Source organism: Phycodurus eques, chromosome 8, assembly GCF_024500275.1.
Source record: "Phycodurus eques isolate BA_2022a chromosome 8, UOR_Pequ_1.1, whole genome shotgun sequence".
NCBI lineage: Eukaryota > Metazoa > Chordata > Actinopteri > Syngnathiformes > Syngnathidae > Phycodurus > Phycodurus eques.
Window position 1 is genome coordinate 13355155 of NC_084532.1, and position 144179 is coordinate 13499333.

The window sequence follows — 144179 nt, forward strand, 5'->3', positions numbered from 1 at the left end:
TGTATATGATTACAGTTGCATTCATTATAATCAACAAATCCTTCAATACATAGGTGAATCAAACTTTTTGATTTTGGCTGTTCTTGCCAATAAATCTTGAGTCCTCTATGTCTGAGTCTGAAAGATGAAGTCGATGCAATTGATTGACTCGAGAGAAGACCAAAACACCCCAAGGCTGATCTCAAATTCTACAATACTAATGTCCACACATGGCTTGGTATTTTTAACTAGACTCTTAACTTTATATTTTCCCAACTCGAGAGTCAGAAATAATATCTGTCCAAAATAATGACTAAAATCCACGGCCTCCCCCCTAAAAAAAAAACATATTCACAGGTTGTCACCGTCATGCCAAAGAAATAGGTGGTGATTTGCTGATCAACCAAAATGCCATTTTAGTCAATCAGAACCATTTTTACAAAAGGTAAAAGTGTTAAAATTTTTTCTGTTATAGTTGTAGTCAACGACCTTTTTTCCTGACTTAAGCGAGAAAATAATTACATGAAAGTGCATTTACGAGAATAAACCAATGACGAAATGTATTGACAATTTCATCAACAAATCAAAATGAGACGGAAATGTCTGCCTGAGACGAGATCCAATCAGTTCTAATGACTGATTAGGAGACCATTATGGCATTATAGCTTATGCACTTTTTCTTTCAAATATTTTCATTTTTGTACCAATTGCACTGCTAATTATACAGTTTTACGGGTAAATAAATGCTTGGTCCAAATAACAAGTTAGCTCTGTGACTGTGTGTGAATTGCATCGTCATACCTTAACGTTCCTGAACACAAGCGTTGGGTTTTGCTGTGCCCATGCAGTTATACCAGTTTTCATTTCATCTGTCATATGTCTATTAGTTTCAAACATTTTACACCAAGTCCACCTAGAAAAATACTTGGCTCTCCAAGTACCACCATTATGACCAACATTAAAGTACAGAAATGTACTTGACCTAAGTGTTCATCAAAAACATGGGAAGGGTTGTATTCCTAAAATCTGTATTTAATATTATAAACCACTGTAACATTAGGTAGTAGGTTTTATTCCTAGAGAATATTTCACATTATTACAAGTCAGTGGAACAGTATGAATATTAACACTGCGCTTAAATATAGAGAAAAAACTACTTGAATAATGATTCAATTAAAATGGATTGCACCTTGAATTGAAACTAAATATTTGATAACAGTGAAAAAAATAATTGCTAATGTGTTGAACTAAAGTCAAATATAAATGAATTTATTTGACAAATGTACTATATTAGATTTAAAAAATATATATAAAAGCTTCAGTCACTTTAAGATTATGCATTTTGAATATTTAATTCAGTGATTCTTTCAAGGTGGCACGATGTACGACTGGTTAGGACATCTGCCTCACAGTTCTGAGAACCCGGGTTGAAATCCGCCCTCCCCTGTGTGGAGTTTGCATGTTCTCCCCGTGCCTGTGTGGGTTTTCTCCAGGTACTCCGGTTTCCTCCCACATCCCGAAAACATGTATGGTAGGTTGATTGAAGACTCTAATTTGCCCGTAGGCGTGTATGTGAGTGCGAATGGTTGTTGGGGTTAATATATGCCCTGCGATTGGCTGGCGACCAGTTCAGGGTGTACCCCGCATCTCGCCCGAAGATAGCTGGGATAGGCTCCAGCACGCCCGTGACCCGAGTGAGGATAGGCGGCTCATGAAATGGATGGATGAATGGATGATTATTATTATTGTACTATAGGGTACAGCTGTTATTATTATTATTATTATTATGATTATTATTATATTTTTGCTATTGGCTGAACCCCCCTAAAATAGGCCCAGTGACGCCTCTGATATCAACAATGTCAAATCGAGATAGAGACGAATCATACATTTGGACTGATCAGTAAAGTAGAGATACAACTAAATGTTACAATTTAATTATGTTAAGGAAACAAAGAAAATGACAGTCATAAATTCAAAGAAGTTGAAGGTGTATAAAATTGGCTTCCAGGCATATGATTACATCACATGTACCAATCCGGTGAGTGTGATCACACATGAATATAAAATAGTGTATATAGTGAATTATTATTAATTAATATAATTATTCATTATTATTTAGTTAAAGACACACTCCACTGCATTATAGTCAAATGAGCCACCCTAGAATGATTAAGTGCATGCACATTCTGATTCTGGAGATAAAGAATGTTGGGAAAGTTAGTGATTTGAGAGCAGAAAAGTAGAGAATGAGAAAACCCTCTCCAAACACTCGACTGGCCTGTTGCCATAGTACTCAGTGTGTGTTAGGTATTTTGTTCATTACAATGGGATGGGTCACTGATGGTGTAGGGGTACACTTGCCTGACTTTGGTGCGGGCAGCGTGGGTTCAGTTGCGGTGTGAATGACGGTGTGAATAAGAGTGCGAATGGTTGTCCATGTCTATATGTACCCTGCGACTGACTGGCGACCAGTTCAGGGTGTAGTCTGCCTTTCGCCCGAAGTCAGCTGGGATAGGCTCCAGCCCCCCGCGACCATAACCAGGATAAGCGGTGTTGAAAATGGATGGATGGAAAGTTAGTGATTTGAGAACAGAAAAGTAGAGAATAAGAAAACCCTCTCCAAACACTCGACTGGCCTGTTGATCCAGCATCCCGCGACATGGAACAGGATAAGCGGTGTTGGTAATGGATGAATGGATACATTGGGATGGCTCCAGCCATTTATTTCAAGCTTTGACCTAGTCAAACAAGTGGCATTATGAACAAAGTTAGTTGTATCAAGCACACATATTTGCTTTCTGGGAAATACTGTAAGAACACTTCTCTTCTTAATTAAATAAACCTTTTACATATTTTCCACCAAAAGCCACGTTTTATATTGATTCCATAGAATTGGCTATGGAAATTGTAAATTTGGTCATGCGTTGAATTACAGTATGTATTTGCATTTTTCTCGGACAATCTATGACTGTTCCTGGAAGCACTGAGATGGACTGAGGCAAACAGGCCAAAAGAAAGGAATGAGATCATTGAAGTACCGCTGATGTCTCCCGTTAGATTTTGGCATTTGGTTCTCTGTTGTTTATAAGGTAACTACAGGCAACACCATCCACATTGTGCTTTTGTCAATGATAGATGCTATGGAATTTCACCTAGACTGAGAAAACATAAATTGAAGTTCTCCCAATGAAAGATCTTTCAAACATTGTCATGATTTTAATTTTATGGAAAATATGAGCTTCTATAAAAAGGTTTGTTTTATGTCCTGTCCCTAAAATCAGTTACATATACAGATAGATAAACGGAGGAATTCTGTATGTGTAACTAGATTGTTCATGCAAATAATGGATAAGTAGTGGCAGTCATCGCATTTTTATAACATGACTTCTGTTTGAGCCCAGTTACATGGCCAATTTGTTTATTCTCACAAATCTTTTAAAGGATGAGCAAACGTTTTACCCCCCTGACCCTGGAGACTACACAACAAGCGATGCCCGACAACACTTGAAAAGGATTAGATTAGGATAGATAGATAGATAGATAGATAGATAGATAGATAGATAGATAGATAGACACCAATTTGAAATTGACTCATTCAAAAGAGAGTTAGCATCTCAAGAAAGGCTAAAAAAAATGCATAATTTGCCTATGCCCAGTGTATGCCCAACTGATCAATAGAATCATTAAAACTTATCCTGAATTGACCAGACACTATCTGTGGAGATCCCCATTAAAGAACAACTTGATTCCAAGCAATTATAGCTATATCAGCGTGTATATTCATGTGGAGAGATTCTGTAATCAACTGGTATGCACCCCCCGTCCCCCACCACCACTCTGCCTAAATTTGGGGCGCAACCCCACTCTGATTTAGATCAGGTTGGTGTTGAATTTACCGGATAAAAAATTTATTTGGTCCCTTCACACTTTCATCAAATACAAGGCTTACAGGTACAATACAACTTCAATCAATTGGTGGAAGAAGTGGGATTGAATCTGAGGAGTCAAAAATTAATTTATTTTTCCACATTTGATGCATCAAAGGCCACATGCCACACCTGTACCCCCACGATTCTCTGAGAGTGCCTTTCAATTTGCTAGATTACCTCCCCCACTGTACCTCTGGCATGTTCTGGAGACGTGCAATGGGATTATAAACCAATAAAAAAACAGCATCCTTCAAACACTCCCCGTCTCCCTAACCCATCCATCCATCCATTTTCTGAACCGCTTCTCCTCACTAGGGTCGCGGGCGTGCTGGAGCCTATTCATCGGGCAGGAGGCGGGGTACACCCTGAACGGGTTGCCAGCCAATCGCAGGGCACATACAAACAAACAACCATTCGCACTCACAGTCACACTTACGGGCAATTTAGAGTCTTCAATTAATGCATGTTTTTGGGATGTGGGAGGAAACCGGAGTGCCCGGAGAAAACCCACGCAGGCACGGGGAGAACATCCAAACTCCACACAGGTGGGGCCGGGGATTGAACCTCGGTCCTCAGAACTGTGAGGCTGACGCTCTAACCAGTCGTCCACCGTGCCGCCTGTCTCCCTAGTCAGAATAAGATAATTAACTCGTCATCCCTTACGCCAATTGAATTCCATCTAATTTGTGTTCGATCTACAACTCCATTCTTAATCATTTTCTAAGGCATTCACAGTAGCTTTGCCAGAAATGTGAGCAAAAGAGAGGACTTTACCCTAAACAAAAAGGCTAATAATAATAATATCATAGGTGGGATAGGTTACTGCTCTAATGAGGGCAAACGGTGTAGTAAATGGATAGATGGGTGGATGGCTGGATAGATGGATGGATGATTACCGGTAACATTGTATTTCCATGTAATGACTTCATTTTCATAGAACTCGGAAGAGTATTTTGTGGAGAAGAATATTTGTTTCAGTTTTAGGGAGTCTTACACTATGAACCTTTGCCATTAACACATATTATATATAAATATTTTGGGAGGGGAGGGGGGGCTTGAAGCCTCCCTAAAATAGGCCTGGCGACACCACTGGACCAGGCAACCCAGGAAAAAAAGGAGAGACGGCTGACTTTTGTCCAATGACAAAACAATGACAGATTCCGCCACTGCAACAACAGCATGTCAGAAACCCCCAGCATAGGGTCTCTTGCTACCGGTTGTGTCTCAGTCAGTAGAGCGGGTTGTCTTGTGACCGAGAGGTCAACGGTTCGAGTCCCAGCTCTGACTGTCTGCTGTCAAAGTGTTTTTGGGAAAGACACTGAACCCTAATTTGCTCCCAGTGGGCCTGGCAGCCCCTTGGATGGCAGCAGCCGCCCATTAGTGTATGAATGTGTGTGTGGATGTGTGAATGTGAGCCTCTGTAAAAGAGCTATATACTATCAGTAAACTCCATTTACCTGTTGCTGGCTGATGGCCCCAAGAGACGGCTGATATTGGTCCATGTCAACGATACAACTAGAAACCCTGTAGACACTGCAATGACACATTGAGAGTCGGAAATCTTCTTAATGAGGCCCCCTATACTAGAAGTTTCTTTATTTTAGGCAGGCTATGTTTAAGTCCATTTTGAACGTTTTAATTTTTTTTTCTTATGCTTTGTCCTGGGTTTTGTTTTACCAGGGGCCCGCCATGGTCTTCCATGAGAGATCATCAGGTGTAGAGCGTTCTCTGCCATGCCTTTATGCATTCTTACAAGGATTCCTCCGGGATTCTCCGAAGCTCTGTCATCATGGTCATCTTGATGTTGTCTACGTCTTCCAAACAAGTCCTCTTGATGAAACCCTTGACCTTGGGAGAGAGGACAAAAATCACAAAGATCTAAGTCTAAGCAGGCAGGTTCCTCCAGTATGGCAATGTTCTTCTCGGCCAGGAACTGTCCGATGTTTCAGGCATTGTGAGCAGGAGTGTTGTCAGGTTGAAACAGCCACAAGTTGTCCTGCCAGAATTCTCTCTTCGTGTTCCACAGTGAATGAAGCAAATGCCGCAGCACCTTTTTGTTGACGTGCTGGTTATCTTGTAGCCCTGTGGCAACAACTCGCAATGGACAATGCTCTCATCAAATAATTCAGTCAACATGACTGACTGATTCGCTTTCTTCGGTTTTGACGACATCAAATTCTTCCTCTGAAGGCTCTGGCGCTTGGTTTCCGGGTCAAACTCTGGTCTGATTGGTCTCATCATCACTCACTTTGCTCATTGTTTGACGACCTGACACAAAAATATGTAAAGCAAGTGGAAAGAAGTTCAATGGCTGCAGAGAGCTGCTGTCACAGTTATATACTACTGGGAGATTCGTTCAAGGGGAAACCTTGTAGTTTGTAGTTTTGCTTTGAAATATATCTTTTGTGACACCAATCCTGGAAATTTGGTGGCACGCCATGTTTAATTATTGCTGCTCTGTCCAGGGAAGCCTTATATTTTTCAACAAATCCCCTGATAAACAACAATATTAATTTATTAATATAATAATAATACAACAATATTTAGCCATTGATCATAAAACATATCATGGAGTACAGCATAACCTTTTCCCCAAAACAAGCTAGAGGTACCTTTTATTTTGTCTGTCTTAACATACAATGACACATGAGCACATTGGGAAGAGAAAGCAACATGTAACACGTGTATCACTGCAGGAAAGGATGTGGCCTTTCCTTTTCAGGAAGGAACCCATATCTATGATGAGAGATGTTTTATGACAGTGTTAGTCAAGGGAATTCACATGCCCTACATTTGAACAACAATTGTGCTATTAGGGTTATTTATCTATGCTGTTTTACATTGGACTAAAAAATATTGGACAAAGAAACAGATACAACAAGCTTCAATTTACTGCACTCAACAGAAAACAAGTTGGGGTGATTTAAGTAAGTACCCCTTAACTTAATTTACCGGGGACTGTTTTCAACTGAAACTGTTATGGCTGCTCGTTTATATGAGAACTATGTTTTGGTGCCTGAAAATAACAGTGACAAAAACATCATCTGCTATTGCAGATGAGCGTTGATATTTTCTTCTATATTTGGATGGGAGCGAGAAGGTTTGTTTAAAAAAAAATCCCATTTTGACATGTACTTTCGTGGTATGGTAGACAACTGGTTAGCACATCCGCCTCACAGTTCTGAGGACCAGGGATTCAAATCCCGGCCCCAGCCTGTGTATAGTTTGTATGTTCTCCCTGTGCCTGCGTGGGTTTTCGCCGGGCACTCCGGTTTCCTCCCACATCCCAAAAACATGCGTGGGAGGTTGATTAAGTACTCTAAATTGCCCGTAGGTGTGAATGTGAGTGCGAATGGTTGTTTGTTTATATGTGGTCTGCGATTGGCTGGTGACCAGTTCAGGGTGTACCCCACCTCTCGCCCAAAGATAGCTGGGATAGGCTCCAGCAAGCCCGCGGCCCTTGTGAGGAGAAGCAGAACGGAAAATGGATGGATGGACATGTACTTTCGCGCTAATTTTTTTTTGCCGGTTTTAGTGACTAACGTTTCAGTGAATATGAGCACCAAGATGGGCTGAAGGTGTAACAAGAAGGACAGATAGAAAGGGTTCCTGAATTTTACCCTCCTCCTCACATTGCAGACTGCGATCATCTTCTTTACATGAGCAGATAAGCTTGACCCTTAACCAAGCTATGTTTTCAGCATCAAGTGAAACAACAATGTCCTCCCTCAACTAAACCAACAGACCGCCTTAAAAAATAAGAAGCCCCACCCTGGGCACACATCCTTTGACTCATGACCAGTCATCCGGACCCCTGACTTTTCTTTTAACAACGTAAAGAACTCCCATGATGAATTAAGAAGAGCCTGGAAAGAGACGGAAGCAAGGATGTTAAAGGCTCCCTGAGCGGCAGCTGACAGAAGCCATTGTCAACAGGGTGTGAAATTCCTGCTGGGATGAGACTTCTATCTGGTAAGTGGCTCAAAGCACAACAAGAAAGAGGAAACACGTCAGCCTGTCTGCCCACACTTGCCCCATGAGCCCTCCTATCATGCCCTGGTAGAGCGAGGAGGGTTGTACCCTCCCTATTGACCTTTTATGGCACCAGCAGTTATAAAGACCAATAACGAAACAACGATTGAACACTGGACACACCCTGGTGTCGTCCCATGAGTGGCCTCAAAAAGTCGGAAAGATTTCGTGCTAATGCAAAATGTTGAATAAGGAAAAAAAATGGATCACACAAATTGGGCCCCACAGCTCTGACACAATAATTGCATCAGAATTCACTTGGAATTTAAGTTGATGCAATGTAATGAAACATCGTTTGTTGATAAAAAGAACAAGATAATCAATTGTGAATACACAGCTGCCTCTACAATATGATAATATAACACAAAAACAATCACAATATAAGATAATTTTTCATGGTCTGTGTTTTGGTTTGGGTTGTGTTTAGTTTTGTTCCATGTTTTCCTGTGTTCCATGTTTGTCGTGTGCTCATTTAGTTATTGTGTCCACCTGTTCTCGTCAACCTTCTACCTTGTGTCAACCAATCAGCTTTCTCCAGCCACTCGTGTCTTGTCCAGGTGTTCCTCATTGTCTCGTCAATCTGTTTGTATTTAGTTACCTGGTTTCGGTCCGTTCTTGTCAGTTCATTGTCATTGCAGTAGGTCATTGCGATATGTCATTGTCCCTCTCTGTTCCACGTCTTACTCACCAGTCATGTTTTGTTTCCATTTTTGGTTTATTTAAGTGTTTCTTTGTTACTTTGGTTATCTGTTGTGGGACTTCATTTAATTTGCTTTATCCATGTTCCATATTTGCCCTTTTTTGGAGATTAAATATTATTTTTTTGAGACTCCCGCACTCCTGCCTTGCCTCCCTGCGTCCCTGTACTTGGGTCCTCCACGTTTTTGTCTTGACTTCCTCGCCTTCAAATAAACTAACCTTGACAGAATTATGAGAACCATTTCCTGTACTGACTCATGCAAAGGGATGGATACATCAAAAACAAAAAAAATACAATAGAGAACAAGTTTAATAAATCACCTAGTTTATACCTATGAGTAAGAACTGTGACCTTTTTGGACCTGGGTCACACTACTCTATATGACCTCTCCTCAAACTCGATGACACATTTCTCCAATTACAACCCAGTAATTAGTTTAGTACATTACACAGTTCAGAGGTGGGACAGTTCTTTGCCTGGAGCTGGTCACCCCCATCTCAAATGGAGAGATTCATGCAAATCTGTTTGTTTCATCAAGTGTGAATTCAATTTGCAATTTTCTTTTTAATCTAGAGCACCTTTGCCCCCAGCGCATAGGAGGACACCGCGGAGCTCTAAATTTGCCAAAGTTTTGATGAACTACAGAAGAGGAAAGGGCAAAAGGATAAAAAGGAAAGTCAAAGTGTTCTAATGGCAGTCAAACATGCGAAAGCCTGACTACCTTGAGGAGTCTGGTGAGTTCGAAAAGTCGCCAAGATGTAACTGTACAGGCAGAAAATGTTTTAGACAAACTAATAAACAACAATTATATTTAGCCGAATGCAGATCACTGCCAATGTTGAACAGTTAACAAAAGTGGAAATACAATATTTATGTTTGTCCATTCATATGTTAGTTGACCACTTTCAGGATATTGTACAGTATATACAGTCGACCCCCGCTATTCGCGGGGGACTAGCAGGAACAAAACTTGGACAGAACCAAGGACGATGTGTTCCGGTACAGTTTGTTCTCCCCATGCTTGTGTGGGTTTTCTCAAGGTGCTCCAGTTTCCTCCACCTAAAAACATGTAGAGTACATTTCCAGTGCAAGGTACAACTGGCACGAGATTGAAACGCTAATCAACACCGGACAAAAGTACTTGGGCATAGTCAGAGTCTGTATTACTTAGAATGCAAGGCTTTTTGCTCCAAGGTAACTTTTGGTGGGTATTTTCTCATACCAGTCTTCTCCTTTGACAATAAGTGTTCGGACAAGTCAAAGTAAAAACCAAAACAATAATAAAAAAAATTTAAAAAAAGACTATGGTGGTGGCTGAATTAGGTCAACTTGTCATGTTTGATGACAGTAACAAAAGTGGTGCATGATGACACATCAAACTAAAAAAAAAGTTTGAAATTCAGGTCCTATTTTTCAACACATTTTTGATCGTATTCCAAATTTTATGTCATATGGTGCCTTCGTTCTTCAATATGGCACTGTATAAGAGCGTCAACAACTAATAAAAGCATAAGAAATGCCTGATTTATTTGTGAAAACATGAACAAACATCCTCCGTTTTATCCTGACCCGCGTGCACACTATCAGTAACACTCACTCCGTCCACACAGGAATCACAATACAGTATAACATTCCCATTGATGTGAACCTATCATTATGATGTCTTGTTCATTTACAGAACTAATCAACAGCAGCACATGCATAAATACACAAAGTATACTGTATAGTCATAGCATTTTGCATCAGAGGCGTTTCAACATGTGCATTGGTTTGAATGATCTGCTCAGATGTTCCGACTGCCCCATTTATACCGACATCAACAAAGCTTTGTTGCTATTTTGGTAGCGAGCTAATAGGAAGGACTCTTTGTGTGCGTTCCATGGCGCAGTCAGGTGCAATTACAGCCAAAAATCCCTCATCTGAAACAATTGTGGAAAAGTAAGACTCCAATGCCAATGTAATAAGTAAGTTTGGACTCATTTGTGTTGTGTACCACAAATGCATGCACACAAACTATACACAAAACAGTACTCTTTCTGACCGATTTGGATGATTGTGTTTCATGGAATGTGTTTCGGAATTCAAAGGCGCTCCTTGACTTTCAACCAGTGAGGCCACAGTCAGGTTTGAGAGGGTGTGGGCCAGTAAGTGTCAGTGTGTGCTGATGACAGACAGCCAGTGTTCTCTCCGTTTACTGTTAAAGATGAGGCATGCAGTAGCATGACAGACTGTTATCACACGAATGTGAATCAGCCCCAAAAGCAACAGACCACAAATCACAACACTGACGGCAACATGACCACATTTTCCATTTTAGGGAGACCAAGTGTGATGAGTAAAAGGCTCCCTGGGCCAACTGGTGATGTTGTATCTGAAATATTTTTCTTATCTGCAGTTTTGTGACTACAGTGATGACATTAATGAACGTGTTTATAATAGCTGAGTTAGACCTCTTGAATCTTAACACTTGATCTTACATTTTGAACAATTCCATGCTTCAACTTTGTGAGAACAAGGAGAAGCCCTTTAATGTTCCAGTGTGACTGCCACAGTGCACAAAGTATGGTCCATTTAGGCATGCTCGGATAAGTTCAATGTGGAACAACTTCATTGATCCACACAGAGCCCTTCCCCGAAGCGTGGAAGTCATTAAAGCTACAAAAACATATTTTATTCCACTTTCAGTTCTTGTTGGTATAGTAATAGTCAGGTGTCCCAATAATCTTTTTTTTTTCTCATACTGTACCAAATAGCCTATAAATATGAAACAAGAACACAAAATATGAGCTATTTCTGTCTTGTAAAGTAACACCGTAAACACAATAAGCAAGTACACTAGAGGATATTCTCAGTTGTGGTACAGGAAACCTTTTGAGGCCTGGTTCAAAAATTGTTTCTTAGCCAGTTCAAATAAAAAGCAAGCATGTCAAACTGTTTAACTTAATCAAAAGGTGAATAATGAGTAGGAAAGGTAGTCACTTTGTCTGCAATAAACTATATTTTCCATCAGAGCACAAGAGCTGTCTGTTATATTATATTATAAGGAAATTAAATGAATTATAAGTGAGAACACAGACAATTATTCAGATAGGACAAATAAATAGTCCACATGAGATGTGTAGAAATGAATAAATTAATTTAATGTAAAGAATGTTATATGCTATCAATTCACAAGACACCGTGATTAACTTTTGATTATGTAATAGTACTGAATTCTTAATGAGAATTCATAGCATTGTTAATAAAATTGATACCATACCACAACAGAGTTCATAATCTATTGTGATTTTTAACTTGCAATTAAAGTCTATTGTCATCTTCATTGGGGTCCAATGAATTCAAAAGTCTTCAAATGTGTCAAGGTATTTTATTGAAAGTAAAACACATTCATATTCTCAATCACTTAGGAGAATAAAGGTTTGAAAATAATTTAACAAGGTCAAATTCTGTCAGAAATGCCTTTTGATGAGTTTACATCCCCATATACCTACTCTGTGTGAACCCCATTTATTTCTCACATTATGAGAATGAAGCTTTGGGATCTGGCTCATCTCTGGCTAACTGTTCTGTTAGCAGAGCCCAAGCTGCCCACTGGGAAAACGATAGAAAGTCTTGATACATGCCACTGTAATGCACTGCAGATGAATCCTTCCATATGCCATTACATTGCATAGAGACAAAAATAAGGCCAGGTGAGAGAATGACAAAGTGTTTGCTGTGTGTGTGCATGTATATACAAATGACGATGTTTTTATAACGGGGCCTTCAAGTAGTTGTGAATGTACAACATGTGCATGTGTGGGCCTGCTGGCCTGTCTCACCCATGTGCCTTCACCCCCCTCTCGTGAAATGTTTGGTAGTGGAAAACGGCGAGTGTGCAACAGCCTGTTTGTGTGGAAGTCTACATAATGCTGCACAGCTTTTGCCCCCACATTGAAAAAGTCCACTTTGAAATACCAGGTGCTCATTTGGCAAATCCAGGCAACTGGGGTGTTTACATTTCAGCAACTGAGAGGGGAAAAAGACCAGATGCCCCCCTTGTGCACCTCAGCAGCGTCCATACAGAGATCACGCACATCGCCATGGGTGACAGACCTGTGAGTGTGTGTGTGTGTGCGCGTGTGTGTTTGTGTGGGGGGGGGGTAGGCATGTGTGGAGGGAACACTGGGTAAAGTCACTAAACACCCACTGATTACTTTCAGCAGGGAAACATGAAATAATGCAATAATGGTGAAAATTAGCAACTGGTGATGTTTGTTTTGTAGCACAGCGCCAGTGTTTCGTACCCATCCATCCATCCATTCTCAATACCACTTATCCTGTTCAGGGTTGCAATGTTATGTACCATTTTTTTTTATCTATTTATTTTTTTAATAACATGAATGCAAAAGCATGAAACCCATGCGCTTCTCTCTATGGGTACTTTGGTCCAAGAACAAACTAGTAAAACAAATCTCGTTTTTAAAATTCAAGATACCGCTCAAAATGATGAGCTTGACAAAGTGTACAACCACACTAAAACATAGCACTCCCATAAATGAAATGGTCAACCTGAACATAATGTGGAACAGAGTATAAAATTTTTTTTTTTGGATAGGTCCTTTAGGATTAGCAATTGGTGGTCAGGCACCAAGTGTGCAGGCATGCAAGCATGTTACTGGAAAGACAGTAGATTCAAGCTATTTTGCAGCTCTGCCTAAATGGGGAGCATTCTGACACTGTTGTGGTCAAGCAGACATTTTTGATGTCCTCCTTTGTTTGTGAATGGCACTATTGTCCTCGCAAATGTTGACGTACACTTCAAGTGCTTCCTTCGTCAGTCAAATAAAATCAATCTGGTTGGTATGTCACACACATACAAACTCATATAAGTGTAACAATTGTTCAGGGTGGCAGTGTAGGCATTTTTTCTTAGCTACACCAGAGACTATGTTTTATGTGTTGTTTGTTTGTTTGTTTTCAAGAATTTACAAAAAAATACTTATCTGACTTCTACAAGTTATAGTGGAGGGGTGAGGTATTGGCCAAGGAAGAACCCATTAAATTTTGATACAGAACGAGATGCTGGCATATATGAATGTTAATGGCAAAATGCGGGAGATTGGTATCTACAGTATGCATGTGATCATTTAATTGGAATTATTGGGCCAAGACTCCAAGACTGAGTGGCATTCTACTTTCATGAGGTCTGCTACCACCTTAACAATTGTAAATGTACCATGCTTGATAAAATCCTTAACGTCATTCTCATATCATTAGAATAAATCCGCGTCTTTCCCTCTGAGAGGATCACGACAAATTACTTGATACTGACATTGTGTAACACCACTGGTGGCATTTAGAAAGTACAGCAATTCTTGTTACCCCATGTGTGTTATCGTCTGTCAAATTCTTGCTGTACACTGTCACTTGTGAATGCACGCACAACTGGATGCAGTCATTCCAACTACCATGTGAACACCACATAAGCTTGTCTGGACATGAGTCAGTGTTCTTGAATTATGACCGTCTCTACTGGGGGTGCTGCCTATTAGGTTATCACAGCTTGCAAGTTTACAGAAATTGAGACAGACTGAGACAAAAAAAAAAAAAAAGAAAGAAATTGAGATAGATGGATAGACTGAATATGAGCTTTTGGTCAGGTCCTCCCATCTGGAGTTTGTATGTTCTCTCTAGTGCTTGCAGTACTCCCTCCGTCTTCCTCCCACATTAATAAACACATGGAAGGTCAGCGTTAATCACTGTTTGTTTATAAGTGCGCTGCGATTAATTGACAACCAGTCTAGGGTGTAGCCCACCTATCACCCTAAGTCAGGTGAGATGCGCTCCAATTCACCTGTGAACCTGAACCTTTATGAATTGAATGAATCAATGAAACAATTAAGTTATTAAAATTAGTTTTATGGTAATTTTTTAAGAAAAAAAACAGATTAATCCAATGACTCATGAATGTTTTCTATAGGAGTAGTAATACACTTTGTAGTTGGTAAATTTTTTTCCATACCATAATGACATAATATTTAAAGAAAAAAAATAGCCCACCTTCCTCTCCCCTCTCCTGGTGCCCTTGCCCATCATTGCTTGTAACAGCCGCTTAACATGGGGTCACTTTTGGATGGGCTCACTGGCTTGGCCCCCCTTGCGGGTGTGTGAGTGGGTGTCCTGTCCTCCCCTTTTCTTCGCCTTTTCTGTCCTCTCTCATCTTGTCCTATTGGTTAGTTAGTTGCATGTCCTCATCGGGTGTGTGTGTCCCGTCCACAAATAAGAACGCGATAGGATTTTGTAACATTACTTGTAGTCAAATATTTAGACTGACTAACTATTGTTCTGCTGTAGTTTGCACCCCTATCCCCCTTGTCCGTTCTGTCCCTTCGTCTATCCCCTAAAATCCCTTACTGTCCGGCTTTATTTTCAATAAAAATCTGAATTATTAAATATATATAGGCAGAGGAAGTATTTCAAACTCCACTGATGAACAGCAAAAGCGTACATATCCACCATCCTGCATGGCCGTGCAGCTGAACAGGACAAGTGTTAAAGAATTATATATATATATATATATATATATATATATATATATATATATATATATATATATACATACACACACCCTGGAATCATTGGCAACACAACTTGATTGATATTATGAGTTTCATCTTAGCAACACTTCCACTTGTTTCCTCAAACACCGATGATGTCATAATTTGTTATGCACAGACATGTCAGAGCCCTGCAGCAAAATAACGACACTGCCCGTTCTATCTCCAATTAAGGAGTCAGGCAGACACTGTGACAACTACACTATTTACTGTAAATGTGAAACTGGAATATAAATGTGGATTGGAAATTGTTTTTGTTTGTTTTTTTGTTTTTTTTTGTTGGGCTAATGTTACAATTGCAGAAAACGTATTTTGACAGTAAGCTGCACTGCACTTTAAACTTTGGTATAGTGTTAATTTAAGAATGTTTTCTGGCTGATTTCTTATCTTTTAATATATTGTAATATAGTAGCTCTTGTCAACATTTTTAGGCACTTCCTTCCCTTACCTGAACATCCTACATGTTTACATTTCTTACACAGTAAAGCAGAGGTAAATAGAACAGTAGCGTGAAAGGTGCACTTGAACGTACCAACACAACCTCAGCAGCAGGTAAACAAATACATTCCTTCTACATCTATGTAAGGGGAAATTACCCTCCACACCCCTAGGTGGGGTTAGTCTGTATTCATCATTCATAAAGACAAGACTGAGTGTAGTTGTTGGCCAGTGTAAAAGAAAACCAAACTTTGCCCAACATTTTCACACTCTTTAGACATTCCCTGGCAATCTGAACAAGAACATCTGACCAAAAGTCAATGAATAACGTTTTCTAAATATTTTTGTTAAATTACTTTTGTTTACATCTCTGGCCCTCCAAAGACTACAAATTTTTTCTTTGTTGCGTTGCATTGTCTTGAATCTCGGTACAGGCAAAGTCCATTTCTGTCTCCCAAGGTAAAATCGATACATAACCCATAGGGTAATTATCAGAATACAATGAAACTGCTTGTACTGTTTCAGGGCTATAAAGTTACACTAGTGCTCCCAAGTCATAATTGGTTAGTGAAGAATTTCTTTGTATTGTTGAGGGTACCACCCTAGGATCCCATAGCAAAATTGTATAAAGGGGAGAAAATTTATACTCAAAACCCAGACCCAAATTTTAAATGTAGTTCCACTGTGATACCCAAATTTATGATATTCAGACAATCTGATTAGAATAATTCCTTCCTCTTTAAAGTGTATCACCTTTTTATTTTCTATAGATCAAATTAATTTCCCCACCGACGAGCAAGCTGTTCATGTTTTTGATATTTTGTTTGTTTGTTTTTAACTACTTTATACAATATTGCTATGGCATCCTGTTTCTCCTGATCTTGGATTGTATCACAGTGCAGTTATGGGTGTGTGTAAATCATTACTTTTTTATTTGACCTGGTGATGGAGCGCGTGAGGCGTGGGGTGGAGGCTTTGGAAGTGGTCAAGGGGCTATCCTAAATAAAATTAAATAAAATGAATAACTCATGAATTACTGTGACATACACACTTTAACTAACATAAATTAATATTAAGGAACAGTAGACAGGAATCTACAACCCAATTCCAATGAAGTTGGGACGTTGTGTTTAACATAAATAAAAACAGAATACAATGATTTGCAAATGATGTTAAACCTATATATAATTGAATACGCTACAAAGACAAGATATTTAATGTTCAAACTGATAAACTTGATTGCTTTGAGCAAATAATCATTAACTTGTAATTTTATGGCTGCAACACGTTCCAAAAAACCTGGGACAGGGTCATGTTTACCACTGTGTTACATCACCTTTTCTTTTAAAAACATTCAATAAACGTTTGGGAACTGAGGTCCGGACTGCAGACAGGCCAGTCAAGTACCCGCACTCTTTTACTAAGAAGCCACACTGTTGTAACACGTGCACAATGTGGTTTGGCATTGTCTTGCTGGAAATAAGCAGGGGCGTCCATGAAAAAGACGTTGCTTGGATGGCAGCATATGTTTCTTCAAAACCTGTATGTACCTTTCAGCATGAATGGTGCCTTCACAGATGTGTAAGTTACCCATGCCTTTGGCACTAACACAGCCCTATACCATCACAGATGCTGGCTTTTGAACTTTGCGTCCATAACAGTCGGGGTGGTTCTTTTCCTCTTTGGCCCGGAGAAAAGGTTGTCCACAATTTCCAAAAACAATTTGAAATGTGGACTCGTCGGAACACAGAACACTTTTCCACTTTGCATCAGTCCATCTTAGATGAGCTCGGGCCCAGAGAAGCCGGCGGCGTTTCTGGTTGTTGTTGATAAATGGCTTTTCTTTGTATAGTAGAGTTTCAAGTTGCACTTACGGATGTAGCGCCAAACTGTATTTACTGACATTGGTTTTCTGAAGTGTTCCTGAGCCCATGTGGCGATATCCTTTACACATTGATGTCGGTTTTTGATGTAGTGCCGCCTGAGGAATCGAAGGTCACGGGCATTCAATGTCGGTTTTCGGCCTTGCCGCTTACATGCAGTGATTTCTCCAGATTCTCTAAACCTTTTGATGATATTATGGACTGTAGATGATGAAATCCCTAAATTCCTTACAATTGTACGTTGAGGAACATTGTCCTTAAACCGTTGGACTATTTTCTCACGCACTTGTTCTCAAAGAGGTGAACCTCACCCCATCTTTGCTTGTGAATGACTGAGCAATTCAGGGAAGCTCCTTTTATACCCAATCATGGCACCCACCTGTTCCCAATTAGCCTGTTCACCTGTGGGATGTTCCAAACAGGTGTTTGATGAGCATTCCTCAACTTTCTCAGTCTTTTTTGCCACCTGTCCCAGCTTTTTTGGAACGTGTTGCAGCCATAAAATTCTAAATTAATGATTATTTACTAAAAACAAAGTTTATCAGTTTGAACATTTAATAGCTTGTCTTTGTAGTGTATTCAATTAAATATAGGTTGAACACGATTTGCAAATCATTGTATTCTGTTTTTAATTTAAGTTTAACACAACGTCCCAACTTCATTGGAATTGGGGTTGTAAAAGCCCTTTGCCTAGAACTTGTGTGCCGGCTTGATGTTCAATAAAATAGCTTTCAGATATTTGCTGTAAAAATCAACAACCTAACCCACATTTACTGGTAACCCTGCCCTAAAAGAATAATGAACAACTTTTTTAATAACAACATTTAGTAATATGATTAATAGTTCATAATATTATGCTTAAAAAGTCTACATTTTAGTGAAATTTAGTCATCAAAAGAAACATTCACATCAAGCAATCAAATTATTTGGTCCTAATTTCAAGCTCAAGTTTCAAGTTATTACATTTCTTTATGTATTTTATGGTTTTTACTACAAAAAAACGGCTGAGTAAATGCTGCATTTTCCTAATGTTTGTAACAGTCCTGGCCTGATTCCACCATGTTCTGTTCCTAACATGCAAGCTTGTGATCACAGAGAGTCATCTGGTATCAAGGAAGAAGGTAATAGGGACAGCGCACACACACAACACAATGCCAAGGTAATAATAAAGTCTTTGGTGCATTACACATACTCTTGCGGTAATAAAGACTTTGCATGCAAGCACACAGGCTACACTATACAGACCACTGCGCACACTCACACTGGTAATAAAGGCTTGGCACACACATTTAAGCACAGGCACACAAACACACACATTCTGTTGAATGACATCTTTCCAGGTGTTGGGTGCTCTCACACAGTGCTCATTTGTTGATTCATGTACCTATAGTATCTCATTTGGAGGCCTTTGTTTTGGCTTTCACTTCAGCAGTTAGCCATTCGTCCTGGGATACGGGAGACATTTCCATATTCGTGTACGTGTATTTGGGGGTTAGGTAGGGGGTAAAAGTATTCTGCTTCCCATTAGACAACATTTGGTTCATGGTATGTCGCACCAGATCGAGAGTGGGCAGATGGGAGCCATGTTGAATGGTAGCCATTGCTAAACTGAAACCATCCATCCATTTTCCATGCTGCTTATTCTCACTGGGGTCACGGCCGTGCTGGAGCCTATCCCAGCTGACTCTGGACACACTCTGAACTGGTCTTCAGCCAATCGCAGGGCACATATTAACAAACAACCATTCGCACTCGCATTCGCACCTACGGGAAATTTAGAGTCGTCAATCAACTTACTATGCATGTTTTCGGGATTTGGGAGAAAACCGGAGTACCCTGAGAACATGCAAACACCACATAAGCAAGGCCGGATTCGAACCTGTTTCCTCAGAACTGTGAGGCAGATATGCGAACCAGTTTTCACTGTGCTGCCCTAAACTAAAACCATTTGATTTAAAGGACAGCGAGTTTGTCCCAAATAACCATCTCTGGGAGAATTGGCGTTGGTTGGAGACTTGAACCCATTTTAACCTGACTGACAGTATGGACAGAGTCCATTTGTTGCTGCAAATTTATCCTCATAAGGGGACTCCAATGCTTTAACCTGCACTTTATTGTGTGTCCTCAACTACAGTAAGTCTCCCATATGAGACATGAGATTTCCAATACAGTATACTCACAGTGGTTGATAGTTATTCAAACTGCAGTAAATTCCTTCACGGTTGTTTTATCAGTATATTTGTCTGTTTTATTGAAGGGATGCTGACAGAGAACCTCACTGACCTACAGTAAACAGCATGTGCCACTGTTGCCTGCCCTTGAGGTTACGCAGACTGCAGGGAGCGTTGTATTTTGCAGCTGAACATGCTGAACGGTCAAAGGCCAACATACGATTTCTGGGTACAGAGCGCGAACGGGGGCCCCCACAAGGGAGACACTGTGTTGACATTGTGTTTGAACACTTTGAGCAATGTTATTTCAGACAGTGTGGGGTTGAGGGACAATCAATCATTATGTTATTAGACCAGCGCCGGTGATTATTCATCCTGGACCTTTGATTCTGGGCGACGACTTAAGGCATCCTGCATGAACCTCTTTCCTTCACAATGGACTCCATCCGTCCATCCATTTTCTGCCGGTTATCCTTTTCAGCGCCACAGGGACGCCTGGACCCCATCCCAGCTGAACCAGAACAAGAGGCAGACATGGACCATTCCTCTATCAATCACAAGTAGAAGGATGGCAGTTGAGAAATTGATCCAAGGCCAGCTGTGCAAAAGGCAGCTTTGTTGTTCTATGTTTCTTCAAACATTTTATCAGTCTAACTTATAGGAAATAAGGCATAGTGGAAGAAAGAGATACTGTAATTCAACCTCAACTATAGAAGTAAGGACAAAGTGTATAAAAAAACATTGATGAAACAAAAACCTGATTTTGCTTGGGTTTCCAGTACAGGGTGTGGTGATACAGTATTAGCTACAGTATCTCAGCATTGTGACAAAATAAATGAATATTAGTAATTCACAAATATAGTTGCATCACTATAAATAAAAAAATCCTGGTGCATTTTTTATTCATAATTATTCTTTGCTGAACAATGAAAGACTTCATTGTTTCTAGCTCCACCCTTTTGGTAATATACCTGTGCGGTTGGTAGTGTAGTGCCAGAACTACAACCCCAATTCTAATGAAGTTGGGATGTTGTGTTAAACATAAATAAAACCAGAATACAATGATTTGCAAATCATGTTCGACCTATATTTAATTGAATACACTACAAAGACAAGATAGTTAATGTTCAAACTGATAAACGTCATTGTTTTTAGGAAATAATCATTAACTGAGAATTTTATGGCTGCAACACGTTCCAAAAAAGCTGGAACAGGGTCATGTTTACCACTGTGTTACATCACCTTTTCCTTTAACAACATTCAATAAACGTTTGGGAACTGAGGACACTAATTGTTGAAGCTTTGTAGGTGGAATTCTTTCACATTCTTGCTTGATGTACAGCTTGTACAATTTGAAATGGAGGCTCGTCGGCCCACAGAACACTTTTCCACTTTGCATCAGTCCATCTTAGATGAGCTCGGGCCCAGAGAAGCCGGCGGCGTTTCTGGGTGTTGTTGATAAATGGCTTTTGCTTTGCATAGTAGAGTTTCAAGTTGCACTTACGGATGTAGCGCCAAACTGTATTTACTGATATTGGTTTTCTGAAGTGTTCGTGAGCCCATGTGGTGATATCCTTTACACATTGATGTCAGTTTTTGATGCACTTCCGCCTGAGGGATCGAAGGTCACGGGCAATTAATGTTGGTTTTCGGCCTTGCAGCTTACATCCAGTGATTTCTCCAGATTCTCTGAACCTTTTGATGATATTATGGACCGTAAATGATGAAATCCCTAAATTCCTTGCAATTGTACATTGAGGAACATTGTCCTTAACCTATTCGACTATTTTCTCAACCACTTGTGCACAAAGAGGTGGACCTCGCCCCATCTTTGCTTGTGAATGAGTTGAGCAATTCAGGGACGCTCCTTTTATACCCAACCATGGCACCCACCTGTTCCCAATTAGCCTGTTCTCCTGTGGGATGTTCCGAACAGGTGTTTGATGAGCATTCCTCAACTTTCTCAGTCTTTTTTACCACCTGTCCAGCTTTTTTGGATCATGTTGCAGCCATAAAATTCTAAGTTAATGATTATTTGCAAAAAACAATAAAGTTGATCAGTTTGAACATTTAATATCTTGTCTTTGTAGTGTATTCAATTAAATATAGGTTGAACATGATTTGCAAATCATTGTATTATGTTTTTATTTATGTTTAACACAATGTCCCAACTTCATTGGAATTGGGGTTGTACTTTGTACTTGCACATTGAACTTTCCATTGGTTTTAAGTCTACATTTTGAAGTGCCAGACTCTGCACATACATCATCTGCACAGTGAAGATTTTTAACAAAGGGGGGCTTTAAATGTTAATCTTCTTGTTTTTCTTTTTCTGAACTCAACTGTAGCCCACCCGATACACAGTTTAGTCTTTGCTGGAGTAATTCCCCTAAAAACACATTATTTTTAATGGCATCAAAATGGCTTGTTGAAAAAGTAAAGAACAGATTTTCAGTCTTCCAAAACCCTTCTGGAAAAAAACAAAATCTTAAATCACAGTTGAACACTTCTTAGGAGGAAAATAACTGCATGCCATTTGAGTTGGAAACAAATGTAATCACTTGTCTGCCACCTCATCCGCAACACTCCCATTTCCCATCCAAGTAGCGTGCAGACAACCGCCCGTTTCTTCCAATCTTCCCCACATAATCCAGTGGTACTGATGAAAGATTGATTCTTTCATTGCTGGTCCCCAGTATGGGTAATTATTGGGGCACAGACAGCTCCTTATGCATACAATATATGACTGGCTATGAGTGTGTCTCTGTCAGTCAGAGTCTCATTGTGACTGGATGATGAATCATATAGCCACATTCAGAAAATGAATTTGTGAAGAAGGTTCTTTTAGGTTATAAGGATTATCCCGTCCTACTGGGAGTATACTACACAATGAATGACAACACACATTGCACAAGTAAATTGCTTGTAATGGAAAGTCAAAGCAACTTATAGTGTTCAATATCCACCAGGGACTGACACTGTCACATACTGTGAACTGCATTGCATTGCTGTATACATTTTGACAGAGCCTTTTTTTGTAACCTTATCAACTACAATAAAGTTTTCCAATCCAAGTTTGCCAATATGATCAAAACAACACAATAACAGGCAGGCTAACAGGCAGTATGAGGAGACAAATCACAATGCAAACAGTACATTTACAAACTAGTTAAAGGTCCCATTTTGGCCATTTAAACCTCTGTAGAGTGACTCTCTAACATGGAATTAGTATAAAGTGTCAATTTCATTTCAAAAAACACCTTGGTTTTGTCATACGTGTCCAGAAAATCCTATATGACAACTACATCCGTTTGACCCAGTTTTGTATCTGCGTTGTCCATATTTGGTTAAAACCGCCCTGCCCCTTTCCTCTGATTGGTTGCCTCCGTTTTGAAGATCCACTTGTGAAAGCACGCTGGCTCGGGAGCGGAAAGGGAAGGTGGAGATCTTCGCTAGTGATGTCGATAGGCTTGAGAAATTCGAATGACCTGATTTCAGGCCTTTCTGCAGAAAAATGTCTGGAACTCAGGAATGGGTGGATGATTTTACCAGAGTGGGTTTTCTCCGGGTACTTCGATTTCCTCCCACATCTCCAAAACATGCATGGTCGGTTAATTGAAGATTCTAAATTGCCCTTAGGTGTGAATGTGAGTGTGAATGGTTGTTTGTTTATATGTGCCCTGCGATTGCCTGGCGACCAGTTCAGGGTGTGACTCGCGCCCGAAGAAAGCTGGGATGGGCTCCAGCATCCCCGTGACCGTAGTGAGGAGAAGCGGAACGGAAGATGAATGAATGAATGAATTTTTCATGTTTACTGAGGCACCATATAGACAATATTGCATCCCAGATACAAGAAAAAGTTGGTTTGGCAAAAATGTCCCCTTTAAGGTGTAGATGTAAAATGGCACCTCCAAACTTTTTAACGGCACAGCTTATATTCACAACCTATTCAGGCAGTCATGTCCTCACTTTCAAGTGGGACCACAAAACCGAGGTTAATGTGCGCATGATTGTACCAACCCAATCACTCTCAACATGTAGGTATGTCAAATTAATGCATGCATACATTAATGCTGAAATCCATGTCATGTGTCGCCTCTTTGTAACATCTGACATGTCCTTTGCTGTTCTTCTTTCATGCTGGAAAACATTAAAGCTTATTCCTTGGTTTCCTACAATGGTCGTGAGAACCATTATAGCAGTTCAGTCAACCTCATTTGTGTTGCATAAATTAGTCAAGTCAAAATTTGAAACAATGCATAGTGTCGCACCTCTGTCCTATTTATCCATAAACTTACATCATCATCTTACATCACAGTTAGCAAATTAGCGAACTCAATATGGTGTGATAGTGGTAGTGAGAAGCCGTACAAAATGCAGTTTGTTGAATATTTGAGGGGAAATAATTACTTCATTACAATAAATTTATATTTGAAAGAACACAAAATACATCTTTTTAAAAAAAACGACTAATTTGATTTGACTGACTATATATGTACATGTATCTATCAATCTCGATATGTATTGTTTTCATATTTGATCACGTTTGTTAGTGGGTATATTGTCTCGTATGATGTCAAGATATTTACTTAGTCGGCATCTAACGATCCCCTTTTGGGTGTGTGGAACTGTACCACTTGTTGGAATTGTGGCTTTAGTCAACAGATTCAGACGGTAGCTGGTTGCTGCAGACTTTGGGGTGTTGGAGAGGAAGAGGAGCATTGAGCAGTTAGCACAGAGGTGCTGATTTGCCATTTGGGGACTAGAACAAGAGCTGAGACCGCAAAAGTGCATGTGGTGTTTAGTGTGTTTGTTTGCGTGCGTGTTTGTCGGGCTGTGTGTAGAGGAGGCTGGTTGATCGCACTCCTCAGGGGGGTTCAGTTCGAACTGCATTTGTGATCCTGTGTTAAGTGCTTGGTCAGTGGTGAAGGCCTGAAGGATTAGGTTGACCCCCACCCTACCCCCACTCAGCTACAAAACCTTTGTGAACCGCCCTCCCACCCCAACACATGCACATATTGAGATTCTCCAGAGCCACCCACCACCCATTCCTAAACCACCAGTACTACTACCAGCAGCACTCAACGCCTGTTCACCCCCCCCCCACACACACACACACATGCACACACACAAACACATGTCAAAAGACACTCTAGCATAACTAGCAGTACCATTCCCTTAATATTACTGAAGTAAAGCGATCCGCTCACACTCATGTCACATTAGTACTGCTATTAGACCAGACCCAGACATGAGAGCTACAGTGTGTGGTGTGTGTGTGCGTGTGTGTGTGTGTGTGTGTGTGTGTGTGTGTGTGTGTGTGTGTGTGTGTGTGTGTGTGTGTGTGTGTAAAGGTTTTATATACATGTGAGCGGTGGGGTTAATGAGTATGTTTGTGTTTGAGCCCAAGCATATGATTTGTAAGGGCGGAAGAGAAGTAAAAGTTTGCTGTATGTCGGAAAAGGTCCATGGTCTGTCTGTGCGTGTGGGTAATAGTACAGAGACACTGATATCCTGGCACAAGATGAGTGGGAGGAAGGACGGCTGAGGTTTGTGAGTGTCTGCTGAGGGCCCAGTAGGTGTAAGCATGAAAAATTTCCATGTGGCAGTAAAATGTCTACCACTTTGCGAACTGTGTTTCTAATATGTGCCAGGTGCCGTGAGACGTTCCCTGGATCACATTGTGAACCTTAATCTGTGCATGCGTGTCTGTACTTTACTATTTATATTAGGTCACAGAATAGAAAGCAGATCAGACCAAAATGTATTTGTTATGGCTCTGTTGCATTATTAAGTTGTTGTTATTACGGTGAGAAGATAGGATAAAGTGCATTCGATAATATAATGTCATCATTCGCTTCTGTGCCCACGGTAACAATGGACTTTTGATATGTTATCACCATTAACCAAGAGAAATGTAGAAATTTTATTATTGCCATTTATATAGTAAGGAACACCGAGAAACGGGCCCGGAATGATACACTCTATAAAAAGAAAAACAAACTTCCAACAAATGTGGAATTGTAAAGCTCCGAAACATCAATTTAATAATGTGGATATTCTAGTTGCTAGTAAATACGGATATAACCCAATACCTTGTGTAGTTTAATACTATTTTCCTCTTTGTGTTTGATGTCATAAAAAATAATAAGTGTCTTGCTGTTTTATCATTGAAACAAATGCTCTACAAAATCTCATATTAAGGCTTGAAATCTAAAGCTACATTTTTGGAACGTTGTGTTAGGTTAGTTTGATACGAGTCGGTGCAGTCAGAAGCTTGTTGAAACGACAGGGGTGGCAGTTGTAATCCTGGCCTCTAACGGCGACTAGGCAGCCGAGACGCGGCTTCGGTATCTTTAGCTGGTGTGCTTTGAAGCGGCCACAGATCCTCTTACCAAAAAGACACTTTATGAATGCAGTGATTTATTTTTCCCGTCTTTTAACCATAAAATAGTCAACCTTTTCAAATGTATTTACTCCTAATTACTTTATCTAAAAAAAACTCATAATGAAAGAACAACACATTATTTTACATTAAAAATGTATTTCAATGTTGTGATTATTGTTAATTTCTAATTGTAGCAGTAGCACCTGAAAGTAAATGAAAGTAATAAATTGAGATTTTGTATTCTTGATTTTTTTTTAAATGATTTAACTAACATTGGTAACAGTAATGACATCAAAATAGAGGAAAAACACCTCATGAAGAATTATGCTTAGTACTAACATTATAATGTCAGGAAAAATATTCCCCTATTTTTGCATTTAGTTGCTGCATATGACAAAAAAAATCCCAAATATCCAAATGAACATTTTTAAGTTACATATGCATTTCATAGGAGTCAAAGTTTTATTGTCCAACTATTTATTGTGATCCTTTGAGTATAGCCTGACAGGAAAACACACAAATGTGGGTTTTTCCCTTCAAAAATATTTCCCCCCATCCAGCAGTCAGTGTTAAAGCGTCCGTATAACAGACACACAACAGACCACATGGTTACGTCTGTCTGCTTGCACCTCCCAGGAAATGACATCCAATCGCCTTTCAACTTTACACTAACAGACCAGTCATTTGGCCTCACTGCAACATTTCACAGGTCTACTTGCCTCGCAAATGCCTGAACTCTTTATATTCAGTTCTTGAAAAACTTCCAGGCAATGCATTCCCTTCAATTGACATCAACGCTGGTACATGTAAACAGAATAAAGTTAGAAAGTAAAGGTGGCCTGCATACTGTAAACTGCTTGAATTAACATTGACATATCTTCATGCGCAGAGAGCAGTAGTCTACTTTCCACTTCACTCTTATCTTCACATAGAGCAGAGAACACATTAATATTAAACATAATTAGTAATGGAGACAGCTCGTGCAATTTGGTATCTCATTATTAATGTGACACTGCCAAGTTCAGCCCGGCTCTACTTATATATATTTCAGAAGTTTAAGAAGGCGAAATCATTCAAGCTATGTGAATATTGATTAAATAGTCTCATAAAGCTGGAACATGTCCCAGTGATTCCATGTAGGTTTTTCTTTTATCGGTAATCCCATCTCCTAAAGCGTATGGAAGAGGGAAATAATATTTTAAGATTGTAAACCTGATCATATCTCCTATAATGACTGCATAAAGAAAATAGAAGCTAAAAGCCCAGGAAGAATATGGTTCAGCACGCTTTTGAGAAGGCACCCCGAGCACTTAGTGATACAACAAAACAAATGTGAAGGCAAAAGGGAATGAGGAGACCGGCTGTCAAGTTCAGACCGTGGCAGATACCCTCTCACCTCCTGCTGTCGGCTTGAGCAACAGCAAAACACTTTGCAGGTCTATGGGCCGAGGAAGGGGAAAAAAAAAATTTTTTGTTATGCCTAGTGTGCTAAATGACTCTCCGCGTGCATCCGAGTGTGGTGGTCAATTAATATTGTATGTAGCTGTGAATAAAGCAGAACAAAATCTGAACATTCCTTGAAACTAATGTCATATAATGGTATTCATTTTTTCCAGTAAGCTGTAAAATATCACGCTTTGCATAGTGATGTGCCTATCACACTCAGGTGAACCCAAAGAGTAACTTTTGATTGACCATATTTTCCTGATAATATATATTTTTTTCATAAACAGAAACACTCCTTTATTTTTCTGCCTCTATTTTTTTTCTCTCTCTCTCTCTCTCTCTCTCTCTCTGAGGCGATCCGCAGGGGGCGCTGTGTGTCCATGCCTGTGGACAGGAGCGCGAGTGTTGACTGTTTGAATTCCATACAGTGAGGAAAAAGCAGTGCCACATTGCTGAACGATAACAAAGGACCAACAACTACGTCACGCCAACATTGACATAACCCCCTGTAACGACGCTGCTCTGCTGTTGCTGTAATTCTCTAAAATGTCAATGCATTGCGTTTTCACCTTTTTGTTTGTCTAGTACGGACCTTTTTTGCCGTCCCGATTCCGCACGCAGATTGGTCGCGAGACTCCAGTTGCTCGTATCTAATGAGAAGAAGTCAACTTTCATTTCATGTGAACAATAAACAGGAGCCAACATGACGGTGGAGGTTGACATTTGTCGGTGCTGCCTGACCCCTCCCCTCTCCCTCTCCCTCGCCCTCGCCCTCTCCCTCCCACTCTCTCTCTCTCTCTCTCTCTCTTTCTCTCTTTCTCTCTCTTTCTCTCGTCTGTAGGTCTGTCGCTCTCTGGCGCTCCTTATTCTTGCACGGCTGCACGCTTCATTCCAGTGCACAGAGCGAGGCAGACGGTCCACAGCAGCAGCCAGCGCTGTTCAATCCGCTCAGGGAATACATACTGTACCAGTTGAAACCCAGGTCCTGGAGTATCGTTTGTCCTTTTGGTCTTTTTCTTCTCTTTTTTATTTATTTTTGTTTTTGAATTACATTTCTTGCTGTGGACTACACGCACTATGGTGGTGACACAAGTGCGTATTTCTTCTCTGTTGTGACCAAAGCAGAAAGTCTTTTGAGGATATTCCACGCAGAAGTGTATATATATATATATATATATATATATATATATATATATATATATATATATATACATATATATCTTTTTTTTTTTAATTATTTTTTGGGGGTGGCGGGGGGGGGGGGCTTCTTCTCAGTGACTGTTCAGAAGGGAAAATCCTGATTGTGGAGCTACTGCGCCAATGGTGTGGTCCCGGACTTGTAGCTGACCCGCTCATTGCGCGGAGAAGTGGGGGACACCGGGGGAGGTCTGCTGCCGGTTCCTCTGGTTCGATTCAAAGGCGCATTGGAGAAACGAAGAGAAGAAGAAGGCTACTGTGCTTCGAACCCCCAATCGCGCACCGTTTGTGAATGGTTCCGTGGGTATAACACGGTTGGGACTGTGCGGAGAGTGTGAGCAGCCCGGGATTGTGGCTCTGTTTACATGAGCGCGTTATGACAATGGATTACATTCTGCTCTTGTGCAGCTTCTTGCTGCCCGTCGCCACCGCAGTTGAAGGTAAGAAACGCCACCTTCAATTTCAAGGTAAACGCTGCGTGTTTAAGATGGTTTCCAAATGGGTCAGGAGCGACATCATCGTTCACTTGTCAGTCTGCAGTTCAAAACAAGGTTGTATTGAAATGAATGGAAGTCATGCGCCACAATGGGAGTTGTGTATTCGCTCTTTTTTTTTTTTTTTGTAACATTAGCCATCGCCTGCTGCTGCTTTCTTGGTCTTTTAGAGGAAATTAGCGGCACACTGAGGTGCCTGCCTGGTGGTGATCGTGAGGACCCCCCCCCCCCCCCCCCCCAGCCCCGCCACACACACACACACACACAAACACTTTTCTTCTGAATTTAACTGCGAATCTTATTGGGTTGTGTGGCCTTCTGACACGTAGAACGTCTCACCTGCAAAGTGGGTCGTTCATTTAACCGGAAAACCTGTAAAATCTTCGAAACGTGTCATTAAATTGAATTTCCAAAAATAGGTTTTAAATTGTCACTGATTTTCAATGAAAGTAAACTGAAAACTGATAAGTCATAGAATCACAATGACTAGTTTTATTTATTGGGGAATTTACGTGAGCAATTTGTCTATTTTGGATATGTTCTACTCTTTGGAAAAGAAAAAGGGGGGGGGGGGGGGAAAGTGGCAAATAAGGCTGCGAGAGCCCTAAAGCGTGCATGATGAATGGTGGACTCGAGGGTGCCTCGTTTTTGTGAAAAGTGGGCCATCGGACCACCGGCTGGTGCGCACTGCCTGCATGATCGTGTGCGGCGTGCAATCGTCATTTTTACTTTTCTAACAAATCACTTTCAAACGCTCAAATTAGTCTCGCCTATTATAGTGAAACCGATTTGTTTCACTCGAAAGAAATGACACAAATAAATTCATTGTCATTAATGACAAAAAGTCATTAGAGTTTAATTTATTGGACAGGATGTAGTTAATTAACAGTCCCACCACATTATTGCATTTTTTTTTTCGCCACGTAAATTACATTTTGTGATGTGGTAAAGAAAATGGTCAAACCACAAAATACATGCAAGTTCTGAGGGTGAAATAATATAACTCTTATCTGATACGCGATGTTGCTTTTATTGGTCTCTTGATAAGAAAGTTGTGCTGTAGAAGTTAATTGTTCAACTATAAATTCATCAAAACTCACCCCAAAAAAAAAAAACCCCACCATGAACGATTGCTTTAAATATAAGAGTATGGAAGACAAGAAAGGAGGCAGAAATGTTATGATATATTTTGAAATTGTTGTTATTTCTTTGCACTGGAGCTCCCCTGGCTCCCCAGTTAGACGCTCGTGCTTTCAAACACATGGTTTGAATGGATGAATTGGGGCTTGCTGTGCTCAAGTTAACTCCAGATGTAGACAGAATGGGGCTGAAAAGAGCTGCAATTGTAGATATAATTCTGTTTTTTTTCCCCTGACACCAACAACGAGGCAGGTCGCGTCTCTGCTTTGCAAACGGAAGGATTTCACTCAACAATATATTTCGCTAGAAAAGTGATGTCATAAATTGTGCAGGGTGCACCTAGAAGCTGTTAATACAGCACAGTGATTTATGGTGAACACGGATTGTGTTTTGTTGTAGTTTGAGAATAAAACAAAAACAAAAGACTGAGCTTTGTGGGGGAAGTTCAACCGGCCCCACTGCGAGACTCCCCGGGTCCCGGGGTCACGCAGCCCGGGGAATAATTCATGGATTTAGCTCTCCCTCTCATTCTTCCGACTTCCATTTAAGGTTTGAAGTTTCAAGTTGTCTTGTGGGCTTCCACGTGTACAGGGCAGCGGAACAATCATTTAGATCCAACTCGTATGGTTCCGTCTCGTTCGGGGTGGCTGTTTTTTTTTTTTTTCCGTGACCCGTGAAGTGGGTTTCACATTTTAGACAAATACAAAATACAAAATAGTCACGAATTGAGTTGGGAGGCCCATATTTTAAAAAATATTCTAAGTTGCATTAAATTATTTATTTGTGTGTGTGTGTTTTTTTTAAATTAAATTTATTGGATGCTAGTTCTATATACGGAGGCTGAATATTGAGGGTTTAAGTGTTTGATATTTAGCTCCAGGGAATTTAGGTACAGTGTATATATATATTTTAAAGAACTAAGTAAGTAAAAAAGCTTACAGAGTCGAGGCCTGCAGCGAAAAGTGAATCCAGATGATTTTAGGTGTCTCTTATGTGCAGAGACTCTCGAGTTTGCGGGCTGAAGAATACATCCAACATTTCAAATCCTTCTAATTTACACTAGCAGTGGTATTCATGCTCATGTTTTGTATTTGTGTATTTATTTGATCATAATGGTCCAAGTGGGATGAAATATGTCTTTTGAAGGGAGCCTCTAACTAGATGGCGGCTATTATTCATTTTTGAAAATTGCATTTCCTGTGCAAATAAATAAGACAAATGGGCGTTCAGTCGTCCTTTTTAATATTAAAGCTGTATTTATGGCGCAATATGGAGTGATTGCGCAGCTTTGATACGCACGTTTATGTGTTTACGTGGGTGAGATCACACCTCCACGGGAGCCTTCCTGGGCCCGTTTACACTTGGCGAATGATTTATACTGTGCGTGTCTGTGTGCGCGTGCGTGTGTGCGTGTGTCTGTGTGTGTGACAGCGGGGTTCCTTGTCAGTGTCATCATTTTTATGTTATTACAATTATCAGGCTTCTTCCAAGCGTGAGCAATGGCGCTAAATCATATTTGCGACTAGTTGAATAGAAACTGTTTGAATAATGCAGCGCGAGTATTTATTGCAGTGAGTCAATTAAAAAAACAACAACAACAACAACAAAACGCAAGATGGCAGCTGTCCGACGAGCTTTTCATATGTTAAGAGCGATTTAAACTCTTAGACAACAATAGACGGCAAATTACGAAGTAAAAAGTGTTTCGGACCGCCATTTAAATTACAAAATGATCTTTAAGTGATTTTTTGCGAGGGAATTTGAGGACAAAAGAGCGCTAATTTGCAATAAATAAATACTTAAATATCTATCTATCTATCTATCTATCTATCTATCTATCTATCTATCTATCTATCATCTACCTCGTTTTATGAAAGCGCATATAAGCGTTGGCAAGGGTGTAATTGTCACACGGAGGCTCCGACAAAGTGTCAATTGATGTGCTCCGCGTCGATCGAGTGGATCGATGCTGCTCAGCCTTTTAAAAGGGCAAAATTAGATGCGAGGCAGGCAGACTTTCTTGCAGTGCTCTTGCAAGGAGCAATTACCAATTCATCGGGCTATTTATCACTGGTCCTGAATCAATTGAGGGGGCGATTTGGCATCTTTGTTCAGCAGCTCTCATAAAATAAAAATATCAACTAGCACAAGCTCACATCCATTAAATAACAACAAAATCTTCATCATCTTCTTGTTATTATTATTATTATTATTATTATTATTCTTATTATTGCCGTTGTTTAATTATTGTGATTTTGTTTGGGGGCAGCATTATTATTATTATTATTATTATTATTATTATTATTATTATATTTTGTGGCTATATCATGATGTTTATTTGGCCGGAGGATTGCCGTTGCTTTGTTACCATTGTGCTAAAACTCCTCAGCGTATTTCAACATGACTCTGTAGAAGGGTCACTTTTTATTCCCAATTTTTGGCAGTTCCTTTAACTTCCCAGTGAATAAAATGATCAAATTTAGATATATGGGTGTCTGTGAGGAGCACAATTTGGTGCTGATCCAAACTGTTTTTGTCCGGCCTCAAACGAGGAGTTTTGCTCAATTTTGCGCCATTCCTGTTGTTATTATTCTATTGTTTATCTGCGTTTGTCTGTATGATCCTCTTAAATACTAGCCAGTAGACGTGAGCAATAGACCGAATCCTGGGAGCGCGGGCCCTTAGTATTCAGGTTCTTCCATCTGATCTGTCGCTCATTTGTCTGACAGCAGCTCTATTGAACAGATGTACAGTGATTTAGATTTAGATGGGCATAAGACGCTCGGGAAGAAGGGCGGGCGGGGGACATGCAGACAGCAACATGCCACGGTGGGACGATGATGCGGAGGTCATTGTGTAATAGTAGTATGGCGATGTGGGCAGAACTGGACCAGAAAGCAGCGCTGTTGACAAGCTTTATGCTATCCGGGTCTGCAGGAGTGCTCATGTGCACGGAGTTGTACTTCATGGCTCAAATGGTGGCGTGGAAAGATTTACCAAGCTGGAATTCTCATGAAGGCAGGCAACGGCCATCTTTGGCCAGCTGGTGCGTTCACACACAATGCTGGAGGACTGACAGAGTAGACATGATTTTTCTAGTCTACTTTATTCATAATAAGAACTCTTCAAATCAGCTCATGCCAATTTGAAATTGTGCTTAGCTTGTCAATTAAGCCGTGTTAGTATTAGTTTAGGCACTTATAAAACATGATCGATGGAATATAAAAGTAGAAGCAATATGATTTTGTTCCCGCTAATTAAACACAGGAGTGAGCGTATCATTAAAACTTTGCGTAGACTGTCATTGTAAAGGGGTTGTGTTTTGACATGCATTTCTAGATATAAATGACAGTGACTCTGCACTGAACAACAGCAATAAATCTCCTAATTAGCTGCGCAACTATTTAAAAACCAAAGATTCAGTTGCTTGTACTTCATTGTAAATTGACACAAATACAGTTTCTGAGGCATTATTATGTGAAAAAATTCATCCATTTTTTGTAGCGCTTGTCCTCATTACAGTCACGGGTAAGCTAGAGCCTATCACAGCTGATTTTGGCTGAGAGGCAGGGTACACCATGGACTTGTCTCCAGCCAATCGCAGGGGACAAAAGACAGAATATAAATTGACTGTCAATAATACAGGAAATTGGACAAAATTAGTAGTTAGATGTAGTAATCATATAAATTATATTGTATAGTATCGTGGTACAGTAGATATACACATGGAATGATTTTTCAAAAATGGAAAATGCTATTTTCCCACATGTAATAGAACAGAATTGTAATTTTCAAGCATTGTGCATAATGATAAGCGCATTGTGATTTACTTGGTAATTATGAGAGGGAACAGGAAAGAATTGAACGTTATTTTTTATGAACTGAAAAAGTTCAGTGTGGGTCTAACGCCACAGTTACGGTTGAGAAAAACTGGAGTAGTTCCACGGCAGTAGACAGATATGAACTTGTGTGTCTCACATTGGGAAGGAATCAAAATGTTGGCAAAGATATGTGGCTGCTACTCTCTGATGAATACAATACCAGTGTTGCCACAAGAACCGATGAAAAAGTAACTTAGTTACTTTACCGATTATTTGATTTTAAAAGTTAGTTTGCATGTAACTTTATGAGTTACATTCAACTGAGGCCAACAATACGCCTCAGCATAAACATGACAACCGGCTTTTCCAATACTTTATTGGAAGTGCATTTTTAACAATAATGTGTAAGAATAAAGTGTTTATAATTATAATAATAATAGTTTTTTAAAAATTATATAAAGACCTTTTTTGACGCCACATAAATACTGAAAAATAATAATGACAGTTCTTCTGAATTTCACTTATCATAAATAAGCGACTTGTTTTTATAAACGCGTGCGGTATCAATCCAGAACATTTGAAAAACGAGACATAAAAAAATAGTCTTACGTTTAAAAGGTTACTCCTGCCTCGTTCCGTGTGATCGTTGTACAGTATGTAATGTACAGGCATCCTTGTTATTTTGGTTTTCATGACACTTACCCCCACTAGCTTTGCGTCATCATAAGCACGCACCTCAAAGGGGCATGTCTTATCTACCTATTGCTCATATCTACAGGTGGGACTTTCTCTGTAAGCTTCAATGTAACCGCATGACTTAAAATGTTTCTTCAAAATTGACGTAGTGTTCTTGAAGATATATAACATTTGTCGACAGCACGGAGTATACAACGAACTACAATAATTTCATCTTCAGCTGACAAGAACTCAAAATAGTGACAGCTTGAAAATGCGAGCCTCTCCCCTTCTCCACTGACTGAAAATGTGACTTGGGGCATCGGTGATGTTACGGGAGGACATGATGCCTCCCAGAATGCCTCACGGCTCCGTTTAATATTTCACCTTTGTTTTGTAATGTACAATTGTCCGTTGTGTGCCTTTTAATGAGGAATACTGTGTTTCATTATTCGTTTTGTAAAACAAAGGCTGAAAGTTGGTCTGAGTGATGCGTCTTGTTCACATGCCTCATTACGCTCTACTGCAAACTAGTGGCAATTTTCTTCTATTGCCCAAGTAGACCTAACATTTCACTTCAGCATTGTTGAAGTGCATTGTATTCTCAATGCAGTAACACACAATGGTATAAAATAGGAACTAATCTGATTAGTATTTCGTAAGCAGTAACACATTACATAGCTCATTATCTCAAAAAGTCAGAAAATCTGTGTAGCAAATACAATTACTGTACAATACTAATCTTTCTTTTTGGGTATTTAGAAAGACATCAGCTAACTTCCATGATCATTGTATCTCATTTAAAATTTGTGTGTTCATGTCATCAAACCGCAGTTTGTAGTCCAAAAGGAGATCAAGATACCTTTTTCAAGACACCCAGTGTGTGTGTGTGTGCGTGCGTGTGTGTGTTGGCTCATCCCATGCTGGCACCGCCTGGAGCCCAGGGGCCCTGCGGGATGGCACGTCTTTGACACCCACTGTTGAGCCCAAGCTAGAGAGGGCAAATGTGTCTGGGCTTGCTCACCACTGCTGCTGTCTCGAGTCAGCAGAGCAGAGCAGAACAGGACACACACACACACACACACACACACACACACGCACAAAATTCAAGCGGTTGGAAAAGAGTGAACACAAGCAAGATGGGTGGCAAAGAGTGTGTGCAAGGGGCTATAGTTGGGGGGTGTTGGAACAAGCAAATCAATTTAGTTAGTTAACTTGTCCTCGTTCACGGAGAGAGCTCACAGAGAAAGGGATATTCCCCTCTTTGACTGTACAATCTGAGTGACTTTCCAAATACTGATGACACCTTTGACGTGGTATTAACGGCCAGTGAAGTTGACGTCTCCTAAGTGGCGCCTGCGCCAGATGTTCATAAAAAGCATCCTGAATGACCATGTGCCAAAAAACATCCAATTTAGAAGAGGGTTTGTACCTGCTGTGCTTTTCACCCACTCACTACCCATGTCTCGTGACCCTCAACAAGAGGTCATGAGGGGTCCCTGTTGGGACCTCTGCAAGAGTGGGGGACTAAATCCCAAAAGGCTAAGCTGGTTTCTTCTTAACCATACTTGTCAAGCTCCAGCGGCTATCCTATTCCAGTCATGAATAAAAATACAATGAAAGAGGATTTATATATTTAAATAGACTGGCTGGGCAACTTTTCTACATATATAACATATAACATATATATATGTATATTTTGGCACTGGAAACGAGAACACACTGGACCAAACTACTTGGGAGCAATGTGCTTTTGCACGTGGTACTCTATGTGTGCTAGTTAGTACGATGCAGAATTGGACTAGGAACCTCTATGCACATGTGATGTCCATTACCTTGCGCCTAACTTCATGGGCAGTTGAAAGAATGCAGGAGGTTGGGAGGGTGAGGTTAGACTGGGGGAAATCCACCTCAGAGCTCACTTCCACAATTAGATTGCCACCCTCATATTCCTCTAACAAATTCAACTGACGATGCAGGTAAAAAAAAGATCTTTGATATATTTAATGTCTTTTAAACACAAGACATTTTCAGCTGTCTGGAGAGTGGCCATCGCCATGCAACATTGGTGCCTTCAAGGGGAGAAAAGCCTAGTTTCAGTTTAGCGGGGCTTGTTAAATATATGAATGTAAATGTTAAGGGGGTTGAGAGGCGTTTTTTTGAAGACAATTCAAGACACGCAAAAAAAAAAAATTGTTTGTTCTCAAAAAGCAGTGCTGTCGTGAGCATATAATGGGTAGGAACAACTTTGATGACTCATGAGAGGTCAGGGTTAAATTGGTAGGATCAAACATCCAATAGTTAACCAGAATACATTTGCGAAGACATTTACGAAGTGTGTATTTTATGCTTTAGTGAGGAACTAAGTTCTGTCCATTTACCTTGCTGATTCCTATTACATTGATTTCGCTTCTCATGCTTCCTGTCAAAAAACACTCATCACCTGTGCTTGAAAAATCCTCACCCACTCAAAGAGATCTCACCTTTGATGATATATTCATCCTTTCAGTTTGGAGGACAAAAGCAGCAGCACTTTTAAACAGTCAAATGTTTTCAGCCGTGCAACGCGTTGACAAGCGCATTTCTACCACACACTCCAGCACATTTCAGTTGAAGCAGTACCAATCACTGACCTTTTGTCGCGATATTTGCATAATCCCCATGGTCCCGTGGCGCTGCCTCCTGCAGACACTGCCAGCTGCGGCAGCATTTATTTAACCTTACTTCAAGTTAGATCGGAGTCTCCCTGACACGCTGACTTTAATGTTTCAAAGTGCAATAAGAAGGGGACGATAAACAGACCAAATAGCCGAAATGCCCTGTTAAATCACACTCATCTTATGGGCAGTGGAGCAAATGTGGAGGTGTCGATTTTTTTTTCCTTTGGGTGTTTAATGACTCCGACAGTCCTGACACCAGTCCATTTGGTAACAGCGGACAGCTGTTAAACAGAATGTATTACTCGAGTTGTTTGGACATAAACGTAATTTTTAAATGTCTAGATTTAATACTAAGTTTACAGTTAGACAAATATTATGAAAAAAAGGTTGACATTAAATATTACGTCACTGATGCTGATATTGTAGTGCCTTACAAGGTCAGTATGAACATTTTAATTATCACACTCGGTTTGATTAGTACAATTTAAAATAACGTGCTCTTAAATTCTTTGAAATAATACCAATTTTTAACAAAACAAGACATGTTTAAGTGCCATTTTGTGTGTTGAAGCCATCTTTTGGAGTGTAAAATCTCCGAATCAGCACAAGGCACTTGATCAACATGATTTCGCATGTATTTAAAAGTTGATTTACTAATGTAATACCGCTAATATTTACTTACGACTCCTTTTATTATATTTGTAAGTCGTCAGCTGGACATAACCTCACTTACTCGAATCGTATGTTACTAAAGCATGTTTCGGTTCATTTCCGTGCTTGTGACATGGGGGTTGTTAGGACTGATTTTAACAGAGCTTTGACAATGAGTGCTGTGAAGCCTAATTGCAATGCACCAGATAAAAGTGCTGCACAATGCAGTCTGACCCCTGCCTCTGTGGCAAGTCAGACCACAAACAGCTTCCTTTTCTCCTCTCACACCCCACCGAAATCCCTTCTAACCTCGCATTTCGGCTTCACACACACACTCACATAAAGCAAGAAGTGACAGTTACTTAATAATATTGCCATCCACATGTGCACTTTACCTTCACTCATTGCTCATGCACCCACCACTCTCCAAATTCACACCCACCTGCTTCTTGGGGTCACTCTCTGCATCCACCTCCACCCATTCCACCACTAATGAATCAATCAGCTGGTACCGTTCGTTTCATTGCTGTCAGACCCCATCGATCAGCCCATTCCCATTCCACAGTCTCAACAGAGCAGCAGGGGAGCTCAGAAATCAAGAGTAAAGAAGGGGTTTGAAATATGCAGACAGTTGAAAGACTCAAGCGTTTCTTATCTGCTGTACTCCTCCTGAATTATGGCATTTGGATGTTGGGTAGCAATGTGTGCGCGTGTTTGAAATTGAACCAAGTGAAGGGATTAAAAAGAGATCAAGAATGCAACTTGCCTCCGTCTAGAGTTTATTCATGGCATCTGACCTTGCATTTTTACCTTAGGAAGAGTTGTGTGTTCATATTTTCAATTTAATCGGAGACAAGAAAGAGCAAGAGGAAAATGTGAGACAGTTTCAAACCAGGTATACTTTGTATTTGACCTTAAAATCTTAAAATTTCTTTCATTGCAGTTTATTCCCCACTTTAATACAAATAAAATGAGAATTTCTTTTGACAATGATTACTGGTGTACTCACTGACTTAAATACACAAAATTGTATAAAGTGACACAAGTTTGTCAGGAATTGATGTTTTGTACAAAAAAAAAATCAGAAGTTCAGTTAAAAAATTAAACGCATGTAACTTGTCATACGGATTCACTACAGATTTTTGAATTTTCTGATGATTATAGCTAACAGCTTATGCAAACCTAAAATTCACCCTCTCAAGAAATTAAATTATTACATAAGAAATAATGAAGATGACTTATATATATATATATATATATAAATATATATATATATATATATATATATATATATATATATATATATATTATATATATATATATATATATATATATATAAATCAGATGGGGATTGGCCTTCTGAAAATTACTTTCCCTTGTGTTTAATAAATATATATACAGGGATCTCGTTTGATGTGCATCCCGAGTCTGAGACGATGCATAAAGGGATGGATAAAAGAAGATCAATCTGCGCCTGAGGACACAATGCTATGGATTTGTATTCCGGCGTGGTGCTGGAAATCCGGCGTATGATTTTTTCTGACAAGACAGGGCTCTAGAATGCGACTAATTTGGTCGCATATGTGCTCTAATTTCTGAATAGTGTGGCTAAAAAAAAGAGAGAGGGTCCAACTGTATGTGCAGCCATTTGAGGCAGAAAAAAAAAAATCTGTAACTTGAAAGCAGACACATGAAACCCATCTGGTCTCTAAACCAATCAGAGATAGTGAAGGGTGGGGAGAGACCCTCCCTCTAATTGGCCGTCCCACCCTCCCTCTAATTGGCCGTGTACGTGCCTGTGTGCGTGTGCCCGCGTGTGTATGTGCCTGTGTGTGCGCGCGCGTGTTTGCATGCTTTTGAGTGCGGCACTAGCGTACCTAAAGCTGAGTTTTCTGACGGCGAGTTACAGAAGACTGAGCGGCATACAGAAAAAAATTGTTCCAAAGCCGAACGCCACCTTGACTTTTTGGATTGAAACCAGATGAATGCGGCCCTCCTGCTAATACCAACGAGCTGGTATGTCGAATTTGTAGGAATTTGCAGCAAGGACAACACAATTTAAAACCTCAAAGTGACAAACCCCTTTTTAAACACAACCATCCCATCCAATTTCTTCAGATGGGAACAAAAAACACGGCGGGATATTTCCCGTTTCCCGTCAACTTGCGATTATGGAACCGTTTTCCCAACAATGCAAAGACAAACGTGACAGCATATACAGTGCATGTTATATACAGTATAACGTTACTCACTATTGTAAGAAATTGAACATATTGACAAAGCAGCGTTTAAAGAAAGGCTGCAGACTTTGAAAAGTAGTACAAATCTTGATTCAAAACATGTTGCTTTAATCGACTTGTTGTGATATTATTAATGTTACTACACTTTTTCTTAACCAACTGGAAACTTGATTGGCAGTATACTGGCTGTTAAGGCATTAAAGTGTGTAATCTGTTAATCTGTGCCAAATGTTTACTGTTTGCTCAAGTGCACTTTTTGGCAACAGAGCCTGACTGTCTTTTATTTCTATTTTTTAATTATTTAAGATATTTTACTTATTGCTCGACATTACAAAGGAAATGTTCAAAATATTCTTTGAGTTAAGTGTTCTTAAAAAGGATCTACTTGAATTATTATGATCTAACATCATTATATCAGTGGGATTAAAAAAAACAAAATCAACAATATTATCGTTTGTCGTGGTATTTTTCTGGAAAATATATTGTCCTATAAAATGAAAGATCTGGCTGGCTTCTGTAACAGACTGGGTGTATCTGTCTGATTTTTGTTTTGTTTTGTTTTATTTATTTTTTTTAATGACGGACAGTGCAAGCCAGTGCTTATCAATGCCAACAATGTGTGACAGTTTCAAAACGGGACCTCTGATAATGTCAAAATGGGTGAGTATTTCAGGAGGAAAATAAAGTGCAACAAAAGGTTGGGAGGGAGAGAGTAAACACGAATCTCAGTTGAGCAGTGATTGCAAGCATAACAGTACTATAGTAAATGCGCAATTTCCCTAATATCAAAGCTCTGTGCAGCAAAAGGGGAAAATCATGGTTTTGTTTAATGTGTTTACTTTTTAATCAAGAGGAGGTGTTGACCTTTGGCTGACGTGCAGCACAGAGGACAACCCCAAATGGGCTACAGTTATAGCATATCCAGAAAAAAAGCTTCCTTTTATTTGCATCACCTTTCATTCATTTTATTTGGCCTTCGTTCTCACAGTCTTGCCCGAAGATTATGTGTCCTCTTGAAATGTCATTCTCCTTTTTTTCCCTCACCACTCCTCTCCTGCAACCACTTGTCACTTGTGCTTCATCTTAGCACAAATACAGTGGGCCTTAATTGCAGTGTTATTTTCCTCTCCCTTTGATCTCATGCCTGTTTAATTTAATATAAAAGTCCCAGTAGGCCCATGAGACAGATGTCATTTACTGTTCACTATAGAGAGGTGGCTACTCTTAAGTTTACTATGCCCATGACTTCCACTACAGTGGATTAAGCAAAGAGTCTGTCATTAAAAAGCAACGGCAAATGCAATCCCCACAATACCACTGAAATTGTTTCCTGCTTCTCATGAAGGCATCACAAAGGTTGGTGTACACACAACTCACATCAACTTACATATACTGTAAATATGCCACTTTTGATGTTACCTTTTCTTAACTTGCTGCTGTCAACGTTTTGCTGTTGTTGTTTGATGTCTGTCGACATGAGCCATGCAAAGTTTGATTCAGTGGGGTGTAATGCAAAAAGAAAGAACCTCAACACAGCAGGATGTATTGCCACAGGGCGTCTAAGCGTGAGCGGTATGAGACGTCTAGCTTTTAAATGCCTAAGAGAAAAAGTGTGAAAACAAGCAGAAGAAAGTTGTAAGTGTGAACGGGAACAGACAACCACAGGAGTCAGATAACCCCTAGCCAGATGAAGGGAGGGTCAAGGGGTCAAGTGAGGAGGGGTTGGGGTGTGGTTCGGGGAGAATTGTGGGGAATTATAATGTTTAAGCCTCCGGTGTCAGAAAGGGGATACAAAAGAATTACCTCCATTGCCACTTTTGGCCTCTGTCAATCCCCAGGGGGGGTGGGGACTAAGAGGGTGGTGATGATTAGCGATTCATTTTGGCTTACCATCAATCAATGCCACAAAGATAGACAGGACGCTGCCAATATTCCATCCCTGGAAGCAAATCGGGTTGACCCCTCTTTAGATTCATACACCTTTCTTTGAACATTTTGTTAATTAAGCGGCCACACTGCCCTTGCATTTACTTATTTATGAATCTCTGCTTCGACCGGGTCTGGAAATCTTTTTGTCTCCCCTTAATTAGTCCAGCCTGAAAGCAATCCATACAGTCTCAGCTATGACTGCTGCCCCAATATTTTTGTATGTAAAGAACCCCCATGACCTTGAAGTTAAATAAAACACTTTCTGGTGTGGCATTCCTGTAATACGTAAAGCCCCACATAGGAAAACACTTCAAACAACAAAAAAAGTATATCTAAACAATTCATCACCTATTAATTAATCTAAGAATAGAGCAGTTTATGTTAGACTTGACTGTCAGTAAAAATGGATGAGAACCTGGCGGTACAGCACTAAATTTTCCCAGAGCAACTCAAGAAGTAACTCTGTGCATTTGTGTAGTTGCGTCTTTGTCATAACTGTAGCCCTTTATTAGGCATTTATTGCAATATTTTCAAACCTTAAAACAGTTGTTGGAGTACATTAAGTGATTTCTCAATCGCATTTGACAAGATTGTGTTGTTGCTGCCTGTTCTTTGCCTACTACTGACACATGACAATTGTAGTCTGCTTAAAGAGTTCAAGAATACTTCGCTGCAAGAATGGAAACTACAGTTATACCAGTAGATAGAACCAAACGGGTCACTCAAATCCAATAATTACTGTAGCTATGAAACTACCAATACAAACATCCTGTCCCAAAAAAAGCCTTTTTCCTTCCATTTAATCATGATGTCAACACCCAGGGTCAGCTGGTCCAATCTGTTGTGGCCTTGGTGAAGTGAAAAGAGAATCCCATTAACACTAGTCCCAAATCAGATTTACCGACCACCATCCCTGGGTAGGCATTTCTACTCTCCCCAATATGATTGGTTCAGTGTCACGGCCAATGACTAATCAGGTCAGTCCTGATCCACACCCAGGAGATGGAGCATTACAGACTCCACCTATCTTACCGAGACCCCAAGAGGTTAGGATTGTGGTGTGTCATCTTGGATGCACATGGAAGAGAAGAATTGTTTTCCTGTTCCATTGAGAGAGAGAAAAAAAGGTAATTGTTGTTCCTTCTCTTGGGATTGTCCTACTGAACACTTGCGCTAATGGGCCAGTTTAGGCATAAACAGAGAGATTGCTATTTTTTAACTTACTAAAGGTGAGCTTTAAGGATCACACTACGACTGGCGGGGAGGTGAGGTAAACAACTTGGTGACTAATAAAGTTGCTAAAGTTAATTATTTTCTTTTAAAACGTTTCCTTATGTGCAGGAATTTGAACTTGCAATATAATCATATAAACTGCAACTGATAATTACAACAATTCTGACTGATCTACCTATTTTACAGATTATAATGTTATACATATGAGTAATACAAATATTAAAAATGTACATTAATTAATAAATAGCTATTAATGTTTTAACTGGTTATTACTTCTATAACAAAAAATAGTGGGGGGTTAGGGGGGGCAGTAGCACTGTACTTTATGGTGTATAACACACTATTCCTGAACATTTTCAGTGAATGACCTTCTAGGTCTATGCAAAACTTCATGGAAATCTGTGTTTTAGCCATGACTTGTATATGTGCACTAACATGCATTGTGTGGTCCATAAATAAATCAGTCAATGCCTGTTGGCCTTGTGTGTGTGTGTGTGTCTGTGTGTGTGTGTGTGTGTGTGTGTGCATGTGGAGATAGATGTGGTGTGGGGGTGATGTGTGACATCCCTCTCCTTCCAAGTTGCCAGTTGTAGTAACACGTCATTGAACGGTGAATAATACATTAGCCTGCAGCCTAGCCCATGTAGTGATCTTGCCTTGCCCCAAAAAGGATGGTGAGATAAATAAATAGATGACAAATTGAAAAAACATGGTGTATCTTCAGGGCAAACAAGATCAGAGAGGGAGGACATTCAACTCTAAGGTCATTCCTTATTATCATTTTATCATCCCAAATGTCCTGTGAGAAAACAGGAAGTGAAGGATGTTGAAGTTTCACAGTTAGCAAATGTTCAGCCAAGTTGTGAAACTTCAACATACCTCACTTCCTGTTCAGTCCCGAATGTCCCTTATATTTTCACCATGATGTATAACTAGCCTCTTTCTCAGAGATTTACGCTACCTCAAGGAAGCTTTGAGGACAACAGGACACCTCCAGATGAAATTGCCATAAAGCAGACAAACTCCTGGCCGCTTGGCTGGTTTGAGTCTAATCGAGTCGCCATAGAGGGTCCTTGTGCATGGGTCAGTGATGCAAGGGGTTCTGTAATCATGATGCGATTATTTAGGCATCCATCTTGCTGGGATGATGACAATATGAGTTTGTTTGCGCCTGTGGTTAAGAAAGATAGATAGCCTGTCTTCTGGGTGTGGAGTATGTAAAGCCAGTCTGTGTTTGTGCATGCGAATACACACATACTACGAACTGTACGCGTGCGGTTATGTGTGATTCATGCCGTTTTTCTTCTACTGCTGGGCCTTCTGTGTGCCATGCCAATGCGCAGAGGTCTTTATGTAATTGAAGCGGGCCTCTGAAAGCTCTCTTGCCATACGGACCTCAGAAGAATTGAATGTCCGTCCATCCATCAATTATCTTTTAATTGCCCACAACATGTGCCTGGGTTATCTATCCAGTGGTTACTCCATGGCTTAAGTACATTAATATCTAATAAGCCTTGGGACCATACCAATCCCTGACCATGAGACTGACCAGATAATGGCGTCATGTTGCACTAGCCTCCATTTATTTCACAATGTCCTTTTTTCAAATGTAATTTTAATTTGATTAGTAATTAGTCATTTTTGAAGCATTAGAGGATTAACATTTCCTGAACCTCCAAGTAACGTAAATAATGTAACTGCATCAATATGCAAATAGTTTCTAGTTCGCTGTTATATCAAGTTAGTCATGATCAGAATAAACTGTATTGTCCCTTCGGGCAGCTGCACCGCTATATGTATACTCTTCCGCACACAATCACTTCATGTATCCGACCAAAAAAAAAAAAAAAAAAAAAATGCACATATCTAGACTCATACGGAAAGTCTACACATTCTCAAGTCATCGTCATACTGTCTACCAGAGTATTAGCAATTAAATAAGTCGTGGAACTACATGTGGTTTAACCTCAAAGTATACATGACTCTAACCAATAAGATTTAAAAAAATAAAAAATAAAAATAAAAATCAAGACTTATGCTCACAATAATAAATGGGGAAAATATTTTATTTGTTTGAACAAGTCGCTTACTCAAAATAGAGATTGTTGCTGCGAGGAACGAGAGCCTGTAACAATTTGATGAATATTTATAAGATCGATATTGCCAATACCGGAGGACAAAAGTTCATATTCCGGAAAGAGAATATGTTAGAAATCCTCTAAGATTTTGTTTGCCTGCTTTGTCCTGCTGCTCAGTTTGTAACAGGCAGCTAAGGCTACGTTTACACTCTGTTCTCAGCGAACACCGGTGACAAAACCGAGTGGTTGTGAGACAACACGGGGGGACTGGTTGGGCAGATGAGACAGGCTGTAATTGCCGTGGATGCCCAGCGAGATTTTTCAGCAGTCAAAAATTTCGCCACGGCAGTCACAGTGCAGATGAGAAACCTAGTGGGCCGTAATAAAAAGGGGTGAACACAATATAAGAGGGCGTATTAAAACTTAAAGGCGGTCTGTGAGATGGTAAGCATATGTATTCCCCCGAATCTCATAATTGCCGCCTACAACTCTTCGAAACCTAAGCCATGTATTTAATTTATTCACAATGCCCGCCGTGGCATACCTGTTCATAACGCGTAATATTGAATGTGTGTGTGTGTGTGTGTGTGTATGTGTGTGTGTGAGCGTGAGTGAGCGAGACAGAACGTGAGTGCACTGTGCAGTGTGTATGGGAATAACAGTCTCTTGTGCATGTTTTGGTACAAGCAATGGATTAGTGAATTAGTTGTTGACAGAATAGTACTATTATCAAACATTTATTGAGCAGCAGTGTTTCCTCCCCCACGCTGATGCCGACTCTGGAGATTCTTTTGACTCTGCCGGGGCCACAAGCATGCTACAAAGCTGCCCAGCCTCCACGTTTCATCCATAGCCAGAGACAGACAGACAGAATATGAGAAACGTGAGGGACCCCATCAGAACGTGACAGGCCATCTGGGAATGTATTGGTATCCGTGGTAGACCACGAGCTGAACCGTGGTGCGCCTTTGAGCCTCCGGGACTCAGCAGCCCTTTCCCCCCATCCTCTGGTACACTTGAATACTGAGAGAAAAATGGCCAAAATCCCACGGGCAAATGGGCTTGCCGTGGGTTCCAGGAACAAAATATAAATTTAACCTGAGTCTATTGCGGAAGTGGAAGGTTGTCAATCATAAGCACAAATGATTTAGTCAATTTTATGGTAAAATCGAAACAGTGTAATGAGACAACACCTACCCAGTCGTTTTTCCTTTTTCTTTTGCAATACTATACACCTTTGCTGAGTTTAGAATTACATTGCCAAAATGTTCTTTAAATGTATATGAAAGGCCAAGCAGATATTAGCACTGGTGTGACCATATTTTATGTTTTTTATAGCAGCTCGTTTTGCGCTCTTTGTCTCTCTCTCTCTCTCTCTCTCTCTCTCTCTCTCTCTCTCTCTCTCTCTCTCTCTCACACACACACACACAGTTTATGTCCACGCTGGTTCATTAGCGGTCATTTTAGCTGCTCAAGAGGCTATTTCCATTCGCACAGTAGAGGTCTAACACGTCAGGTTATTACAGCAGCCAAGTGTGAGATTAATTAACTTGGTGGCGATTAGGAATCAGGGTCCAATAAGATCTTGCAGTCGAAGGAGAGTGAAAAGTGGGGGAGAGAGACAGTGTGTGAGCAACTCGTATTTACTCAAACACTTAAAAGAGTATGCTGGATCGAAAAACAAATGAGCCATAAATAATGATAATATCTCCCATATGTCACTTACTTAAAGTCGTTTATCCCAGACAAAGGACATTTATCTGCCACTACCTACTTCAAGAAAGGGAATTGAATCCCAGGATAAATACGTTAACCCCTTTTAGTTGCCACTTTTCTTTCTGTCATAATGGACCATAAAACATAGTTTAAGTGCATTTACCAAACACAAGCAGACTGAAATTAGGCTTTATCTATCTTTTTAAAAGTGGATAATGTGCTGCCAATATTTTGTTGCATAGGCACTCGTTTACTCCAAAACTTAGAAGCAGAAGCATATTCACAATGTGAAAACAGAAGAAAGGATTCATGGGGGCAAAAATAAAGGACAGACACAGACTACCTGCCCAGTGTTTCCTATAAATAGATGCTGTAAAGGTGCATGTGTGCAGTTGTTCCTGATAGCATCTGTAGTATTTGAGATGGGGATGTCCAATGCTTTAAGTGACACTCCCTTGCTGCTTTGTATGTGGGAGTATAGAGAAACAGATATCTGTACTTTAATACGATCTTGGCGGATGTGAATTTGCGTGCCTTCCATAGAAAGGGTTTTGTGTGTTGCTGCTTGTCAGTCATACACGCCCTCAGAGCCTTGACCCGCCAGGTTACATTCCACACTTTAACTGCCCTAACCTCCCTTTTGTTCTCTCAGTTTTTGACCCGACGGCTTAATGACTGGGCATGCAGGTAAGCTGTAACAAGCCATCTGCCTTTTTTTTTTTTTTAAAGAGCCGCTGTGAGAAGCACAAGATTTCCACATCACCTTAGCCATTGTTTTCTGCCTTAGTTTGGTCTGTATGGGTGATGATAGTGAAGGTGGAGTATAATTACTCATCTGCTAAAATTCCCCACCTGCAATTTTTTCCTTATTTTAATTTCCCCAGTTTTTTTTCCTTACAGGTAACAAGGGCATACCTGGGAAATTAACAAGACATTAATAATGGACTTGATAATTACAACATCTCAATACATCACCTCATGATTCGTCAAGAGACATCTTTTTTTTCATGTCAAGTCTGCATAAATTGGTCCACTGTTAATTTTGGTAATTTTAGTTTTTGTTCATCCCGTCCATACATTTCCAATGAGAAGCAGAAGACAAAAAAGCAAACCTCAAAGACTTTTGGTTTTTACCACCGCAGTGATTTTCAAACTGTGTTAAAGTAATTGGAAGCCACTGGTATGTGGAACATGCAGACCGCACTGGGGTTTCGCCCCTTATTGCAGACTCGCAGGCAGCTGTTCCGGGTGTAACAGGAAGTGGACATCTTTAATTAGATTCAACATGATCATTACTTGATGTTTTGGAAGTGTATTGTCAAGTGATCTGATACCATGGTAGATGACTGTATTAGAAAAAAACCTACATGACGACGAATAGACAAAAAAGAAAGACACCAACTATTGAGACAAAGAGTCGAAGCCCTGTGCTCAGCCTTTCTCTTGTGGTGTTCAGTCATTCAAAAAGCTGTGGTTTTCATTCAGTAGCCCAGTTCCAGCTATTTCTCGAGTTCAGCCCAATGAATAAACAGGATTTGTGTGTGTGTGTGTGTGTGTGTGTGTGTGTGTGTGTGTGTGTGTGAGAGAGAGCGCGAGAACCAGACATTTTTTTTCTCTCACTCTTTGTATTTGTGATGTTGTTAATAATGTTGAAATAAATAATGCACTGTGCACCGTGTGTGTCCATTAGCATTATGTAAGTGTACAATCTCCAGTTCCCATGTCATAGGGTACTCTTTCCTGGTTGGAACAACAAACATTTTATGAAATAGGCTATTGGAGCTGTGAGGCGAACACTTGCACACAATCTCCTTGAATAGGCGGCACAATAGCCCACCTCCAATTATTAAAATTATGTGAGTGTTTATACATGTGTGTTGGAGAATGTTTATACGCACAGTGAGACGGTCAAATAATCAAAGACTTGGAAAAAGGAGCACACATTCATTCATTCATATCATTATTCATATCCATTCTAGTGATTTACACAAACACTGCCGCAATAAAGTGTTTATATTAAAATTCCACAAAGCTCCCTGGAGAACATGTCTCTCCGATCGCAGTGTCCCTTTTCCTACTGCACGGTGGAGTTCTGCATCTATCGAGGTTTTGTGACTGTGGATACTGACGGGTGGCACAGGAACGGAGAGTAAACAAAAAAGCGTGCATGTCGTAGAAGCGACCACAGGGAGGAGGGTCGCGAAGTAGATGATGGCTCCCTGGGCTACAGTAATGCAATGAGAAAGAACAGGCACCATAAGGCTGCATGTGAGACACAGACACTTCAGGGAACACACAAGACATTGGAGATGCCTGAGCACAAACACACAGCAACTCTCTGAAAGCCTATGTATGTCAGTATGCCAAAAACACGTTGGCATTGAAAGCACAGCTGACGCTTCAGGGAATATAAGAGCGCTGAACACCTCTTTCGTCTTCTTGTCTTATATGTCTCCTTTGTTACCTTTACAACCAACTTCCCCTCCATTTATTTCACGGTATTGCCCATCCTTCCTTCTTTCGTGGTCTCTTGCTTGGAACATCTCTTTCTCCCACACTTCCAAAAGAAATTATATCTGATTTGTAATCTGGAAGTGTTGACCCTCTCCAGTATGTACCAATCAATGTACTACAGTGTACCTTTAAGATATTTTAATGGTGCCGTATAATCGGATGTCCAACTGTATAAAGTGGTACAGTACACTTCAGTTATTATGGTACCTTTTCGCAAAGGAAACAAGAAATAGCTTTCACTACTTTTAACTGTACTGCTTGGTGGAAACAGGGCAGAAGAACTAGGTGATTTTTTATTTTTGTATTTTTTTTATTTTTGTCTCTCACCAACGCAAAACACAAAATACTTTAACAGTATCATCTTATAGTCTTATAAATAGTAATGGGTGAATGTTGGTAATGATAAAGTTAAGAGTTTAGATAAGTGTTGCCTGCTTGTTATTTTGGTTTGTTTCAAGTCTTTTTATAGAAGTTTGAGATGTGCTCTGCCTGTGTGTGAGTGAGTGTTTGCCTCTCATCTCCATGACAGTCTCATAAATCAATCAGAGCTTGCTGAGGTTGCACTTACTCCACATTGTGGTTTAAATATGAGTCTTATACCAGGTAATACAGCCTCCCTAGGGGGGCTGAGGTGAAATGGAATGAAATCAACAGCTGTAGATTTACACACAGACACAGACACACACACACACACACACATATTCTAGATTACTTGGTCTCGCTCCCTTTCTCACGCTGACAAATACAAACGCACACACGCGAACGACTGCAGAATTCGACAAGGAGATCGCTATTTCCATATGCAGATCCGCAGGGTGAAGGCGAACGTGCTCCCCTGCCCGCTTGTTTGCATTTTTTCAGTCGCAGACGGCTGAGTCATTCGCCAGAAAATCAGATGATGGCATCAAGGCATCTCACGCAGAGCTCAAACACTGTTCAAGTCATCCTATGTTTGGTCACAACAATCAAATTCCTGAATGAAGCCGTATTTAGTGTCAGCTCTATGTTCGAACTTGGAGCTGAAATGAATTGGTAAAAACAAAACATCCAAAATAGGAGTGGAGAAATTACTTTAGGGTAAAAAGTGCTTCATTTTTGGCAGAGGTTCCATGTATGTCATGTAAACATCCCATGCCCACTGAGAAATTTGGCCCTGTGCCGATATCCTGGATGTGGTTAAATACAGACCTGATGCCCTTAACATTTACAAATGAGTGAGGCATCATTCCAAAGTATGATGTGAACTCCCACAGGAAAACTTTGATTCCTACAAACAAAGAACAGTATATCATCGGTAGGGTATAATTTATTGTCCAGCATTTATTGAACTTATTTTCAAGAGAAATCCAATCCGGGTTTACACTATACTTAAGGATGATGTCAGCATCAGACATGTGACACTGTGATTAGTATCCTGTGAGAAACCCGAATTTTACGCAACATAATGACAATGTCAGACAACCTCGTGAATCAGCACAGCGGGAATGACTCATTTCTGACACAATTTAACAGTAAAGCCTCAAAGCTTTGCATCACCCTATGAAGCAGAATCCCTAACAAAAAATGTAAAACGATGTCACCGAAACTAGCACGGGAACTCTGCTATTAAATCACGAGTGAGCAGTCTTGTGAGCGCCGTACACGCATGAAAATAAGAGCGTCCATGTTTGACCAAGAGGCACGTCGAGACAGGAAGATAGATGTGGAATGTCACTGATGGGAAACGAAACCTTTTACATGAGCTTATCAGATCTCAGATGTTGCATACCGTGAAAGGTTTAACGCGATCAAATACATTCGTGAGCGGTAACAATATTTTATTTGCACTTGGAAAATAACAAAGCATACCCAAATGGGATTACGCAGAAATAAATCACATGGACCCTATGTAGAAATTGATTTTGAAGAAATCTATCAATGATCAATGAATGAAGGTGAGTGCAGTAGCCAAATAAAACAAGTGCTGATGCGTCACCTCCAACTGTGTTTCTATGTTTGTGTAGAAATCAGTTAAACTGTCACTGCATTTAATGAGTGGATCAGCGATTTATTCAATCGCAATCAAACATAGATCCCTTAGTGAAATATAATGTATGTACACAAGTCAAAGATCAGTTATAGTTACAGCATTAAGGGACTACTGATTGACCAGCCTATTCCCACAATAATTTAGTGGGATTTCATACAAACTATATGGTAATTGCATGATCATGAGTTGAAAACTGACATTTTTAGACCAAAATTTAGTTATTTAGTTTTATCCATCCATCCATCCATCCATTTTCTGAGCCGCTTCTCCTCACTTGGGTCGCGGGCGTGCCGGAGCCTATCCCAGCTGTCATCGGGCAGGAGGCGGGGTACACCCTGAACTGGTTGCCAGCCAATTATTTAGTTTTAGTCATTTGTATTCAAATGTCAAGACTGTCTAACCGTTGTTCAGCTGTGGTTCGCACCCCGAGTCCCCTTGTCGGTTCTGTCCCTCGGTCTGCCCCCTAAAACCCTTTTCTGTCAGGCTGCATTTTCAATAAACATCAGAATAATAAAAAAATACAAAATAAGCAGAGGGAGTATTTCAAACTCCCCTGTTGCACAGCAAACCTGTTCCAGCTCAACAGGCATACAGATCCACCATTCTGCATGGCCATGCAGATGAACAGGGCAGGTTAATAAAAATTTAAAAAAATAAAAAAAATTTCTGTTAATAATATTTATTTTATTTCATTTGATTGTTGTATTAAATCATACAAACTGATATTCCCAATTCCATTAACAAATACAGACTAAACTGGCTCTGTCTCATCATGTAATTGGCATAATTCAATTTGAAAAGTTATTATTATTGCTGACGCAATGTCAAAACAATGAGGGTTTCGTTTTGACTAGTTCTCCACATATATATAAATTCATCCAAACTGCAAACGGACAGCTTCTAATGAGTTAACATGAGCACACAGTCTTGCACATGGCACATCCTGACGCGCATTGGACACACATATACATGGAGAGGCACACCTGGTTTACAGACAGCTGGCCCCGGGGCTACCTGTTCGTCAGATCCTCTGTGCTTTGTAATTAGCGGAGTTAGTGAGAGAAGGGGATGAGGAGGGCGACTAGCGGTGGGCTTAGCGGAAAGAGATGAAAGATGGACGAGGAGGCAAAGACAAAGAGCCCATTCCATCAGCAATACAGGAACTACGCTAGACATCATTAGCGCTTGAAAAAGGCAATAGCATGAGTGGTTGCGATAACACACATACACATTTTTATACAATTTGCACTGTGCAGCGTGTCACAAATTACCTCTATTGACTCCAACATTTTAATTCAAAATGAGAGGGACGCTGTTGCAAGTCGAGCAGTGCTGAGATTGGCGAGGAAGGAAATAATTGAGGGCAAGAGCCTAGTGGCAAATGCAAAGGGCAAAGACAGTTCATCAGACTTGCGCACAGAGAGCGATGACGCACGGGGAAGACACAGACAGCAAGGTAAGCAGAGAGCTTATTTGCTTGCCTTCGGGAGTGTAGCCCTGTTAGCACAAACACACCGCAAACGTCTTGTGTGACAGCCATTGTGGCATGACTGACAGAGAGCTAGTCGGGTGAAGTATGAGTGTGAGTGTGTGTGTGTGTATGTGTGTGTGTGTGTGTAGACAGAAGAAGGGGGGGCATTTGTCATGGGAGGCAAGTCCGTTCAGGAATTCCACAGAGGAATCACCTCCTTGGCCCCCGTCTATGTAACAGCAACCAATTACCGACCGTCCCAGTGTGAGCGTGTGTGAGCATGTGTGTCTGTATGTGCGTGCTAAAGGGGTGGTTTTGACCGAAAAAAAAAGGGGGGGTTTCAGGGGGGTGGACCTCTCTTAATCATGGCTCTCTGGCCCCGTACAAAGGCAAAAAAAGACTGCTTGAGCAATTTGAATTTCAATAGCACCTCTCCTCCTGCTCTCTTTTTCTCCCTCTTCTTCCTCTTTCTGTGCCTCAGCTCCTCTGTGGATGACAAAAGCCGAGCCAACAAAGATAGCGCACAAAGCAATCGGGCTAATAGCGCTAATAAGTTGAGCGTGGGGTCCTCACACTCCATGTTGACACATTTCACTGTTTCTGTGGCTAAACAGAAGCTCAAGTGTTTGGCAACCAGGCGCCACAGTATTTTAATGGAGTGGCCACCCCATGCCAGGTTGCCATGTGCTTGTCGTGTTTGACTGTGGAGCAACGCAACAAAAGCAATTTGAAGAAAAAAGGTCAGGGGAAGATAATTAAGCTATGGAGGAGGAGGGCCAAAGGGAAGGATTTTAGGGAGTCATTATGGGTTTTAAGGCCCTTAATTTGCCTTGTTTTAATCATTTTTCACCTGTCGTGTTTTACTAATATGTCAGCTTAAATGAAGAGAAGCCATATTGTTGTGCACCCCAGAAAAAACAAGCCATGTGTAACATTCATGTAGCATCTTGGCTTCTTATGGATTATTTACTAAAGGGGCACTCGGTAGAGCACAGGCCTCCACCAAAGCCAAAAATTGCAGAGGGTCATATTTGTGCTTGTTTGTCTACCTGTTTGTTTGTTCGCATGCTACTTCCTGGTTCATGGAGGACAGCAAGCAAACGGGCAATGACAATCTGAATCTGAAGATGGCATGTTTCCTTGATGCCTGAGAGACTTGACTAAATTGCTGTATCTGCAAACCAAGGTTATAATAGTTCCCATTATAGTTAGTTTTTATTTCCTTTTGACTTTTCTTTTTCAAATTCAGTTGTTTTTAATTACTTTTTAGAGAAGGTTTGTTAGTTTTTTTTAAATGAATTATTATTTCATTTTAGTTTAGTTATTATTAGTTTCAGTATTAGTTTTAGTTTTTTTATTTGGGTATTTGTAAAGTGTGAGATTAAAAATAAAAGATCACAATGAGTATTGTGTAATAAAAACGCAACAAAAAAATACCATTTTTGAAAAATGTATTAACTTTCTATCAGATGAACTATCCACAAATCAAATGCAGGTACTGTAAAACAGTCCACAAAATTTGAAGTGCAATAAGTGGAGTGCATAATACTGCTTCTAAGGTTAGATTAGATGCCTCACAACATACATTAAAACCATTCATGAAACACATGCTGTTGTGTGGCCTTTTTAAAAATGTGTTGATATGTTTCGAAAGGCTTCTTTATACTCGCGCGGACGGCGACCGCGAGGACATCACTGTGGCTGTCCCTCGCGTAGTTTGCCTTTATACTCGAACGCAACCCACACGCGCAGTTTTGAAAATGTACTGCAGTTCACCTCCAAGTCGGGGGTGTCGCTACGGCTGGTATTGGCTAGGACACCACAGGGTGGAGTTTGCAGTAACAAGGAACAAAGCAACAACAATGGCGACCCTGGAACAAAGTCTGTTAGAACAAATGGACCTAGATGACCAAATGATACGTTTAATTATGCTGCAAAATCGATCGAGAAGGTGGCGGCGTAGATGGTATGTAGACCCAAGGGGCACGCTGAGTACATCATCGCAGCATGTGACTAAAACGGACCAATCATGAGAGATGATATCTGCGGTGTTCGACGCGCAGCAACAATTTTTGCAGTCTGCGCGTCAAGCTACGCAGAGGGGCCGTGCAGACCAATTCGTCGGTCACGTGATGCAATGCAGGCGTTGTCGGCCCTGCGAGCAAGGGAGTATAAAGAGGCCTTTAGTTCTTATTTGCATGTTTTTTTACTTTCTGCTAAATTGCAAACTTCTCAAGTGAATTTTCAGATTTGTGACTGTTAGAAACTAAGATTGCTTTTACCGTCTGTACTGTATCTCCATTGAAAGTGCTTCCAGTCTGTTTTTTTTTCTTTTTGAGTCTACGATAATTGTGACAAAGCAAGTTTTCGTGCTGTTGAAGTAGTGCTCTGAAAATGTCCTGTTGTTGCAGTAGTTCAATCACCTGCTGTGTCAGCGAGACAAACTCCTTGTCTGCTTTCACATCTGCCTTTCGTGGCGGGAAGCAGCAGCATTGTGAGACTCTAGGCCGTTGTCCGTTTCTATGAGTTTCCCCCCCGCCCAAAAAAAAAAAAAAAAAAAAAAAAAACGACATGCAGGTTCCGTGAAGGGTCTTGCTGTTGGTAGCCGTCTTAGCCACTTCCGTTAGCAATGCGTAGCAACAAAAACAGCTTGGACGTAAAGTTAGCGTCACAGCAAAACGTGCGCTTGTTCTGGCGAGCCGTCAATAAGACGGTGCTGCCCGATGACGTCACTTCTCGGCAACACACAGTAAGTGAACTACGGTTCCCAAAGAACTGTTCGACCTTCCTTCCGTATGCGTTCTGTATCGAGGCATTAATCTGAAATAAATATATTAAAAATCATTGCCGAAAGCTCATGTTTGAAATTAATTGACAAAGATGAAAACTTTCCATCTCTAGTGTCTTGTGTTCACAAAATAAATATTTTAAGGAGCTTTGTAACTCAGAGTCCTGTGTGTGTTTTGAGTTTGTGTATGAGTGAGTGTGTGTGGTGCGGCCATAGGGATAAATGCTTCAGTGCCCTCCCCTGTTATTAGCACAGCCCTGTCATTACAGGATTAAAGAGAGGGTGAAGGGGTGCTTTGCATGTACCTTACTCTTTTGTGTGCGTGCGTGAGTGCCCACTTTAAGATTTTTCCCGTTTATATTCCTACATTTTCCCCCTCATACAATAGTGGCATGCAGAGAAAACAAATGTCACTGCCATGTTTGTTATGTTAATCCTGGGTGCATTTGACCTCAATCAGTAATACTGCTTCACCAAAGCGTTCCCCAGGTTGCTCAAACAGCGATGGGCTAATTGAATAGGCTGAGTGAGCGGTCGGAGCTCGAAAAACACTCATGTATGCTGCAAGTCATATCTATCACACAAACACACATTGAGATCAGCAAAAAGGAGAATGGAGGGCAATGAGGAAGAACTTTTGAAAAGAGCTAGGTCACACTAGAGAAAGTAAGCAACAGGTAACAAGAAGTTTAGGAGCCCCTCTGCATGTGTGTTTTGCATCCAATGTTAAGCATGATCATTCACCTGATTTACTTTGTTTGCTTTTCCATGTCCTGTTAGATGCACTCACTCCACATCTTTGTTCATATATACAGGAATTGGAAAAGGTTCATTGAAATGATGTCAACATAGGGAAGCTAAAAGGTAAACTGATGCATGTTCTTTGTACTGAGGAGGGTCTCATAGTGACATCAGGCTTGTTTTTCCCCTCAACCTGTCCTTCTGGTTCTTTAACTCTCCCACTACAGTCACACGGTTAGAATGTTTTTTTTTTTTAAGATTTCAAAGAGCAACAACAACAAAAGTCGATATTTTGAGACCAAACAACTCTCCTGTGACAGTACAGGTGGCTTTGACTTTAACGTAAAGTCATGAATATTGCTAATACTATAAACATGAGTTTCTTTTGTCTGGTGTATTAGTCAAACCAACACAGAAAGATAACACACACTAAATGACAGGGAGTGGCCTGGTTAGAGAGAGGTCATCCAGGTTTTAACTTTGGCCCATTGACTAAGAATCGGTGCTCCACTTTGGGCACAATACAGGGCTTTGCACCAAACACACACATGTACGCGCACACACACACACCTACACATGCACGCATGCACACATACACACTCTTGGATACATGCAAGCCCAGGCCTTCAACAATGCAGATGCATCTAGAAAGAGGGGACGGCGTTTGTGTGTATGGGTGCGTGTGTGTGTGTGTGTGTGTGTGTTATTGCTGCATACTCCTGAATAATCCAAACCACAAAGCCAAACTGCACAGGTGTGTGCTTTGCATATCTCCTTTTTTCCTATTTCCCACCACTGCTGCTTTCTCCCTCGTTGTTACTTCCTATTCGCACCATAATGTACTGCAGTGTGTCTGCATCATTCTCAGAAAGGTCAGCTGTAATGATAAGCCGGGCGCAAGGTACAAACGGCTCAGTCATAATAATAATAAAACACCGTCAGCGGAGGTGTATCATTTCCACCACTCAGCTTACTTACTACCTGCGTAGCTAGCAGTAACAAGCCTCAAATCACCCATTGTCATGTTATGAGTCATGGGAAGTTTTGCAGCTAATATCCATTGACACACTTTTTGAGATGAAAAAAAGTTTGTGCTTGTCTGGGGCAAATGGCGCGGTCATACAATGAGAGAGCATCAACAAAAGCGAACTGCCTTTGTGATTTGTTTTTTCTAAAGCATTTTCAGCATCAGCACAGAAGCGCAGAATGGTTTGACAAAGCAAGCCGGCTTTGACTTTGTACAGCTGCGTGTATATTCTATTCACTTCAGCTCCCGCAGCCACTCCAATAGAGACAGTTGTCAGTAGTTTCCCAGTTCCAGGCCATGACGCCTGAGGGGGGCCATGCTAAAGCTACGTACACAATCACATTTTACGTTACTTTTTGTTATAAACCTTGTTAACGCTTTTGCTCGGCAGTGCAACAGTTACATATCCATATCCAAACGTTAACTCGAAGCACACGGGGGCTATAATTCACCAGGAATTCTCAGCTCCACGCACATGCCAAATTTACAGTTGTAATTCACAAGCTCTTTGACTTCAATGATGCTTGTCACCTTTGGTGCTCTTCAATACCACAGTAATTGGAAGGTATGTCGACAGCCGTAGAACATGCCTTTTCATTCTGCTCCACTTACTAGTTTGTTCACATAAGAAAGTAAATACACTGTATGTATTCAAGGTTTGAAACACACCTTTTAATCAATCTTGGATATGCAACTTTATACTGAATTAATAGGTTCTTCCTTGGCCTGAAAACCACCCATTGATAGAAATGCTCCAAGTAGTGTTTATGTAATTCTGCTCAGTAAGGACTTTTGCTGACTTTCATATTGCTGACATTAACCCTATCTAACACCTTTGGGGTAAACTCAAAATAGTGTCCGAAGTTTGTGACCAGTGAATATTTTTGCTGTGATTGGCTGGCAACCAGTTCAGGGTGAACCCCGCCTCCTGCCCGAAGATAGCTGGGATAGGCTCCAGCACTCCCGCGACCCTTGTGAGGATAAGCGACTCATAAAATGGATAGATGGATAGTCTAAATTGTTGGTCAGCAGTGTCACATTATGAAGAAACGCGCAAAGGGAAAGGAAATGCTTCTACCCATGACCAGAAGTAGGACAAGCCCAATAATCAGTACTGCCGTTTCATCGTTTTATACTATCTTGTCGCATACCACAGTGGTAGAAATAATAACCGTGGATGCACGCCATGCTTTGAGCTCCAGGTAATAAAAGACTCCCCATTTATTTTCCTCTTTCTCCGCTAGCACAAAGCTGGCAGCATGGAAGAAGAAAAACAAGAAGAAGAAACACGAGACCGGAAAATAGAGGTTGAGAGTAGAAAAGTGGATTTGCAGCGGTGTACGTTGTCCACCATATTGTGTTTGAGGAGCGTATCGTAAGTGTTTATTTGCAAGTCAAGAGTTAAAGTGTGTCGTTTTGTCAGAAAGGGAAATTAATTGAAGCGTGTTGACCTTTATTCCAGTGTTGAGCTGCTCTTTTGTGTCACCCAACTTTATCACCCCTTATTCAAGCCTTCTGTCGGCTTATATATCATGTCAAGTTTTACAACCTGTTACTGTAAGCGTATGTGTGTGTGTGAGACAGTGCCTTGTGGAAAGCAGAACCCTTTTCTTCTTAGTGGTACTCATAGTTACGTTCATCTCCCCCATTCCTTCTGTGTAAAAGCACATATGCAATGAGGGCTAATTAGTTTAACATGGAGGTGCAATCAAGGTTCTATCACTGAGATCTCTGTTTGGAGATCTTCCACTCACACTCTCAATTGATTGTAAATCAAGTGAAATTTCTATTGAACTCATCTGTAATTATTCTTGTTTCTCTGACCTGGATATTCTGCTTCCGTTTCCAGAAACACTGATGGACACCAAGTGGGCCACTACAGAGTTAGCCTGGACTTCACACCCTGAGACTGGGGTGAGTTTATGGTGCAGCCTGTTTGATGTGCACAAACATTCATAAACATAACACGTTTTCACCCTGACTTCCCATGAAATTAAAAAAGGTTTCCCATTGGACTGGTCTCAGCTTTGGTAAAGCACTACACTATCAATGCCCAATACTGCAATATACACTGTAAATCCTATATGGCTCAGTCACAGCAAAAGGCCACTCTAAAATGTGCAGTTTATTTAACATAAACTGAACTAAAGTTTCACATTGTTTTGACCATCATTTATTTCACACAATACAACGTACAGTAACTCATCCAATGCATATGTAGAAGTGATGTAGAAGTTTATTGACTGTGCCTTGTGGGATGTTGATTCACTTTCTGATGGGTTTACAAATTCATCAAAGAAGTGCAGGTCACCTGTCAGATGGATGGATCGTTTGGCAAAGTTATTTTACCAAACTTATACATCGATTTTGAGGTAGATTAACCATTTGTTGGCATAAAGGTTAAGGTTATGTATATGCATCTTTTTTAACCAATATGCTTAAGTATTCAAACAGATATGCATTATATGCAACAGATGTTTAGCTCCACGTGCCTCAATATACTAAAAATGTAAAACTCAGTTTGCCTCTCAAGGTTAAGCTATCTCTTGGTATTGACCCATTGGATGCACTGAAATCTGCCACACACAAAGTACCATTGACAGTTTCATATTATTTCCCCATGTGGTTTCCACAATGGGTTAAGGAGGAGGCCAAAAAACAGTCTTGACCTCTCCTCAAATATACTTCAAAGCCTACCAGCATTGCTCCCAAATCCTTTGTGTGGCCCTGTCACTGTGGTCCTTGTGCTCTAAAAGGTGGGGCACCCATATTTATATTTTGTTTACATCCAAACACACTGATATGGAAATTCCAACCCAGTTGTTCCAAGTCATCCACCCTTCTAGTTCTGCTTTCCCTTTTTCTTTTGCTATAAGTAACTCGCCCTTAATGGAGCCAGATTACTCGAGCTGCAACAATCAAATTAACAAACGCCCACCATAGTTCTTTGCCTTCTCACTGCCGTCCATCTCCTCCTCCTGCTCTCTGACCCCAACTCCCATCATTAAGCTTCACTGTGGCAGCAAAGGACCAATGTAACATAGCATGCAAATTCAAAAACACATACATCCCTGAGCAACAGATGCTCCTTTTTAAATGATGGAAAGGCTCGAGAAAACCTCCAGATTGCCAAAATCACCATTCCTAGAAACTAGGACGTGTTTATTTTGTGCTTATCACCACCAAATGTGCATGTTGCCCTTATTGACACTCACTCTTTACATTTGCTGCTTGTTATGATAGACTTGTGTTACAGAGGTGCCATTACAGCGACTGAAAATACATAGTGAAATACTGAGACCAGGAAGAGAGAAAGATAAATGTCAAATTCAGTACTCTAAAAAAAAGCCTCAAAATAGATCCACTCACAGACAACACTATCCCGAGAGGCTCTCCTGGCTCGTCTGAGTCACGACTTCTCTGTCATGCTTTACAGTGTTGCAACAACAAAAAACGTCTACGCTAAAATTTCCCCTGCCCGCTTTTGGCATTAGAAATCCAATAAAAGCAGACATATGTTGCAGTATTCAGGGGTCCTTGGTTTATGAGTTGTGTTCCTATGGCGGCGATGTAACCTAAATTTTTTATTAAATTGACATGCACTGTAGTCTATCACTAAACCTACGCTAATTCAGTAGAAGGGTCTTAATTAGAGTAAATACGCTATTGGTATTAAAAACCTTTCTATGTCATGAATAAAAAACAAGCAAATGAAAAACAGTAAGTGCAGAGCTAACGGAGTGTGTCGTCTAGGGCCACGTGATAACGTATTCTTAGTTCATTGCACACCATCGCAGGGCTGTTAAGGACCCCCTGTATTTTCTAATTTTGCGCCCTTTTTGTTGTGTAATGCGAAATCCAGATTTATGTGTTTGTGTAAGTATTGAAGGGTATTTTCTTGAGTTTCAGACTCTCTATTTCACCACTTATTTTGATTTCATTAAATTGTGGATATGCATCCATGTTGTAGCCAGTGAGTGTTTGTGCCCAGTGTCTAATAGTGATAATACATAATAAATGTCATTTGCCCAAATTTTGGGTGCTCTTTTTTTTTTTTTTTTTTTTTTTTACAAAGCAGAAAGCTATGGTTAGTGGTTATCTTCTAAAATGAAAAAACAATAAAATAATTGGAAAGAAGGAATACATTTAATGATTCAAGTGGTTGTAAATATGAATACTGATTAGTTAGGGTAACATGTCAAATCTTTCTGTGATTACCAAACAAAACTGTACACCAAAACAAGTTTGCTGTTAGGTAAATATTTTATTGCATATCACTTTTGTTAGTCATTTTAAAGACCTTTTATAGGGTCTTGCATGCATGAAAATTTATTTTGTATAAAAAAAAAAAAAATGTTTTCGGTGTGAGTATCTGCAATTTTTATTTCAGGAATATTGTGATAGAAGGGATAGCAGTGATAATTTTGGTCACCAATGCTATCCCGTTTCATGACTACCTTTATTCACCCATCCATCCATTTCCTGAACCACATATACTCATTAGGATCATGGGCGTGTTGGAGCCTATCCCAGCTGACTCTGGGCGAGAGGCAGGCTACACCCTGAAACGGTCGCCTACCAATCGAAGGGCACATACAAACAAACAACCATTCCCACCTACGGAAAATTTAGAGTCTCCAATTAACCTACCGTGCATATTTTTGGGATGTGGGAGGAAACGAGAGTACCCAGAGAAAACTGCAGGCACAGGGAGAACATGCAAACTCCCCACCGGGTTTGAACCCGGTCCCTCAGAACTGTGAGGCAGATGTGCTAACCAGTCGGATACCGTGCCGCTCCTTTATTCACCCAAACGATTTAATTCATTCAGTCTGCGTAAATGATCATGTAAATGAGTTCTACTACTTTGTGTGTCTGGTGACCTTTCTGTAAACACACATGTAGAGTAGATTGTCCTGGAAAGTACACACCCTTAGTAACATACATTCAAGCGCGGACACACAAACACTTTGCTCTTTCGCGGTGAGTGATGCATTACACTTAACTAAATCTCCATTGGGACTTCATGCTTTTAGCCATCCCATTGACCTAGCAAGTGATTATGGGTTCCCTCTTCTACTTACTTCCTGCCAGACCGTCGTTTTAATCTCAGGGCCGAGCTATGTCCATCCTCGTCCTTCTATTTTACAGCACCTCAGGTCTTAGATGAATAGCCTTGAAACCCTCACATCCATATTTTAGCCTTAATTAGCATGCTCGGCAATTTAAAGGAAACAACTGATGCTGGAGTTTGACGGGTGTCTTAGTTTCAAATGTTCAAATGTGAACCTTATTACTAAGTGCTTTTCATTTAGTTTCATATAATCCCTCTCTCTATTTACGTGTACTAGACTTGGACAATAAAAACTAAAAAGTCCTTCTGTAAGGAGAAGGTCACAGGGTCAAGCTGATGCTTTAGATGAGGTATAATAAGAGCAACATTCTTCATCTGTAAGGATTAACTACTACACCATAACATTAACACATAAAACATTTGGAGTTGCCTTTGTGGTTTAAATGTATCGTGCAAATAAACGACGGCTAAGCTTACTAAATGAACACACACTGTTTGCGTGGAAATCAGAGCAGGTCCCCACCACATCCACCCACACAGACACACTGTGCTCACAGGAATTGCCGTTTGAAGTGAGAGTATTTAATTGTGGTGTCCTCATTTACGACGAAAATTGCATTAGATTACAGTGTCTCACACCGAAGCTTTTTACAGCCTGGTTTGCGTTCACTCATTTAATGAAGCTGGTAATCAAAGTTTAGGAAATTTTAATCCAGTTTTATCCTTAGTAATTCACCCCTAGGGTGCTGCAGTAGCATTGAAAGATGTAGTGAAATGAAACAAACAAGAAGCATGTTAAGCAGCACACTCTCTCTTTCATATCAGAGGATGTCACAATAATTGCACTTTCAAGTGTAATTGGTTAAAAAGTAATCTGTATATTCCCTCTACCCAGATATCTGAATGTGTTAAACATGCAGTGGTGACTGTGGGTTCAGGATATGTCAGGCTGCTGTAATTGTGATGAATTTGCAGTTCTCATCTTTGTCTTTTTTCCACACTAACTAGGGAGACACACTCAATCACTGGCAACTTAGATATACAGTACCGACAGAATTGAATAACATCCAATACAAGACAAAGCAAATTTATTCAAATAGCGCATTTTATACATAATGTAAGTTAATGTGCTTTCATGATTAAAATAATTTAAAAACAAAGACCAAAAAGACAGTAAATTAAAAGACAGCTTACTAAGATTGCTAAAAATGTACAGTCCAAGAAAGATCATACAAAAAAAAAAAAAAAAAAAAGGAAAATGTTTTAAAATGCTCAATCATCGGCATGAGAAAAAAAGAATAGTTTTTTGCCTGGATTTAAAAACATTGACACTTAGGGCTGACTTCACTTTTGTTGGCAACTTATTCCATTTGTGTGCAGCATAACAGCTACTGTAAATGCTGCTTCACCATTTTTGCTTTGGACTCTGTGCTCCAATATTTGACCTGAGTCTGTCGATCTCAGAGCCCAACAGGGTTTATAACCCATTAGCATTTCTTTAATGTATTCAGGATCGATGCCATGTCGTGATTTATAGACCAGTAGCAGAACTATGCAGTACATTCGATAACTGAGTGGGAGCCAGTGTAGAGACTTTTAGAGGAATGTGTTCTGATGTCTTTGTTCTGCTCAGAACCCGAGTTGCAGCATTCTGAATTAGTTGCAGCTGTGTAATGCTCTTTTGGGGGAGTCCAGTCAAAAGACCATTACAATAGTCGTGTCTACCTGGAATAAGAGCATGCATTAGCTTCTCCTGGTGTGCTTGAAACATGCAACCGCTCTGGATATAGAAGTGATAAAAAAGATAGCGATGTTGTGTTTTGACTGGCATTGATGGGGAAATGTAGTACTTTGACAATGTATTTATGAATGTGGTGTTTTTCAGAACTCCCCTGCTTCAGTGTTTCAAATATATAGGCCTTCTCCATTTACTCTATAAGCTAACCTATATATATTACAGCACATAGCAATAAGATTGTCTAACCTGTTTTTGCCTCTTTCTTTCCAGTGGGAAGAAGTGAGTGGCTATGATGATGCCATGAATCCCATTCGGACTTACCAAGTATGTAATGTAAGAGAGCTCAACCAGAATAACTGGCTACGCAGTGACTTTATCCCAAGAAAAGATGTGCTGCGTGTATACGTAGAGATGAAATTCACAGTGCGTGATTGCAACAGCATCCCAAACATCCCAGGTTCCTGCAAAGAGACCTTCAACCTCTTCTACTATGAGTCTGACTCCGACTCAGCCACAGCAACCAGTCCATTCTGGATGGAAAACCCATATGTGAAAGTGGACACCATTGCCCCAGATACAAGCTTTTCCAAACTCGATTCCGGAGTGGTTAACACTAAAGTCAGAAGTTTTGGGCCTTTGTCTAAAGCCGGGTTCTACTTGGCCTTCCAGGACCTTGGGGCTTGCATGTCACTCATCTCAGTGAGGGTTTTTTATAAGAAGTGCTCCACCACCATTGCAAACTTTGCAGTATTTCCAGAAACAGCAACTGGAGCTGAGGCAACTTCTTTGGTGATTGCACCTGGAACGTGTGTCCCCAATGCCTTGGAGGTGTCTGTGCCACTAAAGCTCTACTGCAATGGCGATGGGGAATGGATGGTTCCCGTGGGTGCCTGCACCTGCTCAGCTGGTTTTGAACCAGCCATGAAGGACACGCAATGCCAAGGTGAGTATATGATAGAAATGTAACATCTAACATTAATAGATGAGGCCAAACCTTATCAACGTGAACCTACTGACAATTTATTAATTAATCATTCATTTATGAAACATTAAAATCTTCCCATTTGAGCGAATAGTTGGGGTTTAAGTGACATAAATCATTGCTAAACAGGACTATGCGGGTCATTTGTATATAATTTGATAAATAACAGTAAATTAAAAAAAATAATAATAACTATTCTAATTTAATTTTTTAAATGCTGCCTTGGTTTTATATGGTAACTGTCTTCCATGCTGAAACAGCCATGCCTTAAGTCCTATTTTCAAAACATTATTGAGGATTTAAAAGTTTATATTAAAGGCAATTATTATTGACAGAGCAAATGGTGGTGACCCATTTAAATACACTCCTTTTTATAACAGTAAAGAGCGCGTAACGGTAAAGACATAAACAGCTTCATAAAAACTGTGTGCGTTAAACAATTTACGTGCTGCCCTTCAAAATCTGTTACTTATGCTACTTATGTTCTACTACTTAGATTAAAACCTATTACTCACTTGTCTTCATACAATCGTAATAACGGTAAAGACATGCAATAATTCTGATACTTTCACAAATTCTTACATATTCATTCGTATCCCAGAAATAACACCATTTATTTTGCTGTCGGCGTGAATTGTGTGAATGCAAAATGGCGGCCTGATCCTGGCTGAACTGTTCAATGTTAAACCCTTAATTCATAGTATTCAGCTTTTTATGTTTTTTTTTTTACTTCATACCATATATCAAATATTAGGTAAATCCTACGCTTACGTTACAACATATATATATATATATATATATATATATGTGTGTGTGTGTGTGTGTGTGTGTGTGGAATTTTAGCATTTTGCAACATCAATCCAATATCTAGACGGTAGAACAATCCACACTGTCAGCAGGAGTTTACCCTTCTGACCTTGGTTTAGCCAGGCACCTGGTTGCTAAATAAATGGAAATGCAGGAAAGGCTGTCTGTTTATGAAAGCAGGGAGGTCCCTGATGATGGTTTCAAGGCTGATTGAGAACACAGTGAGTTCACAGAGGTTGAGAGCAAGGTGAATTTAGCCAAGCAAGGTCTCTGCTGAAATGGAGTGTAGGTGACAGCAGGAGAGGGAAGGTTAAATGGAAAGTGTGTGTTAAGGGGTATGAGGGCGTAAAATTAGGCTCGGGTTGTGTAGGACAAATAGAGACAGTAGGATGAGATAAGGGGGAGCTGGCAAAGTTATTGATGAGCAGAGGTGATGGAGACTTGCCTATGTATGCACAGTTTGTGCATTTTCAGCACAGTTACCTTGCTTTTAGGGTTCAGAAGGCTAATTTTTGTAGAGAGACAATTGGACAAGCGCTTTTCTTGGTCCGCATTGAACAATCAGCAGCCAGAACATTAGGGACACTTGCACAATCTAATGAAATCCAATACAAGAGCTGTATCATAAATTTTGCTTTTACAAACATAATACAACATCAGTTTTTATTGACACGGTCAGAGAGGTATTCATTTAACAATATGGTCTTAACTGTAATTGCAGTTTGCAGTGGCGTGCAACTGACATATGTTCCTCTTAAACTTGTATGGCTCAGTGAGCATGTGAAGGTATGATTGAAACCAGACAAAAATTTAATGACTGTCTAAAAATGTGTGAAATGTCTGAAAGTTCGTTTAATTAAAAAAAGTTAACCAAATCAAACTGGGCTTTCGATCCAAAGAGACATTACATTTCTAAACCTTCCACTTTTGAATGAGCTCTTGCATTGGATCTCATCTACCTAAAGTAGTGACCAGTTAGCAGAAGTGAGAGGAACGCATTACTTGTACTTAAGTACAAGAAGTACAAGAAGTACTTAAGTCCAATGAAGTACTTGTACTTAAGTAGAACAAAGCACTTGTACTTTTTCAGGTATCTGTATTTTGAGTATTTATTTTTCTGGTGACTTTTTACTTTTATTCCTTACTGTTTAAACACAAGTATCTGCAGTTTCTACTCCTTCGATTTATAAAGAGAGCTTGTTACTTTTAAAACCTATTAAAGTTAGCGACGACGTGACGTAAAAAGCACAACAAAAAAACGAAGTGACCGAGTCAAGCGCATAGACATCATAGACACGACACTCCCCTTTCATTCGCGTGCCTATGGCGACGCTAAGCTAGTCGGGGGAACGTGTCGACACATTCCATGTAGCTAAACTAGTGGGGGCGAAGTGTCGGCGCATTCCACGGTTGCGGACATTGTACAATCACAACAGGGAAACTCTGAACTGGGAATAATTTTTCATAGGTAAGACTATTTTATGGGTCTTTTTTCAAAAGTGCCTGCAATGAATGAACCACGTTAGCTTTATAGAAAGCTAGCTTGTTGAATTCTGCCTCGGTGGTAATGAAGTATGTCACATTTGAGCATTAACATATAATTTCCAATACATTTATTTGCCCACTGCCAAAACAAAACCGTAAAAAGCCCAAACTGAAATTATCCATAATTTGCTCATTTTCAACTGTGGTTTCAGTCAATCCAGTACTTTGGACATCTCTGCCAGTTAGTGGTATTACATCATATTGTCAATAGTCAGAAACCAATTTATTCCTGGCAGCAGATTGATAAGGCCCTGATAACTGGACCCGATACCAAGATTCATTGGTCCAGTCTTAATTTGTGTTCTTAGTTTCTATTTTACTCAATAATACTCGTTCCTGTTATGATTATTATTATTTTTTTTTTACCCCTGTGTTCTTTTCAAAAGCACAATATCTCCTTAAGCCCCTCAATTTTTCTCTTGCTCACTCTCCCCCCACACCTCATTTCATTCTAATCTGAAGGCCATTTCTCTCATTATTACACCATCCGATTTACAGTAAGGACGTGTGCATTGCTATTAATCGATGAGCCTCTCCTTTCCTTTCCACTCATTTGCGCTGCTATTTCTTTTTCTCTTTCCACCACACTTTCCAATTTCACTGTTCATTTTAATCAGCTTCTTAAGCTCTATGTTCTGCATGAGAGGATAAGACACAGGAGAGAGAGGAAGGGGGGAACGCTTGCGGGATTAACATTTTCACTGCCTCCACATCTTCTCCCTCTCTTTTTTTCTACCCCTTGTCTCTTTCTTTTTCTTTCTCTTGTTGGTTCCTTAGGGGGAAATGGATGAAAGGCAGAGGATGACCTCTTTACTTGCGAGAAGTGATTGATCAGCACTTTAAAACACGGGGAAAAAGCTTAATTTAATGGGGACGCTTTCTCAACCTCTTTCATTTGGCTAACACGGTGAAAATCCTATATTTTTAACTCCCTTGAGTTGAGAAATTGCTTATGGTTTTCTTTGTATTGGTGTGAACTAAAATGAACCTGCATCTGCTCACCCAACTGGTGGCCATGCAAGAAGCTGCCTGCTATATATCAAGGTCATTTTTACGTTTATCCAGCGTGACTTCCTTTTAGCCAGTGGGGTGGATAACTCTGATTAATGGTTGAAGAACAAACACACTCAGTGTTAATGCACACAACTCAGCAAACTGGCGGTCATGTGCTAATATTGAGTTTTGGAGAACAGGAACGCGGCAGCAGGAGCAATAAGTGGTCTGCTGCTGTGACCTCCAACCTTTTAACAGGAAGCCTAAACCAAAGTAAATGGAACTCAGAAACTAGTGAGAGACAATTTTATGCAGCTGGATCTTTAACAGTCGTGAGCAACATTGAGTAAGTTCTTTACATACTTCATTACATACATATTACATATAATTCTAAAAAGTCATTCATATATTAATTAGACATTTCCTCAATGATACAGAGCTTCTAAATCCCACTTCCAGATTATCTGCATTTCTGCACTTAGTCTTTTGTTTTAAAGGTAGTTTAAACAACTACACAAATGACATTTATTAAATGCAGCAAAAATCAATCACCAAAGCCACACCTCTGCAATTGTTAGTACTGTTGTTCAAAGCTTAGCTCTTTTCTTCAAAAACTCAAGTGGCATGGTGGTGAAAGAGATTCAGTAATGGTGTGAGGTCAGGCTGAGGGCAGGCTGTGTTAAAATACATCTTCATATATCTATATAAAAAAATGCATACATCAAATTAGTGCTCCTATTTTGGCTCAGATTGCTATGTACTGTTTTAATGGCTTAATTCGAAACACCAGTCTCATTCACATTTCCTTATATTATGCGAGTTGTTCAGCAAAGAGTCGTGTGAATGCACACCAAAGGAGGTTAACCAACAAGCTTAACCAATCAGATAAAATGTGAGTCATGCGATCTCAGACAGTCTTTCAAATGTAGGCCACATATTTGCAAAATCATAGTTATAGAATTAAATTGTGTCGCAAATCCTTTCAAAATCTCATTTTTATTCAAGGAAGATAGTGATCCATATTTCCTATTTAGAAAATGTGACGTGTTTGCCCAAGAATGATTGTACATAATCCTGTAATATTCAAATTCCTTTCGGAATCAGTAAATTAGGATTAGTCACACTTTTGGTTTGCGTCTTTCTTCCTTTCCATATTAGCTTGCAGCCCTGGCACTTTCAAGTACAAGCAAGGGGAAGGCATCTGCTTGCCTTGTCCCACAAACAGCCGTGCCAGCGCTGGAGCGGCAAGTGTTTGCTCCTGTCGAAACGGTTACTACCGCTCAGACATAGACACACCCGACTCCCCATGCACAAGTAAGTAAAGATTGCTTTTATTTTTCTATGTATCCAGCTGTCCTTTCTCCATGTCCCATAAACAGGCCTGTCACAGTTGACTTTGGGGTGAGAAATGGCTGGACAGATCAATGGATTTTAAAGTCAAAGCCATAAATCCCAAACTTCACTCATGCATTTTGGGCCATCAGTAAGTGTTGTCACAATTCGAAACAGGAGTTTGTTCCCACCAGGGCACACAGAAGGCAAACACTTCTGCTTGTTTTCCCAATGTTATCTGAAACGTTATCATCCTGGCCCAGCTGCCTTCAAACATAGGTCTACCTCTCCTCAACGTTTTTTACAGACTAACCATAGCGCTTTTATTAAACGCAAACATGCGCCCATTGGAGCTGATACATTCACCGGAGACCTGGGAAGAATCTACATTTCCTGTCTGTTGCGGGGGTGAGGTGGTTACCCCTTGTCTTGAGGGGCTGAGTGTCCCCTAGCGCATTGAGAGATAAGGTTCCGGTAATTGGATAAGAATTGCCAAGTGTCTGCCAATAGATTCTCACTCTTGCCATCCCTCCCAAATCACATACACACACATGCACATGCGCACACACACACACATACAGGGAGTGGAAACAATTCCATTTTTTTCCCCACTGAACTGGTGGAACAGACTCATTAAGAAGAAGAAAAATCTGTTCTAATTAATGCGTAACTACAATACCACAGCAAAAGGGAACATTTGAAGTTGTTGATTGCAAATATGATTGAAAACATATTACCGTATTTTCACGACCATAAGGCGCACCGTATTAAAAGGCGCAGGCATGGTAAAACATACGCTAGCTTTAAACATACGGTAGCATGCATGCACGCTAAAACATACGCTAGCATGCATGCTAGTGTATGTTTTTAAAAAGGCAGCGGGAGCAAAACTGAGTTCGGTTGTACTTTATTGAAGTATTTAAGAATGTACTCACATTATTTTTTGATCAATCCTCATCCACAAATCCATCAAAGTCCTCATCTTCTGTATCCGAAATAAACAGCTGGGCAAGTTCACCATCAAACATGCCGGGTTCCCTCTCGTACTCGTCGGAGTCAGTCTCGTTGCCGGGGGGCTCTTCAGCAATTATGCTTCTCCCGGCTGATCTTTGATCATTCATCCATTGCTCGAGTTGGTCTTCCAACTCGGGCCACCTCGCCTTGTTTCCACGGAAACTCAGCTTCGTCTTGTTAACTTGGCGAAGCTCGTATTCCTGCTTCCTCCACTTGCGAACCATGGATTCGTTGATCTTGATTTCTCTCGCGGCTGTTCGATTCCCATGTTCCTCCGCGTAACTGATAGCTTGCAGTTTAAACTGTGCTTCGTAACCGTGTCTCTTCGTAGGTGCCATTTTCGGGGGTCCTTAGCCAAACCGATGTTGTTTTGCACAATGCACATGCCGACGCTATATACCTACTGGGGGCGTGCCTTTAGCATCCTCTTTCACGTGAACCTTTTCCCCTTTAACGTCCGCACGCTGTCCTAAGTCACGTCCGCCTTTCCTCTATATAAGCAGCGTGTCGGCAGGAAATGCTCTCAGTCAGTCAAGCGGAGCGCTTATCAAAGTCACACAATTACAGATTTTGGAACTCGGTGCACACATCTCCATTTTGGAGAAAATTTAAGACTTTTAAGTGTGCCTTATGGTTGTGAAAATACAGTAAATTAAATTGTAATGATACAATCAGAACTCTTATTGTCTCAGACATGACTGCACTGTCAAAAAGACACATTTTGACACACCAATTATGCACGGAGATTTAATTTATACTCATTCCCAACCTATTTTCCTTATCCCATCACGTCTTTTGCAGCTGTTCCTTCCGCCCCACGCAATGTCATCTCCAGTGTGAATGAAACTTCGCTTGTCCTGGAATGGAGTGAACCACGGGATCTGGGTGGCCGCGATGACACCTTCTACAACGTCATCTGTAAGAAGTGCCTGCCTGAACGGGGAATGTGTTCCCGCTGCGATGACAATGTGGATATCTCGCCGCGCCACCTGGGTCTGACCCAGCGCAGAGTGGCAGTCCGCAACCTACAAGCCCATACACAGTACAGCTTTGAGATCCAGGCCGTCAATGGAGTTTCGAACAAGAGTCCTTACACACCTCAGTTTTCTGCTGTGAACATCACCACTAATCAGGCCGGTAAGTTCAACTTTGCAGTTATGAGGCCACTTCATCTTCCACAGTTTCCTTCAGAATAAATAAAGTATCTACAGCTATGCAGCTATAGTATCTATCAACTATGCGATACGGATTCAATTAAATATAGGTTGAACATGGTTTGCAAATCATTGTATTCCGTTTTTATTTATGTTTAACACCACGTCCCAACTTCATTGGAATTGGGGTTGTATATCGGTATATCACACAGCTCTACTACCTAGCCTAAACATGTGGGCTTTTTTTCAAAATATACTTAGTAAAGGACATTTCTCACACAGCCACAGCTTGCGTTGTTCTATCACCACTTCAAAGAGCAATAGGGAGTGGATTCAACATGTTGAACCCTCAATATTCTAGCAGCCAACTGTTCCTATGCCACTGTTCCACCAGCCTACAGCAACACGAGTAAAATCAATGTCAATGTAATCAGTCATTCGTTTCTTTTGTTTGTTTTTGCATAAATGATTGCAGGATTATACCTTTTTGGGCATGTGATGTACCATATAAAATGCATTTTTAAGGTAGACATATTGAATATATGATTATATCGGTTGTTATTATGGGCCTGCTGCGTAGCCAAGCAGTACCACTAATTATGATTATTATTATTATGATTGTTATGATGTTGGTTGCTTTTTATTAGTTTTTTAAATGGCTTGGGATACTTGATGGTGACAGTCTGTGGAAAAGGCTTTTGTTAAGGTTTTCTCTGGCCTCTTAAGTTCAGCTTTGGATATATTTGGTCGCTTTGTTAAATTTGCTCTTTCTGTAGGCTCAGACAACATAGAGCATTATTTGTGGCCCCATCCCCCTCATCATCTTCTCCCTGTGGTCTTCTCCTTTAACCTAGAGCCTCTTCTCTTCTCAAAAATGCTATTGCAATGCCTTCTCCTTTTGGGTCTTGGACCCGAGGGCTCCTAGTCCCTTATGATAGGCCTTCATTGTTTTATGAGGGGTGCTGCACGACAAGGACAGAACCCAATGTCTTTTCATGGGTAGCCTAGGTCAGGTCAGAGAAGGAGGAGTGGAAAACAGGGGCAAGAGTGCATCATCTGTGATTAGATTATTACCGGTGTAGTCCTGAGACCTTCCCCACATGTGCATTCAACTTTAAGAACCAAAATAAATACAAGGGTGGTGATAAGCCCCGGAGGCCACCTCCATGGTGACTTCTACATCTGCTCCTGCAGGACTGAGCCTAATCCCCCGGCCGGAGTAAGCAGGGGTCTACTCTGGAAGGATTGTCTTTTGAGAAAGAAAGAGGTGTGGACGAGGTCTGGCATAAGGGTGGGCTTGCCGGGGAGATAGACAGAAAGACAGAAAAAAGGCTTTGGGAAGCGAAGGAGGGGAGTGGAGGAACAGAAGGATGCCTAGCGCCAGACACAAGCTGGATATTGAGGAGAAAAATGCAAGGGTTGGGGGATCAGAGAACAAAAAAACTGCGGTTTGATCCCCAGTTTTAACAAGAATTGGGAGCCTGCAGGGCTGGTGTGTTGGTGAGAAAAGGGAGACAGTTTAAGACAAAAGGGTGATACAGTGCTGCAATCGGGTTAAAAACATTAAGATTGACAGACTGCAAAATGTCAAACGAAGGTGCAAGTGTGGAAAAAGTGAGCTCATAGTGAGACTGTTCAAGTTAGGAAACAAAGACCCAAATGTAAGAAAGTGTGAGTCAGAGATACAGATCAGGCCTAAAATGAGAAGAGAGGGAAGAGACACCAAAGCATTTCAATTGGCTTGAAAAGGCAAATAAAGCCTGAAAACTCAGGTGGGTGGTATACCACTGTGTTATATTAATTTTCTGTGTTTCTTTTACAATGTTTCGTTAGTATATCATTATGCTCACATCACAGTCCATGCGGTGTCCATGTTTATGTGTGGTTCATTTTACATTTCGGCAAGTTTCACCAATAATAGTGGTGATTGGTCTTACAAATGTCAACACTTTGCCTCTGTGTGTACACAATGGCCTAGGATTTGAATACTCCAAACAAGAAATCTAAAATAGTGGGTTTTGTCCTTTTCATTTTGCTTCTTGTAGCTCCGTCTGCAGTACCCACAGTTCACCTGATGGCAGCCACTGCGAGCACCATGAGCCTGTCCTGGCTGCCTCCAGAAAAACCCAATGGAATAATTTTGGATTATGAGATTAAGTACCATGAGAAGGTAAGAAGAAATGTAAGTCCTCTAATTCAATCCAATTTCACTGACACTCATGGTCACCGTGTCATCTGTGCATTTTTAAATGAGGAAAACAATGCCACTGCTGATAAACACATGGTTGCAGAGAAGTCACCATTCCCAATCTTTGTTTGCGTAATCCATCCATCCATCCATCCATTTATCCATTTTCTGAGCCGCTTCTCCTCACTAGGGTCGCGGGCGTGCTGGAGCCTATCCCAGCTGTCATCGGGCAGGAGGCGTGGTACACCCTGAAATGGTTTCCAGCCAATCGCAGGGCACATAGGAACAAACAACCATTCACACTTACAGTCATGCCTACGGGCAATTTAGAGTCTCCAATTCATGCATGTTTTTGGGATGTGGGAGGAAACCAGAGTGCCCGGAGAAAACCCACGCAGGCACGGGTAGAACATGCAAACTCCACACAGGCGGGGACGGGGATTGAACCCGTGTCCTCAGAACTGTGAGGCTGACGCTCTAACCAGTCGGCCACCGTGCCGCCTGTTTGCGTAATCCTCCCCAAATTATTTCCCTCTTTCATTCTCTCTCTGCCTGAGTATTTACTATTTCGCCACACTGCTCTAGCTTTCTGCGCACCCCTGATACTTTTCCTCCCTCTTTGCCTTCCACATTACCCCTAGTCTTCTCCCCATCCTTCCATTAGGAATAATTTTTCAGGGGTGCACAGAACTGTGACTGGAGTGCCTCAGGGAGTAAACAAAGGCATTCAGTGTATATCTGCTGTTTGTTGTCTTGCCCTCATCCCAAAAGATTAGCAAGCCAGCAAAAACATGTCTCACTATTTCTGCTTCTTACTTTTTCATTCCCTTTTGAACAGTTAACAAAGTGAAATTGGTCAGCCGTGTTAGGAACAGCAGCTCATCGGAATGGGATGAGGATTAATGAGACATCCCAGGGATCTTGTACGGCATGTTTTATGCTATTTTTCAGTAGTTTTCATCATTGACGATGTGTCTCTACAGGATCAGGGCGAAGCCATCGCTCATACAATGACGGCCCAACGAAGCAATGCCCGCATCGAAGGTCTCAAGGCTGGTACACCTTATGTGGTGCAGGTCCGTGCACGAACAGTGGCTGGTTATGGCCGTTATAGCAGCCCAGCTGACTTCAGTACCAACCTGCAAAGTATGTCACTCTCATACAAGTTTTTATTATTCAGGGGTATATATATATATGGGTCGTAGCAGAGAAACTTCATGGTAGTATATGGATATGCCTTTGATAACAATGGTGGCTCTGAGGCTTATAGAGCTTGATGTTACTACACCCATTTTGCATACAAAAAGAACCTGCCTAATTGTGAAAAGCAAACCATGCAAGCCTATTCACATAAATTTCACATACGTTTCTTTCTCCTTGACCCTTAAGCTGACCCACCGAAATTGTGGCAGGAGCAACTACCCCTCATCGTAGGATCAGCCACTGCAGTCTTTGTCTTCATCATTGCTGTTGTAGTCATCGCCATTGTCTGCCTCAGGTATGAATATGATTCCTATCCAATGAAAAAAGCCAATAACATGGCACACATAGACAAACAACCATTCGCACTCACATTCCAACTACGGGAAATGTAGAGTCTTCAATTAACCTACAATGTCTGTTTTGGGGAGGAAACCAGACTAGCTGGACAAAACCCACGCAGGCACGGGGAGAACATGCAAGCTCCACAAGGGTTCTCAGAATTGTGAGGCAGATGTGCTAACCAGTCGACCACCGTGCCGCCAACTCTATAAGTCAATCCAGATAATATTTGTTAAGTCATGTTATAGAAGTGGATGAATGAATTAGTGAGCTGAAGCATTTTTGCGTAGCAACACAGTTTGAGGAAAATCACTTTTTCAAAACGTACTATACCTCAGAACATGTTCAAATAGTGGGACTTTTGCAGAGGATATTTTCAGTTCATCCCAGAACTGCCACAGTGGATTGCTGTGTGCCACCTATATGGCCACTGAATACCAGACAGCCTTGTGAGTCTGTGAATAGTAAGCATCTTGGGGTAAAATGTCACTTTACACACTGAACGCAACATGATGGAGCAGCTGTTTGACCTCATTGGCTTGAGCGCCAAACTCAGCACCAAGTGTACAGTTTTGTGACCACAAACAGCCCAGGGGTCTTTCATATGGACGACAAACTCTGCTTTTACAGCTTTCACAAAGTCAAATATCACGGTGGTTTAAACATATTCCATTTGTTTGTCCTTATACAACTTATTTGTCAAGCAGATATATGCAAATATACATGTGAAAGGTTGTCACCCACCACCGACAGGCGCCTACTCAGTTCCCTTCTCAAACCCGCTCAGGCAGTGGCTGACAAGCGTGGGCATCGGTCACGCTACAATGAGTAATAATCTCCCTGGCTTCCCCTCCTCTCACCCCTCCTGCCTCTCCACTCTCCTCTGTTTTCATACCATTTCATTCTGTCTCTCGCACGTTCTCAGCTTAACTACTGCCTGTACTTCCACAAAAGAATTGAGAGAAAATAATAATATGGGCTTCGGCATATTCCGGGTCCAAATTAGAATTTGAAATAAGATGGAGATCACCACTGGGTATTATTGCGAGTGTTGTTACTAGTTACACAACAAATGAAGCACATAAACATGTAATGTCAAAAACCCTGCCGTCTCGCTATGCAATACTTTATTTGTAGCCGCCTTGCAACTTCCCCAAGTACAAATGGGGGAAAATGGAAATTTTTAGCAAAAAGAAAGAGAGAAAGGGGTAGGGCGAAAAATTTAACTGTGGAGTGGATTAAAAACACAGCAAGAAAGCAAGCATCTATGGAGAAACTAAGGCGAAGCGAATTAACACTTTGATGCAAGTGTAAGGGGGGCAAACAGTGTGTGTCTGTGTTTGTCTAAGCTGCTCATGTTGAAGGGACAGAAACTGAAGTTTTAATTGCTGTTTCAGACAATGTTGTGACACCCGCCAGCACTGATCCAATCCGAATACACCATGTTTCTCTGTTTCCAAAACAGTGTGTGGTTATGCTGTTCCAGACATCAATAGAGATCTGTATCTGCACTGTCACTGTATTTTCACCTTGTTGTTGCTCATGTGATTATTATTATTATTACTTTTTTCTAAACAGAAAGCAAAGGAATGGTTCGGAGTCAGAATACACAGAGAAACTACAGCAGTACAGTAAGTATCTTTGCTAGCATGCTTTTCCATTTCCTGTCATCCATTAAACATTTTTTTTTAAATCACATTTTCCCACTGAGAAACGACTAAGCATCTCTAAACTGGAAAAAGATGTCGTGTGATGTTTTCAGAGCAACACAAAAGTTTTGTTACCACTAAGCAGTACAGCTCAGTTTATTTCTGTACTGTTTAGTTTTGCAGATTTCCAAAATAACTGACTTATATCATGCCACTATTCGACATCCTGCTCTGTGATACCAACTGCAGTGCCAAACTACCTAAAGGGTGGAACATGGCACACTGCAGTCCGATGATTGGTTGAGGGTGATTAGTCACTTCAATTGCAGATAACGGCATCCTGCCTTTATACAGTACTGTGACAGAGACAAGCTCCATTCTATTCTTTTCTACACTGTCGTGGAAACCCTACCCCGATCATATTTTCTGAGAATCAACCGAAACTAAATTGACCCGCGCTGCTAGATGTCAACATGTATAGCTATTTAACTAAACTTTGGCAACATAAATTCACTCTCCTGTTCTTGCCACTGAATCCCCTATAGTCACTCCTGGAATGAAGGTCTACATTGACCCTTTCACCTACGAGGACCCCAACGAAGCTGTGAGGGAGTTTGCCAAAGAGATTGACGTCTCATGCGTGAAGATCGAGGAGGTCATCGGCGCAGGTAACCCACCAAAGCTCCTGAGCTACAGGGGGAAGACTGCTAGTCACCTCCAGGCCATACCGTTAGAGGACTTCACACCAAGCGGTACTTTCACTCAATTCATCGGTATGCCCTTACCCCCTTCCCCGTCAGACTTGTCACCTCTAGTAATTCCTCTCTAGTCTAGTCTCACAGATTTCTCCAGCTAAATTTTATTCTTTAATTAAACGTGATTCTCAGAGACACCCCAATTTTTTTTACAGTTGTTAGATGATTGTTTCAGTTGTGTTGCGAAAGTTGAGTCCAATCCTTGGACTGGTTTCACATAGATCTTTCATAAACACGCACAGCAGTTTGTTTATCAATCTCTATCAAGTCGATTAAGAAAGCTTCAAACTGCTATACTGCGAAAACAATATTTGAATTACATGAAATATGTGCATGCAAGCAATATATGAGAATATTATTGACTACCTACAAAGCTAATTATTATTTTTAAAACAATAATTCTGTTGTAGTCATTAAATTGAGCAAAAGGCAAAACATACAGCTCACATAAAATAACCTCGAGAACATTAAAAGTCACATAATCATTGGACTTGTCCTGTGACCCTTCTAGCTGGTTATCTTTTTTTAGAAACATGCTTTTATTCTTTTCATTTTTATTTGTAAAAAATATACATCTATCGGGAAACATCGAAGGTCATGCAATATACTGTAGAAGTGACCTCACAGTTATTTTACAACTTTCATGGAAATTGGCTCACTGTTTTGAAACATTGCTGACCTCTGTGATACAGTTATGAGTTCATTCAAAGTCAAGTTTGAAGTAGACTAAAATAGTCATTGAGTTTCGTGGAACCCTCAATTCTGAAACACATTTTATCTTTTGTCACGATTTAGGGGCTTTATTTTCATAGACAGCACATCTGCGGCAGTTCACATATGCCGACTCTGATTTTGCATTTCTGATGAAGTGCAAGGCTGGCGGCGCATGTTTACCAATTTGGCAGACCGGTCTGCACAAAGCTGGGCATTCCGGTGCAGCGAGAGTGTGTCCATCGGGATGCACAGAGCAGAGTGACAATTTGGTGGCAGGAATTTGATCTAAAATTTATCTGCTCAGACCACATCTAACTGACAGCTGGTCTCAATTTTGGTGAATTTGATTGGGGCACAGGCAGACAGATACTGAGGTCCGCAGTCATATTTAAGTCGGCAACTGTTTTCACCATCTCATTCTGTATTTAAAAAGTGTACCTGGTTGCTTACATTATCTGTTACCACACCCGCCAAGAGCAGTGACAATGCTCCACCCACGCACGGATCTCTGCAAGGACGCATCGTCCTCTTCCACACAGAGATGACTTCATCAGGATTGTCATTACGCCACATAAACAGGGAATGAGAGGAGCCGCTTTGATTAGCAGAGAATGAAGACGGCTGTAAATACAACCACAGTGGCGCAGACCGCCCACTTCTCCAACTCCTGCGCTGTTCTATGAAATTACCAACACCAGTCTAACCTGCCCCTGGCACACAGTTGCACCGCCCGCTATGCCGGATTTACACTAGTCACAAAAATAGGACCCTTGATTTATTATCTAGTCTAAAGTTCTTGTGAAACCATTCCAGGGAACCAGAAAGTAGCTGTGCAAGGACAATGATGTTATTTCTTGTCAAGGAGTATTTGATGACTACACATTTCAACAGTCTCATGACTCAAAGGAAAACAGAAATTAGGCTGCTGGTGACAATATTGTAGTCTCACACTACTTCCATTTTTGCAAATTTAATTTAAATTGGTGGATTTAAAAGTTGAAAACCACCTACAGTCAGATGGTTCTAGTTTGTAAAATGTTGTCAGTTGTTCTATGAAGCATCTCCTGGGGCAAATGTGGGCTCTAATACAATTACCATAACTTGTTTAGTTAAAAGGTAGCATTGACTTACATTTTCCCCAGATTCCCCTGGAGTAAAATATAATATCGATATTTGAAAGCGGCAGGATATCATAGTGACCCTAAACCAAAATTGGTTGGATTCCACTGAACTAATTTGAGAATACATTCAGCCAATCTAGTTTTTACTTTGACACACAGTCCTTGCACATAATACTTCTGGTTAGTTCTCTCCTCGAAGAGCCTTCCCTGACATTTTATGTTGTTGTTGTGTAAATGCTAAACATTTTCAATGTATTTGATATATTTTATAGTTATATACTGTATCTGCTCAAAATACTGCAGGATTGTGCCAAGTGAGACGGATTTTTCTTATCATTGTATGCGAGCCAAAATAGAGGGTGTTGTGATGGCAGAGAAGGGAGTGTCTACTACTGCTTCTGCTACTACCATTACTACTGCTACTACTACTACTACTACGACAGCTCTCCTGTTGCTGAGGCTACTACTTTGAAACCCGTTGCTTCCCAGCATTTGCAGTGACAATCTCATCTTCCATGTCCCCCTCCTCTCCTTTATGTCCCTCTTCCATCCTTACATTCCTGCCCCCGTTGCCCACAACTTCCTTCACTGTGCCACCTTTTGACCCCTGTTGCCATGGATTACTGTGGTCATCACACTTGGTATAGATTCAAAACATAAACCATCCACCGGCCCCAGGACCCCAAAACTTCTATCTCCACCTATCTCCTCCTCCTGTGCCTACTTCTCCGACCCTTCCAAAGCTTAGCTCCACTCCCCACTGTAAATGTCACCCTTCCTAATACCGGCCTCATCCACTCCTATTGCCATCACATGCCATTATTTAAATTTCTACAACCCCAATTCAAATGAAGTTGGGACGTTGTGTTAAACATAAACAAAAACAGAATACAATGTTCTGCAAATAATTTTCAACCTATATTTAATTGAATACACTGCAAAGACAAGATATTTAATGTTGATACTGATCAACTTTGTTTTTAGCAAATAATCAGTAACTTAGAATTTTATGGCTGCAACATGTTCCAAAAAAGCTGGGGCAGGGTCATATTTCTGGGTTTCTGGGTCTGAGCAGATCACCTTTTCTTTTAACAACATTCGATAAACGTTTGGGAACTGAGGACACTAATTGTTGAAGCTTTGTAGGTGCAATTCTTTCCCATTCTTGCTTGATGTACAGCTTCAGCTGTTCAACAGTCCGAGGTCTCCGTTGTCGTATTTTACGCTTCACAATGCGCCACACATTTTCCATGGGAGACAGGTCAGGACTGCAGGCAGGCCAGTCCAGTACCCACGCTCTTTTACTACAAAGCCACGCTGTTGTAACACGTGCAGAATGTGGTTTGGCATTGTCTTGCTGAAATAAGCACGGGCGTCTATGAAAAAGACGTTGCTTGGATGGCAGCCTTCTCCAAAACCTGTATGTACCTTTCAGCATTAATGGTGCCTTCACAGGTGTGTAAGTTACCCATGCCATTGGCACTAACACAGCCCTATACCATCACAGATCCTCGATATAGGTTGAACATTATTTGCAGAACATTGTATTATGTTTTTGTTTATGTTTAACACAACGTCCCAACTTCATTGGAATTGGGGTTGTACATCAACTCACATTTTGTATTAAATGCTTTAGTTTATTAGCACATAATCACAGTGTGCTCCTCCATCATCGCCGTCCTTTGACTATGGCCTAGAGTCCTGGCTTTCTCGTGCAGTTTCCCCTGTCCTACACCTGCTGCCCTTTGCTTTTTCCTTGGTTCTAACCAGTTAATTGTCCCCTATCCCCTATTCTCCCCCACTCTCCTCCACTCTTCCATCATACATCTCTCCCCACCCTTTGTCTCTCTCTCTTTCCATCATTCCTCTCCTTCCTTGCTGTTTCTCTCTGCTGTCACCATCTGGGCTCGCGCAGGAGAGTTTGGTGAGGTATGCCGAGGTCGCCTCAAGCTTCCTGGCCGCCGTGAGATCATTGTTGCTATCAAGACTCTCAAAGTGGGCTACACTGACCGACAGAGGAGAGACTTCCTCTCAGAGGCATCCATTATGGGCCAGTTTGACCACCCCAATATCATCCGCTTGGAAGGTGTGGTCACCAAGAGTCGACCAGTGATGATTGTGACTGAATTCATGGAAAATGGAGCACTGGATTCTTTCCTTAGGGTGAGGACAAATTTAATCCACTCAAGTTTTTCATCGCAATTGTGAGATATTCAATTTAAGTAATGCTTTGAGAATTATCTGCAAAAATATGCAATTATTTACTTCAGTTACATTGAAGATACAAGTTATTCAGGTTTGCTCGACATTATGATCTATGTAACTGGTGACAGTAAAATAGAAATTGTAAAGTATGAAGTATGAAAGCTTCAGTAAACAAAATGAGTAGAAAATGTAAAGTACCGTAATTTCTCGTGTATAATGCACCCCCAAAGTTGACCTAAAAATTCTGGAAAACTTTTCTACCTATGTATAATGCATTTTTACAATGCATGATTTTGCTTCTACCCATATGAACAAAACATGATTGTCTGTATTTTGTTAGTTTTTTCAAGGAATTATTCTGAAGTTAATCGCTTTATTTGAACACGTAATACTTTGTTTTTATTTACTTGGTCTTATTTTGAAATTCACAGCCCTACTTTTATTTAGTAAATGAGAAAACACACAGTTGTGCTCATATGCTTGATTACCCAGGCATAATTTGTAAGATGGGTACAATTATTCAATGAAAACATGGAGAAACACATTTTATTTTATTTTAATGCGTTTCAAATTAAACTGTCAAACATTTCAGAAAAGCGTTACCATTAAACAAAACATAACCTTAAAGAAATTAATGATGGTTGTTGTTCAGTCATCAGTCGTATTTATGAGAACAATATTTCACAAATTCTGCCTGGGTATGTAAACTTATGAGCACAAGTGTACATATATGCCATCATACGTACCCCTGTCCTATTGGAATGAAAGTGTAGGCTACACTTCTTTCATAACCTCTAGGTGGTGGTGGCATATTGGAATGGACATGTATAGCTTTTTTATAACCTCTAGATGACCATACATTTATAAAATGTGTAAGTTTTTTTCACCATTTTTCCCTGTACCTATGTATAATGTGCACTATTGACATTTTTTTTTGGGGGGGGGGAATGAGCATTATACATGAGAAATTACATTATATTAAAAAGGTACACATAACTGACAAGAGAAAAGATAAATAAAAAGAAGCCAAGTTATATTGACATTGTTTTACAATCCAGTTAATCTTCTGTTCTCTTTTCCTTTGCCAGCTCAATGATGGGCAGTTCACAGTGATTCAGCTCGTTGGCATGCTGCGTGGCATCGCAGCAGGAATGAAGTACCTTTCAGATATGAATTACGTGCATAGAGACTTGGCTGCCCGTAACATCCTGGTCAACAGTAACCTGGTGTGCAAGGTGTCTGACTTTGGCCTATCTCGTTTCCTTGAGGATGACCCTACAGACCCGACCTACACAAGCTCACTAGTAAGCTTCTGACAATATCTGTCTGTGTGTGTGTGTCCGTGTGTGCTTGTGTGTGTATACTCGTGCTACATCTAACATTTTTACATTAATAAATCATGTATTAATAAGTAAATTATAAATCTGAGCCCAACTCACCAAAGGAATCCATGAGAGTGGAACAGGTCTACTTCGCCTTGACACCACCATGTTTTTCTATTAAGGGATATTGGGATACTCATAGTCCAGTATTGTATACACTGTATTACATTACTTTTTATTTTAACATGCCATTTTTTACATGTGCTAACCCTCTTTGCACTGCACTCTACAATAATTGCTAGCAGTTGCTGAAAATAATATATTTTGTAGCAAAAAAATGCAGCATTTTGCAAAATTTGCCACCAAAGCAGTTAGTGCAGGGACAATTTGTTTTGTTTTCTATAACACCAACTGTCTAATGACAGTTAGCAACAGCAACCTCTAATTTATTAGACTAATTCATTTATTGTTGTTTTATTTATATAATATTTATATAAAAAATAACATACAAATATGAACAAAATATAGAAATTAACACTAGCTTGTTCAGCTAATCAGTACACATTATTAGCCAACATGAATAAATTTGGTCACTGATGGTGTAGTGGTACACTTGCCTGACTTTGGTGCGGGCTGGGTGAGTTCAGTTCCCACTCAGTGATGGTGTGAATGTGGGTGCAAATGGTTGCCCGTGCCTATATGTGCCCTGTGACTGACTGGTGACCAGTTCATGGTGTAGTCTGCCTTTCGCCAGCTGGGATAGGCTCCAACGCCCCGTGACACTAACCAGGATAAGCGGTGCTGAAAATGGATGGATGGATGAATACATTTGTAACACATGCATATTGTTGTTATCCAAACTTCATATGTTCCTAAATGTCATTGTTTTGTAGCCATGCTACTAACCTTGTATGTTGTATGTCTTGCACCCTTGTGTTTGTGCATAAATGTTTCCTCGGATTGCATTTATCTCACCCTCTCTTTTCCTCTTGTATGTGTGTGACTCTGTGTTTGTGCTCCATCCCGCCAGTATTTCATGCTCACCTACTCATTCGCATATCCACAGGGAGGGAAGATCCCTATTCGATGGACGGCACCGGAGGCGATTGCCTACAGGAAGTTCACCTCAGCAAGTGACGTGTGGAGCTACGGCATTGTCATGTGGGAAGTGATGTCATATGGAGAGCGGCCATATTGGGACATGAGCAATCAAGATGTAAGCTCACAAAATGACAAGTGCAGATGTATTTTAGACTGTTGAAGGTTTCTGTTCAAATGCATTGCATACTAGGAATACCTTGTTTTCTGTCTCACCATTCTGGCTTTTCTGCCTTTTTCAACATTTTTCTCACCTACCCACAATCTACATCTTTTACTAGAAGTCTTTCTCTGATGAGCTTTTTTGTCATTTGACTCATTTTCAGAGTTTTTTCGCTTTCCCTTTTTCTCTACAAATATTTGGCAAGTGGAGGTTACCGTTGTTTCTTTATGATCATTTCACAGGTGATAAATGCTGTGGAGCAGGACTATCGACTGCCCCCGCCGATGGACTGCCCCACAGCACTACACCAGCTCATGTTAGACTGCTGGGTGAAAGAGCGCAACCTGCGGCCCAAATTCACTCAGATTGTTGCCACCCTGGATAAACTAATCCGCAATGCCGCAAGCCTCAAAGTGGTCACTAACAGCACACAGTCTACCGGGTAAGTAGGAGGATTGGTGGGCAGATGGCAGGAATCAATGTTTGGTTTGACTCGTCCCTTAAAAATCTTAGATGTTTACTGGATCAGAGTTTGGGGACATCATGGCTTTAGTCATGCAACTACTCAAGACTTTTTGTGCTACCGGTAGTTAAGCATAATCCAGAGCTATCACAATATTGTATTCTACTGTGCAAACACTCTTTATCCAACACATTCTCAAAGGGTCACCATTTTCCACTAGATCTACACAATTCCTGCAAAATTAAACTTGGGCCAGTATGTGGATCTAAATTAGTCACTTAAAATAAATATGTTTGCAAACAAGGAGCTCAGTTATGCTCTCTATGTATGTCTCTTTATTAAACTTCCAAGGTGGCCTCTCTTTCTATCTGAGTAGCGCTGTCATTATCCACAAGCTGTTTCTTAGAAAGAGTTTGAAGGATATATTGTAAGGTGGCAGAGTTTGAGTGATTGGGATTGGGGAGGGGGTGACCTATCTGTCTGTCCCTGCATCAGGGTATTTTTGTCCTGAGGGAAGTCTGCCGACAATCCTGGGTTGTGCTCAAGGGGGAAACCAGGGTCTCGGTTGGCCACTGTAGTGCCGTTCTTAGAAGATTAAGCGTGCAGTTAATTAGCTCGATTAAGGCGATGCAAAAAGAAGATGGGAGCGCCTTTTAATTAGCCACTAACAAGATTTTAAACGGGCCAGCAGAGAGGTGGCCTCCTGCCGACAAATCTGCGATAGGGAGAGACGGCTTGTCCTGTTTGGCATTGAAGGCTAGCTGGGGGCTACCTAACATAGTTTGTCATAAAGTTCTTTGAATGATGTAAAATCGTCATGTTTGACATCATTACAAACTGCACCGTAGGTGGTCAGAGTAATGAGCAATAGTATTTGTGATACTCGTCCAGGCTCCCATTGCGTTTGGCCATTTATGTAGTTTTCTTTCAGCTGTTGCTTTGCTTCTCTCATGATTTACAAACAGATATTCCAAACACCCACTGCTTTGCAGTCTTCAAAAAAAATAATGACCTCCAGTTTGGAGAAACCTTTAGTTGTGGCTCATGTCATTACCATTGGAGATACTAGGACATTACCCTGTGTTTCTACTGTGTTCCTACTAGTTGCGCACATGTGGCCAGCAACATTCTGGGTCTTTTTTAAGATAACTTTAGAGAAGGCGCACCAACAATAGCCTATTAAAGAAGACCCCTAGTCTGGCTTTAACGACAGCTCGAAGCCTTGAGCGCTGAAGCATAGCTCTTATTAAAAATCACTCAATCTACACCACTCAATGGAGCCTCTGTATCACAGTTATTAGCACCAGTTCCTTGCCTGTTCTCTCTTTTTCCACCGTTCTTCATTCCTCTTTTAATTGTTAATGAATCTAATGCCATCAAAAAGGATGACAGGGCTCAACAGAGCAGAGAAGAGAAGAGACAGTAGCGCTCTTTCTCTCTGGCTGCTCCCAGGTCTTTCTCTCTCCCAACTCTCCCTCAACACACCTCCCTCTAACTCTCCTCTCCCATCTCTTCTTCATCCCTTCCACTTTTCTCTGAGTTGTTACAGTTTTATTAAACTTCCAAGGTGGCCTCTCTATCTGAAGCACTGATCAGCATAGGGGCTTGAGTTTTTTTCTTTTTAAAAGGGTTCCTTCTTTGGCCTGTTGTGAAATACTGTATGGGTGAAGGATTATGCAAAACACTGCAGGAATAAAATACTTTTCATACAAAACAACACTGGTACACAGTATACAATAGCAATATAAAGATACAATATACATTCACTCACAAATATTCTTTAATGGTAATCTGGAAATGATCCCTATGCATACTAATCAATATATACTGCTAAACCTTGTTTGTCTTGATAAACAAAACATCACTTTGTCACCCAATCTGTCGCCTAAATACACTCCCTCAAATGATACTTCACACTGTAAAGACATTCCCACAAACTCAGAGGAAGTCTACCCTCTTCATATTTCCAGGTTTTTGCAATGCTTTTTATTCAGTATCTAATGAATACCCGTTGATTTTAACCAGCACGCGCCGAAGCCATGCAGAAAGTCTTTAAAGTTGATTGAAAGCTGTTACTACAAATATTATTTTCCATTTTCATTAATAGATGTTTTTTGTGGATTCCAATTCCTAATTTAAAGGGTTTTTCATATTCACCCATCATTATTATCCCAGTGTCGCCTGCACACAGAGGATTTTTTTTTTTTTACTCTAAAGACCTAAAAGCCCATTTTACACTGCCTGCTAAATACAGGATTTTCCATCTTTTCGCGGGTCACTGTTCTGTATACATGGGGAGCACAATTGCCCCGCCAATATTCCGACTTCAAAGCAATAGCCTGTCTTCGTCAAGTTCTTTGTGAATGCTACGGCCAATTGCCAAATATACTGTCTGAGTCTTTTTTTTTAAATTCAATTCTAAAAATAATTGCTATATTTTTATATCTATAATATTTCATTTGTGAACATACACCCTCCTCACCAGCTGCAGCGCCAGCATCCACCAACCAAACCTCCAGCCAGTCTCTCCACTCATTAAAGTGACACCCACTTAGCTCCATCCCCCCACACAAATGGCACCACTCCTTACATGTGGCGGAGAGGAGAGGAGAGAGGAGGAGAGGTGGTGAGGTGGCGCTCAGCAGTGAGGCGTTTTGAGAGTGTTCGGTTGGCCCATAGAGGCAATGGAGTAACCACCTTAACCCTCTCTCTCTTTCTCTCTCCTCCTTACCTGCCTTCCACCACGCAGGGTATCCCAACCCTTGCTTGACCGCTGCGTGCCAGACTACACAACTTTCACCACTGTGGGAGACTGGCTGGACGCCATCAAGATGAGCCGCTACCATGACAATTTCATCAATGCCGGATTTGCTTCCTTTGACCTGGTTGCCCAGATGACAGCAGAGTGAGTGGAGTCGCTTCAGCTAATCAGGCCTAAATAGCGGAATGTGGCTTGACCTTGCCAGAATTTTAAAAAGGCTAAATTAAACGTGTTGTGGTGGTGATGATAGTGAAGGGGCAGTCATAGTGTAAGTTTATCACATGAATAGAAAAAAACAAATGATGGAAATAAAGCACTAAGCAGACACACCAACGCTGTAGGAATTGCTTCACTGTCCTCTAGTTGTAAATCTTGTCTTGAACGTTTACATCCATCCATCCATTTTCTGAGCCGCTTCTCCTCACTAGGGTCGCGGGCGTGCTGGAGCCTATCCCAGCTAACATCGAGCAGGAGGCGGGGTACACCCTGAACTGGTTGCCAGCCAATCGCATGAACGTTTATAGTATGATTTAATTCAGACTCATATTGACTATGGATTTTTTCCCCCTCAGCCATCTAATTGTTTACCTTGAAAATTCACCTGCCTCCTGCTGTTCACAAACAGGAAATTATGTAATGGAACTCATGAAAATAGGATGCCAGTGATGATCAAGTAAATGAATGACGATTGTAATGATAAATAAATCCTCCTCATTAGCCGCGTAATAGGCACTAGAGGTGGGGGTAATTTGTTTCAATTTGGTCAGGCTGACAGGTGTGGTGTACTGTGGCTCTCTGTTGCCCCAAATGGCCAGTAATTCCTCTAATGACGCCCATTTATTATCATTTTATCCTCTGTCGCTGTGCCGAGTGGTGATGGAAAAACTATGAAAAAACAAAAACCTTAATGTATTTGTGCGATGAATAATTGGTGTGTTCGCTCATATTTGCATGTTTGTGTTCTGGGTTGAGCTCAAATAGATAAAGCCACAAGTCCCTGGGTCAAGCACAGTGTTAGGTATCTGAGTGTAATACAGTATTAGATTATCCACTATTTGTGTGTGATTGAACGGAGCAGACACAGACTGTGGCAGAGTCCCAACAGTAAACTAATCGTTGCCCCAGAAGGATTGGATTAGACCCTCTTAAGTAATGAAGATGATGCACTCTCCTAGGTGTTTTAAATGTGCATTTACCTGCATGGAAATATCTATATGTTACATCAAACAACCAAACAAAATGTTCCTTAAAGCCATGCCTCCATCAAGTGGTAAAGTGGAGTTCGCTTGATATATATTTTAAACTCAGGATTGTGTAGGCAAATGGTGATAGTTGTATCTTCCATAGAAATAGTTTGCAACATGGGAAAAAAATGCCATTTTGAATTGTGTGTATTTTTGAATCCCTGATCAAAAAGCATGGTTTTGTCGTCTACTTTTTTTTTTTTTAAATTATTCCCCGTGATGATTCTCTGTTGTCCAGGGATCTTTCTACTTCCACGAATTGGGTATTATCGTACCTTTTACAACTTGTAACAAAGGAAACACAAAAACCTGCACTTCTTGGAAACAGAAGCTTTTGGGCATGTCGCGCAGCTCTACATGTCTACTTGCCTAACAGTAGCTACATTTGCTATTTAATCATTAGCTGTCACTTTCTGGCAGTTGAACTCATGCCCTTTGCTCACCTGCTGAGCAACAGAAGCATGTTCCCGCATTTCCCGTTTTGTTGACTTAAAGTGAGGGAGGCATTTATGGGGGATGACCAAGACAGTGGATCATCATTATTCTTACATGTGTTTACTTGGGCCTGAAATTGGATTTACAGTTCAACGTTTGAAATGTGATCTTTGTCTTATTTTATTTTTTTATGACTGAACCACCTGCACTCACTTTCCCTTCTTCCTCTTTTGCTCTTTCCACCATTCAGGGACTTGCTGAGGATAGGGGTTACATTGGCCGGCCACCAGAAGAAGATTCTAGGTAGCATTCAGGACATGAGACTACAGATGAACCAAACACTTCCTGTCCAGGTGTGAAGAAAGAGGCTTCCACAGTGTTGCAGTTGCAAGACGGCCAGTTTGAGATAGAAAAGGGGGAGGAACCGTGCCAGATTGAGCCATTGGAAAAATCCAAGCTGCCTGACCCATCTCTGCCAATTAGACACTACAAAACTGACTTGCAGTGCCTCAGACTTGTTTACTTTTTGTTTTTCACCACCACCACTTCCTGTTTTATGTTATTCATCATGTAGTTTTTTCTATTCAATCACAACTTGTGTGTCCCTGAAAGAGGGGTCAGTTTACCCATCCCATTGACGCCTCACCAGGTTTGGTGTAGGCTGACTTTGCATGATTGTGTGTTAGGGAGCTTGTCTTTGGTAACTGAAATGTCACAGTGATCCTGATGTGAGAACCCCCTTCCCTCAGCCCTGCAACCCAGCTTTGATGGACAATAGCAAAGAATGAAGATGCTGGAAGAAAGAAAAAACTAAAAGGAGAGAGTTGACAATTCTTTCCCTGAAGTTGTTTCACTGAGCATGTGTTGTTTACCATCTTCATATTGAAGATGTGTTATGTATAAAAGGGCACTTGCTCAAGAAGGGTGAGGTGCTATGATGAACTGAAGGAAAGCATCAGATAATTATGGAGGTCAGTCAAATACTTGTTTAAGGACAGTTGGACTCATGCTGACCTGAAGGAGGGTTTTTACAAGATCGGGATCATTTGCTCATCAACAGTTTCATTGAAAAAAAAAATGTTTTTATTTTTTTTTTTGTCCACATTGAACTTTTTCCTTTCATTTAGACTTTCTTAAATTTTAGAGAGATTTGTGGTTTCAAAATGGCTGGTCAAAATGAAATACCCCAAGTGGACTCTTGCTGTGAGATGGGGACACAATGACTGTGGCAACACAATAGACAGACCACTAGGCCTTTTTAGTGTGTGTATGTGTGCGTCTGTGTGTGTGAGTGAGCGTATGTGTAATTAAGTGTGCTTGGATGTGCAGGTGTGTCACGTTGCACACAAGTATACTGTACAATACAGCTTCCGCTATTTGCCACTGTGGAGAATTAACGCATGAACTGAACCGTGACAAGGAGCAATTATATCTGGAACAATTATGCTATATTCTGTGGACAACTGTTAAAAACATCCTTTTTTTACGGAATCAGAAAGTCAACTTTGGAGAAACATATATATGCATATATGGTATGCAGAGAAACCCATCGTGGACAACTTTCTTCTTACTAGTACATGGATTAAGAAATAATCAAAATTATTGTTTTAATTTGTTGACATCCTTCCCCATGTATTTATTTGTGACCCATCCCCTCTCCCACACCTCCCGACCACCATCTACCAAATGGATCATTAGACCATTTGGGAACCTGGACATGAAACAATCAGATGGAAACGCAAAGAGGATTCAGCTGATGAATTGATGATGATTAAAAATTAATAATAATAAATGACATATACAGTACATTGCATATTGTATTTTGTTGTCGCTCCAAACAGCAAGTACATGTTTTGTAAGAACCGTAGAATATGTAACTATGAAACAAAGCATTCTTTGGCGACATGAAATATCATGAAGGCGTAGGGATGAAGAGAGAGATGAAGAGCAGCTCGGCTAGCTGAGTGCTTTAGTTAAAGGTAATAAATTAAACTACAATCTCATGTTGATTCTTAGTAAGAGATATTTCAACTTCTGAATCCATGCTCTAAATGTAAACTGACCTTTTGAAGCAGTGAGTAGTGAACAAAATGTTGGCATATTTTTCAATTCAAAAACCTTTTTCGTCAACTTATTTTATGTAGAATTTTAAGCATACAGTAAGAGGTAGTTCAAACAAAAGTACATTTTATTAACTAGCCCTGAGAAGAGGTTCCATGCAAGGATCTTCAGTAAAAGATGATCTTCATCAAAGAATCCAGAGCTGTCAGAAGAGAAACCTATTGGTCTTGTCTGTCAGGTCCATTAATGCTTCTAACTGGTCTGACTTTGCTGGGACACGGTGAACACAGACATATGGCAGGCTGACCTATCATTATCTCTCTTCATTTCCTGTCTGGCCTGCAATCATCCTGTCTCGGCACAGGCTTCTGCTGATGAACAGTTCTGGCATGCACACGAGCAAAACCTGCAGGCACCATCTTACTAAATAATTGCATCAATTTCATACACACCAGTCGAGAAGTCATGCTTGTCAACTTCCAGACAGTGTGTTCTTTAAGTTTCGAAGGTGAATGCATTTGTATGTGAATGCTACAGCAGGTGTGTATTGATGTGATATTGTGATATTGTTTGTGGCCATGCATATGTCTCTCCTGTATAGAGAGTCCCGTTAATAGCCATAGGGGAAATTATGCAAAACAACCATGGGGTTCCTTTTTTTTTTTCTTTCCCTATGCTACAATGCTTTCTCCACAGACTGCCACTAGTGCACTTCAGGGCCTACTCGCCTTTTAGAATTATGCTGTACCACAAGGTAATATTATCAGTCGACAATAGAGCACTACTCAATCAGGCTCAATGTTGTAAATAAGTACAAATGCAGTATACAGTACCATTCGAATTTCAGATTGTACTTCCATTTTCAAAACGGTACCAAATTACTGCTCCACTCTGTACCGCACTTACCAATCTGTGGTACTCACTGCAGTGGCAAAGTAACCAAACGAGGCCAGACACACTCCAACTCATTGATTGTTGGCACAGATTTGCCACTTGCAAGCAACAACGAGAACAAAATAAGATCCCAAAATGCACCTTTTATTTTCAAACAGCCACATACCAAGACGAAAGAAAACAAAATGCTGGATATTCTTCATATTTGTACTTTTTTTTTTTACTTTTTGTGTATCTCTTTGTTGATTTAAATGGTGTATTACACCGTGTTGCACTGGAATGGTGATCTACACACACTGTTGTTATAACACAAGTAAAATTAGGATTTAAAATTTTAAATTGTACTGTGGCAAGCAGAACTGTACTGTTTTGGATATATATATATATATATATATACTGTACACAGCAGCAGACGTGCCCACAAAAAAAAAAAAAAAAAAAAAAAAACTGTGTTTTGGCGTTTGCATGAACATTAAATGGCCTCTACTTCCACCACAGACCATTTGAAGTGCTTGTAATATTTAACATTTACATGACAGAAAAGAACTTAAATCGTCGGTGACTGTCCTGGCTGCTGTAAAAAGGTTATGTCAATGTGTCCGAGATAATTTATACCTGAAAATGAGTGAACATTTTCAGCATAGTCTGTGTTCAGATTCTGACTATCATCATCATTCTGACTAACATGCCCTTTCTTTTTGTCTTGTATATCATATAACACACACTGCTAATGTGTCTCAAACCTTTCCACAGTCAACATTTCTGTCTTTGCTTCAGTTGGTTATCAGTACAGTATATTCTGTCCACTTTTTTCTTTCTTGACCTCATTTCACATTTGTTTTTTTGTTTTTTTTGGGGGGGCAGTATAAATGCTCGGTACAAACCACAGGAAGATGGGATATACTATGGAACTGCTGGAGATGAAATTCCTCTTTGCAAAGTATTGAGATTACTTAGATGTTGCAGACAACAAATAAAAAAAAATATGATGCATTCTTGTAGAAATATTTTTCAATTACTCTTTTGTAATTAAATTATTTTAAGAAACATGACCCGTTCTCCTGACTATGCTTCTAAAACTATTTTTTTTCTTTAATTTTTTATAGGTCTGATTTGAAATGACTTGAGATTCTGTTTAGACTGCAGTTTGGACTGCATTGGTTATCTCAATTAGCTTGATGACATTTACAGTTAAATGTACGTAAAACAACTAAAATACGGTATTTCGGTAATGCTACAGGCACCTTGTGAGTGAGTATTGATTTATGGCAGAAGAAACAACACAGGATGGCTGTGGATAGACAGATGGCGAGGTGGGTGGGTGGATGAATGGACTCGCAAAAATACGTTAATCTTAGAAGATGGCAAAAAATTTGTTGCAATCAAATTTAAAAAAAGTTGGAAATCCGCAATGTGCCAATAATGTGCAACACAGTTTCCCTTTATTGTATTTCCTACCCACCAATTAATATGTGCTAGTCTCTTAGGGCACTGAGCCAACGGTTTTGTTTCTCAGCTAATAAGAGAAAGATGCTCAGATCATAGATTCTACCTCATCCAACACTCGCCTTGTCCCCAGGCTCCTGTCTTCTTCCTCTCCCTGTCCAATTACCGAAAATGTAGAGCCTTGCATCTGTGGTCTCGGTGTCTGGATAGCTGCAGCTATTTGCAACACACACACAGTCGGCAGGAAGAAAAATATCTTATATTTGAGAGAGTTTCAGTTTCTCATTCTCGCTGTGCTGTTTGGTGAGGTTTCTCTTGGACTATTGGAATTAAAGGGCATGCATTAGCACTGATGAACTCAGTATTTATACTTACTTACAGTGGAGAACATAATCCATTCAGTGACATGGGTCAACGTCCAAGTTCCCATGGGAAACACATGGAAAATGGATGCAATGCATACTCAGCCTTAATTTTCGTGACGAATGTACTGCAAGATGTGCTGTGTGGTTTTTTTTCCTGAAAATTTTGGTAAAATTCTGAATTGCATTACTTTAGGGGAATCAAACTCTATAGGTTGGAGGTTACCACAATTTTTCGGCAAGCCTTATTTGGGGAACTATGACATTGCATCCTGACAGACGAGCCATATCATGCACAGTGGCCTGTTTGGGGAGTGCTCTATCCGTGCTTTCTATGTCACTTTGAGGTAAACGTATTGCAAGATGAACTGGAACACTATAAACATTCCTTCATCTATTGACATTGTGTCACAGTACTCCAAGACGGAAACTATTGATTGTGTGCAGACCTGTTTCATCAAAAAATGTCATAAACTGTAATGCAGGGAAAAAATGATTGGGATGTCAATAAAGATTAATTTCTAATCCTCAGCCGGTCTGCGGGACAGTATTAGCATAAATATCACATGCCTTAGCCACATGTCGGTCAGGATGCCGATCAATGCGAAACGCAGACAGACAGGAGAAATGCCCACCACTACACACTCCTAATCATCTCTCAACTGACTATCCCTCATCCTCCCCCTTACAAGCTTCCCACAACAAGCTACTTTTTCTTCCCCTCTTCGCGCTTTTGCAGTAATCCCTCTCTTTCATTCGAGCTGGGCACAGCTAATTGGTCACGTCTGTATGGTGACACAGGGACCCGACATAATGGCTGGACAAATAGCAAGGTGTTTAGCGTCGGACCTCTCTCGGCTGAGCTGTGCACAGGCGCCAGTCGACTGGAAAACCCAATTACCGTTCCAACTGCACAATTTGCTAATTGGCAGGAAGTATAAACAAAGATTTACTCTGAGTGCGTATCTTTGTTTTGGTCCATTATTAAAGCAGCAGCATTGCAAAAACTGAAATATAAATGAATTTCTTACCCTGAAAAACAATACAACACAAATGCATCTTAGCCAGTTAGCTAATGCCAATAAACTTGAGCAATGTAATGAATAATCGTTCAGTAAAATAGACACACACACACACACTGTACTGTAATGTGAAAATGTCACATCAATATATTTAATACATTCATTGATATTAAATCCCCCCCAAATAAATCTGTCTTTCTTAGCCTTATTAATTGTCACCATAAACAATTCTGACATATAAGCATATTCACATGCCTGGGCCTTACTCTCGAATTTGATTTTAAATGGTACCACTTTGGGGTTGAAAGCATTTGAATTTATTATTCCGAAACTTAATTGAAGAATTGTTGAACATTTGCAGGGAAAAAACATTAACCACAAAATACAAACACTTTTTTGCCACCAATCACTCCACCTTTCTGCCTATGCACTTAAATAGTTTGTTTATTGTCCTCTTACCATCTGTGACTTTACTGCATACATTATTTAACAAATGACAGCAATTTGTAAATAAATGTGAGGTGATTTCTTTTAACATATCCAGTAACCATAAATAGTAATAAGTAAGAATTTACAAATATTTCATGTTTGAAGGGAAAAATAAGACAACTTGCAAAACCCTGTAATATTTCAGCTCATATCTTCCACCTTCAAAAAGGGGCATTAGGCCTTTGGTGGCCTGCATAAGCCTCCTATTGTCGATTGTTTGGGTGCAGCTGCATGTTCTGTCTGTGAAATGGTTGATTATGTCTGCCAATGCACGGGGACAACAGTCAACATACCAAGCAGGTGACTTGAAGTTCATGGTTAAAGCTCGACAGGTGGTGAGAATGTGTCACATGTTAGTGGTATGATAGCCTCCAGGTACAACGAGGCTGTTCAACAAGCACATTAAAATGCTGCTGGGAGGAGATAAGACATCATTGGCTCGCATTATTAAGATTAGAGTCTTAATTTATAGTAAATGGGGCGTAAAAGAAATACTCTGCATGACGAATAAATCACATGGCCTAACATGAAAACTCATTGAGAAAGGACAAATACCATGCATTTTGCTTGCTGAACTAATAATACTTGTTGTATTTTCAAAGGACTTAACACATAGCAAACAACATATTAATCTGTTTCTACTTGCATTTTATTAATTTGTTGAAGACTCTGCATTTCATGGGATTAAAGGGAAGGGAAGGCATTAGTATGTGGGAGAGCCAACTAATAACCACGAGTTAATATGACCTTTGTAGGCACTTATTAGGCAAGGAACCAGATTTGGTTACGTATTTGGGATTGGTTACACCTCAATATGAGGCATGTGTTTTCTCACAGCCAATCAACAAAGAAAACATGACATATTCCAAATTAAAGAGAACTAAATATGTTAAAGACAATTATGAGGAAAACATGACGTTAAAGACAAATATGAGGAAAATATGACTAAAATATTAAAAGCACTTTACTCATTGTCTTTATGTTTGACATCGTTTCAATTATTTCCATGAGTGCCCTGTAAAGGGTTAAGAATATGCTTCAGTGACATAAAAACATATATATATATATTCTCCAATTTAAGGTAAGAGATATAAAGACCCAATAAGTCATCTGCTGTTACTCTTTTTTTTATTTCATTTGAAAAATCTATCTCAAATGATAACAAACAGTTGGAACTACACACACTTTAGAAAGACAGTGGTGACATTGTCATCTCAAGGTCAGTTTTCCTCTCCATTGGTACCATCGGTAGGCATGAAGGTAAGGGCCTTGTTCCTGCCTGACATCTCATTAACTGCTCGTCGATATTTATCAGTCTTAATCAGAGCTGTGGCAGTTCCGCTGTGATTACTTCCTGGGTGGGAAAGCAATCATACCTCGTCCTCCCTGCTGTCCTTGATTTGTGGTGGGTTAAACAGTCCAGCATGGTTGAAATAGTTTGTGAGTGCCATGCAAAAGGAGAGAGAGAAAGAAAGAAAGAAAGAAAGAAAGAAAGAAAGAAAGAAAGAAAGATAGATAGATAGATAGATAGATAGATAGATAGATAGATAGATAGATAGATAGATAGATGGATAGATGGATAGATAGATAGATAGATAGATAGATAGATAGATAGATAGATAGATAGATAGATAGATAGATAGATAGATGTCCACACGTAAACTAGCCATGCAAGTCTTTCGTCAGGTGTCCAGTTTTAGCCCTTGACCTCACTAAAGACCTCTAACAAGGCCAAAGAAAAGCAGCATAATGTCAAGTGGCAGCCAAACAAAGTTGCGTACACAGGGGGCATTGGTTAATGTGCTAACATTCTTTTTCTGGGCTTCACAGCTGTGTGGGTTCTGAGGCCAGAGAGGTTTTTTTTTTTTTTTTTCCCCAGGTGTCAGCTCATTATAGTCTCAAACTCACTTTGCAGCATTGACGCTGACATGCGAACAGTAATCGCCAGGCGTCGATATGAAACAAAAGCAGAGGGTAAAAATGAGTATGAGGAAAACACAGTGGGAAAAACAATCCTTTCATTTGTAAAACAAGATACAGTATATTGCGAAAAGTAGTGCATTGTTCAATTCCTCAATTTTTTTGGTTCATATACAGTCTGCATTGTCTCTCATGCACTCGGTCCAATCAGATCATTGGGGTCAGACGATGGACCACTCACTGGCATCTGGTCACAGAAGAGGCTTCTGATTGGAGAAAACTGTGACCCCACCCACAGCCAAACACTGGCATCATGGTGGATGGGGTCACACTCGGGCCATATCGTGATGCATCTTGGGTAGAATGTGTCCTATTTTTCCAGGTAGGATGAGTACAGTTGTGAAATAAAAAAACACAATAGGACAGCTGGTAAACAGAAAAGCCATCATTCTGTTGAAATGAGGCACAGATTTGAATAGTCTAATTAGACGTTCACACTTTAATGATAGTTGTTGGCCTCATGCTACATCAATGAGTTTTGTATTTAATCGCCAGAGCGAGACGAGCCTAAACACACACAGCTCACATAACACACATTAACAAAGATTTGCATCAAGCCTATTTTAGAGTGCATTATCACGATGTTAATGGTGTCCAATAAAGAACTTAAAGGTTTTCGATAGTTGGGTAGTTAGCGCCAGCAATTACCTCTCATTACATTATAGATCGTTCGAGCCGTTAAATACATACATGGAAAAACAAATACATGGAAAGTGCAGAACGAAAGTTACGCACTACACATCTATAAGTAGTCCTGTATATATTATTCGCCTTTCACGGTAGCAACAATGATGTGATTGGTGTTACAAGATGAAGAACTGATTGCACATTTAAAGATCATTTTTAGTGAACAAGACGTTTTGGAGTGATCAGAGTCATACATGTAATGTAGGATTACAGTTACAGGTCATGCAAGTCAGATAAGTCGAGAACAAGAGGGTAAATTTATATACAAACAAGGCATTAAATTTCGGTGTGGCTCTCAGATAAAGGTGTACATTATATCCATATATTTTTCTGTTTTGGCTCACTCACACAAACCTCCTTAGTTGTATTTTCATAAGAATTCACTCAAACAATTCAACAGGTAAATCAATAAATTGTTTTCTTCCAATTTTTTTTTCTTTGTTTCACCTTTGCAAAAGTCTGTGATTTCTGGTCTCCTGTTTTATCTTTGTAACTTCTGCCAGTGCCAAGTATGAATGTTGAGAGGTACCGTTGGGATTGTAGTCAGTTAGTTACTACACAACTACACAACTGCTTTTCATGAAATAGCACCAATTATATACGTATGCATAAAATTTTATTGAGCATCTAGATAAAAGCATTAACATTTGTATTTTAGTCAGTTTGGGTCTCATGTGATTTTACCCTCCCCCACAAAGTTGCCTATTAATTAAGAAATGTAGCATCAAAATTACAGTCATCCAAAAATTTTACTTTTGTTTGAGGAATAAACTCAATCAAATCAATCCAAAAAATGGTGCGATTCCAGGTAGTTGCCTTCTAAAATACGGGTGGATTTTCTAGTCATGAATGTCTACTTTATGTGTCCATTTTGATGGATAAAATCCAAGGTCAAATCTACTCCAGTGCTTATCAAATTTATTAGACCACCTACTGTATAATGCGGAGGCGATCCAGCTTCATGAAGTGCTTTGATGCAAATGCAATTAATTTTATCTGAAGTCTCAATGTTTTAACTTCAGGAACAGGAAACTGGAATTTCAAACTGACTTTTGATACCCAAATTTTCGACGAGAAGTCAGAAATTATTAGAAACAAGCATAACATTCAATCATTAAAGCTATTTTTTGTTAGCAAAAACAATAATAATAATAATTGAGGAATAAGATAATTATGTGCTCTTACTATTTCATTTCTAATTTCCACATTTTTCAGAATTCCTTCTACATGTGTATTTCCTTGTTGTGTATTACTTACACGTGTGTATTTAGTTCTTTACTAGTGTATTACAAAATTATAAAACGATTTGGTCATTACCAGTGTTGTTACTTTAAAGCAGCTGTGGCATAAACCTTACATTGGGTGGTGGTCTAATAAGTTTTGTATTCATAACAAGTACAAATGCTTAATATTTAAATGTTATTCAGGAACTAAAGATGAGATTTCTTTTGCGGCTCATACCAGGAACTAGTGAAAATACAGAATCGTACGGATTGCGTGTGGTTATCTCTGGCTGTACATGTTTACTGTTATGTTGAACGCTCTGTTGAGACACCATGCATATCTTGCATGCATTTCTTCAGAGGTGTTGCTTTGCCGTGAGACACACAACGGGTAACAGCTTTGTTTGGGGTGGAATTAAGTCATGCTTGACAAGAAGAATACTACACAGCTCCTACTACACAAGCAAAACATTGGCTGTGATAAAAGCAATCATACTGTATATGCTATCACAATGCACTATTATTGCCTGTGCTGATGGTGTATTTCCACACTGATTAATAATTTTCTTTGGGGGGGGATTATATATTATGTACGATTGTGTGTGGGCAAAAGTTATATTTGGCCATGTTCCTTGTTAAGGTTAAGTTTTCCATGATGTATGAATGATGATGAAGTGTTAAGTTTTTCATGATTAACTTAATTAACATTGTACAGCACAATATGTGATAAATATTGCCCACTTGACATCAAATGCAGCCTGGTGATCTTGAACGGGAGATCCCTCCATCTGCAGTCCCTTCTCAAGGTTGCATCTTTTTTCTTCCAAAAATGGGGTTTTGAGTTGAGATTAGGGGGTGTCATCAATCTTTGTCAAGTATGGGCCTTTGAGACTTTAATCAAGGCTTATACAAATAAACTTGATTTAACTAGAAGTTCTTTGTGACAAAAACACAAAAACAAAATGTTTTTCCCTTTCATTTGTTAAATGACAACATTTTGGGTTTTTAGACAAGCCTGTTTATAACTAAAAACATAGCAATTTGTACCACATTGGCAAACGTTTGAAACAGTATGTGAAGGTGAAAGTATTTAAAAGCGGCTGCATTATCCAGGACGTGCCCATGCACATCTTTGCCCAAGAAACAGTCCAAAGAAGCAAAGATTCTGCTGTGCCCTATTGCGCACCCTTAAGGGGTCACATGTCATATTTCGAGGGCAGATGAATTGTACTGACATGGCGAGTTATATAGAGAGAAAGAGACATCTCACATACCTTCCTGTTTAGACCTTCTAAATTGGTTTGAACTGCCGACCCACTGGTCAACGGCTCAATTTTATCACTCTCAACTTGCCACCATGTGTAGTTGCCATCATGTGGTTGTATTTACTGGCTGGGGTGCTTTTCTTTCCCCAGGACATACATCCTCTCATTGGGCTGTGATTATCTTCAGACTTTATTGACTTTGCCAGGGAACATCGTTGTCACACACACAAACACACCCACACACGCACACACACACACACACACACACACACACACATACACGTTTGGAACCTCCCTTAACACAAGATGTGCACACACATGTTTTCAACCTCCCTTAACACAAAACACGCATGCCTGTGCACATGATTCACCTTGAACACAGACACTTGAGGACTTGGGGAAACATGGAAGGGTAAATGGATCGATTTGATGGTAGTGGAGACAAACTGAGATTATGATTATATGCCTTTGGTATGGTTTATGAATGAAAAAGCCACAGATGATCACTTAAAAAGAAATGTTAATTTCTTACTACAATCATCTTTTGTTGCTTCATACTTGAAGCACGATGCCTCCTCCTTCATCCAATACCAATTTCTTAATCTATCTCCATTTGCCTCTCGTCTCTGCTGTGAGGGTCAAAGAGAGGTCATGTTCATCAAGATCGGTTCTGGTAGTATCATTTATATACCCTTGATCGAGTTCCTCTATGTACACGGTCTCTCTCTGTCTTCTCATACTGCCTGCACATGCATGCTTGAATTCGTGAAAAAGCAAATGTGATCAATCTGGTAAATAAACCACATGCTTGTCCATGTTTGTTGTCTTAATCTGCTACTGTATGTTTCTTTGAAACCTCAATGTATTTGCAGTGCACTCGACTGAATTACTTTTGTTGTAGTCAATGGTTGTCAGTGCCACACAGATTGCATCGTCAAGAATGTATCTAACATTTCTTTCGCACACTTTAAAGCCATGTCCTTTATATTTTCCAACTTTGCAGGAAAAGGTTTAGAGCAGGTAAACCCCGATCAGGCATCATTGATGTACTGTAAATATCATATGACATCATAGTACTGTATATCTGAGGGACAGCTGTACTTCGCTAGTTGATTAAATAATTTAAACATGACATGGTGACAGTAGTGTTTTGACACTACCTGTAAACAAAAACAATTTTGAATTCTCCTTCAAAATCCACAGTATTATTTCAAATGGTGCTTTTGTGTTTTCTACCCATTCTAATAATTATATTGTAGTATATTTACAGTATATTCATTTTGTGTGCAAACAGAATCCTATGGACATGCAATGAATGATGTGTACTAAGCAGTTGGCTCCTGGTACCTTGCTCAAGGGCCTACCTATAGAAAACAGTCATAATTTAACCCACTAGTAGTATCTAAAGGAGGTTTTGAATGGTCAACCTCCATTCCTCAGGTCATGTCAAATAGTCCCTTTGTTATGTGTGCTAGTTAACACGATGAGTGAGGAAAAGTAGCCAAGATCCAATCACCACTGTGTTCTCTTGTTACCCATTTGTGTCTTATAAAGCGTAAACAAAAATTTAAATAAATAGATATCAACAAGTAATGGATCTAGGGCTTGAACTCGGCCCCTAAAACCCCATTCGGGTTTTCACGTTGACAGTAACAAATCACTTCAGAATCTGAGTGGAATTGTTACTCCTTGTACTATTCCAAAATAAAGACATCATTTCTCAGAAATAGAAAAATTATATTTTATTATTTGTAAACTGTCGATTGAAACAGAAAAAGAGTACACTGACACGTTTTGGCTGGTGCGTTTTTGGCCACTGCTTCTCTCCATCCATCCTGCATCCATCATCCATGAACAGCTGCAGGACTTGGTAGCTACTGTACAACTGCGCATATATAATAAGCACGCGCAGTAAGTCAAAATGGTGTCGGCCATAAAAAAATGGCAAACATTGTGAAATGTTTTGTATTTTTTTAAGTAAATGAGGCATGGCAACAGTTGCAGCGCTTGTCAGAATACATTAAGAAGTATGTTGTTCTTTGATTCATTGTGATGCAAATCCAAAAATTCTGATTCGGCGATCATTTATTTCAGCGGACTCGAATGTCTGTTCAAGTCACCACCTATTCATTTGTGCATAGCCCTGCAGCAAATAATTAAATCATGGGTGGTGTCATGGAAAATTTCTACCTCAAATGCAACAACATTCTGGTCCTATTTGTATTTATTTTTACAATCTAAATTGTGTAATGTGTCTTTAACATTAACTTTAGGCTTAAATGCTCTTTCCACTTTGACTGAGATGTAACATAGAAGGGAGGAAATGTCTGACTGATGAATAGCTTTCAGTCACGCTGCAAAATGGGTTCACACACCTCTTGGAGGGGGGTTAGTCAGATAATTGCCATTAGGAAGAAAAGGTGCTCAGATTTCTTTGTAAGGAAATAATTTCAATCAAATAGGATTTGTCTGTCCCACACATAAAAAAAAACATTTAACCTTGTGAAAGATTAAATGTCTCTTTGAGCATATTTAAAGATGATTTATGTTCTCCAGAGACTTTAGAGGAAGCTTAGCTTAATTTGTGTGAGATTCCAAAGTTGTTGGGGTTACTGACTGTTGCTGACTAAGAATTTGGCAACAAGAACATTTAACATCAATCTGTAGAATTTAATCAAAGTAAAATGAAGTTACAGGACCATTTATTTTATTACACCATTGTATCAAGAATCAATAACATTTATGAGTCATTGGTGTCATTTTTAACCGCGTTGTCTGGATTTACAGAAAGACAACAAATCAGTGAACAGCAATTTGTGAGTAATATTCCAGTTCATGCATGTCAATATGCAGTTCATCACTCTTTCTCAATGAATGCATAAGTGGAATCATCTGCTTTGTTTATATTGCCGACCATGGACTTACAGTATCTTGTCTCGAGGTGCTGCCAATTAGCAGAAGTGTTTCAAAGGAACAACTTAGCACCGAACACAAAAACATTCAGAAATAAGGAGGACAATGTAGTCCCTGGAAATGGTCAAGCATACTGTTTGCTTTCAGTCAATGTGCTAGCAAGCCTATGTTCACTTGAGTTGGATAAGCTCAACTATCTGGCTGATAGTAGGGGTATTAAACAATTGTCTGGCACTGCCATACTGTCCTAAGAGGTGCCTGTTTACATGAACCCTGTCCTGAGACAATTTTCTAGTGGTACATGGGACCATGTCCTACCAGTAATCAAAGAATACCCAGATCCTTTCTGCAAATCCAATATATATATATATATATATATATATATATATATATATATATATATATTGGATTTATATATATATATATATATATATATATTTATATATATTTGAAATCTTCTTATTCAAGTATCTAAAAAAGATAGTTTTACTTTGGCCATGATTGATTACTTGTGCTTATCAATCAAATAATTTATGAATTCTGGCTAATAGACAAGTTCAATACCACAGAATGCAATTGTGTCAACAAGAGAGTTCAGGAAGAGATAACATGAGTATGTCCTACTGGAAAGGACTTTCAAACGGTGTTGTTAATAAAATCTAGGTATTAATGAGGACAATTTGTTCAGAAATAAGCCACAAAGTCAGGAAAGTTGCAGTTGTATCATGTGATATAACCTGACAATGCAGAATGTTCTGCTCTTTATGTGAGATTGGTGTTCATGAAAAATGATTATCTTAATTATGATGAGATTGGTATAATTATTTTTTTAAAATAATGGCTCAGTTTTATTTATCATACTGTATGTCAAAGCAAATAGGTACAATATGCAACAGTATTACATAAAATCAGCATCCGCTTCCTGGATTACAAAGAATAAAACTATATGTCCATCCATCCATCCATTTTCTACCGCTTATCCGGGTCGGGTCGCGGGGGCAATAGCTTTAGCAGGGACGCCCAGACTTCCCTCTCCCCAGCTCTCCCTCTCCCAAACTATATGTATGCACGCATATTAAAATGTACTTATGCCTAACGTGTGTCTTTTAAGGTGTCTGGGTTCAGTATGAGAGTAAATTTAAGTGATAAATCAATAGTTTTACTATGATTGCATTATGATCTATTCCACCTTTGAAACTCAATAGTGGATAGAACTCAATTTTGTGTCACTCGCTTTGCACAAACACTGGACCATAATCTATACTAGCCTCCTTGCAATTGAAGCTTACTTTGCCCCAAAGTGGAATAAAACACGATTAATGATTTCAATTACTCTGACCCAGCATGCCATTTACAGTGCCTGGAGTCTGGGCAGAAGGAGACTTACTGCATTAAAAAAAAAAAAAACAGTGGTGAAGGACGTTTCCTGGGAGAATGATTCAGAGCGGAGGCTGGCCATTTGTGCTGGCTCATCAATGGGGGAACAAAACTTCTCTTTGTATTGGGGCTTTCCGATTAGACTTGGGAAACACATTCCAGGTTTGAGCTACTGATGCTGCTGCCTGCTATGCTGTCTTTGAGGTCTCAGGTATTAACATATTGACTTTGAATGGAAATAATTTTCCCTGAGTATGATAAAAAAGAAAAAAAAAAAATTCTCACAGCCTTTTAGGACCTTCCTCCTAAAAATACAAATGACTGATAGGGCCAACATGCAAGCACCATATAGTTATATGGGTTAATGTTGACAGATTTTCTACTCATTGTCATTTAAATTATTATTGGAAAGGAGGAAATAAAAACAAAAAAAAAGAAATAAACTACTTGTAAATAATTTGTAATAGTTGTTTCAATGTAAACAAATGAAACGTGACACTCATTTTAAATGCCGGCACTCACTGCTGTAATGTTTTCGGGGTAAAATTTGCTCCAAAGAATGTGTTTCCTGGATTGAGGTTAGTAACATAATGCTCATGTATTTTAATTCACTCAGGCATATCTGAGAACTCAAAAGATATCTACAGATTAACTGAGGTGGAGCCACTCATCCTACAACAGAGACATTCCTATATCATTAGCCTAACAGCATAATTGCCCAAGTCATTTTTAACTTACTGTTACCAAACCATTGAAAAACACCAGTGTGCTTGTTAAATATTTAGCTTTTTTTGTGTGTATGTTTCCCAAAAACATTTAAGCATGGCTTAAGAAACTATGTTTTTAAACTAACCATATTGACGGATGTAACGCGCCTAATGACCAGAACAGTTTTTTTTATTTACAGTAGGGTAAAAAAAAAATGTTCTAGGTCAGTGGTTCTCCAACTTTATACACCAAGTACCACCTCAACAAATACCTATCTCTCCAAATACCACCATAATAATCAACATTAAAATACAGTACTGCAGTAGGTTTTATTCCTAGAGTGTATTTAATATACTGTAATTGTACATCACTGTATCATTATAATGGTGGGTTAATTAAAGACTCTAAATTGCCCGTAGGTGTGAATGTGAGTGCGATTGGTTGTTTGTTTATATGTGGCCTGCGATTGGCTGGCGACCAGTTCAGGGTGTACCCCGCCTCTCGCCCAAAGGTAGCTGGGATAAGCTCCAGCACGCCCGCGACCCTAGTGACCATAAGCGGAACGGAAGATGAATGAATGAATGAATGTATCATTATACACAGCATAAACATTAACACTACGCTTAAATATAGACAAATAAAAAACCGATGTAAATAATGATTTAATTAAAATGTATTTCACATAAAAGTTAAAAAGTGTACTTAAATTAAAATTTGACAAGAAGTTCTGAAAAAATGAATGAAAATGTCTTGTACTTAAATATCGTACAACTGAACGGTACTTGACAAAGGTGCTGTTGCCTACCGGATTGAAAAAGAAAAAAGGGTTTAACCCACCGTAACATTATGCACAGTTTGAACATTTAATTCAGTGAGAACCTGTGTACCAAAAGTGATACTTGTACCACACTTTGAGAATCACTGCCATAGGTCATCTTGTGCTGCTTGGTTTACGATGGAGTTCCATTCCTAAGACTAGGGATAGGAATCGAAAACTATTCTATTTGAGAACTGGTTCCCTGAAATTGGATTCTTAGGAATCAGTTATTTGCTTGTCTCATGATTCTGCATATCCATTCCTCTTATGTTGTAAATGAGTGAAGTGTTTTTGGTTTTTAATTTTTCCAACGTGGTGTCAGCTCATATAGATTCATTGTTTATGTTTTCAGCCTTTTATGGCAAGCTGCTGAGTGACTATTAAATTTAAGTTTCTATTTTGCACATATATATATATACATATATATATATATATATATATATATATATATATATATATATATATATATGCATATATATATATATATATATATATATATATATATATATATATATATATACAGTATATAAATATTTCTCCCAGAGGTGCAGGTTGAAGCTCCCACAGACAGTGAACTTTGTCAGACATTCCCAACAGACCTTCACAATCCGCTTGGTCGGACTGGCCAGGTCGGACTGGCATCTCCCCCTACCATCAGAGCCAACTCACCACCAGGTGGTAATCAGTTCACAGCTCTGCCCCTCTCTTGATGCGGCCACAAGTCCGATTGACATGACCACAAACCCGATCATTCAATTGCGGCCTAGGGTGTCCTGGTGGCAAGAGAACACATGGACACTCTTACAGTATGTCTGAACGTGGTGTTCATTATAGACAATCCATAATGAGGACAGAATTCCAATAAAAGAACACCCCTCCGGTTCTGATAGGGGTTCCTCCTAATCACGTCGCTCTAGGTCGCATTGTCATTGCCCACATGAGCATTGAAGTCCCCCACCAAAATGATGGAGTCCCAAGCAGGGGCGCTCTCCAGCACCCACTCCAAGGACTCCAAAAAGGGTGGGTCACTGGTGACGCGCGTCTGGGCGAGGGAAAACGTCATCCATATTTGTTTGTCATCATAAGGGGTCTTTGAGCCGTGCTTTGTCTGGTCCCTCACCTAAGACTTGTTTGCCATGGGTGACCCTGCCAGGGGCATAAAGCCCCAGACAATTTAGCCCCTACGATCATTGGGACCCACAAACCCCTCCACCACAATAAGGTGACGCCTCAGGGAAGGGTATACAGCATATATATGAAAGTGCCCATTATCAATCAATAACAATTATCGAGATCGATATTTGGCATTTTGGCACCTATCGGCATCAGCCTTTTTTTTTCTAATCCGACAGACGATAATTTAATATTGGGTTGTTTTGGCTGTGATGCAGCCGCAGCGAGCCTCTTGCTCTGTGACTTCTCTCATTGTCACACCTACAGCACCACCTGATTGGTTACGAGTGCACATCCACTGCACGGGTAACAGCCAATCAGCAGTCAGTAAAAGCCGTGGAATACATGCACAATGCTCTCAGTCTCCCACACACGGGACAGAGAAGAGAAAGGTTTTACCAAATAGAGACGGTCCAGGGAGAAAATATATGTTTCAAGGTTAAGTTAAGGCAGCAGACTCTACATAAATTGTATTAAATCCTAGTCCTCTACAACGCACAACTACTTGTAACATGATCCCATTAAGGTTATATACAACACACGCGGCAGCTCTCCTCGCTCACAGTCCCAACAGACATGCCTATTAAGTTGTGAGTTTGCTTACAGTAAATATTGTACTTTCATTTATGTACAGCACGTTGAGTTACCTTGTGTATTAAATGCACTGTATAAACAAAGATGCCAGTGTCTTGCCTTGAGCTAACTGCTGCTAGTAGACAATTGTGAAGAGGTTAGCTCACAGGCTAACACCAAGCTAGCTGCTAATTTGCCATGTCAACTGTATTAGCAGTTCCAGGGAAAGGTTTAACCATTTGAAACATAATAACATAATATTGAAATAGTCAGTGATAAAAGTAAGAAGTGTTTGTATGTGTGAGAGAGAGGGAGAGTAAAATTATGTTAGTTTTATTCCAGGGAAGCACGCTGCACGTTGAGGGGAATTGTGTGTGTGTGTGTGTCTGTGTGTGTGTGTGTGTGTGTGTGTGTGTGTGTGTGTTTGTATGAGACAGAAAAGCATTTATGTGTAAAACTCCGGGGAAATAATGGCTGTTTAACTATTTCTGCCACTACGGGAGTAGCAGGCAGCTGTATATGAACACACGAGAATGATGGAAACAATGTGATCCTTCCGCAACCGTGTGGATGAGACGTTCAACTCTCTGCTGGCACATCACACTGGTGACTTGCTGGCCAGTAGCTGCGCTGAGGAAGAGCTACACCTCAAGGAGTCGGTCATCGACAGGTGAAAAGGGGACCCACTCTAGTGGTGGACATGACAACTAAAACTCTCTTTTATTTACTTTATAAAACTTTAGTGAACTATTTTATTTAAATTTGCAGTTAACATTATAAGAGATGCTGCTGACCCTGGGAACTCACTGCACTTCTTGTTTTTGAACTCTAAACAAAAATATTATTATTATCCATCCATTCATCCATTTTCTGCACCGCTTATCCTTACTAGAGTTGCAAGCGTGCTGGAGCCTATCCCGGCTGACTCTGGGCTAGAGGTGGGGAACACCCTGAACTGGTCGCCAGCCAATCGCAGGGCACACATAAACAAACAACCAGTTGCACTCACATTCACACCTAACATGTTGAAAATCTGAAAAGCTGTTAAATAAACGTCAAGCATTGGAGTTTTTATTATTTAAAATTTTGATGCCAATATTTTGCTTTATATATATATATATATATATATATATATATATATGATAATAAAATGGCCGGCACGGTGGATGACTGGTTAGCACATAAGCCTCACATTTCTGAGGACAGGGGTTCTTATCCCGGCCCCGCCTGTGTGGAGTTCGCATGTTCTCCCCGTGCCTGGGTGGATTTTCTCCGGGCACTCCGGTTTCCTCCCACATCCCAAAAACATGCATGGTAGGTTGATTGAAGACTCTAAATTGCCCGTAAGTGTGAATGTGAGTGCGAATGGGTGTTTGTTTCCATGTGCCCTGCGATTGGGTGGCGACCAGTTCCCGCCTCCCGCCCAAAGATAGCTGGGATAAGCTCCAGCAACCCGTGACCCTAGTGAGCATAAGCGGTAAAAGAAAATGGATGAATGGATGATAATGAAATCAATGAGATCATATCATATCTCCTGTATACTGTATACCCAGTGAGAATCGATGAGAATTGATCAGGAGTTATATCGATAAGCAGTATAGCTAAGAATTGAGAATCAGAATTGCTAAATTCTTATGAATTCCACTTACTACCTATGAAATTGAATTAACATGATTTTTATGTAGTCTCAAACCTATAGTATGCTAATACAATAGAAAAGTCAGAGTACTGTATACTGAAAACTAACAAAAAGAGAAACATTCCTTTCCTTTAATCCTATGGTTGCTTGCACACTAGAAGGGGTGCAAACTCGTTCCTTGTGCACCGTTCGGAACCATGAAATGTCATTGGTTGAGAATATTGTAAACCAAGGACCACCTGTATTGGACCGTTAACTCCACGCTTCCTGATTATTGTCAGAGATCATGCAATATTAAAAGGGTAAATGCATTGCTATCCTTAATCTGTGAAAGTTTGGAGACTGTCCATGACAAAGAAAAACAGACAGGGAAGATATACTGTGACCTTAGAGCTACTAAGGTCAAATTTAGTCAGGGCAAATGTAGTCAGATATCCTCACACCAACAAGACAAATGCCTTGACAAAGGCGAACCCTGTATATTTGGAGAAATCGCTTCACAGGGCCTACAATTTCATTAACCATTTCTCACAAGGCTTAAGAAACCTCATTATAGTGGGTTGACATCGGAGATGTGTTCAGATATCTGATGCCATTTTAACAATGTTTATAGATCACCAAACCCACATTAGTTAAGCCTGTGCCAATATTGTGCGGTTACATTAGCATACTTAGATACTTTGTGACTGAGTTGTTGATGGTATAGTGGTCCACTTGCTCGTCTTCTGTGCAGGCAGCGTGGGTTCAATTTCCATTTTGTAATAGTGTGAGTTTCAATGTTTGTCTCTCTATATGTGTGATTGACTGGTGACTGTTCTAGGGTGTAATCCACCTGTTGTCCGAAGTCAGATGGGATAGGCTCCGGCCCCCAATGACCCTGAACAGGATAAGCGGTATAGAAAATGGATGGATGGATTTTGTGACCAAGACAAATCCCAGATTGTAAGCTTGGCTCAGGCACAGGTGTTGAGTGTAAGTGTGACGAACGTTTTTTAACGAGAACGACACAGGTGTTGCTCGTCACGCTAAACTTCAAAGCACTGCAGCAGCCTTTGATGTCAAGGCGTGCCGATACCTGGGCGCAACACACAGACACAAATCCCATTTGCCAATAATTCCTCCTTTTCATACATCCGACATTTAGCAAATAGGAGGAGAAGAAAAGATAGAAATACAAAACAAAATGTGTTAAGTGGATTCTTTCGTCGCCTGTAATCTCCCCCTGTGCCTGTGGAAATCAGCAGTGAGGTCGGACAGTAACAATGTCCTTTTCAGCAGCCGATGAAAGCGTTCCAAGTCAGTCCCTATTCTGTGGGGGCCTTTGTGCTACTTATCCACTTATTCAAATCTGTATAAATGGCAACGTGTCCTATTAGCCAGCTGAGAAAAGGAACTGAAAATTCTTTGATATGTATGGTAACAAAAGTAAAATGATGAGAAGAGAAGGCATTGTGAACACACAAGCCCAGTCTTCTTGATCTGCTCTACTTTGAGGCATTTTATACAAGGTTCTGTGTAGCTGTCTGGATTAACGTGTGAGCAATGAAGTGATGCTTTTAGGCTTTACCCACAAATTTTTCAATAATGAAAAACAAAATTGACATGAGTGAGATCTGAAAAAGAAATTCTGTTCACACTTAAAAGCATGCTAAAGGAACGGCTGAGACTTACTGTATAAGCCCTAATTGCAAATTTGTATGAGCAAATCAGAAAAAGTCCTTCCTTGAAAAGGCAAACAATTACTAACTGAAACAAGGAAAAGGAATGATAGTGGACTAAAGTCATTCTGTGTTTCATAAAACAGGGAACTCTGGAATGACCATTAGAATGCCATTCAAAGTTAGAGATCCCACTTGCGAACTCGGGGTAAATTGATGTACCTTCAGAATCACAGAGAAATGGATAGCATATTCAACAATTATATTACCTATAGACAGCATGGTGGAAGAGAGGTTAGCAAATTTACTTTTACGGTTCTGCGGTCCCAAATTCTAATTGAAAAAGAAAGAAAAAGAAAAGAAAGGTGAAATAAAGGTACATCTGTACATGGACATGGCACAATGGCACATATCAAACAAAGACACCTTCCTCCAGATAAAAGGGAAGGAATTCTTGCGGTATCATCAGCAAGTAAGACAGTAGCTGGACTTGACATGGTGGATGTAGAGTGACAGATGATACGAGACGAGAGCAAGGCTGACCCGCCTGGTGCGAGGGCAGCATCAGGAGTCTGAGCATGTCAGCACCATATCTGTCATACCCCACATATTAGTGAAGGCAAAAACTAAACTATGAAGTATAATTGCTAATTAGGCGGGGGCATGAACTCGCCTTGAAAGAAACTCTGAACATTCCTTGGTCCTCCCGATGGTCCACTTCGACCCACATCGCCAGGCCCAATCTCTAAAGAAAAAAGTTGAAGATAACTGCATTCACCCACAATCATGCTTTTCTATCATTTGGGAGGGGGGGGGGTGTAGAGGGAATGAGGGGGTGTGAATAGAGAGAGGGGGATAAGCCATTCAGAGATCTTAGAAAGTTGCTAAACAAGATTAGAATTGGGCGGAATTGGGGTAAAAGGTAGCATGCTACATGGGGGGGCAATGGGATGGAGTTTGCTTGGAGGCACTAGGAAAGGAAGACAATAGTTAGATTAGCCATCTGTGGGGCTTGTGTTGCCTGCTATCATTAACTGGCTTAGGGCCCCACAGTAACACCAGGCGCCCTCCTCCCCACCCATACTTTAAGCCTCGTGACACTTGTGCACGGATGTTTGTGTGACATGTTGTGGCAGGGTGATGTCTGATGAAACTGATGATAGCGTATCGAAACACCCAGACATAAGTACCCATGCATATAAACATTTGTATTTTCTGTGCATCCATTGTACACTTGCCAGCCAACACACAACAACTTTGCATAACCTCCCCATGGCACCAATATCCCCCCCACCTCTGGCATCACTAGTCCCAATTCAGGGACACACAGTTTGACATGTGCTTTGTCTGCCTTTTTTGTTGAGAAGATCAGGAATTTTGCATATCACTGCAGGCCGGTTGGAGGACACATGGCCAACACTGGGATCTAATTCAAGTATTTTAGCTCTTCTCTGTGCTAGTAAAGGGGAGGTACGAGAACAAAGAGTGCAATTTATTCAGTTCACATGAGGCACTAATGTTGTTTTGATTTATTTTTATTTTTTTATGGGGTTATGTGATGGGTAAACATCCCGCTGAATGAGGTACCAAACTGTATATTATCAAACTCAAGTAGATACAACACTGCGTTTATTAATTATTTGGTACAATAGCGCATTTTCTCAAGACTTGGTTTGGACTACATATTCACATATTTTCATGATATTTGTGTACACCATTCTTTGAAAGGATTTTCAAGATCAAGAGCAAAATGGTGATACACTTTCCATAACAGTTTATTGTTTATGTCGTCTAACAGCTTTCCATGCGTTCTCATTAAGGCGGGCCCCCTGTCAAGTGTTTACTATTATGAATCTGAAATAAATGTCATGGGCGTAGGTGGAAATAAATGCATTACAATGTTACCATTATCTTGTCAAGCTAATTTACAAAGACTAATGGTTAATGGTGCCATCTGTTTTCAGACATTTGCTTATGAATGTACAAAGAAGCTGTAGGGCTACACTGAAAAGAAAAAAAACAGTATTATATAATGTATTTGCAATATTTGAGATAATTTCTTCCATCCGTCCATTTTCTGAGCCGCTTCTCCTCACTAGGGTCGCGGGCGTGCTGGAGCCAATCCCAGCTATCATCGGGCAGGAGGCGGGGTACACCCTGGACTGGTTGCCAGCCAATCGCAGGGGACATAGAAACAAACAACCATCCGCACTCACATTCACACCTACGGGGAATGTAGAGTCGTCAATTACCCTATCATGCATGTTTTTTTGGGATGTGGGAGGAAACCGGAGTGCCCGGAGAAAACCCACGCCGATACGGGGAGAACATGCAAACTCCACACAGGCGGGGCCGGGGATTGAACCCCGGTACTCAGAACTGTGAGCCAGACGCTCTAACCAGTCGTACACCATGCCGCTAGATAATTTCTTTTTATATATATATAAAAAAAAAAAAATCATAATCCTCTAGAAATAAAGTTTTGGGTATATAGTAATTGGGTAATATAATAAACAAAGATTAGATCACAGAGCAAACTCAAAAAGAAACAAATTCCACAAAGTTTTTTTCTTCCCAGGAACAGATACTAATATTTACACAATCATATAACACTCTTCATACGGATAATAGTGTTGATGTGCCAAAAATATAAACAAATTTGTCCAACTTATACTTTAAGTGTAACTTGGCAAGATGCTGGACAGTCCTCATCTTAATGCAAGTACTGTATACACTTGTGAATGTAAATGTGAGCCTTTATTCTTCCAAGCGTACAACATATTTTCTAGTAAAATACAAATGTATCCTTGTAACATTAAGACTTTATTGTTGTAAGATTACAACTTTAATATTGAAGTACAGTATATGTACACGTGGCTAAAAAGTGAGACATTTAACAGTTATGGTCATATTGTGTGTAGTGTACTTCGATAATCTCAACACGCAAAACCGCACACATAAAGATTCTGCTCCACCAACGATTTGAGAACAAGTAGTCCGAAGCAGAATGGGTGGAGTACTGCTCCCAAGAAATCCACCCTGGGCATGTTTAAGCTTAGTAATAGTTGAGAAATCTTTGCGTATGTCTCCAATCGCTCGCTGAAATGTCCTGGTGGCCAAAAATCCCAAGGATGACAGAAGCTGGATGTGCACTTGGATGGCTTTGGTGACCCGCTTCGTGCATTCAATTTGTAGTTCCACTGTTCTACCACAAGGTTTTGTGTGCATGCATGGTCAGAGATGTGCATAAATTTAAACACGTCCCCACGCACAAGCCCAAATTGATAAATTCCTTACACCTGGTCATAAGAACATGCACAAAAAAAGGTTTACCCAAAACGTTGTGGTGTCTGGGAATTGTTTTCATTGATCCAGAGGAGCATTTGTGAAGTCAGAGGTCATTGATTTTTGATGCTTTGCTTATTGGTACACAGTTGAGCTGGAACTATTCTCCCTCACCTTTTATTATTATTATTATTATTTTTTAAATTTATAACGATGGGTCTGGTGCAATATCTGTATTAATTGACTGTCAGTAAAAAATAAAAAATAAAAAAAACATCTGCATCTTGAGACACGAGAAGGCAAATGCATTATACAAGCATGTGGATTGGTAGCTTTAAAATGTATTCTGTGAAAAAAAAAATCATATGACATTAAAAAGCTCCTATTGTTGGGCAGAATCACTTATTATGTGTTATGGATATCATCGTCGAGCAAGATTAGGACTGCATGATTGCCATTATGCACCCTCACTAAATGATTGTGGGAGGTGTGGAAGGTTCTTCAAATGTTCTAAAATGTATGCTGTAGCAATTTCTCTTAGTCTTTTACGCCTAAATGCAAAATACGGAAAAAAAAAAAAACGACTATCCATGGCACTGAGAGGCAATAAAATATTTTAAACTGTCACCTAATTAGCTATTACTTAATGGATGGTCTACTGGTGAATTCACACTTGTTTTTGCCTGATTAATGCCATTGTCTCATTAGAACTTCTGATGGCGCCACAGAGATTCAAGCGGCACTTTGTGATGGCGGCTGTGTGCAAACGAGATCCAGATGAATTAATCATAGAATGGTTTTTTAACACTCCAACTGTCTGAATGGTACTTGAAAAATGCTAATTGCTTGTTGTTCCCCCCGCACACAGCCCCACCATCACCTTTTGAGTGCTATTTGAAGTGCAGCCATGCTATTACAGCGCTAACATTAGGGTATGAGTAAATGCATTTGGGGTGGAGATGCAGCTCAGATCCACTTTCACAGAAAGGTCCTTGTTCCAATAAAAACAGACTCTCCACTCCGCCTCTGACCAGTCACTTTAACAGATGTTTAAACCAAAGGAATGTGTTTTGATGTCCTTCAGAAGAAGCCAATTGAGTTATTATATGTCTGTCCTTGCCCAACATAACTGATTCAGTATTGGAGACATGACTAAACAAGCTTCATATTCAGACAAATGTATTATTTATTGTTACATTACCTCCACACCTCCTACAGCCCACATCCTTACGCAAAAGACAAGGTTATGGGTCAAGGGCACACTTTTGAACTTTAGCTGAGTTACGAACAGGAAGCTGCTCAACAACCACAATTAGAGACCTTAGTGGAAACAGCAACGTCTTGTGAATGGGTTATTACAGCTGCAACAACATTAAATCATATCTTTAAAAGTTTGTAAGAAAAATGTCCAAATGTATTCTGCATTACATATCTAGAAATCTAATCCTCATAAACATGAGATAGTAATATATTCGGCTTAGTTGCAGTTTGGTAAACGTGACGCTCCGAGAAATGCCTTTGCTGATATCAAACAAAATCTGACATAAATATTATGTTACATATAATTCAATTAAATAATGAATTAAAAGCTGCATTAAGGGAGAGGGGGCAGTACCCCACCAGTTGTTGAGTTTCTTTCTTTCTTTATTTCTTTATATTTTAAATATACTACAGAGCAGTGTGTCATTCGGGAAAGTAATGTACAGTATATGAATAAACTTAATTGTATAGTGCTATTTTTGGAGTAATTTCCTTGTGCATTTCTGTCTGACTGCCAGCTCTTTGACCTGCTTGGCTCAACATGACTTCACTCACTACCAACACTTTTCCATTTGGTACGACAAGTAATACCAGGAACTGTTTCTAGTCAAGCAGATTTGTCATTGCAGTGTAATATTAATTTTAGAGAATGCATACATACTTTAGCTATAAAGGAAAAAAACAACAAACGAAAGAACACATAACGGTAGCGTACGCTGTTGCTGTACCTTAGTTCTGGATGCTACAGTATTACAGAGTATAGACATATATAGACATTCATAGAAATAAATGTCTATGCATAGACATCAATGAAGACCGAGCTGCAACAGTCAGATGTGACGTCGGTGATCTGGGGTTCCGAGAATGTAGCATCCCACCCTGTCCCAATCTATTGAATTGAAAAGAAGCTACTGCGCATGTCAATGGTTTAAGACTTCTGTGCCCCAGATGAGAAATGCACCATGATTTCAGACAACAAAGATTGACAAAACAACTTTACACTTTAAAAAGAATTAAAAACTATACAAACACATTTAAAAACGTAATATATTGAGAGCGAGCAAGAGCAACGGATAACACAAAAATATTGGACAACCATTATTGAAAAAGAGTAAAAACTGTAATGTATCGACAAAAAACATTTCAAAGTGTTCTTTTTTTTAAACTACTAATATTTGTATATATTATTTGTCATTTTTGTCACATTTGTGGTGCCTTCTATTGACCAGCCACCACTGTTTGTCACTGTATTTAGAAAAGCATATTCAGCAACATCAGTGGCACTTATTGAACGCATGCATTCAGTCTAAATTTATTTTAAGATTTTCTGCTCTCATCTTGTCATAGCAGTGCTTCTGGAATTATTACTATCTTTCTGAGAGTGATGGTGACGGATCTGTGGGAGATTGTAGGGATTAGGTTCCTCCTAGATTAGGGTTGACAGGGCGCCTCAACTCATCCCCTCTCTCCCTGAGTATTTACACAGCACTTGGCTTGCCCACAGGTGGCTAATATGCTCTTAGCTGGGCCTCTGTCACCCCCTGAATGGCTTCTGTGCACATGTTTAAACCGAGGTGGGCGTGCAAAGCGGCAAGCGATAGATGCGGTAGTGTAAAGGTGCTGAAAGGCAGATGGGTAATCAGTCAAACAGCTAAACCTCTCGTGTGTCCAAATTGCAAGTTTACACAATCCTATGCAGCTCATACATGTGTTCACTTTCAATAAAAGCAAACAGATTTCCATTATGTGTTGTATTGCAGTGGTTTAAGACTTCACAGACTTATTTTCCAAGTCTCTGAAGGCGGAGTTTAACGACACCACGGAAAGAACATTTACAGGTAAATCAGTATAGATAATAACTTTCAAAAGAAAGCATTACCAATTCAGATTTGCTAATAATCTGATAAAGTTTAGCTGTAAATATGAGCTAAAAAAACCATTTTCCTACTTTGCTATTTAAGTCCAGGTGAAAGGAACTTTAATGTACCCTGCCTTTCATCAAAGTCAGCTCCAGCTCACCTGCGATCCTAATGAGGGCAAGCAGTATAGAAAATGGATGGATGAATCAACCCAAGCAGGCCATTGGAAGTGTAGTGGTTTACATATCTGACTGTCGTCAGCTTCAATTGGATCTATTCTTACCGGAACGCAGCAGCACAGTTAATGCAGCTGCCATAGTTTCAAGACATAGAGATTAAGCAGTACACCAGTAAAAAAAAAAAAAAGAAGAAAAGATTACTAGCAACCCAACACTTCGGTTTAGAAAGAAATTTATATTCAGAAGACCCACAATAAGTTAAATAAAATCTGGGTTTTAAAGAAGAAGAAGAAAAAACATCTGGCAAGACCAGCTATAAAGCTGTAATTCTTTATGTTCATGTATAATTATGTTAGGTATCGACAATAGGACAAGATCCGGCGATCATAGACTATAGGAGCATAGATTTTTCTGCTTGATATAGTTGGGAAGATATGCAAGATCTAAAACTAAAATAAAGTCCTTTGAAAATAACAACATGCCAGCTTTTCAGCCGTTTAGTTCTTTTCTAAGCTTGACTAATAATATCCTTAATTTTTCACTGACTTTCCAGTTTTTAACTGGTTGGTTGGTATCATTGATTACTGATGATAGTATAAGATAATTTTACATCTAAAACCAGTCACATTATATGTTACAAATATCTCAGTTGTTGACAGCACATATATTGTGTTATATGTGTTTTGGTCTATTTTGTTATAATTTGCCATTTGCAAAAATGTATTTGACCTCCATGACCTACTAATTGTTCGTAGCTGCAAATGCAGCACAATCACTGATTGCTTATGCTGTTAGATACCATTATATTATTAGAAACGGGGATGATTGCAGGCAGTCACCAAACTGTAGACATTTTGGCATTTCAAAGCAAGAAACCTACATCTGGAACAATGATTAATTACATTTATGATTGCTGGATTCCATACAGGCGAGTTAGTTTTAGCGCATGGCTATCGTGCGTGTTCACTGACTGACACGCATTGCAAGGCCAGTTAATACACTTGGGGCCCATCATTAGTATTATTATTTACACCTGTGCATTTTATGCTCATGACACGTCAAAATGCCTGCTGTAAAAAAAAAGAAAAAGAAAAGAGAAGTCTACTTGGCTGGGATTGTGGCACACAGCCAATTTGAACTAGCGTGTAGGCACCGTAACCGGAGGCCTCACAAGCTGAGACGTTGACAGAGCGAGACAGACACATCAAATACCGTGAGAGCAGGCAATTGAGAACAACTGAATGGAAGGGGTAATGGCGCAAACAGCAATATATAACACGGAGTACTTTTGAATAATTTCATGAAAAACTACTGGAAAAGCATGTTCTGACAAATTGCCACACGCACACACACACACACACACACACACACACACACACACACACATATATATATATATATATATATATATATATATATATATATATATATATATATATATATATATATATATATATATATATATATATATATATATGGCAAGTGGATCACAGTGATCCAGGGTTTAAGGATGTCTTTACCTGAGCACCCTTTTGTTTAGTCCAGTTGGCATATTAAAAAATCTGATTTTGACCTGAAACGGCACGACACTCCTTAAATTTGCATGAAAACAGACGAAACTGTTAAGTTGCTGAATACATCAACGTAGCATCTTTTCTCTGTGTGAAAGGTAACTGTGGCAATGTCCACTTAAGGTGCAATCCACTGTGGTAGCCTACTGCTCCATGTTGCATTCATGAGCACGGTTTCCTATTTACATTATTCTGCTCAGTAATAGGAGTGACGATACAAGGCTTGTTCTTATGTTGTTTTTGTACTGTGTAACAAGAAACTAAAGCGCGCGGAAACGGACCATGTGTAAATACCCATCAACTGATTCAGACCACAAAAAGCAAATTATAGTTGTGAACGCAACATACAGTAACAGTGACATCTGCAATAAGTAAAGTTGATAAATTGTGAAACTACTGCAGTATAAAAGGCTGATTTTCCAAAGGGTTTTTCAAATAAAATCTAAGAGAGCCCTCTCTTTAAATTCTCAAAGTTTAGACTGCAAGGTTAAATCTCAACAATTTCATGCATTTTAGAGGACGGACAACACTTTTGAACGGTCAGGAGCAGCAGACCTGATCCATCGCATTCATTCATCAAAGGTTGTTACACATTTTCTAATATTTTATCAGATATGTCAGCTGTCGGCACACTGACCATTTTGAAAATTCATTATTGAAATAGTACCGGTATGTCAAAGTAAAAAAAAAAAAAAAAGCAAGATTGATCTTTACCAAAATGTATGACCGGCATATAATTCCATTTTAGTAATTCAGGTATTGCACCTCTGCATAATGTTTATTACATTGAGATGTGGAATTACAATATCGAGGAATGAAAGTTTGCCTCAGCATTAAGAGCATTGTAAATGGAATATGTACAGTTTTGTATGTACTTTGATGATGACATGCAATCATGTTAACACACTTGAATGTTTCTCCGAAAGCAGGATGCACACAGACTGATAATCAGGTTAAATTTGAGCATTTTTCTCCTCTCTTCCAATCAAAAGGGGGATGGGGAGGGTGACAATTGTAAATGTAAACTATTGAATATTTAAGTTTGAAAATCTTGTTTGTTGTCAACACTGAGTTCATCTCAGCCACAGACACTGTGACTAAGATGTGAAGCAGAAATTAATAGATGAGCAACTGGTTGTGTTGAGTGTATGTACAATGTGTCACTGGAGTCCTTCACCACAAAAAACTACAACAAAATGACAAGAAGAGTTGTCAACCTCAAAGTAGATACCATATAAGTTAGCAGTTATAGCATAGTTTCTTCTCGTTCTTCTACAGCGTATGCATTTGTTCTTCTTTGTACTTTCTGGCTGTCTAGATGCCGTGTGGCACCATGCTGCCATTCGCAGGCCAGCCTTTTTGCAATGGTTGCATCTGGTTTGGGGGAGGGTGGAGTCAACATTGTCGAAGGCGATATCCTTTTCTTTGTACGTGTGCTGCGTTTGTCATCTCGAGTACATCACACACCAGAGGTGTGGACTCGAGTCACATAACTTGGACTCGATTCAGACTCGAGTCATGAATTTGATGAGTTTTGACTCGACTTGATAAAATGTCACAAGACTTGCAACTCGACTTGAACTTGAACAGCAGTGACTTGTGATTTCATTCAGACTTGAGCTCATTGACTTGAAAAGATTTGCGACTTTTACCAAAGTATTAAGGGACAAACACTATGCAGGGGTCTCTCAAGAGCTTAACATGCCAATGTTCATTTTATTACAAGAATTTCAGAATAATGTACCGAAAAAGCTGGATATCACACAGGTGGATTTGTCCCACTAGTCTAATGTTTAATTAGAGTTTTTCTTTTTTTTTTTAACAGCGGCTTGACGACGCGTGTGCTTGTTTTTGTTGGCATTAGCAGCTAGCTTTGTGAGCGATCACACAAATAGTTACATGACGTACACTAACTACACTAACCCTAATTAGTGTAGGGTTCTCAAGATTTAGTCTTGTATTTCTTTTTTTAATTCACTTTATTTACCGATCAGCACACAGCTAGCATCTGTTCGACATGAAGCAACATCTTCTTCTCGTCCTTTTCATCTTCTTCGCCTCTTTTTAACGTAATATTTTTACGCAATGCTCCCTAGTGTTCTGACTGAGATACCACGGTTGGATAAAATTGTGCCTTTATAACAAGAGGCCAAACTTCTATTCCTCTTTTTTAAACTTAATTCCTTATGTTTTTTTTTATGTTTTCTCACAAGAAATGCCAAGTTTAAACTGAAATATATTCATTTTTTGTGGGGTTTTTTTATGAATGAATTCGCCTCAATAGAAAACGTTTGTAGACAAGAAAATGCAGTTTCTTGCTATATGCACAATATGAATACAAGACAAATACTGTTGATTATTTAAAAAAGGAAACCAAATGGTCGTTCATTATCATCATTTTCTCTTGTGTATTATATATATTATTGCTCTTTAATTTACTTTGTCTTTTTATACTTTATTGTATCCAATTACTTGATTGTTTTGGTAGAATTGTCAGTAGGATACTGGAATACTAGTTTTTATAATACTGGATCCAAATTCTGAAATTCTCATTTGTAACAGGTCTATTTAATGTAACTGTTTGTACTGTAACTTGTTTTTAGACAATTTTCACTTGTTTCAAGCAAATTTTTACTTGAAATATGTAGACAAAAAGTTTGCCAGGGGTGTAACTTATTTTGGATTTTTTTTATTCTCCACTGGCAATTTTGCCATTTCCATTCCACTTATCCTCACTAGGGTCGCAGGCGTGCTGTAGCCTATCCTAGCTGACTCTGGGCGAGAACCCTGAACCGGTTCCAAGCCAATCACAGGGCACATATAAACAAACAACCATTCTCACTCACATTCACACCTACGGGCAATTCAGAGTCTTCAATTAACCTACCATTCATGTTTATGGGATGTGGGAGGAAACCAGAGTACCCGGAGAAAACCCACGGAGGCACGGGTAAAACATGCAAACTCCACACAGGCGAGGCCAGATTTGAACCCAGGTTGTCGGAGCTGTGAGACAGATGTGCTCATCAGTCGTACACCATATTGCCTGGCAATTTTTTTAAATTGTATTTTTCATGTGATGCGTCTAATTTTAATTAGTTTTAACTAGAAATAAAATATTTTTGGTAAAATTTTGAGTTTTTGCAGGGCATTTTTGCCCTAAGAAAGCCACCACATATGAATCTATCTATCTATCTTGGCATAAGATACTTCACGAAGATATTTCATATCGTATCAGATACACAGGGAAAAAAACTTTGCTATTGAATTAGCTAGCGATAGATCGAAGTGCCGAATGATTTCATTAGCTAATAGCTATGCAGTACGCACCATTCATAGGGTGGGCTAAGGGAAGTGTCTGGCCTTGCCACTGGTTCTGTGGCAGACAGCCACCACTGAACCATTAAGTTGTGCATCGTTAATATGGAGTGCAAAGAGAATGTCAGCAACTCTGAAGCCTCCAAACCTCCAGGCAAAAGTTGGGCCCTCAGAGACCTGATGCTGATGAGCGACGCGCTGTCCTTTTGCTTACTTGCAAATTTGACAAACTTGCCACTGACATCATCACGGTTATCAGGAACTGACTGTCAACACACAAGTATGAAGTGTGTCAGATAGAAACAGAATTAAAAAGTAAAGTTTCATTTTACTGCAAATAGAGTAGACCAATGTGACTTCAGGCTTCAATCACCGCCCCGTAGCTCATCATGTTCAAGTCGGATTTCCTTTTTCCTCCCGTTTGCAAATAAAGTCACTCTATGTTTTGTAGACACTCTCATTCTTTAGCTGAAAGGTAACTACTAACGATACACTACTTTTGGATTTTTATAAGATGGGGATGACGTACTAGCAATGTTTTCAATGTTATTACATTCACAAGTGTCAACAAAACAATCAATGTTAACTTCCTGTTTACTGTCTTTATGGGAGCTGAAGTGCACTTAATGAGAGCTTTGCTCCCGAATAACTTTCAGGTTTCACTGCTAAGAGTGCTAAAATTGTTTTTACACTGTGTGACAATTGATAAGGTTCAAGGGCTCATATACTGTAGTTAATGAAGGTTTCATTATGGCAATAGATTGACATTTCCATTATTTAGATATTGATTCTAAATCTGAACAAATCTGAGTTCAACTAACATTCCTGTTCTCGTCAAAATGTCTTCTTCATTAAACTATTCAATTTAAAGGCTTTAATGATGCGTACAAAAATGCAGGGAATGCTTTGACCTAGCAACCTGGCCTTGAATAATAAGCACATGGTAATACAGAAAACAGACAAGGGAAATAGGCCACTGATGTCAAATGTGCAGATTATTATCTCATTAGCCATCGCATGCAACACAGGAAATCAAGACATTGTGCCTTTTTTTTTTCTATTTTATATTTTTTCTCACCTTACCCACAAGACCAGTATGTCAACATGGAGGCAAGCAGGGAACCATTATGCAAATCACTTCCTGTGCCGCTGTGTGGGAATCGTGTGTATTTAAACCTTCCTGCTGTTTTCTTGTTTTGTCCTCTACGTGTGACTGCTCATTAGTGAGTGAAACTCTCAAAATTGGGTCCTACAGGAAGGAACAACAGCATCTGCAACACCCATTGGCTTTTAGGTTTTTATATACAGTTTGTATCTCTGTTTCTGGTCAGGCAAACCAAAGCAAAGCTGTGGGGCACTGTGTGACTGCTTTTACAGGAGTGGCGCTTCCTGCAAAAGGTATGTATGTGTGTGTATGTGTATGCATACAACTACCGGAGGAGAAAGGGACATGGAAGCAAAGCCCTCTCGTAAAGGTAGTACACTAAACATTAAAGTTGGAATGTGCACACAGGTCTTGTGGCTCCGACACACTTCCCTGTTTATCCTCGGTTCACCTTCGCCATCGCCTCATCTCGCTTTTGATCACTGTTCTTCCTATTCACAGGATTCACTCCTGTGACTTCACACACACAAACACTGTCAGTGTGTTTTCTCCTCCTTTTCTTCTTTCCCCACTCCCTGGGTATCAGACTTTGATCTTCACCACATCAGACATCTCACCCCTTTCTTGTTGCCCCTATGCTCTTATCTGTCTACGAGCCATCGTATGAGCCCCTTTCTGAGTTCCTCTTGATTTCTTGATTTCTTATACTTTTCCCTCATAAATTGTGTGGATGACTTACAGTTAAGTGACAAAGGGCAAGCATTGGGTGCAGATGATTTGTCCAAATACAACATCACATAGGCCGACTGTAATGTCCAATCACATGAATTTAACCAGAATTACGATGCAAATTGCTTTAAAAACAAGGTGCACTTGTAAGTTTAATTCTCCTCTTGTTTCTGTCTTCTCAAGTTTATAAGCACAGTTTAATTTAACCTAATCTTGCCAGTGGAGATTTAAATAATCACATTTGTGCTGTTGCGACTTTGTGTGCACGTGACCTGCTCCTTGCTTAATTGGGAGACGCTTATCTTTTGAGGCGCTGAGGGATCACTGCAGGTATCTAATACCTATGCACCATGCATTTATTTATCCTGTTATCTAACAAGCTGAACACAACTTTGGATGAGAAATATCCCCCCAGATGTGATCTAGATAGACATGATGTGCACAATAACAATCATTCATATTAACTTCAATTGTGAAGTTTTCTATTTACATGCATTGATCTGCATATATGTATGCATAACAGATGCAAAATTGTCGTGCAAACACCAGTGTAGGTGGTCCGTGATACATTAAACCTTTTAACTAGCAGAAAATGCTAAAGAGGTGTCCTCCTTTTAAGGTTGTAACATATTCCGATCCGATACTTTCAACATTGTAGTCACTGGCTGAGAAAATTACACCTTCTGGATTTGTACTACTTTGCATAAATTGTTAAATAACTAACTGAAGTTAAGCAAGATAACATCATGACTTTTTTCTTTCTTTTTTTCAAATTCTTCCCAACATGAGGCTGTCTTTGAATTAGCGCTGCCAAATGCCTGTGTTGCTTTTCTTGATGAGAAACAAACAATGGACAAATAGAGTGAGTCTGGCACAAGCTCAGATGAGTTTCCTCTCACAACATTTAAATTAAGCCTTAAAAGCGATAAGGAATTAAGAGGTGAGCTAGAGGGATGCAGATGAATGGAATAAATATCACAGGATGCTGTGTTTTACATCAATCTCTCTAACTCCTCAAAGCTTTAGATGTTGCCAGAAACCATGGTAACAATGACAAGGCAGGGCAAAGCGAGAAGTCAAGATAATAGTGAGGGGTGCGCAAGAGAGAAAAATGAGGTGAAGGTAGATGAAGACAGAAGATAAGTCTTTCGCAAGCAGATGGAGATGACAGGGGAATGACCCAAAGAGACATCGTCAGGGAAGGGAGGTGTGAACAAGCAAAAGCACGACACAGACAGGTAATCTCCTCGAAGTCCTGACCCGGAGCTAACACCGGGTTTTTCCTGCTGTGGGGGGAAACATGAGCCCTATGAGGACACTAGAATGTATCAAGTCTGAAGGGAAGAAGTTTCACAGAGACCCCTGAGCTACTGCATGGTCCAATATTTAACAAATTTGACCCTCTTGGATTAGAAAAGTTTGAGGCCATTTTCAATTTTTCGTCTATTGAGGAACATTTCCCTCAAGGGCGGGGTCTGCAACGTTGCACAGCATTTCTGATTTGATGATTAATTCAACCGCCATGTTTGAAAATTCTACAGCTGCTTTTGTGCAACCAACTGTTTCGATTTGACATTTTTGCTTCTTGCTTCGAGATGGAAGACACCCAGACTAAAACCTACCACAGATGTGGATAGATAATGAGGTGCTGGCTGTAATGTAATTTTTTTTTCCCCCTGCGGAGGAGTCAGAGGAAACTGGAAGGTTCCAGAGATTACTTGAAGGTATCTTCTAGGTTTGGCGAGACTACGATGCAGGCTCTCATCAAAGACGATAAAGCCTATAATTCATATCACGGAATAAATTAAATTCCTTTACGGTAATTGAACACAGTAAATCCTCATTTATCGCAGAGGTTACATTCAGGAAAAACTAATAGTTGACATTTGTGAATTTATTTCATAAAGCTGTGACTGTGGCAATATGAACTTAAGTGTAAATTTATAATGCAAGTGTTTCTGAATGGGTTATCTAAATCTTTAGCAGATCTAAATTCAAAAAGCTTTGATGTAGTTTCGAGAACATTTATTGTGCAGATCTCAAAACTTGAAATTAAAACTTAGCAACCTATAGCGAAAAATATGAAGTGCAAACGAACACAAATAACTGCTGATATTTAAAAAAAAAAGTACAACAGGCTGAAATGTGCTGTAAAGCAAATACTGAATGTAAGGCCCCATCCATGGTGCTACTCAATCACAAGTCCATAGTAGTTGAGAAAATACAGTAATTGAAGGGGGTTTGCAATTTTATTTATTTATTTTTAGAAGCCACCGTTCCCGAGGAAGAACAATCGATCAGAGACAGACGGTGAGACAGTCAATCTTTTGCCAGGCACAACACTGCAGCCTCACACTGACTTGTTTCCTCAGGCTTCAGGTGTTTTGCTAACATTTTAGCACCACCTCTGGTTAGCAGCAAAAGTTAAAAAGAAGGGATTGCGTAGATCCTGAGACAAAACAAGGGTACCCATATGTGACAGTGGTGTCCTACGTGGTCCAGCCACCATCACCGTCCTCACCGGTTGAAAGTTGTGTGCTCTTAACGCGAGGCTAAAAGCTTGGGCTGCCAGCCTACCCACTTGCGCCCTCTCTTTCAGGCATCGAGGGAGTGTGGTCCACATGCTTGCATAGCGCTAGCAACATCCAGGTACATTTTTGCAAACTTCAAACCTGTAGCAATGTTTCTTTTGCTGACAGCAGTAGCGTCCTCCATGTTTAAGGTTTTAATTATGGTCAATTTGTCAACAGACATGTTAGCGTGAGCCAGATATATTTTTTTAAGTGTCTAACCACACTCTAGAATTATTTGTCGCCTTATGGGGCATCATGAGCTGTGTTCTTGCAGTCATCTGGAACAGGAAGGCCACTGAAAGCTGAACTTTCTCCATTGAGCTACAGATTAGTCACCCTTTTCTGCTTCATGCAAGTTAACAATTCTTAATACAGTAAACTATCATTAAGGCTACAGTATTTAGCTCAAGGCATGGTTCACATTGGGCAATGCTTTTGACTCAAAACTTCAATCAACACTTTCAATCCCATAACACTGATTGGAGTCTAGGTTGACTCCTGACTCTGATTAGCTCTAGGAGAAGTCATTTGCCAAGGGTTTCACTTACGTTTTTCACCCAGTCCTATGAATGTTGTCATGGTCTGTCCAATAAAACCATCCATCCATTTTCTATACCACTTATCCTCACTCGGGCCGCGGGCATGCTGGAGCCTATCCCAGGTGTCTTCGGGCAAGAGGCGGGGTACACCCTGAACTGGTTGCCAGCCAATCGCAGGGCACATATAAACAAACAACCATTCGCACTCACATTCTCACCTACGGGCAATTTAGAGTCCTCAATCAACCTGCCATGCATGTTTTTTGGGATGTGGGAGGAACCCGGAGTACCCGGAGAAAACCCAAGCAGACACGGAGAGAACATGCAAACTCCACACAGGCGGGACCGGGATTTGTTCAGAACTGAGAGGGAGATGTGCTAACCAGTCGGCCACCGTGCCGCCCACCTTGTTAGGTACAATCTGTCAGTAAACCTTTTATACACCAACTCGTACAAATGATGCTGCTTTTAATATTATGGAGGGACAAATTAACACCAAAAGCTTGTGCAAATGCACATTTTGCTAAAAGTTTTGTTTAACTGAAGGTCAGCTGTGATACTTGGAAGGCTAAATATGGATCCTGGATAAGTTCTCTATGCAGAAGAAGTAATCCTTGCTTCTAGCTCTTCCCGATACATTCTGTCTTTCACTCTAAAGTCCAACTTTTTCCAAGTTGGTAAGAGTTAAACTTTTTTTCTGCTGATATAGCACAAATTGTAAATGTTCCTCTCATTTGGGTAAAATATTTTTCAACCAAAATTATTGATAAAATGGGAAAAATTATCAAAATATTTAAATCCTGACCTAGACCAAAGAACATGCCATTAAATAATCAGGTTGATCAGCAAGAAGAATGGGGGGGAAATTATGGGCAAATCTACTGGGGCCCACCTGGGGCGGGTTACTGCACCAAAACTTGGAAGTGGGCTGTTGATAACAGAATGTATTCTCCCCTACGGCTCATCGGGCGTACTGTGAAGATTATGGAGAATATGAGTTGGAGGTAGGGATTAGTTAAAAAAACATTGTGTCACCAAGTAATTATATATAAAGTGATAATGTGATTTTACCATTGGCAAGTATTTGTTGCTTACATTGAGTGAAGAAGACATAATACATTATGTACAGTATCAAATCACTCCTATTAGATACAGCTGGCTACTAAAGAAGGGACGCTCGTGACCCTAATGAGGATAAGCGGTACATAATATGAATAGATGGATGGACTTCTAACTCGATTCTAATCGGAATGAAAGGATCCATGTAAACCTGGCTATAGATATGTTGGGGTTGCAATTTGGGAATTCACCTGGAGACTACGTTAAAAAAAAAATTATGTTTTCAAAGACAATTAATTCAACGGTTGTGATGAACATACTTAGGTTGGTTTGTGGATTTTGCAATAACTATTGGTGCACATTTGTTTTTACTTAATACTATATATGCCTTCTTATCATAATAAACTTCGTTACAATCCATCCTTTCATCTATTGTTTCTTTATACATTCTGAATGTGTTTTCTTTTTTTGTATTAACGATAATCTGTTGACGTAGAGCATAACACTAGCGTCGGGCCGAAACCTCCTATGTCAAAATTTTGTAAGTTTCATATTTTTTAACAAATTCATGCTATTGGTGAGTCCCCACATCTGTGATATTTTTTTAACTTTTTGAGCAATCTAAAGTGTTGAAAAGTGCTTACTCTCTTTGATGTCATGTTGATGGTTCAACAAATGTGCCCTTTTTTTGGTCTCCTGAAAAATGAAATTTCTGTCGGTACGAAGATTCCGCCTGACAGGAGCAATATGGAAAAGTATCTTGCAACAGCACAAGCATTTGTAAATCTTGCTCTGGGAATTGCAGTTTTTTGCTCGTATTTTTTTATTTATTATTTTTTTTTTTTGCCAAAGTGGTACTCAAACCGACAGGAGAGTGTACTGTCGTTGCTGACACTCATAACCAACGATTTAGTAAAATAAACTGGGCATTGGTACACGTGAGTGTGTGTGTGTGTGTGTGTGTGTGTGCGTGTGTGTGTGTGTGTGTGTGCGTGTGTGTGCGTGTGTGTGTGTGTGTGTGTGTGTGTGTGTGTGTGAGCATGTTTGAGGGGCTCATCATAAAATACATTTCTAATCTGCTTCCAGCCTACGCCATTCCTCTAATTTATTTGGATTTTAGGGTCACACTGATTCAGGATATTGGCAGCTACATGGGAACCATCACTATGCTGGCCCTTGCAAAATAAAATCACTGTCAAGCACTGAGGCCAGTCAGGACAGATGCTTGAATGAACTGTTTAAGACAAATAACCTGTTGACAGGTATACATGTTCACTTTCCTTTGAAATGGGGTGCAAATTTTAACATGCATTTCTTTGTTTTTAGTTTCATTATCATTAAACAGACATGAAAAATGGACTGATGTCCTGCTGCCCGAGTTGAACCACATCTATTTCTCAGAGCATATTCCTGACTACGGGTGCTGCATGTTGTACATTTTCTCATGTATGAATGGGCTACAAAGGTTGGCACACTAGTACAAACACACCTACAGCTACACACACATGCACACTTACACTTACACACACACACACACACACAGAAACACACACATACATGATTTTTGCAATCCTGGCGGATACTCAGAGGGCTGTCTATTACTTCTTTGCCAGCTTGTTGCTAACTTCCCTCTAGCTCTTAATCCTCTCCTATCCTATCCAAGCAAAATAACACAGCTCGATCTACTGGAGCTGAAGAGTCCGAGTCCTACTCGACCACGATTGGACTGTTAGCTGGCCAGTAGATTTTGAAAATTTAATTTGCATTATTTGGCTTTTGTTCATTTATTGTAATCATATAGTAAATACACATACAGTGTGTGAAACCTTTTTAGAAATGGATCACAAATCAGTGATCTGCAGGTAGCATGAATAGAATAATCCTACAATCCTGTCATACGACAAGGACAATGGACAATTGCCTACATTGACCATCAACGCCCCCCAGCACAGCCGATGTTGCATACAATGGTTTCACAGTATGACTAAACTAAGGCAAGCCAAATCTGTGATTATAATTAGTATAATAAGGGTATGACAACTAATAAACTGCTGTGACAGGCCTTTGAGCCACATAACCACCTAAATACCTTGATGGACAGGAAGTCTGTCAGTCTGACGAACATGTGCTTTTGTCACATCACTCACTCACAATCTCAGGATCACACCCTTTGAAGATCTCCCCCTTGGAAAAATACATCAGTCAGGCAGTCACTGTTCATTTTTAAGTTAAATGGGATACTTTCATACATCAGATGTTCACAAAGACCCGAATGAGCCATTAATTATCATAATTTTAAAAATACTGCATAGTGTTGCTATCAACCTAGTTCAGATCACAATACATTGCCCGCATAATAATAGAAATGGGATTAAGTTTCAGGGGTTGAACTGTCACACTTTACATACAAATTACTGTTAATAATAAAACTTAAAACAATAAAACGTATAGCAAAACCTACCCGAGTATCAATTTTGGTATCAAGATCCTGTTTTGCTTCTGTCCTTGTTATTCCCATTTTCCTCTTAAAATTGTCATCCTTGGTATTGTTGTAAAAGGGTATACATAGCAAATGCATTTATCACTTTATCTTATCTTGTGCTATCTCACCCTGTTTCCATTTGTGCTGTGGATACTTTTTTTTTTTTTTTGTCTGAGCGTTTTAGGATGATATTTTCCTGGAAATTATAGTTAAATTTGTCAAACTGTTCAAAGTCCAAGGGTCCACTGTACACTCAGATCTCATTTGCATTATGCATTTTTTCTGGTCGTGTCTGGACATTTTAAGACCATATTTTCTGAGAAAATTCAATCAGAGTTGCCAAACTATTCAAAATCCAAGGGTCCACTGTACAATCCACCACATTTGGTTGGTTCCATTAGTAGCAGACAACAGCACAATATTGTAAGGGGACAGATAACAACATTTCCCAACCCTAGTCTAGACTTAAGGACACAGTAAATGGCTCATCCCAAAGGTATTGGAAGCCTTAAAGCAGCTTGCTTTGTGCACTGGGACAAGGGAATGCTGGAACAGAAACAGCCTTCCTCAAACTGTTTCCACAAGATTGAAACAGAATTAGCCCAGTCGTCTTGCTATGATGGAACCAGCGGCATGCACGGATGTTTGATTATTTAATTAATGTTCCAAGACTTTTGAACATATTGTGTGATGTGACTATGCTTTTGATTGTCATAGATGGTAGATTACAATGCTTATGCTCTTGTCTTTGAATAATTACTGTTTCTTTCATGGGTCACTCTGTATGCAGCTGATGTTAGCCATTTAATTCTCAAGTGACGATAACTGTGTGAGTATGATGGGAGTAGAGCATTCTGATCTCCATACCTCTCGTGCCTGTAGCAGGTGATTACCTTTCTCACTCTCCCCCCATGTTCATCCTCTTTCAATATCAAGTTGTCAGTCGTAACCTCTCAAGGGAGATGTATCGCTCAAGGCGGTACAAGAGGCGACGTATAATACTCACTGTCTCGTTCTTACTCCTCTCATCTTCTCCTGTTCTGTTGTTGTCACTTTTCCTCTTGATGGGAACAATGGGTACCGGACTGATAGCAGTGCCTCTTGTGAACTGGGATTACTCTGATAAGGCTTTTATGAAGTTGATGGTGCCAAGAGAGTGCAGTTTGTTAAAAAAATCAATCAATAGATCAAGAATATAATTTAATACAGCACATGTTGTACAAAAAGACGATGAATGAAAAGTGGTTAAGCACAACCTTCAAATGCACATGTATTCTGCAAAAACAAGCAAGAAAACAAGACAAAGTCTATAGGTTTTTGACTATGGCGTTCTTGTGCTGCGCATATTTTGGTTAGTTGTGGAAAATCACAGCACATTGAGGAAAACTGTAGCTTCTCTGAGGTTAAGAGGGTTTCTTGTGCGTCGGTTTCTTAAAGTCTTTGTAAAGTGAAAATAAATGTGTTTTGTACATTTGACACACCACAGAGAAAAGTGTTGTTAAACAAAATCATCCAATTCGAATATATCCCACTGGGTCATCACGGGCCTAGCCATGTCATGAAAAGAGGCAGAAGCCTGCACCAACGAGCTTGCGAGCTTACCGAAGCTCCTCGGCAGATGGATGGGCAGAGGGCTTGTCCACGGCATCACCTCCTTGTTGAGGGATTAGGCGGTGTGTGGGTCCACATAACAGACACTTCAGGGAAAGTTAACCGTTCAGTCTGTGACTCACAGTACATTTCAGACATTTGAGCACATAATTCCAGCTAGTTAGATGCCAACATTGCTTGACGTTCTAACATACTACGGTAGCCTGAATACTGTAACTCAAAATACATAACACTTGGGAATTTAAATGATACCAAGCTGTCTGTAAAATGTGGCATCCAGGGAAAATGCATTTTCAAGGTTTAAGGATAGCGACAGTAGCTAGCTAACCCACGCTGTAGTGGTAGAAATGGGCCAAGCAGGGATATACTGGGCCCAAAATTCAGCCCGGGAATTTAGATGGAGACGCCTCCAGTGCGCACAACCGAAGACCAAATTTCTTTTGTTCCTCTTGCCTCACAATGAAGCCCCAAATATTAACAAATGAGCGGTGACTGTGATGATAGGTCTCATCATTTTTGCTGTGAACACTGTATGCATAATACAAATGCTTACCCAGTACGGCAGCCTTACACAGGGCATCTCGACTGGCCACCATGGGGTGACCCAGTCCCTCAACAACCCCTCTGTTATTGACCTTCTCCCCTGATGATGCTGCTGCTGTTAATGTTAATCATAACAATAATAATCATAACAAGAGTTATGCTCTTAATACACAATGAAATTACAAACACCTGGTATAACCCACCCCCTCACAGAGTTACGCCAAGCGCAGCGCTGGATTTGCGCTTGTCACGAAAAGAGAGCCCTATATCTACCCAATTGAGCACTGCATAGTTCTCAGTCTTTACACGTTTCCTAAAACACAAACTCAATAGCATATTCATGTTGGCTAAAATAAACTAAAACAAATGGTTAAAATGCAACCCATGAAACAGATACATTCTATAACTTAATTTACATGGGGGAAATTGCAATCTGAACAAATGTAAGGTTGAGCAACCATTTGAAAAGGACTGCTCGACTTCAGAGAGTCCACTGCATTGAAGAAATTGAAAGTTTTATGAAGCCATATGCTATGGAGTTGTGAGGCAGAATGAAGCATATGCATCACCTCACACTTTAATTTCCCCAGTGCTTATGGGGTCATGATTTTAGCAGGTCGAACTGTTTCAAAACAATGGTAATGTATTTAGGGCCTGTGGGAATACTTCCAGAAATTAAACTCCCGGTGAGTGTGAAAAACCTGGGTGTTTTATGTTTCACTTACATGTTTAAGTTTAATGTTTAAGTTTGTTTAATTTTATTCGTCGTTTCCCCATAAGTGTAATACTAAAACCAACATTCCATCAGCAAGACCAAGTATAGTGTTGTATGTCTGACTTAGACTCATTACAATATGTACACCATCATGTTTATCATGTTTATGGATAGTTAACATCAGAAGGAAATCTCCCAGAAGCCAGTATATCTTCATGTACTTGTAAATGGGTATATGTAGAATATTGTATAGCTAAGATTCTAAAACCAAACAAAAAATAAAAAATGAAAAGGTTATAAAATGTGACCCACCACCCCAAGAAAATCTAATAAATCTGGCACCAGCCATCACCTTTGAAAATAATGACAGCAAAGAAATCTTCCATCTGTTGGGAAGATTTTGTATAACCAAGTTAGTACAGGATTTGGGTTAGGGGTTAGAATGTTCATACTTTGGCTGTACATGGAAAGTTAATTTTATTTTTTTTTACATTATATTTGGGCCGGCACGGTGTATGACTGGTTAGTACATCTGCCTCACAGTTCTGGGGACCGGGGGTTCAAATCCCGGCCCCACCTGTGTGGAGTTTGCATGTTCTCCCCGTGCCTGGGTGGGTTTTCTCCGGGCACTCCGATTTCCTCCCACATCCCAAAAACATGCATGGTAGGTTGATTGAAGACTATAGATTGCCCATAGGTGTGAATGTGAGTGTGAATGATTGTTTGTTTCTATGCGCCCTGCGATTGGTTGGCGACCGGTTCAGGGTGTATCCTGCCTCCCGCCCAAAGATAGCTGGGATAGGCTCCGCAGCCCGCGACCCTGGTGAAGAGAAGCGGTAAAGAAAATGGATGGATGGATGGATGGATGGACATTATATTTGTGGTCACACACTTCTCTTTCTGCACAACACTCCATTTCTTTTGAGATTGAACCCTACTGAACTCATTACTGAATTCCATTTATCTTTTACTTTCACCTTTACCCATTTTTTTATTTTCTTAAAAAGGTGCTAATAAAAACCTCTTGTTTAGTGTCCTATACATTTTTCTTCTCCATGCATCTGGCTCTTGTCACAAGATAAAAAAAGCATACATTTGTAAAAAAAGCAGTATCACATACAGTTTTTGAAGAGAGAACATGAGTTAATGTGCATAAATGATTATGAAATTGGGAGTAATTACTGTCTTTACTGTGTGAATACCCATGAGTCCCCACCCTGTGAATACATAACCAATCTGAATTAACTTTTCTTTTTCTTTTACTTTGCTTAATATTCAATCTTAAAGAGTATTTCGGCATTCCATGCCTAATGCCAGGATAAAACAAGTAATTTATATATCTATGGCAAAGCTTTTGAATTTTTTTTCCTAAAATAGCTTTGGGACTTAGCAATTGATCATGTACATGACCCTGTTATCATATGAGGTCTTATAGGTGTAATGAATCTACTTTGTATCTAAAGCAGTTCTGTGGTAATATGCCAAAATGACTCTAATCAAACAAAACAAGCAACATGATCATGGGGAATCCAAAAGATGTTTCATGGGAAATGCTAGAGACTTATTTGAAGAACCGTACGTTTAAGGTCACCATTGCAGATATTATCCAGAAGAGGTGAATGTCACTGTCTGCTAATAAAATTAAACTCACATTAGAACTGCATTTTCTCAAAATCTCATAAACAGATGGTGGATGGAGTTAGTGCAGTCATTAGCTCATCACTGGGATTTTAACCATTCGAAAAAAGAGGAAGTTGGTAATAAATAAAATGACTGGGAATCTTTGCTAGGTCAGTTTTCTAACCCCAAAAGCAGGTGAATCGTTGCAATATGCAGTGATCCAAAACTTCCATTTCTAGAAAAATATATTTTAGATTTATGTTTGTAGACACTTCAAGTTAGCATTGAGACACAATTTGTTTTCAATTTGTGTCTGAACCTCTGAGAGGTTTTTAAAGACTTTATACTTTGTTCCACAGACAATGTAGCTTTTAGAAAGAGTGAGGCCTCACCAGCTGACAATACAGACGATCCTAAAGACAATTGCACTTCAGCTGCCAGTGGTGACATATAAATGTTTTTTTTTTTTTAAATCCTGAAAGACATAAAGATTTACGCTCCAGTTTAGAGGGTGAAACTAGACTGGGGTCACCCATCTTCCATCTGCCTGCCGTAATGTTCACTCAACAGGGACAGCTTCCTTCTAATCGCGTGGAAAACATTGTATTTTTTACGCTTATTTGCCCATTTGTCAGATTTCCTTTATCATCATATTGCAATATTGAAATGTATTGTGTCACTTTCAAGTGCATATTAAATGCTTAAAGAATTTAAAATACATGTGCATATTCAAATATTTATGATAACCCTGAGCATAATGTAATGTCAACTATTTTAATGTTGCTGTGGAACAAAGTGAGTCTAGCCACCAGTCAAACGTCATGCATATAAAGTGGATCAATAAAAATAACACAATAGCTGTTTTAGAACTTTTGATATTTATTGACCAGTGATAATAAATATTGAAAAATTGTGTATATGGCAATAAATATACCTTGTGTATGGTCAGATTTTAAAATGACATACGTTGTTTTTGTTTTTTTTGTTCCTGTTTCCCCAAATACGTTAGTGTGTCTAAATCAGTCATTTGTACACTTTGTAGGATGCCACTTTATGAAATTCACTCCATTAACTTGCATTTCTTTACGAGCGGATCTGCCACAATAAATATGGTAGACGCTGCTGACGTAGCGCAGCAACTAGTTAACCTACTAGTTATACTGTAAATGTCTATGTTATGTTCACAAACACAGTTTTTTGATGGTATAGTTCATAGTTGCAGTCTCTGTATTGTCCATCATTTTGGTATCTTATCAATTTAGTGAATAACTCACATTAAGGTTCGTTCAATTCAATTCATTTCATCCATCCATTTTCTGTACCGCTTATCATTACTAAGGTCGCGGGCATGCTGGAGCCTATCCCAGCTAACTGCCGGCAGGAGGTGGGGTACACTCGGTTTTGGTGCTGCCACAAAGAAGGACGAAATCAGAATGCAACGGACAGTCAAGACTGCCCAAAAAAATATTGGTACCCACCTACCCACTCTTGAGAACTTGCACGCTACCAGAACTAAGACAAGAGCATGCAAAATCCTCTTGGAACCTCCACATCCTTCTCGCCACCTACTTCCAGCTCCTTCCCTCAGGAAGGCTCGATCGAACGATGCAAACTTAAACCAGCAGAAATTCCAACAGCTTCTTCCCTCTTGCCAATACCGTCTTAAACAGTTGACTTACAATTGCATTGTAACAACTGCCATCTTGCACATCACTGTTGGGACACTTCTACATTATTCATACACTCACTGTCTTATCATACTGCACTATTTGCATACTGTTGTTGATTACTACTGCCCTCTTATGTGTTTGAGAATTCTCTGGACCATTTGCACAATCGTCACTGTACCAGATCATTGCACTATTAGTCACTTTAAATTGCCACTATATCAGCATCACCACATCTGCCTCACAGTTCTGAGGACTGGGATTAAAATCGGGCCTCACCTATGTGGAGTTTGCATGTTCTCCCCGTGCCTGAGTGGGTTTTCTCCGGGTATACCAGTTTCCTCCCGCACTCCAAAAACATGCATGGTAGGTTAATTGAACCACTAAATTGCTCATAGGTGTGAATGTGAGTGTAAATGATTGTTTGTCTATACTGTATGTGCCCTGCAATTGGATGGCGATCAGTTCACGAAATCACGAAAAAGACTTAATATTTTGTGGATTTGACGATGTTTGCTATTTCTAACACAACAAAGCAAGAGACACCTTAGAAACATACATAATCATCCTTCATGATATGATATAGATGATGTACCTCACAGAGGCGGGGTGAAGGGGCTGGCAATTGTGAAGGGGGTGGTGGAAAAGCAATGATTCTGTCAGGAACTGCTCCCCTATCTATCCCCTCTTATACAATGGACAGAAAATGACTTGATGAGAATTATCAGCCATGCTCCAAAAGTTATTCAACTGACACGAAACAATCTTGATTTGCCCGATGTATGTCCAGGGCGGGGTTTGGACATGATATTTGCAGACACCTGACCTAGAGATTGTTGTGAGTAACAAACCATTTTCACAACAGCTTGCTACAGAAAAGGTAAACTGAAACTCATACTGTATTTTTTTAACTGGTTTATGATGTTCATTGCATTCCACTGGCAATGTTGCTAGAAAACATATTTTCTGCATGAACATTTAACTGTTTGTCATAAAGAGCAAGAACTATAGTGACAATGGCCAGCCTTATATCATGTTGCAAAATTCTTGATGATAGCGATGTTCTCTTCAGCTGGCCAAGTCAAACAGAGAGTTTCGGGCCTGTTCCTGGACAGATAGCTCCAGCACTGCTCCAGCCTATAACCGCCCATCATTATTCCTCCCTTTCCTCCCTGCCTGTCTGATGTATCACCCTCATAGCGGGAATAAGAAGGCCCAGGGAGTGTACCACAGCTTGAGATAACACCAGACAACGCTGAAATCATAGCCTCCCTATATGTTGAGGAGTCAAAACCATATTGAGCTTATTCTGAGGTCTTGGTCTTTAAATTAAACAGACAGGAATGGGCTAGTGTGACGTGTCTGGATACAAACAAGGATCAATTAATCAAGATGAAAGGGGAAAATACTTTGATGCAGATTGGTGTTTTAGATTCTTAGCATAGAAACAAACTGGCTATCACCCTAGAGAAATATGCTTATGCATCATGCATCATTTGGAAGAGTCTGTGTTTCCTCTTGCCGTATAATGAAGTAGCGAGGCAGAAAAACTAGGGAGCCATACTGCATTATTTCAAAAGGTATTTAATCTCCCTTTTTTTGAAATCACTTGTCAGTCCTATGGTTATAAAGATCTTTTACCTATATATTTTTTGTAACCAGCATTCTTGAACCTTTTCTTTTTCAATGTCTACTGCAATATTAGTGTTTAATAAAGACAGAGTCAATTTACAATGGACATTGCATTCTTCAAAAGCAGTCTGACTGATAATAGTTGCTTTAAGATATCTTAAACATACATTTAATCATGTGTGTCTGCATGTGAGACACCAAACATAGCATGTGTCTGCAAACGCCCAGTAAGGGAGTACACTGAGTACACTTTTACAAAGACAGGCCGTTATCACTGCATATAAAAAGGAAAGAAAAAAAATCTACCACAAGACCCATGAACCTTTCTGAAAAGCGCTGCTTGTTTTCAGGAGTTTGCCTTGACTCTCTCACAGCTGGATTTAGAAAACAACAGCATGATCCACTTTCACCACGAACTGTACTTGACTTTCTTCATAAAGCTGCTGCAACCATGGATGTCATCGCAAATCCTCATCGCCTTTTGGTTGCTATCTACTTAGAAAAGGTTTTAAGCCTCTGCTTAAAGTGTGTTAAAATATTATTTCACTTGATAGTTAAGGCCTCAGTTACAGCAATGGTAGCTGCAATGAGTACAGTTATTCTTCTCTACCAAAATCATGTCTCTATCCTGTCATCTCTCTTTTATTAGTCCCCTATGACTGGAGATGTGTCAGATATTGTGGTTAACAAAATCTCTCAATCTATGTTTATCAACTGGTGGGTCGGGACCTAAATGTGGGTCACAGACCCATTTTGGATGGGTTCTCTGTTTACGATGATGCCAAAAGGCGGGCAAAGACCTAATTTGCTGGGCAGCATAAGAATATGTGGTCATGCGGCACAAGAAGGCACGCTCAGTTGCAAGCTGTATTTATTGTTTTTCATCTGATTGTTTTATATGTGTTTTTCATACAAATACTTTCTGTAATTATGACTTTACTGCTGTGTTCACATAGGTTAGTGACAGGCTATGGTGCATTCTAACGTATGTACAACTTCAGGTTACGCCGCCACTATAGAAAGGGACCTCCATCATAAAACAATAAACGTCTGTACAGTGAAATATTTAAGATGCAACCCAGGTTGAAATCTGTTTGAAAATAGACTATTTTGACAGGCATTCATCAGAAACCTTATTACTCGATTAACTGTACATGTGCTCATATTCGGTACACCTGTGAACCATAGCAAGTTTCCAATCAGAAAATATCACGTAAGGGACAGGAAGTGCAACTGTCTTGTGCTCCAGCCCCCAAGACAGTGCAGCTGAGCCTCTGGCAAGCGGACATCCTGGCTAGCACTTTGCTTTTGGTGCTATGTTGACCTCATTTTAATGTCAGTGCAGATTGAAGAAAACGTGCGTGTTGCAAACACAACTTTCAGCAGTATTTAAACAGAACCTCTAACAGCAAATTCCATTGGTATTTTTTAAATTATTTTTTTAAACCTGTCCTGTTCAGCTGCATGGACTTGCAAATTGGTGGATCTGAATTACTTTGTGCTGGAAGTTTTGCTGTGCAAGAGGGGAGTTTGAATTACTCCCTCTGCTTATTTTAAATTTTTTTACTTGTTCTGATGTTTATTGAAAATGCAGTCGGACAGCTAAAATTATTTTGTACCCTTCCCCAGATTTGTGCCTTGACACATTCCGGACTCGAAGTTCTGCAGACAATTCCTTAGATTTCATTACTTGTTTTCTGCTCTGATACGCACTGCCAACTACGAGACCTTATATAGACAGGTGTGTGCCATTTCAAATGATGTTCAATGAACTGAATTTACCACAGGTTGACTCCATTCAAGTTGTAGAAGCATCTCAAGGATGATCAATGGAAATCAGATGCATCTGAGCTTAAGTTTGAGTGTCATAGCAAAGGGTGTGAATACTTATGTACCTATTATGTATTATGTCACATAATTAAGACAATGGTAAAATATCTGGCCAGTAAAATCTAATAATACAGTGCTGCAATAATACCAAAACCACAACCTGGATCCCAAAACCACAACCTGGATGATTTCATTGTATGAATATTTTAAATTCTTGCACAAGGACTCATGGCAGCATTTGGGAAACACAGTAACGTTTATCTAAATAAGATTCACTACCTTTCTTATCAATGAAGGCAATAAACTGCTGCTGAAAAAAAATTCCAACGAAATATAACCCTGGTTTGAGTTGAGGGTTAAATAAACCATTGCTTCTCTTTCAAGAGACTCTATGGCACATAAGGTTTGCTCATAGACTGGTTTCTTCATATGTCGCTCTGGTTTCCTGCTCTCATTATGATGAACTATTAAGTTGAAAAATGTCCATAAATTCTTGAACTTGAAAGGACATGTTACATTTATTTAGTGTTGAGCAGACTGAGCTCCTAACTGTGATCCTAGGGCAGACTTGTGGGTTATACAGTATGATGGTATTTAGGAGTTAAACAATCACAGCAAGAACGTTTTGACCCTATGGCTACATGATTGTTTCTACATATGTTGAAATGTTAGTTTTACTCCATTCATACAGAGTAGAGGACTGACTGCTTTGATGGGACATTAATCATCTGCTAATGATATTCACCTGTAGACGGTGGTGTGGGGGACTCAGGAGCTATCGATCACATTTTGGAGGAGGAAGGGGGAAACACTGTCAAGACTTTCAGATGAGTGGGTGAGGAGATGGATAGGCCTTCTTGACATGTTGCAGACCATTAAGGCATGTTGATAATGTGAGAAAAGGTTCTCCGGATATGGTCAGAGCCACAGGGGACAATGTGAGGCAACACTAAGACGTGAGAAGATCATAAAAGCTATAATTTGTTAACTTTGTTCCAGTCTTAACAAGAATGAAAAAAAAAAAAAAATAGAAATGGGACATCAAATGAGTCACCGATGGTGTAGTGGTACACTCGCCTGACTTTGGTACGGGCAGCGTGGGTTCAGTTCCCACTCAGTGACTGTGTGAATGTGAGTGCGAATGGGTGTCCGTGTCTATATGTGCCCTGCGACTGAATGACGACCAGTTCAGGGTGTAGTCCACCTTTCGCCCGAAGTCAGCTGGGATAGGCTCCAGTGCCTTGCGACCCTAACAAGGATAAGCGGTGTTGAAAATGGATGGATGGATATCAAATGATGAATGAGTTTGAGGGCTTTTTGGGAGCCAGATGTTTATTTCTGTTGAAAGCAGTCAGTTCCAGCAGAATGCAATAAAAAACTGCTGTTTTATATTGTAGTTTTTTAAACTTTGTTCCTCGTTGGAACAAACTTCCTAATAATTGTTAAGTAAATGTATGCAAAGTGTTTTTACTTGTTAGATTGGACATACACAAGATGTAATTATTAAAGTTTTAGTTAGTTAGTTTTAACAAATTAACTCAAGATCTAATATACAGTATATAATAATAGTAAGCCTCCTCGAGAACTCAGCAACCATTAAATTAAATGTGTATTAGCAGGGGCCTACAATGATTGCCTCGAGGCACCCGGCAGAATGCCTTTGAACAGGTGTATCAACACCCTGTTAGCCATGTTCGTGAAATCATATGTGCCAGGCTTTCAGATAAAAGTGGGATCTAGGCAAGAAACCCTCAACCATCTGTTTTGCTCCCCTGTTACTTGCGTTAGCTCATGTGATTAAATTACTGCCCATGAATAAATGCCATAGAAAACATTGCCCAAATCTTGATTGCAGTCACAGTACAAAACAATAGGTACAAATGCAAATGTGGTACTTCAAAAAATTTTTTTTTTTTTTTTTTTTTTTTCAGGTGTTTTGATTGAATCAGTGGGCATATTGCATGACCAGATGCATTAGGAAAGTGAACAGTATCTGATTTTAAAACTATATCTAAACATATCAAGCATACATCTTCACATACTA

At 39.9% G+C, this 144179-nt stretch overlaps 1 protein-coding gene across 12 annotated transcripts; it reads left to right on the forward strand.

Moving 5' to 3' along the window:
* Positions 1-28827: 28827 nt before the first annotated feature.
* LOC133405878 (ephrin type-B receptor 3-like) lies at positions 28828-94203 on the forward strand. 12 transcript variants are annotated; one of them, XM_061682873.1, is made up of 16 exons: positions 28828-29205; positions 59822-59886; positions 65055-65727; positions 70270-70425; positions 72259-72594; positions 74657-74793; positions 75783-75945; positions 76189-76297; positions 77920-77972; positions 78524-78763; positions 82496-82743; positions 83874-84089; positions 85174-85323; positions 85611-85810; positions 88581-88736; positions 90522-94203. In XM_061682873.1, the coding sequence occupies exons 1-16, from the start codon at positions 29142-29144 to the stop codon at positions 90628-90630; spliced, it is 3075 nt and encodes a 1024-aa protein (XP_061538857.1). In that variant the 5' UTR covers positions 28828-29141; the 3' UTR covers positions 90631-94203. The 12 variants fall into 12 exon arrangements, with proteins under 12 accessions (XP_061538857.1, XP_061538861.1, XP_061538859.1 ...); XM_061682877.1 differs by having other exon boundaries at positions 78524-78742; XM_061682875.1 differs by having other exon boundaries at positions 78536-78763.
* The last annotated feature ends 49976 nt before the right edge of the window (positions 94204-144179 follow it).

Coding starts and splice junctions, on each gene's coding strand:
- LOC133405878 (XM_061682873.1), top strand. CDS start 29,142: ATGACAATGGATTACATTCTGCTCTTGTGCAGCTTCTTGCTGCCCGTC. Junction 29,206..59,821: donor CGTCGCCACCGCAGTTGAAG/GTAAGAAACGCC, acceptor TTCCGTTTCCAG/AAACACTGATGGACACCAAG. Junction 88,737..90,521: donor GTTGCCCAGATGACAGCAGA/GTGAGTGGAGTC, acceptor TCCACCATTCAG/GGACTTGCTGAGGATAGGGG.